Below are 126,899 nucleotides of genomic sequence, written 5' to 3'. Positions count from 1 at the left end.
TGGTGATAAAGTTCTTATCTGTCTTTCTTACATTTTAAATTGTTGAGTGGATTGTCTGTTGCTTGAAGGTTTCATGATAAAGCATGCACAAGAGGAGAGGAGGCAGTGTATTGGAGAATGATTGAATGTAAATTAGCTATGCAACCCTAACTTTTGTGCATTTAACTTTGTTGCCGTCATATTCTTTGAATGTAACTGCACCACTGATTTAAGTCTGTACGTGGTAATTAATTCTTATTTACTCTCCATTCCCTGTTTGTCTTCGTGCATTGTTTGGCTTTCCTCCTCAACAGCAATCTTCACTCACGTGTTTACAATGACACTAGGCTCTGTTTCTTTAGCTGATGTTCTCTTTAATACCCTGTGAGCTTTGAGCACTTTGTGGTTTTTTCCTTCAATCCATGTTACTTTGTTCTTATCAGCATCAAGCTTCTTATTGCTCATAATTCTAAATAGCTTAGGTCTCTCTGAAATTCCTCATGTTCTGTCCTGCATATACTCAGTAACCCCAGGAGCAAATATCTTTGCTTGATGCTTCACCCATCTCTTTCAGTCGAAAAACTGGAAGGCATTAGGCTTGATTTCCAAAGAGGAAAATTTATCTTTCCACTTGCAGTAGTTTTGTGGAAAGTTAAAATCATAATATTCTGTTCTTCATGATCACTTGAACTGTTTTTCCCAGATACAGAGGTAAAGGTTGCTAGTTTACAAGTGTTTGGATCGTACCTTCAGGCTTATGTTAAACCACAGGTATGGTACTTGTGCTCTCCAGTTCTCTACAGCAACATCTGTCTCTCGTAAAAGACTCCATTTACTGTAAATTATGAAGCCACTTCATTCTTAAACCTCAACGGGTATGCAATCATCTGGGATGGTAAAACACTACAGGAAGCTGGAGAAGTTGGTAACCTCTTGGAGTATCCACAAGCAATTTCTTGACATGGTAAGACAGAGAGGTAAAAACGGAAATGGAAATGTTGCACCCAAAAAATCAGCAGCAGAACGGCATATGGGTGCTGGAGCAGACAGAAGTGCAAACTGCTTAACGGTAAAACTTAACTGACTTCAAATGCAGCTAAGATCTCACTCCACATCTGCGCCAGCAGCTGTGTAACGTCCCTATTCTTAAACCTTGTTCAAGCCTCCCTGGGGAAGAGGGTGAACAGAAATTATTCTGAAGGAAAAAATTGTACAGAGCTCTGGAGAATTTTGTAAGGCTTGTGAGGGGAGGAATTAGGGTAAGGATGGAAAACATTTTCAATTTCACTGGTTCAATTTAAATCCTAATTTGTCATACAAATGTTTCCAATCTTTGGCAAAACTGGCTTTTAAGATTATTTTTAACTGCTTTTTGTGTCATCCGCTCCAAGAGTGAGGAGTGGTGGCAGTCGAGTACATTGAACCGCTAGCAATCCTGGCAGTACTCAAGTGGATAAAAGCTTTCTGAAGAAAACTCCAGATTTCTAGGGCACGGTGACTGAGAGGAGGAAGAAAGGGGCTTGTTGCGCAAACATTCCTGCAACTCCCCAGCTGCTGCTGTGCACAGCGAGGGGGAAGGCCATCGGCTGCACTCGCTGGGATATGATGGGCATTGCTGAGGAAAAAATAAAACAAAACAGGCTTGAGATGTTAGTTATTTTCTAAATTCACTTCTCCCTTCCTTGGGTCAAACACCAAGGAGACTGTTTGTGCACAAAATGGCATTTGGATGGCAAGACCCAAGGTGGCATTTGAAGTTTTACTCTGTCAGATACAGCCAAACGCATCTGGGGCAGCACTAGACCCCCTGCCTCCTCTTTTTCTTCTACTTCCTATGAACAAGTAATTACTGGTTGTTGACAAACAGCTCTAACATTTTGAAATTGGCCTTGTATGGGTCAAGCCCTGGAAGGTACTACAGATGCATCCACAGTGTATGGATCCATCCAGATACTTCCAGTAAGCTCCGCATGGAGCATCAGGGAGCCTTCTGCAACTGGAGACTGCAAGCAGCCAGCGCAGCTCAGGATCTGGCCCTGTCAGTCGGGAATTAGCAAACGAGGAGGAAACAGAGGAAAACTGATGCCACACTTAGCAGAGGAAGAAACTGCACATTGATGCCTTCAGTTGGCATGTGCAGTCTGAAAGGACCACGCGCGTGGTTTCTGTGCAGATTCAAATGAATCCAACTTTCTGTCAACAAGAATAGCTTAATGATTTGCCCACTCTGAAGAACTAGTTTGATATTCTACCTTTTGCATCTTCCAAAAGTTATTCCTTAAATGTCGTGTGTGGGCGGAGGTTCTTGGCTTGGTAATGCTGCAGTTTAGATGCTGCAGTTTAGATGCTCGCAGCGGATGTATCAGTCATTGTTCAGGTTGCAGGAATATTCAAATATAGCACCAAGTCACTGCTAAACAGTCTCATATATAAGAAGATATGATTATTTTTTTCCCTTGCTCTTGAAACTGTCATATATTTTCCTCTTACTAGTTGAGTTCAGGGATTTATGTGTGGTGAGTGGGTTTTTTTTTACTTGTTTGTTTTTTTCCCAGAGGATGCTTGCTTTAAATCAAACCTGAAGTCCTGCTTTTCTGCTCTTGGCACGCACTGGGATTGTCTCCCTGTCTTTTTTAATACAGATGACTATACTGATTTTATTTTGTCTTTTCTACAGTAACCTTGCCAGCTAACTCATTGTGACACTGTGACAAAAGCTGACCACTGGCTTTGTGTAAGGAGATGCTCCCTCAGTGATGTGCCAGTGGCCAGGCTGCATGTTTAAGAAGGGACACATAACTGTAAATAGGATTGACTCAAAATGGCTATGCCGTTTGCTATTTCTGCTAGAATTTCTCTTTTCCCTCATTAATCTAGCTGCTGTTGCCTTTCTGACCAATCTTGTTGATTCTACAAGCTACAAAGACAGACACCGCAATCATCTTGTTGGGGTTCAGGATCTGTTTCTTTGGCTCCTTTTGCATGATGGCCAAGGAGCCTGTTGATGAGGGAGGTGAGGATGGCAAGAAGATGCACCCAGAGCTGAGTATCTCCTTGGAGGTAGAAGCCAGAAAGAAAATTTCATATGGTCAAAATGAACAGCTTCCTTCAGCAACACCACCTCCTCTCTCTTCTCCGGACTAAAGCATATGTAAAAACTACACAGAGTAAGGAGTCTACTACACATAAAAGCTTTCCCTTCCAGCAGAGGCTTTTGAAGAGGGCTACACGCTGCAAGGTTTGTGCAAGTCACTGCCACAAGCCAACATTTTCCCAGCGCAGGAGTCCAAAGGCAATTCTTGGAGGGGGGGATCCTTCCTCACAACTGCCTGGGTAGCAGTCAGTCTTCACACTAAGATTTTCTACAGCCTATTTCTGCATAATTTCTAGGGCCTCACCTCTGTGATTCCTTGGGTGAGCAGTGATATCAAGCCTACCCCATTTCCTGGTGGGATTAAAGGATCCTGCAGGTCCGCTTCTTTGCTGCTCTCCATGCGCTCTCCAGGCCAAAATGCCTAGTCTATAGCAACAGATCAAATTAATCCACATTCCTGCCTCCAAATGCTGGCCCTCAGAAAAGCAACGTATTTAAAATATTAATTTATTCCTGATAGTGGCAATGCTAATGCCTTCTAGACAGTGGGCCCCTTCCTCGCTGGAAGGCTGTTGTGGAAGTAGTGTGCTCCCTGGTTTGGGGTGCAGATCCTCTTCCGGGATGTGCTTTCCACTCCAGAGTGGTGGTGTGCTGGACTTGGTGCCAGCATGCATCTGTGCTTAGCGCCCCAGGGAGATAATACTCAGAAAAATATTAGTGAGGGTTGTACACTTATGTGAGGATAGGCCCTACTTCCCCTAAAGAAGAGCCACCCCGTTTATTGATTCCAACCACTCAGTCCTGATCCTGTCTTATCAAGAAACATGGATCTTCTGTGCATCTCTTGAGATCACTCATGGATAGACATCAGTGCTTCTCTGCAGGCTCACTGATATTGCAGCTCCCTTTAGGTGCTTCCTAGTTTTGCAGTGTATTAGAGCTTGTACAGTATTATTGTGTTACTATCCAAACTGGCCACTGGATTGCACCATTGCTCCAAATAAATGCAGCATCTGAGAGCGGAGGAGCCAGCTCTGTATATAAAAGGCCTTTTGTGTTCACACTTTCCAAAGTCCCTTTGAGAGAGCAGGAGCAACATGCTGAGCTTGCTACAAGAAGATCAGTCTCTGATCAAACTTGTGTCTTCAATTGTGGGCTGACGGGGACTGAGAAACACAACCACCCTAGCACCCTTTGATTTCCTCAGGCCCTGGTTTCTGTGGCATACTCGGCCACGTACATGAGCTGGGCAAGAACTGCTGCCTGGTGTTTCAGAAGAACACTTCTGCCATGGTCTCTCATCTCATGGTGAAGGTGAGAAGACTGAGCAGCTTGGAGAAGTAATTGCTCTTTTGAAAGACCCTGGTGAGAGGAAGAAACAGCAGAGGAGCAGCACAGAAAGGCAGAGTCCGGGCTGCCAAATACAGCCATCATAGCAGGGACATCACCTGAGACGTGGAGAGCTGGGATGTAGCTCCTCTGCCTCAGGCATTCTGCAAGGCAGGGACCTCTACCATCAGTGTTCGGGTCCACCAATGGCTTCTCCTCTGGGGTCATTATGGGAGCTTTCCCAGACCTGACCTGCCATAGCTTGTGCTTATATTGGAGGTCTCTAATCATCCAGTAAATTAAATCCTTCTTTGTCTTGCCTTGGTGCTATTCGGTTGTCATAACTCTCCGGTGGACCGTGACTCTCTGTTGTGACTTTCGATCGGCTGCCTTGCAGATATAGTTTGTTTTATATCCTGTCCATCACCTTAAAGCTACAGTTTAGGCATTTCTCTGGCACATTCAAGGTGTCCGGGGATGGCGCTGCAGACTCCTCCACAGGTCCCAAGCAGAGCAAATGGGCAGGTTACAGAGAGGCACGGAGGGCCTGGGATGGGGTTGAGAGCCGAGGGTCAGGGTGTCCCCAGCAAGGCGGTCTCAGGGGAGGACCTGAGATACATCCCAGACCTGCACCCCAGTTCAGGGAGCGCACTACTTCCACAACAGCCCTCCAGTAAGAAAGGGGCCCGCCATCTAGAAGGCATTAGCCCTGCCAATGTCAGTAAAAATCAAGGCAGTTCCTTCCTGTGCGTGAAGTTTTTGGGATGTAAAATACTATTAATAAGCTTGCAGGCATCTTGCCTCTGAGAGTCAAGCCTCCCCTGATCTCCCCAGATTCAAATGACACACTTTTCCTATAAATGATGAAGGTAGGTTTGGCTTTCAGCCATGAGGTGGTTCACTGCTCCACTTCACAGCGTCTTTACTCGAAACACATAGTTGTGTATCTGCTACTTGTGTATGTGAGACCAGTGGTCTTTATTGTGCTTTCTGCCTGGCACAGCAATTCAGCCAAGCGCTTAGTCCTCTTCCTTTCTGTGTGCCTGTGCCAGAGCTGTGCCCTCTGTGCTTCTGGGTGTCTAGGCTGGGCTTTTTGTATCTTCCCATCTCATCTGTTCCCTGCTTATACCCAACAGCTCAGCACAGAATGTTACCTATTTTCCTCTGGTGACACCGCTCATCTCATGACTATTATTAACTTGATTGCTTGTGTCTGAAATCTGTCATATTAACTGCAAGAACCTTTTTGACAATGAGATCACCATCAAAGACTCTGTTATGCTGAGCAAAACCTTAACGATGAGGAAAACCTTAGCATTGGTGAGCCTCCTTGGTGGCTTTTCCGAGAGATGAGGAGGATACAAGGCCGCTTGCACGGAGTCAGTACAGCTGCGGGAGTGGGAGAAGAGGTGGCCCTGAAAACAGAAGAGCTGAGCTTTGCTTCGCTTCAGGTGGTGCAATGGTCCCACACAGCTGAGGGACACCCACTCCCAGAGCATGCAAGAAGGAGCGGGGGCGGGGGGGTGATTATCATTGCTTAAGGTTGTTTAGCTCACGTATAGCTAGTCTTAAGGCAAGGCAGACTTCAAAACAAGTTCAGACTGAGGCACTTAACTCATGTCTAGCAAGACATATTCATTGCTTTATCACTGTGCCCCAAGACCTTGGCTAAATTTAAAAATACATGCACTCCAATGAACAGCAGTGAGATACCGATATGTACAGAGAATCCAAGAACAGTTATCTGTACAATATACTCCAGCACTGTTATTTTAGGAAATAAGGGTAGAATGTGTATTTATTTCACTGAAACCCAGATATATTGTGCAAACATGAAAGTTAAGCTTCGCAGTCATTGCTGAGTTGTAATTTAAAATGCCCTTAGGAAACGCTGAGTTCAAACAGAATCTGTATCTTAAAAATATATCCTCAATGTAGGTAGGAAGTAACCTAGCTTTACAAGTTGCCAAATATCTGTGATGATTGTTGGAAACCATTTGATATAACTGCTCAGTCATTTTCAGGGATGGTTTGGATGATTCAATTAGGCTTGCAAGAAGGTTTAACAGTCTGTTGTTGATAAAAGATCTATGCTGCTATTCCCAGCTATGATACAAAAAGAGGTCTACAATATTTGTCTGATGAATCACTGAATTTAATATAAATCTTAGAGCATGAGATAATAGGTTTTGTGCTTTTATTTATATGCCATTAGTGTGGTAATATATTAAAGTGCATAGTAGCTGTTTTGGTTTGCACCCCTAGCTTAAAAATCAAAACTACCGTTAACTTGCTGGTGTTGTTGGATCAACATATTTTATATACTATGAAGGTGAATATTGTGCTCAGTTTTTTAAATCTTTAGGCATGAGGGGAAGGAAGGTATGGGTAAAGGCAAGGGCAGGTGTAGATCCCTGCTGCCATTTTACAGTTTCTAGAGGTAACCTGGGACAGCATTCTTGCAGCCTAGGCACACTGTAATATTAATCATGTCCTTTGGGAGTTTCTATTATTCCTCTTAAGTAACCAGCAAAAATGATCCAGAAGTTCAAGGGCTTGTCCAAGGCTATAAAAAGAACGTATCTAAACTCATCATTGAACAGATCGTTTCATAGCCCAGTGAACACACAGTCGTCCAGACTCAGGCATGAAGCAGAGAGCTGGGAGACACAAATGAGACCCTGAGATGTGAAAATCTGAGGACACTTGCAAGGGAATTGCAAGGAGCTCCCATCAGTGGAGAGAGACTAATTCCTAGAAAACCAGATCCTGATCCTCTACCCTTTTGGAAGTCCTTCCTTTTTCTAGCTGTGGTGGGGGCTCACATCAAGGTAGCACAAGGCAGCTGCATCAGACAGTGCCAGAAGATGCTTCTGCCAGCTCCACGTGTTTGCAGTGCCTGGGCACTTTGGCTGACAGAGCCTACGTTGAGCATTGCTTGTGCAGTTTCTGCTCTCAGTGCCAAGCAAAATGGTCCAAACCTGAAGTAGCACGTTTACTTTGCAGACAGCATTTTCAAGCTCTTTTCTGTCCTGCGCCACATGAGGACAACTAGGAAGAGCAGAGGATGAAGACTTTCACAAATGGCTTTCACCAGGCTGGAGTGACAGCGTTCAACATCATTGTTCTCGGTTCAGGAGGGGACATCGTACAGACTGACCTCCTGCAGCTATAAGTGAGAATGCCCCAAGATATCTCAGGGCAAGGTTTTCTCCCTCTTTGGAGGAGACAGAGGTGGCTCTGAGTCCTCTTGGAGAAGGACCACCAGAGTTGGGGCATGGGACTACAGGTATTTGCTTGTCTGAGAGACAGAACGCAGGCCTTTTTGAAAAGGATGGAGTCCAGTCATCCTTGAGGACTCCCTAAGGAGATGCAGTGATATCATCACTTGGAGAGATGCTTAGCGTAGAGTTGAGAAAGGCCAATGCTGAGGAGTTCTGCTGGGGGTCTGGGAGAAGATGGAAAACAGGATCTTCAGCCCCGCAACAAAATGCGTCCCCAACTCTGGCTATTGTCCAAGGCCCATGGCAAGGACCACTGCTTACAGAAGAGGTTTTCAGGGGTTGCTTTTCCTTGAAAGAGCAAAAGCAGTCCAGTTCATCCCATGTCTGCCACCCATCTGGGGATCTTGGCTCAGTGCAGCTCAGGAGCCCTCTGCAACATGGACTTGGAGGTCATGCAAGGGCCTCTACCCTTGATTTTTTGAAGGACCACTCAGTCAGGCCTAGTTCAGCTCGACCCAAATGTTGAGTTTATTGATCCAAATCTCTCGTGTGTGGGTGCACCTAAGCAGCAAAAAGGGTTTACCAAGCACATAGTCAAATCACAGCTTCCCCTTGATCCCTGCCTGCTGCTTCCTTCACAGGCCTAACCAAACTACAAAGAAAACAGTCTAACTGAAGCTTCAGATTATCTTTTGCCCAGCTACTTTCAAAGCTTCAGTGGTCGTCCATCTCCAGTGCCAGGCTACCCAGAGAGCCTTGCTGAGTGTGGTCACAGACTGGATGGACGCAATATCAGTACTGGGCACAAAAAGGTGGCAACAGGGACAATGTCCTGGCAGGAAGAGAGGTCTTTGCATACACCAAGCCAAAAAAGCATCAGGCCGTTCCTGCATGGGTGCAGGAACAAGTCAGGACATAAGAACTGATTGATTTTCCAGCATCTCATCAGTTTGGGACGTGCGGTTGTAAGAAAGAGCTCTTGAGCACTTCTTAGGCATAAATGGGAGTCTCTGGTCAATAGGTTTCTCTTTGGGAAATGTGCCTCAAAGGTTGCTCTCAGAAGCAGGTTGTTTAGCTCTGTAACAATATGCCTACCCTCTGTTGCAGATAAGCCCTTGAGGAGGACCATCCCTGGAAGAAGGATTGCCAAATAGGCTGGTGGACACTCCATTCGGCTGGAATTTCCCACCATCTACATTTAAAAAGAAAGCAAAACAATGGTACACTTCCAAAAGAGATGGCTTTGTTTTAAATGAACTTCTTTTTCTTTCTTCCAGAGAACCAAATCCCTGGTTTGTTTTGTGTGCCTTCATGCTGTCGTCTGGGAAACGCACCCAGTTCTTGTATAGAGGTGCTTTGAAGACAAAGTTAATAGAACAAGGCTGGCTTTAATCTTGGGGATAGTTTGATTTCCTCCCCATGAAGACATCATAACCCTCCACAGCTGTTTTCTCATTCTTGTATCTGTCTTGCCTCAATCCCAGCGCTGCATCCAAGTTGGGCAGGAGGAATCTACCAGAAGAGGAAGTTCACTGTGCCTGCACAGTCACTCCGAGAGAGACTGAATCATAGAGACTCAGTCATAGAGACATGGGCCAGCCTCCCATGTGAGCAAAAATAATTGTGTATAAGAAGATTATAAGGTCCTTTCCAAGATAATGGCCATTTCTTGTTGCCCAATAACTTAGACTTCTTGCTTTGCATGAATTTTTTCTTTAAATTTCTATTGCATTTTTCCCATACTTGCAAACACACACATGTACTAGAAAAATTTCTGTTGGGTTCCCCACCCACAAGAGTTGCCACCGTTCAAGGCATAGCCACGTCCTGTTCTCCTCCTTACCTCTCTGCTGATCTCGGAACCCTCCAAGGTATCCAGCAAAGGCAAAACTGATCTTCCCTGTTGTTCCTTTCTGGGATGTAGTCAATATTATAAAGGAACAAATCCTTTTGTTGTAGCCAGTTCGGAGCTTGTTGTTTCAAATTAAATGGGCTCAAGCAACTGAGATGTGAATGTATTCCCTGCTGAAAGAGCATGGGTGTGAGGAGAATGAGGTGAAAAGGGGGGAAAAACAGACAGCTGTTCTAAAAACTTTCTACAATAATCACAGGAGGATTTATCAGGCTTGCTTTATCAGCTTTCAGCTCTCTGTGGTTCAACAGTACAGCATGTCCAGTTGTAAGGTTCGTAGAGCCAGATGAAAACTGCCACCGTCATGAGATGCACAGTGCTGAACTAACAAACAAACTCACTCTACTGGTCACATTTTTTTTTAAAAGTAATTATAAATCAACTAGACAAAAGCAAGGTGGAGCAGGGCTTGTCGGTCCTTTTAACCTAGCATAAGCTCTGCATCATGCATGCTGTTGAACTTGATAGAAATGCGATCAACGCTTGACACAGACTATTTTTGTGGCTAAGTGATCTGGCTGTATGAAGGTCTGGAATTAGGCCACGTGGAATCAGGCGGTCCCACAAAAGCCACTTTGCTTTGTACTTCCAAGGGAATTTAAAACAGGGTTTTTCTAGAAAGCACTTGAAAAAAACCTTCTAATTACAAGCACTTGCTGTACGCTGGACTAATTAACAGCATGAGTTGATATCATGGAATTTCTTTAACCTTGTGAACTAGAGAAAATAGCGTGTAACAAACAAGGACAGTGGTGTTTAATCATAACTTTACAGGGGAAGCATAGCAGCGGCATCAAACTGCACTCCCTTTGACAGACTTTGTGCAACCGGGCATGAGAAATGCAAAAAGGGGCAGAATATCAAGTGGAAGTAAGGTACCCCGATAGCCTTGGAGTAGGAGTACACTGGGAACTCAAAGCTATGCACATAAGATCATACTTTAAGTTGAGATTTTTAAAGAGACCGAAAAAGAGCAGAGTGGTAGTATTGCTTGTTTTTCATCTGGAGCAGAGCAAGTAACTCTCAGGGGCGATTTTTCTAAGGTTTCTAATCCACAGTGGCTTGGTCTCATCTCTTTACTTCCATTGAGCATTAATAGAGAGGAGACGTGTGTGGGTATAGCCAGCAGAATGTTTTATTTTCTGTTTCCAAATGTGAAGACTGTTTTGAGGCAGGAACAATCAGTGACTGATAGTTGAATAAGGGGGAGGAACAAGATGTGGAACTTAAATTCTCATTTCTTCAACTTCTGAAACGTCATGTGGTTAAATGAGGGGCTTGGCTCCCTTTCCCTCTCTAGGAATCCAACAAATCATTCAGGTTCTCAGCAGCACTGGGTCAAAGCTCTTCAAACTCATTATCCGGTCCTTAAGTCAGAGAAGGAAACACTTTTGTATTGTCGTTTCAATATGTGTCATATCTGGCAGGGGCTGGGTATTACCATGAAAGACTTTGTAAAAACAAAACTGGCTGTTAGTTAGGAGAAGCATATAAGGCTGTCGGCATCTTGGTCGAGGCAGGAACGCCAGCTGCAGACAGATGTGGATTCTGGGAGGACATTTTCCAGCCACATTTCCCCCAAAACATCTTCCTCTCTCCCTGCCTAGAAACACCCTCTGAGGAAAATCTCTCTCTGAACTAGAGAGTATTCTTCTTCAGCAGCGTCCAGCTTACTATTTTGTAGGTGGAATGTGTGGACCCCTAGAAAGCTAGTGCCAAAAGTTTAACCAAGGGTTCCCTGCAGATAACCTTTGGTATTTGCCACTGCTTTTCTTTCCCCAGATGCCGGGGGTCTCCTGGATTCAAAATAGGAATTTTTTTCACTAAAATGCACTTGTAAGGCTTGCTAAGTGGCACTGCGGTGTGGGGATGTGCAAAGGGATCTAGAGACAGTGAAATAACAGAGCAAATAGATGAGTTCTCCGCCCTCCCACTGGGATTAGCAGCAAGAAGTGATACAGAAATGAATGCTGCAGGCTGCAAACGTTCTCCCAGTTAAATAGAAGGCTTGAAGAGAAGTTCCTTTAAAGAAAAAAGTCCCCCCTCATCCCGTGAATCTGAGAGCCAGTGAGCAAAGATATCAGTACCTTGCTAATTAGTAACACTAAATAAAACTGTATGGCCTGGGCATGTTCCTAACCCAACTCAAGAAGTCAGTGGATTAATTCTACTTTCTACTCTTCCCGCCCCCCCGTTTTAAGTTGTCATGTTTTAAGGTGTAACAATTTTAGGAGAGAGAAAGGTAGAGATACATTTTAGTTGTGTGGTTAGTTGTATGCAAACAAACAAGAGGTAAAACCATGGTGAAAGGTCCCTAGCTAATACCAGTTAATAAATGAAGATTGAGACTATGGTATTTAGGAACTATTTGAGGCACGAATCCAGTTTTCTACTCACATTGGTTACACCATACTTCCACATAGTAAAACTCCTTTAGTTTGGGTTTGGTTTTTTTTAAAGCAAACCCACGGTGAGGCAGGAGCTCACCCAGTATCTCAAAAGCATGGAAGTTAGATGCTTATTCTCGGCAGATGGTTTGGATGCGCAGTGGAAGAGAAGGAGCAATTCAGAGTCACAGAGAAACTTGGGTGGTGGATCCTGCATCTCGTTTCTAACTGCACGGGGATCCCACTGAGACCACCACAATCTTGTGGGGTGCCTATTGCCTTCCTTCCCATTGTTGTTCCACTGCAGAAGGCTTATCCTTCAAGAGCGACCATGAAAAACCTTAGACTGTTTCTGGCAACATCCCTGTCTCATGAAAGTGCAGCTATTAACAGAGTAGGATGCTGACTGGCAGGAAGGAGAGAGGAAAGCCAATACCCTACACTCGGGGCCCAAATCATATCTTGTGTAGGCCCTTGTTGAAAACAAGCAACAGTGCTGATGGGGACAGACATTGGATGAACTGACTGAATCCCACAACTGCGTTACCTGTATGTTCTTCCTCCTCAGTAACAGCTATGAAAAGGAAACCTAGCTTGCTTCATGGATCCTCATACTGTTTAACCTACTTCCCTGAAAGGCACAGACAACACTTTAAAGCTCTGTCCTGAATAGAAATAAAAATGCATGTCCCTTCAAGTGTAAGACCCAGCCCGAGACTTTCCCAGCGGTCCCACACCAACAAGTCAGATAAGGCGACTGATTGTGCCTCAGATAGCTGAAAATGAAAATCTACTGGTGCGTTTGTCTAGGAGGATTGCCCTCAAGTCTACAAGCTCTTTCTCACCCCTGCCATGCACGTGCTTTCTCTCACAAAGCTATCGTGCTCAGATCACTTGCTTTTTAAATGAATTGGTCAAGCTGTCTGCATTACTCTAGCTTGGCACTGATTCTACTGTCTAGAGTTAGTCCACCCTTAACTGGAAACTCAGTACTTCTTACATGGCATAACAAATGATAAAGTGATAACGTGGTAAATGATAACACCAAGATAACGTGAAGGAATCCAGGGAGGACTTTAAAAACAAAAAGAAATAACCCAGAGCAGAGCTTCCCCATTATTCTTGGGCTCTAGCAGCATCCGTAAGGGGTGATGAAGAGGTGCGATGTGTCACAGCACCAGGCACAGCTTTGAGACACGCGCTGCCACGGGGCTCTGTGCTGACTCACTGACCTCCAGCTACAGAGCGATGCCACCGTATTTCTACCTGTTAAATGGTGATGGCTGGTGCCTTGTGCCCTGAACTCACGGGGGCTTGTCTCTGGGCATTCATCTCCACAAAATAAAAAGCACTCTATAAAGATAAAATAACACTGTCAAGAAGGGACACTGTTGGAGACAGACTGCAGGCAGGGAGAGATATTATCAAAGTTGATCCCCTTTTGGATTCTCTCCTGCTATGTGCTATGCAGCCCTTCCTCCTGCCCTTTAAATATTTGACAGCAAATTACCATGTGTTGGGATTATCCTACTGTAAGGCTGTCTCTTGTGTACAGATTTTTTTGAATCAGTAGAAGACACCATAAAAATGGCTTAGTGACTTTTGACAATGATTGGGAAGGAGAAATTATTTTCTGCAAGTATTATATGTCAAATAACAACCACAAAGAACTTGCTGACAATTCATCACTTTGAGGATTTGTTTGTTGGTCTTTTTTCTTAGTGTGAATTCTGTCCTTTGGTAGGAAGAAATAAACTAAAATTTCTCTCCAGAGAAGAATAGCAGAGCGGCAGTCTCATTTCCATTGCCCAAACTGTATCGGTCGAACATGGAGAGAGAGACCTGTTTTTCCTTGTCTGTTTTCCTGTCTCCCTGCTGATCTGGTTGCAGGAGCTGTTGGTTGAGGTTCTCTTGGTATAGAGATATATATGGTGTATATATGATATATATAAGGTATATATGGCCTTCTAGAACTGGATTGATACCAAAACAGATTTTATTAAATGTCTCACTTTTCCAGTTGATATCGTGGTACTGATTACTTACATAGTCCCTGAGCCAAAGCTCTCAGATGCTATAGCTGACTTGACTTTTGGAGGTGTGTGTGTAAACAATAAATTGATTTACCAGCCAATAGAGCTTTCTATCCAGAGCTGTTAGGCTCCTACGGATGGTGGGCTGGATCATTAGAAGTACAGAAAACATGGCATCCCTGGGCTAAGGTTAATCTTCAAGAAAGTATAAGCAGAAACAGAAATGGGGTTAAACCATAATTTTCACTAGTATGGATAAGTTGCCCTGTTGAGAACAAAAAGTAAATTGAAATGTTAAGGTGGGAGAAATTTTTGCCAAAAATTTCTGGCAAACTATGGGATGAAGTCCCTGCTTTGACTCTAAATGGACAGTACATTATCTATGAGAAAAAAGAAACAAACTATTTTATGCATTTCCTCAATCATGAACCAGGGCATGTAATAGTGGAAACTTCAAAAAAAAAATTGTGTTGATCCTCTTGACGCCAGCAAGATTTAAACAGCCACTATGCAGAGGAAGAAAATCCCATTCTTTGATGTTTGTGCAAAGAATCGTGCAAGAAGCCCAGGCCAGGCGTGAAATTTGGAAAACTTTGTTAGGACTAATAACACGCCAGCACTAACAGGAGCATATAAGAATCAGCTCAAAGGACGAGGCTCCAGTGCTCCCTGCCTGCACGGAGCTCCCTGCCTGCCTGTTTTTTTCTAAATAGCAGGCCTGGTTTTGATCTCTACATAGAATCACAGCAATGTTTTGGGTTGTGTTTGTTTTTTTTTTGTAAAAAAGTGTTTATCTCTTCTTATATGCTTCTTCCTCTCCAGAAAACTTCTTAAGCTGTATCTCCCTTTCATCACCAAAGCAGGAAAGATGCTTTCATCTTCCATCTCTAGTTATACTTCTCTCACTTCATCTTTAAAAAGAAACCAAAAAAATCCCCTTTTAGTAGCAATCCTGTTCAGAACTTTGTTGGACAATTCTTTGTCCTTGGTAATCTCTCTGTCTCCTGAAAGAAAATGGGTAAACCCTCCAATTTGAAATGGATGTGATAAAAAATCTCTGCTCAGCTTGTGGGAAGCACAAAGATAAATACATACTCCGCAATATTGACCTACACCACCTAACAACTTCAGAATGGGGGTTGTAAACCGCAAAGCAAGGAATCTCTCAAGATAGGAAAGTAGCAAAGATTCTCTTTACAGCCTTGATAATTGTTTTGTTTTACCCCTGAGAGAGAAACAAAGAAAGAAACCCACCACACAAAATTGCTGGGGAATCTGAAGGCACCTTCACAGGACCGAGAGCAGCCATGCTAATTCCTATTGTAACAAAGGGAATGTTGCAGATTTCATTTTTCCACATTGAAAGAGTAATTTAAAAAATGTTAAGGCGTATGCAGATGTTCAGCTTCTTTGGCCCAAATGATGTATTTCAGTAAGACCATAAATGCTTTTCTTATGTATTTGTATTATTGTGGAGCTTCTCCTGCAGGGTACTTAAGACTTTGCAGGTCGTAAGTGAAGAACGGGCCCCAGTTTCCCTAATCACTGTGAAGCACTAAGGGCATCTCAAAGATGTTACAGGACTGAGAAGAATAGCAAAAGGAATAGCCTGTTGTCCTTACTCATGCAGGTTTCTTTACCTTCAAGAGAGACACCATGTTTGTGACTGTATATCTACCTCTAAACAGTTTTTCTACAGGTTGGAGTTTGGTTTTTTTTCCTCTTTGCTCTTGTGTATCCTATGTCCTGTACATAAGGGTTAGCTATACAAATAATGAAGACCCAGCTCTTTTTTTAGTATCTTTTAATCAAAGTCTTGTAGACCAGAAGAAAAATTTTACCAGTTCGAAGTGCATACTTTTTTCTAACATTTAAAATTCTAATTTTCGCTGTAGTTTATTATTTTAGTTTATGCCAGATCACTGCAAACTGCAAACCTGCCTCTAACTCATATCAGCTGAACCAAAAATAAACTTGGTTTCAACCAAAATAAGCACCCAGCCAGCCTTTTGCACAGGTTTGACCGAATCTGTTTAAAATCGCACATCTTGGTGTCCTTCTTTAAATGAGATACTTAAGAGTGAAAGGCCTGAGCCTAAGGTAGGCTCTGGATTTCATTGCACTATCAGGGCCTGACTACAGACAGGAAAGCTAAAAATGCAACAGCAAAAGACGGGAAGAAAATTAAGGCAGAAGGGTCCGGATTACATATTTATAAACTAGGTAGTTATGAATAGTTTAATTTAAATGTTGGGTTTTTTCCCTACTAGAGTGTGTATTCTGTATATTCTTGTCTTGCAACTAAACAATGCTTCTTTCCCGCTCCTGCAAGTTTTTTTTTCCTCCTCTGAAACCACAGTGCCTGTGACCTTGCAGTCAGGAAATACCAGCTGAGCCTTTTTTAGCCCCGGTGTAAACAGCTGAATTCAGTGCTGTTAAATTTTTTCAGCTTTGTTTTACAAGATTTATAGACATTGAAATGTTACGGCGTATTTAAACACTGAGATCAGCTCAACTGTCCTTATCTTTTTGTTTAATAAATACAGAGTGGTAACTCTGCCTTGTCAGGTTGGGGTATGTGAATGCACGTGCGTGAGAGGAAATTCAATGAGCTGCAGTGCTGAGAGCAGCAGATTATTTTTTGCTCTTCGCAAAGCAAATAGCTGTGATTACAGTTCATACACACACCCCCAAAAGAAAATACAGGCTCTTAACGCGTGGCAGACTCTGGATTTCCAGTTTGCTGCTTTGATACCTGATGCGGACAGAACTGTGGTATTCTAAAATTTGTATGTTGGACTTTGAGCAACATTCACAGCCACAGCGGCGTTCTGCATGCTGTTGGCGAGCAGCTCCAGATACTAACTCTGCATTCACCTAGTGGACCTTGCACAATCAAAGGCAGATTTACTGAAGATAAAAATCTGTCTCGAAATGCTAAAGCAAATTTTTGTGTATTGAAACAATCTCAGACCAGATAGAATTTGAAAACATCAAATGAATTGACACAAAGAATCTTCAATCAAGGTATAAGTTTTGATTCTGAAATAGATAACAATAACATGAAACAAACTAAATTTTTGAGGCATAAAAAAAAATACTAAAATTTTAGAATTCTAGATGGTGAATTTTAGATCTTGAGATGTAAAATGCAGTACAAATGTTATTACTTCTTTGTTTTTCATTAACACTATATGGTTTTATGGGGAATGCAATTAGAAAATTGAGATCTGGTTGAATTCCAGGGCTTACCTGGAAGTTCAGGACTACTCAGTAAACCCTTTCTTCCCCTCCCTGGAAATGCATGCATTAGCTTCCTAATTCAGTTTTGAAGATTGCTTCTTCGTATATTACCTTAACAGCTGATTGACACTTTTGGTTTTACTGGCCCTATTGTAGCACGAGCTGCGCGTAGTCTATTTTATTTGATTACCCTGGAGGGCAAGATCTGCTTGACTTCTACTTTCATCTGGCTTTGTTTGCTACAAAGCAAAATTGAGCTCAGTCCAGGGAGATGCTGAGCCATCCCCCGCCAGTGAAGGCTATTTAATTTTGAGCGATGCTTTCTAGCTTGCAGTACCCAGGCCACCCGCCACGTGCTAAAATGAAGCACAGTCTGGATGATGTGAGGGTAGTTGTTTTCAGAGGCTGTTACTCCAGCGTTAGGGTGAGTGAGACCCCAGCGGCATTGCAGCAGTCCCTCTGTTACTGTCTTCTGCAGCCGCTCTAAAAGAAGCAGGGTAAGCACGGCACGAGGGGTGCCACGTCTCTCCATCCATCAATAGGGAAAGGGGCTTCCCTTGCAGCATCCAAGAGTCTCTTCGTCAACCATGTGGTGGTGGTGAAACACCAGAGGGAAGAGCCAGGCGGCGCCAGCCGTCAACAGAAATGGGGAAAGCAGGAACCCACAAACAACTAACAGCTCGCTCTCAGTTTTCTCTCCCTTCATGCTACCTGGCTGTTGCTCAACCCCTATCTCCTATTCTCTTTGCACTTATTTCTCCAGCGTTCCCTTTCTTTTTTGCTTTGATTTCCATATACTGCTTCACCTCCATAGTAAACCCATGAGAGGAAAAAGTAATAATCGTAGAGTTGGTGCTTGCCATCACCTTGTCTGTTTAGTCCACAGGGTTATAAATGTGTTCTGCAGAGTACTTTGCAAGGCAAGGATCTGTCCCTGAGTGCTTGTTAGGCACTGCTATCCTAACATTCATTAAAAACCTTGTGCCAGATGAGGATGTTATTATTAGCACTAATTGGTGTAACTCGGCTTACTTCACTTGACATGAGGGCAATTGACAGTCTCCAATGTTTAGGAATCACTCTATTTGTAACAACACTTCATCTTTCTACAACGTCTCACATCTGCCAGAGGCATTTGCAATGTCATCAAAAAGCCTCCTCTAACTTTTGATCATGGTAATGATGCAGGATGAGTTCCAGCAAAGAAATTTGCTTTTCTTAAATAGGCTTCAGAATAATGCTGCCTTTCATGGTACTCACTTTCCTATTTTTAAAGATTACTTTGCAAAACAAATACCCCTGGAACAGCAATATGTGAACAGATATTAACGTTTTACATCCTGGGACAAGGTGTTTCAACTGTGCCTGTGTCTTGACAAAAAATAACAAAGCTAAATGAAATTGATTGTATGAAAATGATAGCACTCCTCTTCTCTTGCTGGATGCTCATTTCTAGCACTGTGTGCCCTCTCTTACAAGCCACATCCTCAGCGAAATCACATTTCTTCTTAAAGATGGAAAAAGATATTCAGAGACATGGAGTCTTGTCCTTTTAAAGCATTAATGAGAGACCAAGTGGTAACACAGATGAACGGGACAAGCCCAATATTTCAGTAGAATCTATGTAACGTATGAAGGATTGATGCACTTCAGCTTTAAATAATTACAGACCCCTTTCTGTTCGTAGTTACTTACATTACTTGAAAGATGGGTGAACTCAGTACAGGGGGTTTTGTCTAAATATAATTAATGATGAGCTACTTAAATAGGCTTTTGGTCCGTTCTTGAACTTTCAGTGCTTTTCTCAAGGTGACCGATCATAATTTACAGCCACGGATAGCAGCAATTCCTAGACAGCTGGCAGCGCCATTGATTTTGACCTAAGCTTCAACTGGCGAGCCACCAATTACTTTCTATAAAGGTTTCAGCTGCTCTGTGTGGAAGCACACACGGTGCTGGCTCTTTGGCAATTTGAGATGGCAAGATAGCCAATGTATCAATCCTCTTCTATTGATAAAGCTCCTGGGCAGTAACTGCTGCAGCGCTGCTTGTAGGTCTGGAGATTTTTGATCATCTCAGTTTTAATGACTTCCCCAAGCAGAGGATTTAACGTGCATATATTATTTAGCAGTAATACCCAATTGGCAACAGACACAATAGGTACTGATTGATGGGCTTACAGAGAAGCGTGCTAAGTACACACTGTGCCCAAAAATTCCCTCCTCTCTTTGGCAAAGATGGATCAAATGTAAAGTATCACAAAGAAAATATATCAAAGCATACTAGGCAAATCTTGAATGAAAATCTAATTGAAACTCACGATACAATGCTTGATTATCGGTGTAGGCTTAGAGATTTTAGTGCAAAGTGAAAGGCTCATTTGCACAAGTTTGCAGCCTTGCTTTTTGTTTTGGCCTTTTTGCTTGGGTACCAAGGAATTTATCTAGCTTACAGCTTCTAAAGACCCTGTATAAGAGGTTCTAAAACTATCACTAATCACGATAAGCAGATTTGGAAAATCCTTTCTCTTCTGTGCAAAGATCTTCATCAGACATGCTGTTCAACTACTGGAAAGGCTATTTGTTTTTATCTGCTATCACTGGAGACTCCAGCTATCTTTATTGCTAGAATCAACCTTAAAAAAATAACGATGAACTGCTATCATACGCTAAAATGCAGGCACACATACAGGATAAGGAGTATTAGTGTGACACACAGATGAGCCTTCCTTTAGGCTAAAAGGTTTTTTTAAGTTACTTGATTGTAATTGTACTGGTTTGGAGATTTTTGGTAGGATGAGCTAGAAGATAGTACTTGGCCTGCGCTGTTCGCAAGACCTTCTAGTAAGATAGCCTAATTCATTGCTGCCTCTGCTTTGCTGCTTGATTTTTGCGCGTTTCTTAGATTGTAAGTTCTTGTGGGCCTGGTTCCCTTCTGTTCTGAATTTGTGAAGATCCTAACACAGTGAAGCCTGAGGCTTGAGTTCCTCCAATGCGTATAAAGAAATGAAAGGCTATAGCCCAGGGGTTGAATAATCTATAGAATATCTAGCATTTCCCTTTTGGGACTTTCTGAAGAAAGTTTCTGCCTAAGTACGTAGATTTTCAAAGAATTTCTAAGCACTGTACACCTTCCTTTTAATTTTTCCTGCTTTATTTCCAGTGGCTTTTGGCTTTTTCATGTGCAGTGGTTGTTCATTGTAATAACCCCTGAGAGAAAAGGCAGCGTAATACTTCTGAAAATACAACAGATGCTTGTAATATCATTGCTGTCTCTACAGGGACTTCTGTAAACAGATTCCTTGCTACACTCAGCATGTTAACATCCAGGAGCAGAATATTGTTTGTGGAATTTATAATGGGACCAGGGATTCCAAAAATTGATCCGTGGGGTCTTATAACTACAGGAGCTCCAAACTATACGTTATCAAGCTGCCTCGACTTTGCTGGTTTTCAAACACAACTCAGTTTGCATTTACAGCCTATTCTGAATAATCTTCACTTGGTACCTCCGTACTCAGAGGCTGTCAAGGAGAATGATTATCTGCCACGTACTGATGTGTTTGGGAATATTCAGCACAAGTTTTGGTGTGTTATTTAAATGAATGTCTTCTTTTATCACCCTCGAAATATGCACCGTCACTCTGGCAACCTCTGTATCCTGGAAGGTGTGCAGCGCAATGAGATGTATAAATGAACAAGAGGCAGGCAGGATGGCATACATGATGAATGAGAAGAATAAGTCATTAGGAAAGAGTGGGATCAAAACAGAAGGGACAAAAAAAAAAAAAACCAACAACCCTCTCGCACAGGGTTGAGGTGGGAAAATGGTATTGGTTTCATTCTCTTCTGTCTTGGCAGATTTCTAGGAGTGCATGCAAGGGCTTAGAGTGAAAATATGCATGAAAAATGCAAAAGTCCATGAAAAAACATAAACTCCTTGCTTTCAACATTCAGTTCTTTTATGGCATTATTTTGTCTTCTCTGAGTCCCTGTCTTGTTCCACTGATTTCTCAAACCTTCCTATGAATAAAGTATAACCCACCCCCGGCGCTGCCAGGCTTTGTAGCTGCAATCATTTTTCTGGTCCAGAAGCCCCTTCCTCCCCACGAGCTCTTTGGTTATAAAAAATGATTTTCAGCCATAGAAAACTTCAGCGGGTGCCCACAATCTCTATCCCTATGTTCCTGCTGCCTCCCCACCCCACCTGCAGACATGAATGAGCATTAGCCGTCAGCAGGCTTCTTTCCAGTACACTGGCTCTAATGTCCAACATTGTCTTTGGACACGGTCTCTACCTGTTTGAGGGGGTATAGAACAAACATATTTCCCTCATCAACTGAAAGGAAGGCAGAATTGCATCTCCTCAGCTAGCATTTCCTGTTTTTCCTGATCAAAAAAATATTATTATTTGAGTAAGAAAAATGTACTCATATTTTTCTTTCTTGCATTTGTGTTGCCTTTATTCGATTTTCCAGAGTGGTATCTTCAGATCGTGATTAAATGGATGAAATGAAATGCTTGTCAAATTAATTTTTTATTAAAAATTCTTGTATTGGAAAGTGGGATATTCCTGTAATAGTATGCAACTCAGAATTAATGTTTTCAAGAACAATGCACAATGCTCATTTGCTTTTCAATGAATTATGATTTAAAAATGTAAATGTTATAAAATTTTACAGTTCTGTAACTTGGGAGAATTCCAATCACAGTGTAAATCTGTGCAACATCCCTTTCCCCTTCCCTTCCCTTCGCTTCCCTTCCCTTCGCTTCCCTTCCCTTCGCTTCCCTTCCCCTCCCTTCCCTTCCCTTCCCTTCCCTTCCCTTCCCTTCCCTTCCCTTCCCTTCCCTTCCCTTCCCTTCCCTTCCCTTCCCTTCCCTTCCCTTCCCTTTCCCCTTTCCCTTCCCCTTTCCTTTCCCCTTTCCCTTCCCCTTTCCCTTCCTCTTTCCCCAGCTTAAATCTACACATTCTTATTTTGGTACGCGTGACTACCAGTAGGGTTCTTGAAGGACAATACATGAATCTGGTTTAAGCTTTTGTTTCACTTTTCTTTTTTCTTTTTTTTTTTTTTTTGGTAACCCCAAATACTTTTGTTGAAAACCTGGTCATTAATGAAAATGGCAGTACATGGGCAGAACATCTTATTCCTGTTTGCATCAGCATCCGTTTCTATAGGTAGTTGTCCTGCAATAAGTGTATCAATACAGTTAAAGCAGTACAATTTTTTAGTATTAGTAAGAAGTTACATGTCATTTTCCTGGGATGCATTTTTGCCAATTATGTGTATAAAAAGTGTCAAACACCATAAGCCCTTGAAGCTGGGGCACGTACTGTGTACTTGCTTTTATTAATACAAAGAGCAATCATAGTGCCACCATCTTCTGCGTCCAATTCTGGAGCCCCTACTGCAAGAGAGATATGGACATGCTGGAACGTGTCCAGAGAAGGGCCACGAGGACGATCAGAGAGGGCTGGAGCACCTCTCCTATGAGGACAGACTGAGAGAGTTGGGGTTGTTCAGTCTGGAGAAAAGAAGGCTCCGAGGAGACCTTATAGTGGCCTACCAGTATCTTAAGGGGGCCTACAAGAAAGCTGGTGAGGGACTTTTTAGGATGTCGGGTAATGGTAGGACTAGAGGGAACGGATTAAAATTAGAGATGGGTCGATTCAGACTGGACGTTAAGAGGAAGTTCTTCACCAGCAGGGTGGTGAGACACTGGAACAGGTTGCCCAGAGAGAGGTGGTGGATGCCCCATCCCTGGAAGGGGGGTTGGAACTAGATGATCCCTTCCAACCGTAACAATTCTATGATTCTATGATTCTGTATGCACTTGTTAATTGGCTGCTTACCTCATCCATATGGGAAGTCCTAACTCCATTAATCACGTGTTCAGCTAAGACCAGAGTCCTTTAACCACTGCGGACACTTCAAATCAACTTGCAAATATCTCGACTTCCTCCACTGCACCTCCTCATCCTACAAAACTTCAGGGACTAGCATAGCTTTTCCTTGGTCCTTTTTTTCTTCACTGATGGATTATAGATATCGTCCATGTTAGTCTACTTGCTTATCAGTCACACTCTCGAGTTCCCCAGTATTTCAGTTGCACAGTTACAAGATCATTAGACTGCGTAGCATTGCTTTGGCCAACTCATTTATCTTTAAGTACATATATTCCATTGGTTTATGAATACTTTTTGTCTTCTGAATCCCCTCTTTTTTAAAAATAAAAAACGAATATGTTTTAGGGCACTGCAGGAGGGGTGCAAATTTGAGAACTTGTATGACAGCATCACTGGGCTTTGTAAATACTGCATTATCTTTCATGCATACCAGAAAACCAGAACTGCCACTCTACCCCAATTATTCCCAAATCCAAAACCTTCTGCAAGTCACATTTGCAGAAAGATGTTCCATGGCCAAAATGTGTGATGAGATAAAGGCAGCATACAGATTCAGTGCACATTTATTTGGGAAGGTATTTTATTCTCCCCTTCAGGATTACAAAGTCTGTGTTTAGGGACTGGTCTTGTGCTTAGCATGACAAGTGTTTATACAATGTGTCTTCCATGCTCATGCTCTGATGTGTCCTCCTTATAGGATGCTGGAAACTTGTCCAGAGCAGAGGGGTGTTCAACAGCCTGTGAGCCTGAGCTTTGTCCTTTTGCATTATCTTTGTTATCTAGACATGATGCTTTGAGGTTTAGGCAATTCACCTTTCAGAAAATTATTACAAGTTGTACACATTTTCTTGACAACAGCCCCTCAAACCCTTTTGTAAATGATGGGTTTGACCTCTGTAATTCCTGATAGCACTTAGGTATTTACTTTTCTGCACCTCAGCTTGTCCCTTTTCAGGCTGAGGCTGCATAGGCAGGGAAAACTAGTGCCATATGTATAAGCACATTCAGCAAAAAATGCTAATCATCCCACACCATTGGACAGTGATTTGTCTTTTTGGTTTCTTTTTGGTGAGGCCCTGGGGAATTTGCATAAATCGAGAGACAGGTAGGCATAAAACGGTGACAAATGGCTCCCTTGGCTTGAACGCTAAGCAGCAGCTCCAGCTTGAGTGATGAAGCCAGGGTATTAAAAGGATACTTAAACAACAGTAAGATATGTCTTCTCAGGGTGCTTCTTCAGCACTGACAATTATCTCTGTTAATGATGCATTTGCAGAGGAGCTTGCTGGACTTCTTGGATGCAGCTCAGCCCAACCGCGGCACCACCAGTGTCACTGGAACTCTGCCCATCTAAATGAAGCCAGAGTTTTTTTGCACTGTGATTTACAGCATGCATTGCTTGGACGAAAAAGAATTGCAGTTGTACGCTGGCTTTTAAAAATATTTTCACTCTTGAAAGAAGCCTGATTGACAAAGAATATGAGCCATTGAATTACAACACACCAGATTTTACTAAGAACACCCTAAATATGCAAATTTATGGGAGGGGAAGCAATATTCTTACTCCTATTTACGATGGGTTTGATAGACAGAAATAATTCTCTTGTCACTTGTTACAGAGAAGAATTATTAATTTTGCTTTGTCTGTAGAAAGGCAAAAGCCAGCAATCACATTACAAAGTAGGTTGCATAAATTGGTTGACTTTCAATTCCTCTTTCCCCATCACATCTTAGGAAGAAGAAAAGATTTCTTAATGGTGCCAGGTTCCATTAGAACAGTAGCGCAACATAGTTTTAATTGACGTGTACCATGTCTTAGGAAAATAACAGACAAACTCCCTGACCATTCAATTACCATATAAATAAGAATGTGCATATCTCCTCTCATATCAGCGTCTTGCTTTTTTTGTTGTTGACAAAAATATGTTAATGGGTAAAAGCAGCTTTTCACTTGAATAATGACTTAATGCTTCTGTGAATTTCAGATGGTGGATTAAGCCCTTTCTTTAAAAGTTTGCAATTTCCCTGTAGTTCACCAGCTGCCTTTGCTCAAGATAAAAAAAAGGCAAATGGGAAACTTCAAACCTCAGCACCTGCTAGGGTGCTGCTGCAGTTTATAAATCTGTTTAGGGAAATGAAGCATGCAAGTCCTCTGCTGCTATTTCTTTGGAAGGCTATCGTTGATGGGAGAGCGGAAAAAGCCCAGTGGTGTGCGGTTTATGGCGTAGACCAGTTTTCTTTTTTGTGCCTCTCCAGGTGGAGGTGATCCTTTGCAGGTACACACTTCAGGTTTATAAGATCACCAAGGAAAGAAGCAGCGCTAACTTCTTTTGACTGGATCGTAGGAGAGGCACCAGATCTGAGTCAAAATGAATTACGTGCAGGGCATTAATGTTAATTGTTCAAGCAGGTAATTATTTATGGGGAAACAATACTAGCTGTGGTAGTTGCATGTGATGCCTCTTTCATTCTACACTGCAGGCCATTCCCGCTGCCGGAAGTTTTGTTGTCTCGCTTCATTTTTCAGCAGTAGAAGGATGGAAAACCCATTTGCCTGATAGCCAGTGGATCCCAAATAGCAGTTGCCCCATTTTCACTTACTCTTTCCCATACTTTGGACGCTAGACATCAAACTTGCTTCGATCCAGCTAAAAAATCAGTAACACTCCAGTAGAAGTGACAACACCAGTAGGCAATAGCACTTAAACCAACCATGAGACGTGTGTTCGGTAGTGTATAAAGATATGGTTCAACAGCCAGCCTCTAGGCCCTTCTCTATTTCTGAAGAAAAGCTCCAAGTTCAAGCAGGTATTACAGTTCGGATCACTTTCCTATTTTAGGAAGAAAAATAAAGGCAATACCATGCTCCCCACACCTCCTTTCTGAAATAATTTAGACTTGAACACTGCCTGCTTAACATGTGTTGAGCATGCCAGGGAAGGTGAGAAGGTGGTTTGAAGCTGGACCATGTATTAGTAGAGCATCCCAATCTGCTGTTATACAGTTATACAGTTATATGTTATCTGCTGATATACAGAAGCACAGGGCTCTGTGAGTGGTGGTTACTAGACTGAGCTTGCTGTTAAAATTGCAGATAGTTCTGAATCAGCTGTTAAAAAAAAAGCTTCCACTAGATGGAAGGCTCTTCTTTCTGCTTTCCCCTCATCTCTTCCCCTTATTGACTGAGACTCAGACCAGACTTGAAAGCTACTGTGCTTTGATTGTACCCCCATGTACTTGGAAAAGCACTTGCATTGGCAATTCACTCCGCAAGGGCCATCTTCTATGTCTGATTTTCAAAGGTGTACTTAGCACATCTGTCTGAAAAATCCAAACTGTTAATTATTAGCTCCAAATGATATATATGTTCAGGCTGAAAGCAGGAAACGTATCAGGCTTTTCACAATAGTGATTTGTTTCTACCAAGTGAATTCCTCAAAGTATCTACGTCTTTCTATCCCTTTCAATGTGGAATAAGAATCTATGTCCATCTGTCTTGCTAGAGAGGAAAATAATCTACATTGTACTATACACTTGGAATTGTGCAGATAAAGGAATGTGTAAATAGATACCTTTGCTTGTACTTGTTGCCAGCAGCCTTTGTGTTTCTCTTCTAAGGTTCAATATTGCAATACTTGTGCTATAACAAAAGGACCCGTTTCATTCGTGTAGAAAGGGCTCTCCTGGTAGTGGAATAAGATTTAGCTTAACCATCTTCATCAAACAGAAAAAAATAAAGTAGGGTTCAAGCAAGCATGACACTGATACAGAAAAAAATAATATTTTAAAAATCCAGTTTTTCTCTTTACCTACCTTCTATATTTTTGGGCCATTGATAGGACACTTGGATTCCTTATTTCATACATCCATTTTGAAAAGCAGTATGTGATGCTTCATAATAGCGTACAGAGAAGTTTCAGCATAATAGATAGAAGTCAACAGAAGCCATATGGAACATGAATAGGATTGCCGTGCTTTGTTGCCCGTTATCGTCTTGGTCTAGTTCCATATGGTGATTGAGCTCTGTTTACATGACTTTGATGTGTAGGCATCTATGTTATTGGAGTTGTTAACCAATTAATAAAAATCTGCTGCCATATGTGCTGATTCTACAACAGCTGATTTGCTGGTTTATTTGCAGTGGAAACTGATTTGGGAAGAACTCTGTTCTCAGTTCTGTTCTGATGATAATAATGTCGTTTTATACAGAGACTGCACTCACAATCACACTTCTACCTTGTGCTTATCAAGAGGGAGTTCTTGACGCAAACTGATGAAAAGCTTTGGTAGAAATTTAGATCCAAGCAGCTCTAGACCTGAAACAAGACAGTTCTTCTTGGTGCATAACTTGGGAGCAAATTCTGATGAATGAATGCATGTCAGAAAGTAAAGTTTAAGCCATACAATCATAGAATCATTTAGGTTGGAATGGACCTTTAAGACCACCAAGTCCAACCACCAACCTAACACTGCCAAGTCCACCACTAAACCATGTTCCTAAGTGCCACATCTACACGCCTTTTAAGTAATTCCAGGGATGGTGACTCAAATACTTCCCTGGGCAGCCTGTTCCAATCAATCTAAACCTCCCTGGTGCAACTTGAGGCCATTTCCTCTTGTCCTGTGACTTGCTACATGGGAGAAGAGACCGACCCCCACCTCGCTGCAGCCTCCTTTCAGATAGTTGCAGAGAGAGATAGGATCTCCCCTCAGCCTCCTTTTTTCCAGGCTGAACAATGCCAGCTCCCTCAGCGGCTCCTCATAAAACCCCTCACCAGCTTTTTTTCCCTTCTCTAGACACGCTCCAGCACCCTCTTGTAGTGAGGGGTCCAAAACTGAACACAGTATTCGCGGTGCGACCTCATCAGTGGTGAGTACAGGGGGACGATCACTTCCCTAGTCCTGCTGGACACACTACTTCTGATACAAGCCAGGATGCCATTGGCCTTCTTGGCCACCTGGGCACAATGCTGGCTTATATTCATTCGTCTGTCAACCAATATTAAGCCAGTAGCTACCTGGTGGGGAGGACCCTCCCTACAATTTTCCCTTGAAAAGCTGTAAACTGGATGAATTCATTCGCTGATTGCTGATTCTTCTTTTCTTGCCCTTATGTCAGGGTGTCCAGCTAGGAAATCTCCTCCAAGAATTTGGTGGCATTTTTCACCTGCCTCTTCTCAGTATCATTTTTCATGTCTTCCAGCTGTGAAAGCAAGAAGAACTCATGTCCTCCTGGGACCTGCAGTGTGACTGAAATCTCAGCACAGTCTTCCAGAGCTCAGCTTCTCTCCTCCCCTTTTCAGATGCAAATGAAGGAGCAGTGAAGAATTCAAGGAAAGGCATTTCCCACAGGACATCACCTATGAACCCAAATCCCTATTAATTTTTCTTGAATTCCTGGAGAAACCTTGTTGGGGAAAAAAAATAAATCAATCTTGATAGGCAAAGGCAACACAGATTTGGGAGGAAAGATGCTGTTAAAAGCTACTAACACACTTGCATGAACTTGAGCAGAAAGCCATGATATTTGTGTACTTACCAGCACAGTAGTGGTACAAAGCAACCAAAAAGGATCTAAGGAAATGACCCTAAAGTTGGTGTGTTACTGCCTAAGGACTTGACACCTACCAGATCCTCCAGTTTTCTGCACTCCAGGGTAGCTGTCCTTCCTCAGAGACCTTCTCTCTCTTCCTTCATAAAACTTAATATCTGCCTGAATTTCTTCTGAAGTGAACTAAAAAAACCTGTTGTTTTTATCGCTTTGATGGGGCTGGATCTTTCTCTTCCTGTTCCTTCCCAGTCCTGGGCAAAACTGCAGCATAGATGCATTAATCCTGCGAGTCAGCTCTTTGTGCTGTGTCTCCTGGGCAGGAGGTGGTGACACACTTGGCCTGATGTGCTGGGAGCATCGTGTTTCTCCCTTTTTAATCTTCCAGATTTTTATTGTGGGGAACTGTTGAAGCCTGTCACCTCACCGCTTTTGTCCTTCTCTTCTTAGGGCTGGGCACTAGGCAAAGCCATCAACCCTCCCACAAAAGTGCTGGAGGCAATAGACATTTAGGCTGCCGGGAGGGTGAGGAGCACTTGAGGCTTAGTGGGACCATGGATGGGGAAAGCATAAGAAAACAGGGGGAGAATGTGCAACCAGAAACTTGTAGGTGATGGAAGAGGGGCTGCAACTCAATGCGCACAAAGGGGGACAAGTTAGGGTCCTTGGGACCCCTGCCACTAATGGGCTGCCATGCCGCCCATCACTACGTGCCCTCCAAGAAGCACTGTCCTGACTCTGAGGTCTCAGGGAAATGTTTCCAAGCAATTTATAACCCACTGCTCTTTTGTTAAGCTCCATGGCTAAATATATGTTTCTATTTGCATGGCAGCAACTGGGAGTTTTAGAGACAGGGTCACTGTGACCCAGCTGAAAGGCTACCAAGTGAGATAACTTTCCCAGTTGCGGTCACTTGGCCAGGTTTGGAGATGCAAGTCTCATTTCCAACAAAACTATTCCCATCAGGAAAAGCCCTGCAGGCTCCAGGAATGGCAGGACTGGAAGCAAACGCCCTGCAACCACTTCCCATGGAAACATGGCATTGAGTGAGCAGGTTGGGAGGCAATCGGTCGTGCCAGATGCAGGAGGTGGGTGCAACCAAGTAAATGTTTTCATCTAATGAGGCACCTCCATGTGAGCTGGGCTGCTTTGCTCGAATTCACACACTATCTTCTTCCCCTTCATTTTTGGTTTTCTCCTGCCAGGATCAGAGATGAGGGCAAAGGGGATGAAAGAGGGGCAGGAGACCTCCCTACGCAGCAGAAGGCATGCCACAACCTCTCTACAACTTTAGCACCTGAAACACTGGCAAAAACTTCCCTCATGGATTATTTTTACATCATTCTAGTTTCTATTAGTTGCACATCTCTGGGGCTGACAGAGTCTGTGGGGCTGCAATGACCTTTGCAGAAGAATCAGAGTAGCCTCAGGTGAAGCTCCACAAGATGGGCAGGAGATGATGCGGGCTACAGAAAAATCTTACCACACCCAGGAAAAACAGATTAGTGCTTCCAGGCCACCAGGTTGGTCTCAGGATACCATGTCCTCAGTGATATGCAGTCAATACAAGGGTGAATTTAACACTAAACCATTTTGCTGGTGATTTAGGTGGTAGCAGGGACTATTCAGGAGGCTTAATCTGGAAGAAAAACCAAAAGATGCAACCTCAACTGGGCTCTGTAAGAGGAAGATTTATAGAGTTTAGGGGAAAAAACCCATCCAGCCCACCTCTCTATACTAGGCGGAGGACTTTCTACCCAGTCTGGTACAGACTGCAATGTTATCTCCCCAGCTCCAGCTGATATGAAATCCCACCAGAAAAACACAGGGACAGCCAGGTGCCCAGAACAAATGGTACTACACTCTGCAAATCAAATAGGTAAGATCCAGCCTCAGAATACACCATTAGTGCTGAGGTGCGTGGAGGGACCCGCCTTTCCCCAGGCTCCTACTGGAGGGCACCTACCAGGTACAAGCTCTTCCTTACTCTTGTTTTTCTGCTTTCCAGGATTTTTTCTCTCTCTTCCTTAAAGCCTGTAGGTGAGCCTGGATTTCTTCCTGAGGAAAAAGAAAAGATGTTCTTAGAGGAACTGAGTAAAATCCCTTTTTCCTTTACAATTACTTCTGCCTTTGTCTTATATAGGAGAGGTTTCGCCTAAACACTGGCTCCTCTGCAAGCAGCAGAGCTGGAGGAGGAGGAACGAAAGCCAAGTGCATCCTAGGCTGCATCAAAAGAAGCGTGGCCAGCAGGTCAAGGGGGGTGATTATCCCCCTCTACTCCACTCTGGTGAGACCCCACCTGGAGTACTGTGTCCACCTCTGGGGTCAGCATAAGAAGGACGTGGACCTGCTGTAACGAGTCCAGCGGAGGGTCACAAAAACGATCAGAGGGCTGGAGCGCCTCTGCTATGAGGACAGGCTGAGAGAGTTGGGGTTGTTCAGCCTGGAGAAGAGAAGGCTCCGGGGAGACCTTATAGCGGCCTTCTAATACCTGAAGGGGGCCTACAGGAGAGATGGGGAGGGACTCTTTATCAGGGCATGTTGCAATAGGATGACGAGTAACGGTTTTAAACTGAAAGAGGGGAGATTTTTGTTAGATATCAGGAAGAAATTCTTTACTGTGAGGGTGGTGAGACACTGGGACAGGTTGCCCAGAGAAGTTGTGGATGCCCCATCCCTGGAAGTGTTCAAGGCCAGGCTGGATGGGGCTTTGAGCAGCCTGGTCTAGTGGGAGGTGTCCCTGCCCATGCCAGGGGGGTTGGAACTAGATGATCTTTAAGGTCCCTTCCAACCCAAACCATTCTATGATTCTATGAATGTCCACAAGCAACCTATGATGCTCTGAAGAGCTGGGCAAAGAAAATGCAACCTGTAAGCATGGGAAAAATTCTGCAGAAGAGCAAAACACCAACAGTAATCAATAGCCTAGGGAAGCATGCAAGAGCAAGATAAGTGCATAGCACTATGTCCCTCAAAAACACTCGCTGCCTCCAGAAATTGGTAGCTCTGGGATAAATATCTCTGTATTTCATAACCCTCAGTGGATTTATTTACTGTTCATTTATATAAGTGCTTTATTGAACCCTCAGAAACCTTCAGCATCACTGTCTTGCAGCAAGGAGTTCCTCCCATTAATGCTGCACAGTGTTGCTCTGTGTTTGCACAGCTCTGCCACATGCTCAATTTTCTGTTAAGAAAGATGATGAAAACAGGTTTGGATCAGCAGGAAAGCAGAAAGGGAGCAGAGAAAGGGAAGATACAGAAAAAAGTTATTTTTCTGTATTTTCAACTAAAGAAACAGTGAATAGGAGAACAAATATGCAAAATTACCCTCAATTACTGATGTAAACATGTAAAAAAAAATTCTTGGGCATTTTTACAGATTTTGAATATTTATCATTTTCAGTATTTCAGTACAGTCAAGCCAATAGCAGAGTTCAAAGAGGAAAAAAGCTAACAAGGTTTTTTTTCACTTCTCCCAGGCTATTGGCAAAGATGAATAAATTAAGGGAGGGGGTGGGGGGGAAATCCCAATAGGATCATTGCAAAAAACCAAACATCCATGCAATAAAATGCCAACAGGAAGCACATGGGTAAATGACACCCAAAGATCCCTGTTTGCAGCTGCGCCACAGACAGTAGATGCAGCTGAACGACTGCACTTTGCCCTTGGAAAGGGATTTTCCGTGAGGCGGGGAAATACAAGCACATTCCCAGCTTTACCTTATAAAGCAGCTTCTTTGACGGGAACCATGGCATGGAAGCGGTGAGCCTGAGACCTGTCGTACACCACGCAGAGGGGCTGCTGGTCCTCCTTGCAGAAGAGTTTCAGAGCCTCCTGGTGCTGCTTGCACACATCCTCCTGTCCTCCTCCTCGTCCTGCCCGCTGCCTGGTGATTTCAGCAATGTTTTCCAGCTCTCTGCCGGGATGGAAACTCTTCTGCAAAGCCTTCTGCCTGCACTGCAGGCAGGAGAAATGTGCCTCCAGCCCTTCCCAGCAGCGGGCAATGCATGGCCGGCAGAAGTTGTGACCGCAGTGGATGGAGACAGGGTCTTGGAAATAACCCAGGCAGATGGAGCAGGAGGCTTCGCTATGCAGGCTTTCCATTGGGCTCTGTGTAGCCATGGCTCCTCCCAACCTACCTCCACGATAGGGTCAAATGAGCTTCGCTTTGCAGGAAGAAGAGGAGGATCTTCCTCCTTCTGGCTTGGTTGCAAATGGGGGAAATAACTGCCAGCCCTAACGCCACAAAACGACAGCACAGAGAGGAGTGAGAAGAGGGTGAGAGCTCACTATGCTTCCTCCTTATCTCCTGCCAGCCTCCCATCAGTTTCAGTTCAGTTGACTTTCTGAACCAGATGTGAATTAGCAGATAGGAGGCAGGAAGGCAGGGCTGCTCTTCAGCGGGACCAGGAGAGGCTGGAGAAGTGCTTGGGAGACATCTCATGGAACTGAGGGTGGGATGCCGTCCTGCACCAGGACCAACCATGGAACACGACTTTGGGGGTGACAAGCTGTCCATGAGTCAGCGGTGGAACCGTGCACCAAAGGCATCATCAACCCCATATGGGTCTGCATTAACAAGAGTGGAGAGGGGAGGGATTGCTCCCCCGCATCAGCACATGTGAGGCCGTACTTGGGTATGGGGACCAGATTGGGGCTTCCCAGTACAAAGCAGACAGGGTCACACCACCAAACTGAAGCCCAGCATGGACGGGGAGAGACTGGGATTATCCATCCTGGAATGGAGAAGGATCAAATCACTGTCTGCAACTGCCCAACAGGGTTAGAGAGAGGACAGAACCAAACATCAGATCTCTCCATGCCTCTCATTATACCCTTTTAATTGTTTAATTACCCATTTAGGCTGCATAAACAGAGCTACTGGGCCCATAGTAATCCTTGCCCTCTTTTATCTGCTTTCCTAAGCATCTGCTTTTGGGGATAGGACAAGGACTTGATGGACCCTCATCTGAACTTCTGGGTTTGTTGTATATTCTCAAGGGAAAAGTCCAGTCTCTTGCTTGACTAAAGCCCAGTGCATCAAGGATCACACTGAGCCAGCACCAAAAGGAGCAGTCCCATTTCTAGGTATTTATTCCCAGTTCTGACTCCCCCTTTACACATTGAGTCAGGATCCATCCGAGCTGCAGATGACTCCTTCTCCTGCATTGCTGCTGACTTTTCACCACCTCTATTTCCACAGACTTGCTGTGTTTGACAGTGCAGAAAACTCACATTTATCATCTCCCTGTGCAGTGGGTTTTAGAGAAGAAAAAGGATGATTTTTCCTTCCTCTGGTTATTTTAAACTTCCAAAGAAAACTCACAGAAAAAAAACAAAAAACACACAAGACAAAAATTACTTAGAATTGCACATTTAGTTTTAATTCTCCATTAGTGCAAACTTACAGGCAGCCAGGAATTAGTGATTAAAAGATTAAAATACAGTTTAAGGCACGGAAATGGTCCCATTCCTTACTAAAAGAAAGAAACCTGAACGCTGCTACCTTTTCATTTCCCTTTCATCTGAGGCTTGGGCTGGAGGGAAAAGGTTGTCCTTGATGGCAGGGAATGTGCCAGCTCCAGCAGCTATGTCTGTATTTTGCATTAAACACATAAACAATCATTGAGGTTGGGATACGCCTGGGGAGTCTCCCTTCCCTTGATTCCTTTTTTAGGTTGTCCCTGGCATATGGTCTCTCTGATCCCACCAATTCCCCTTTTTCCCGGTGGCTCCACCTCCAGCTATGGTAGCACCTGGGATAGAGAGACGGATCTAAGGCTGTCCAGTCTCTGCAGCCCAGGATGGGAATTTCTGGAGGGTCATCAGAGCTTGGAGCCATGCAAAAGCTTTGCAGACATCCTGCTCCACGCAACATTTTGCATAGCCCACGTTTATTGTAGGACCTGGAGCTGCAGAGGCTTATAGTGGAATTGTGACAAAACTCAGGTCCTGGTTTTTTTCCCAAGGGTGAGTGGAATGGGTTTGTTGGGTTTTTTTCCTGTACCTTGGGAAAAAAGTTTGAGGTGAGCGTCCTCCATCACCAGAAACCATGGGTAAACTGTTTCCCCTTTGAAAGAAGCCTGCAGAAAAGCAAAAATCCGTGCCTTGCTCACAGCATCAAAAAACACCACTCTGCCTTCCTGACAGTCCAAGCAGATTCGTATCCGCTGGGGGACATTGTGTAGAGTCAAGGGGGTGATACTGGGAGAGGTCAGAGCCTCATACCCATGTCTGTTATGACACAGTGCCCACACGCCTGCTTCAGGCTTCAGAGGGAACCAACTCTGCCTTTGCACTGACTCCTTGGCCACCCCAATGACCCACATGCCTTCTCTACAGATCTCCACCTCCCAGCAGTGCCAACCCAATATGAAGCCCCTTGAGCCCAGCACGCAGCGCGCGACTTTGAATTTCTTTGGGTTGGAGGGCAGGTCCTGCCCATGGGGTATCCACTGCACGAACTTGCCGTCTTCCAAGAGGTAAAGCCTGGCGTTGGCTGTCTTCAGGTCCGGTGTCATCTGTGCTGGAGGTGGAGAAAGAGTCAGGCTCATTGTAGCATATCTGGGGGGGCACAGGGCTTTTTCTATCCCTTCCCATCCATTCAATCCAGATGGGAGCCCTCCAGGAATTGCCTCGTGGTGGTACCGGGATGGGATAAGGAGGAAAGGAGGCAGCAGAGAAGTTTAGGTTAATCTTTCGGGGCAGCAGAGGTTGTTTAACCCTATTTTTTGATTTAATATGCTGGATCGGTTGGGCACGTGTTCGGTTCACTTACTTGTGAATGGAAGTTCAAAATCCAGTATGTCTAGAGGAAAGAGAAAGAAAAATGTGAAAGGCAGAAAGATCAATTGGTCTGATTCTGGATTGCTGTAAAAATCCAGAGAGTCAGGAACAAGTCTGGGGGAACGTAGAGAAACTTGAGAAGGGAGAGGAGGAAAACAGGACTACACGTATGAAATTCACCCACGCACAGAGGGACTGCTGCAAAGAAAACTAATACAGCGATGCATTGGAGCGTGTCTGCGATGAGGAGCACGGGACAGCAGCAAGACACTAACTCCACATAGTTAATGTAAAATACATGGGACTCGATGCAACAGGCAACAACAGCAGCAGGCAGGCAATATCAGACTAACAATCACTGCTTGTTTGCAATCTCATTATTGGATCTTGAAAAAAATCCCTCATTCAACAACCAGGATGTATTTCTTTTGCAAGGCTTTGCTCCATCCCTCCCCACCAAGAAGCATGATGGCATTTTCCTTTCTGGACCAGTGCACAGTACCTTGAAATTTCTCCATAGCCTTCTTGACAGCTGTGATTTTTTCTGTGAAATCACAGAATTTCTTTTCCAGCCCAGGGGAAACATCAAGTGATTGTGAGAATATTTTCCTCTTGCACCTGGAAGGGAAGAAGGGATGCATTTACGCCTGGTTGCGGTTTGCTACTCAATGTTTTATCAGCAGAAGTAGTGGAGGGAAGATGATGGGTCTGTACCTTGTCACACATCTTAGACAGCAAATTACACAACATGATCACACATCACCCTTGTAGACATTTATTGATTTGCTTCAGCTGTGAAAGGATGAGGTGATTGTGTCAGGGTCCTAATGGGAATTAACATCCCTGAGCAGACCCACCTGGGACCCCACATCCCCACCCATGGTCCAGGGGCTCTATTTAAGCTCAGCCTTGAAGCATCTAATTCTTTTGCAAGCTACTTTAGTGGAGCCTCTGTATGTGGCTATGGACCCTGCAGCTCCACCCCACAGGCTGCCTTCTTGGCTTGCCCCTAGTCCTGCCTCCTGCCACCGGACCTGCCTGATGATCTGGGCTGCCCCCAGCTGCTCTTCCTAGCCCTGCTTGGCTCTTCTTGCTCAGGTATGTGGAATGGGGTTATGGCTGGTGATGTCTCCACTCCCTGTGCAGTTGTATGTAGGTCCATAGGGAGCCATCAGTCCTTGCTGCACCCTGACAACTTGTACCAAGACAATGTTAATTTTTGTTATGCTGAGCTATTTCTTCGGCAATGAATTAAGACTCTTCCCCAACATGCTCCCACCAGGTACTCACTTTGAGAGTGTAGGAACCTGTACCCGTTAGAAATGGAGCCCTGTTCTACTTCAGCTTGTGCAGGTGACTGAGCTGTTGGTGCCAGTATGTGTCTGAATTTGTCATTAATTAAGAAGAGAGGGAGAGACCTCCTTCCAAACCCCAGTGTCCTCAGTCAAGTCCAAAGGCTATATTGCAGAAGTGCCAACCTGTCCCTATATGACTTCTCCCAGTACCCTGCCACAAAGCTACTCTACTGTGGTGAAATTTTGATAAGAGAAGGACCACATACCTGCTTAAGGTGGCTTTGATGCCCTAGATGAGAGAGAAAAAGAGACTTAGTAACCTACAATAGCTCCCCTTGGAGTACCAGGTCCCACTCTAATGAAGTCCCTCTTTTAGCATGTTGGGGTACAAAAATGAGAGCTGGAGACCAAGCTGGTGCTCAACCAGTGCCTTCACGGCACGTTTGGAAAGCCTGAGGTCTCACCTTCAGGAGCTCACAGTCTGGCTGCTGGCATATTCTCTCCATCTCCTCAATCAGCGTGCCCAGGCTTGTGGTCTCCTCCAAAAGCCTGTTGAGGATTTCTTCATGTGTGTTCATTATTTCTGTGTCCATCTGCTCCAGCTGGGCCAGGAAAAGGGACTCCTGCTTCTCTAGGAACTTGTGAAACTCCTTATATGCTGTCACAATCTTCTGCTTTGTATCTTCTGCCCTTCTCTGCCAAGGGCAAGCCAAAGCAGGTAAAGGAAAGCCGAGAGCAGAACAAAAGCATCAGGGGCTAATGGTGAGCCATGCATTAGTGGGATCCATAAAAAAGAATCCATTTGAGGAAGATACAAACCCACTCTCCCTTCCCCACACCCCTTGAGCATCACCCACCCATACGAGAGAGGAAGAGGAGATGTTCCTCCTTTCTTCCCCCATCCTCTGCCAAGGAAGATGGGCACCTACGGTGTAGTCCTGGACTCTGTCTTGTCTGTCCTCCACAGAAGATTGAAGCGCCCCATGCTCTGATTTCAGAAGTTGCAGTTGGGTCTGAATTCGCTTCTGAGAGTAAAGTCATAAGTCCCTTGTTTAATGGCATCAGAGTTATTTACAGCCACCCACCCCTTTCTTTTTTTTTTAAAAACAAAGGTCAAGGAGATTTCAGGGAGTCGTGGGGTAGGAGAAGAGCAGAGGATCCCTTTCTGTTGCCTTTTTTTTTTCCTACTGATCTTCAGCATAGCTGATCATGATAAGGAACCTGCATCCCAGAGGAGAGAGCCATTTATGGCTGCTGGATAAACAAACCCTCATGAGGCTCAGTAAACCCCTGGCATTGCAAATTGTGAGGTTAAAAGGTTAAATAGGGATTGCGGTGGTGAGAAATCATATGCATCTGTTTCTTTCTCTTGCCTAAGCCTCTGCTCATGGATGAATCCTGGGGGAGAAGACCCCTTGGTCCACCGAGAGCATGGTGCTCCTATGTCCACCTCTTCCTCAGGGCAGGAAAACACCACCTCAACAGTTGGTATCAAGAGAATAAGGATGGGTGAGTCCACAGGTGGTTTATCCCACAGGCCAAAGGCTATACAGGTATGTGTACCCACCAGGAACTTCTGGCCCTGTGTGCTTCACCATGCCCATAAACCCCTCACCTCGTACTCCTGGGCAGCCTCATCCACAGGAACCACAGAATGGTTACAGTGCACCTTGGACCTGTCGCACACTAGGCAGATAAGCTTTTCTTCGTCTTTGCAGAAGAGCTTCAGGGCTTCCTGGTGCTCCTTGCACAAGTTCTCCCCTCCATCTACCTCTCTGACCGGTCGCAGGTTCAAGCTCTTGGCTACTTCAATGATGTTGGCCAACTCCCAGTTGGGTCGGAAGCTCTGCTGGGGCACTGCTTCCCTGCACTGGGGGCAGGAGAAGTTGGTGGTCAGTCCTTCCCAGTTCTGAGTGATGCACGCCCGGCAAAAGCTGTGCCCGCAGTGGATAGACACAGGATCCTGGAAAATTTCCAGGCAGATGGAGCACAAGGCTTCATCCTGGAGGCATTGCACAGATGTCCTGGCTGCCATGGACAGGGATGAAGTTTGTTTCGCTCTCAAATGATCAGGAAGAAGAGAGACTTCTCTTCCTGGTTCTAAGCCATTGGTTAAACTGAGATCCAGCCCCTTTCTAGCAGGACTTAGGCAATATATTTACTTATATTGCTTTGGGAAGTAGCAGTTTGACAGCTGAGGAGGAGGAGAATTGGAGATGCCCATCCCATTTTTGCCCAGTGAAGGTACTGGGATTTTTCATCCTCCAAAGCCTGTCCTTTCAATCTGTGGAGACCGGTGGATTTGGTGAATCAACAGCCACTAAAACAGGAGTTTCATTCGCTATTAGCACCAAGGGAAGTTGTAGTGCAGCTGGGGTGGGAGATAACTACTGGTTGAAAATGCTTCTGATATCAGGAGTGACAGGACCTGGCCAGGGCTTGGGAAGGACGCCAGCACCCTTTAGGACAGCCTCTGTGGAGCTGTTTGGGAGGACTTTAATATCCCTTGGGTGACCCTAAGGGTTCAAACGTACAATTTACTGCAGGGCAGGGCCTTCCTGGCTATCAGAAGAAATTTCTGCCACTCCTAACCCCTGGGACATCAACTTTGCCCATGGGGTAAAGTGGGACATGAGACTAACACCCTGCAGAGACTGCTATGGATCAAAGATGCTCACGTGTCCCTGGAGATTGCTAGTGCCTCCAAGACCCTGAAAGGTCCCAGCAGGTTTCTCTGATCTGCAGTGACATAGCTGAGAGTCTGGGCTGATGCTTTTCCTTCCTGTTCTTTAAATGCCTTTACTTTCAAAAATTGTTGTTGTCCTTTTCTATTTCCTCCCACAACAGCTGTGATGAAGCAAGAAAGGCTTTAAGTGCTTTCATTTGAGTTTCATTTGAGTACTCAAATGTAAAAAAAAACAAAAAATACAGATGTCTGCCCAAGATGATCCTTTCTGAATCTGCTGCTCTTGAAAACCCCATAGAATGAGATTCAAAGTGGATACCAAGACTCATTTTCTCCACTTTATTCTTTACCATGCATAGAGTCCCACAATATAGTGTGATTTCCTGGATCAAACCAAAGGCTTGTCCAGAGTATGTAATGTCCATCTTACTGTCCATGCTGTCTTAGGGAGCCAGCCGGATCCTGGGCTTCCAAACCCAGAAGAAAAGCAGGATTTTTCTCTCCACTGAAAGAAGTTGGAGGCAAAGCAAAACCCAAGGTCTCATTATCGGCATCAAAGAAAGCCATGTGTCCCTTTTCATAACCCAGAGAGACCCAAATAGTCCTTGGCCTCCCATTCAGAAGCTGAACTGTTTTGAAGGAGGTGAAAGCTTGAAACTTGTTCCCAGAGATGCCAACAGCCCAAATCCCCTGGGAAGTGGTAGGTGCTAAAGATGAGGTAGAAAGAAACTCATGAACAGGTTTCCAGACGAGGGCTGATGAAACTGATAAAAAGAACTCACTTCTGAAATTAGTCATCATGCCTTAAAAAAAATTGGAAAGGGATTTAAATATCATACTTAGATTGAAGACCAGATCTCTTATGGATTCCATTAAAATCTTCATGAGGGACAGACTTTGTCATGTCTCCCTACTAGAAAGTGTATGACTTTTCTGATATGTCTGGTACACATTGAGAGGCAGGACCTGGGCTGGGTGGACCACTGCTTGAGGTCAGTATACTGCTTTCTGAAGTCTGTGGTATTTCTCAGAAAAATCCATGTCTGTAGTCTTTCTCCATTGATCCTTACTTATCTCTGCCCTCCAGGAATTCCCAGCCAGGCTTGCTTTGCTTTTTGTTTACATTATCTACGAAAGCAACAAATGTATTTGTGCAGCAGTGCTTCAGTAGTACTTCTGGGTCATACAACATACTCTTGCAGTTACTCTATGCCTCATAATAAGCTTGTTTGAAACGAGTGTATGGATGATTTGCCAGAGTAAATTGTTTTGTTGCTAAATTCAGTGACATTAACCTAGCAAATGAGGAGTTGGCCCATATTAGCATTTATTTCCTTTAAAAGGGAATGACTTTGAAAAGAGCCTGTGGATTCACGGGACTGCTATTACCATAGCTCACTAATGATAATTACTGTGGAATTTCCTGTTTGAGGAAATCCAACTGTGAGTTCATAAACATGTGTGAAAGCAAACGGAGAGGAAAAACAAAATTCAAACAACTCTACAATCCCTTAAATCCTGCTTTCACTTCACAGCTTTCCTTCAGCGTTCAATTCTATTTTGTAGCATTGAAAGGCTCTGACAAGTTGTATGAATGGGGGAAGTATTAAAGAAACAAAACCAGAAAACAAGCAGTTCTTTTTTACTGACATGTATTATTTTATACTCTAAGTGGTATAACAGGAATTTCTTCTCGCCTTTTAAATTATGTTTTTGCTTTATTATCTGTACAGTAGTATTGCACTACCATTTTAGAAATTACAGACACATTGAAAGAATACTGGAGGTTCTACTGAATCTATGTATTTATGTTGCATTCCTCGTGGTAACTGATACATTATACATCATAAATAACTCTAATATTGCAGGAGATGGTGCCCCATATTAAGTCACTTTGCGTTAGAGGGCTCTCATTTGCAACTTTCTCTAAAGCAAACTTTAACAATAGTGAATTATGTTCCTTAAGTGAACCTGTATATAAATTACAGATTTAGAGATGACAAATAGCAGACATTTGGTTCTTGTTCATATGAAATGAAAGGCTAGGATACATACACACAGTGGAGTCAAATTTGGTACGCTCTTTTATATAGTATGCTCTTATTTTGAAAAAAAAAAAAAGTTGCACGACTTACTAAGCTTAACCCGGTGAGCTGTCACAGCCTTACTCAAAAACATAACCTTGCTATTTATGTTGATCTTTCCTCCAGTTTGCATAAGGTCAGCTGGCCTCAGTGCTGAGTCTTATCTCGGAGATGCAGCATGCAAACCTATTGCACCTTGAGAGAAAACAGAGGTGATCTTTTACCAAGTAAAAATCTGCAGTCCGATGTTACTCCACTATTTTATCAGTAAAACTTGCTTTCTGTGACCAAAGTCTAGTCTATGCTTAGCTTTAGATCCTACCTACAGAATACTGATTATCTACCAGCGCAGTTAAAATAACACATCATACACACCTTGCACAGGTGTTCTTGCCAACAGGAGGTGATGAACAGCTGAGTTAGCACTGAAGTCTTCCAGCAACAATCCTACAGTCCTTACAGTCATTGCTGCTCTGATTTAAATTTTTGCTGCTCAGAAGACCTCTGTGACTGGAAGCTCCTCTCTCCAAAATTTCTAGGTAGCCTCCTCCTACAAACTGAGCTCAGTGCTGTAGGCTGGGGTCCATGTAAAGCTATTCTCTACTGAACCTGTTTATTCAGACATGTAAAAGCACATAGAGAGTACAAAAGGGGAGAGCTTCATGCAAATTGAAGGATATGGAAGCATGGTGGTCCAGCCAAAAATCTGGATTTGCCTGCTTCCCCTCCCATTTGTGCTACTGCTCTGAGGAATTATATGTCACTCTCAGCAAGGACCTCACCATGTTCTTCACCATCTGGAAGAAAGCAGCCTGGAGTCTCGTATCAATTGAGAAAGTGGCAAAGTCCATGGAAAGAGATCTTTTTTTTTTTTTTTTTTTAAGACCAAACTAAAACTAGATAAAAAGCTCTCTCTGGGTTCTGTAGGACAAACTTAACGCTTCATTTACCCATGAGCCCTTCTACATCTCATTTTGAGGTGGCAATTGGCTGCAACTGGAGATAAGCAAAATTATTTTGTTTTAAAATAATAAGATTTCTTCTAAATCCATTGAGTGGAAACTTTCATAAAGAGGAAAGTAGAAGCAGTGTTCTTTTGTTGGGTTGCAGGCAAAATGTTAATACAATAAAAATACAAATGTAAAGAAATGCATTTGAAATGAAAAAGAGGTATAGCATATGCAAAGCAATGCCAGAGCATTCAGGGAGCATACATAAAATCTCAAATTGTAAGGAAATCTGGGAACTAGGCAATCTGAACCTGTGGTTTTGTGGAAGAAACCTGTAAGGCAGGCTTTGAAGTAAAAAAAAAAAAGTAACATTTGGCTTTTTCAGCCTGAGGGGTTAGTCTAAAATCAATCACAGGCATGCTGTGCCTTAATTTCAGGCCAAAAGACACTGAAAAGTCTAGAGACTTCTGTGTGAGACTTGTACTTGGTGACAAAATGGACTGATCCAAGCAACTACAGGCTCTTTTATCTGACCTCATTAGTACACAAAGCTTTAGAACAAACGCTGAAGGAAAAACTAATTAAAGATGTGGAGGTATATGAAAAACGAGTTAAAATGCAGCAGGACTTCACCAAAGATAGAACATACCAGACTAAGCCAGTATCTTTGTCTGATAAATCATTTTCTCAAACAGTGCAAATACAGTAGATCAAATCTATCTGGACTTCAATAAAACATTTGAGAGGATGCCATATGAGAAAATATTAATTAAGATGGAGAGATGTGAATGAATGTAAGAAATGAAGAGTAAGGACAATAGCATGTGCTGAAAGGGAAACTCTAGATGGAAGGAGGTTACTAATGCAGTTCCGTAGGGAATGATCTCAGAACTAATCTTAGCTAAAATTTTATTAGTGACCTTGGCACAAAAAAACATGAGTGTGCTAATGAAATTTGCTGATGACATAAACCCGAGACCTGCTGTTACAACAGAAAATGATTGGAATACCCTATGGAAAGAATTGGATGAGTCTGCGGACAGGAGAAAGAGAAATGACATGCAATTTAATAGCAGGAATACAAAGTTGTGCGCTTAGCAGAAATTCCTATTAATTCCAGTAAAGTGAGGTGAAGAGGAGGCTTCTCCAGATGGACAGAAGAAAGAAAAGATATTGCATGAATTAATTGCTCAGAAGCAGGAGTGAGTTCACAGTGAGCTGGTTTCTGTCTGGAAAAGGCAGTGCAAGGGGTGTACCACACAGCCAGAGCCGTAAGGGCTGTGGCACTGGGTCAGACCCCATGGCCCTCCTTTCTGGCAGCAGCCACCAGCAGACGCCGGGGAAGGCCACTCTGGCAGGATCTTCCCGGAGCGGTGGAAGTATCCGGCAATTCGTGACTCAGTGAGGTGGTGTCCTTGTGCCTCCAATTGTGTTTACTGCACTTTACTTCCCGCTTTTCTACTGGCAATGACAATTTCCTACTGTGAGTTTGAGGGCGTATAAAGAAAATGGCGTGATGCCAGTGAAACTGTGGGACTAAAGATCAACCTGGAGTCTTTTAAGTCAGTACGCTGATGGTACTTTGGACCTCTCCTAACTGCTGGGGGATACCTGGCTAGACCTAGAGGAGTTAGTGGTGTGTCTTGCTTGTAGTCAGATGGTGATGCTTGAAAACTTGATAACTAATTCCACCACCCCCCCGCCCCCAAACTATAAGGAGGCAGTAAAAAGCGATTAATTTCCACATCTTGCTTTTGCATCTGGTTTTGTTTCCCGACTCCAGCCGCCCAGCAGGGCCCCCGGGGTGGGCTCCGGGCCGCGCCGCCCCGGCCCCACACCCCCCGCCCGGTTCCCTCCTTCTTCGGCCGCGAACGGAGAACGGGAAACGAAACCGCCAGCCCGGTGCCGCCGGCGAGAGCCCCGCTTCGTGCCCCCACGCAGCTCCTTCCCTCCTCGACCCCTCACGCCGCCTCCATTTCAGTCAGCAGGGCCCAGGACCGGCCCGCCCCGGACCCGAGGCGAGGGCGGCCGCAGAGCGGCCCGCTGCCTCCCAGCCCCGCGGCTTCGCCCCTCCTCCGGCCGCCCGCAGGTGAGGCCGGCCCCGGGGCGGCGCTGCCGCGGCCCGCCCGCCTCGTCTCGGCCGGGAGAAACACCTGTGGTGTCTGCGAGCCACCGCCGTCGCCGACAGGTACGTGAGGGCGGCCCTGCCCGCCCCGGGGAGTGCCGAGGGGCCCAGGCTTCGTCTGTTCCCGGAGGCTCCCTCCGCCCCGGCTTCTTGTCCTTGGGGCGGTGTTTCCTCCCGGTGAGGGAAGGTAAAAGCAGCTGGGGCTTCCCGGGGGGGAGAGGTGAGTGAGAAACTGGCTGCCGGGAGGGGTGTCGGGGGCGGCGGTGCCAGGCGGGACCACCGGGGGCTCTTCCAGAGACTTCTATATCTGTATATAAATATACATATAGGTGTGTGTCAAACCAAGCACTCCTTGTGCTTCTCGTTACAACAACCTGTCGGGTGCCCTTTGCGTGAAAGGGGCCCTGTCCAAAAGCAAAGCAACCAGTTGCTCGGTCTGGGATTCCCCCTCCCCGCCATTTTGCGCCGTCGGGGGGCGGCTGTACCGGGCTGCCCCCCCGGAGGGAGGGGACCGGGGCCGGGATCGGGCCGGCTCTCGGTGTGTCCTCTCCGCGGGACGCTTTCATTTTTAGCGTTTCCCACGATAATAGGATTCAAAGGTCAGGTTTATACTGTAAGCGGTGCGATATGAGGCTGTTACTTTACAGCGGTGCTTACACCTCAGCCTGAGGAGGGAGTCCGGCGGTTGCCTGCACAGGGGTATGACCCGACCGAATAGGGTTCTGGACGTTAAAAATGCGTGAAAATGGAATGGTTTAGTGGTTTGATAGTAGGGAGGTGAATTTGCGCCCTTCTTGGCCATCTCCACTGACTTTGTGGGACGAAAAGTTTCTGTGTGCCGGTCCTATGGTGGAATTGGAGCTGGCATCCACACGAAGCCTCACAAGGAACAGAAAATGGGGTAAAGATGACGGCGAATGTTATGTGACTGAGATTCAACACTGTAAGCCGTAAAATATTTCTTAAAGAGTATCTCTAGCTATATAGTGATACATTGTGCTTTTACGGCTTTCTTTCCTCCTCTTTGTTACCAGTCCTTTGAAAATTAATTCCTCTTCACCCCCTGTTATAATAGATTTATAAAATTATTTCACTTTCCAGCATTCTTTCTATATGTGTTGCATCGCGTATTTGGCATGTAGTTAAAATCTGTATCAGTGTGCACATGCTCAAGGGGCTGACCGCATGTTGTACATGGAACTTTCTTTCCAACCTTTCCAGATGTCTGAGCGATGACCTTGTTCTTCTGTAGTCAGTTTTCCAGACAGAAGGTGACACAGGGTTTAGTTAAGGCCGGTTTAGCTCCTTGGGGGCAGGGGAGGCTGTGGTAGGCTGGGAGTGCAGACCAGAACCGGTTTCTCTCGTTTGCTGCTGTTAGCATTCCTGCAATTCCTTCCGTTCACCCCTCTTCATACCCTGGTAGAATTTGTCCAACAAAAGGCTGAAACCCTTTAGGGCAGACAAAAGAGGCTAAGCGTCTCATCCCACACTTGCGCTGGCAGATAAAGCAGCAAGCCTGAAATCTGAGGGAAAGGCTCGTTCCCAGTTAGATGCCTTTCCCCTTCCCGCAGGGGTAAGTGAGTGCACAGCCAGGAGTTTCCTGTCCTTGATGCTGTGTGTTGTATTGATGACCTTCCTGGGCGTTTGGCTTCTTTTTTCGCTTTTTTTTTTTTTTTTCTTTTCTTTTCAACACAGTTGAGCTGTTGGCCCGTTACTTGGTCTCTGAGCTGAATGATCGCTGAACTTCTCATCTGGTCTTTTACTTCTGAAAGTCCAACCTAGGTGGCTGGATGCAGGAGCAAAGCTCCTCATGGAGCAGTAGTCAGGGCCGCTGAAGATAGGAGCCTTGCTTATGACACCAAAGTCTCTTCCAAGGAGGAGCGACCCCTGCTTTTGGGAGGTGTTTTGGCGTTTAAGTGTGATTTTGCCACTGACTTGTTACAGACCTTTGATACGCAGCTAAAAGAGCATGCCATTTTAGCTTCAAATCTAGCAGTTTGCTGAGAGGTCTCTGAATAGATCTAAGTCAGGCAGTCATGTTTCTCTAACCAAAGAAATTCCTTTTTAAAGCTGCTTTTGCACAAGTTGCTTATTCCAGTGTCTTCAGACAAAAATATGCAGTAATGCTAGGTTCAACTAACTTTAATAAGTGAAATGAAACCGAGTTCCCTGTGTCGTTTTCTTCATTGTTGGAGCAGGAATTCAAAAAGTAAATAAACATGGGGAGAAGTAAACTGTATTTTTAAAGTTCTGCTGGGTTGAATAAATGTTTAATAATAGTACCACTGGGGAGATGTGTTAACAGTATTTTTTGTACTCCCCTATGAACTCTTAAGCTTTTTTTAAAAATATGGATAGAGCCATGAAGTCATTGTGTGACTGAGATGAGTTAGTATTCTACGTGCTTATGTGGGTATTGGTTTGTATCAGTTTTAAATGTAACAGTTTGGTTTTTTTCAGATAAATAGTTCAGAGACAAAACAGTCCTTGGTGGAAAGGGTTTGTGCATAGTTATAGAAGTAAGTGTTTATGCTGTGCTGACTGGATTGGTTTAATTTTGAAATTCAGATAGAACAGAACAGTCGTCGCTTGTAGGCATTGTGTTATTGAAACTGTAATTCCCATTTTAAAAATTACAATGTTTCTTTTTTTTTAATGAGATGTAACAGAACATTGTAAGTCTAGGATAAGGATTTACCCTACCAGGCCATATAAACCACAGTCCAAGATGTTGCTGTAGCTAGGCGTGTAGGATGCAGTTCTGAGAGATGGAAATCAGGGGACCTAGGCAGGCTGCTGCTCAGGAATGGGTTGAGCAGCCAAAACCACATGGGGGTGACTCCCCACCCAGCATTAGTGTGATTAGGTCTTGCTGCTCACCACGTCCACAGCTGGGGTTTCAGATTTCTTGCTGGCTTCTGCACCAACCCACTGCCAGGTAAATGATACAGACTGACTGTGGGAACCACGTACAACCTGCTTGTGAGTTACATGAGGCTGGATTCACACAGGTTGACCCCTTTGCTCTTGAAGAAAAAAGACATGACATTTGTATTTGGCAGCTTTCTTGCACATCCCCTGCTTCAGTGGCCTAGATGAGCTGCAGAAAAGAAGCAGCTATTTCCTATCCAGGAATGAAGAGGTATGGTTAGGATTTAAATTGTTTATAAAAAACAAAAAAAACCAAAACCAAATCCCACACATTATTTTTCTTGAAAAAAACAGGCTATATGAACAGTATAAAAATTTTAGTGTCAAAATAAGTACAGAAAAAAAGTAATTTGGAAAATGTAAAGTCTTATTGGTTTCAATTGATGCCTCCCTCTCATGCCCCCCCCCAAAAAAAAAAACCCCAATCAACAAAACAAATCTTTTGAATTTGTGGGGGAAAGTACTGATGACAGGAAAGTTTGAATCAGCAATGTCTAAGACTGCAAAGGGATGAAAGTACGGAGTAATTGTAAAAATATTGCCAAAAGACCTTTATTTTAGCAACACTGCCGGATATTACTATGATAAGAGACAGATTCTGTTGCACATATACACTGTTCAAGCCTGACAACTTGAAAACTGACAACTCAGTTCTTGGCTTTTCAAGGAGCCAATTATCAAAAAAGCTTTCTTTGCATCAAATGAGAGACTGGCAGTTAGTATTACCAGTATACTAAAGAGTGGCTTAGTTGAACCATCAAATTTTCCCTGACCCTAACTAAACTAAAATAAGCTCTTTTGTTACAAAATGCAAAGCATTTTTAAAAGAGAACTAAATATAATCATTGACTTATAATATCTGGTTTCAGAAACAAGAACATTTGAGGGAAGAAAAAAAAATAAAGAAGAAATGATTATTCCTTCTCTGCTTCTAGTGGAAGTCATACTTTGTTTATACTTACCAAATCTTTCATTCTTTATTGCTGAGTTCACTTTATATGATATTGATGCAATTCATGTTCTTTGGGAGTTTTTCTCCTCCTCCGGCTCACTCTGTCTTTTGGAGGCGTAATCTTTGATCTGTGATGACAATAATTTTCACAGCACATGTAGACAGTGACTGCAGATGAAAAGTAAGTAGTATGTGCTGATGAACATACAATAAGTAACAATCCTCTAATCATGCAAATATAGAATCACAGAATGGTTTGGGTTGGAAGGGACCTTAAAGATCATCTAGTTCCATCCCGCCCTGCCATGGGGGGTTGAGTCAAACCACACATTTGTGAGAAATTTTGAATCCTGGGAGTGCTGCCGTTTATTACACCTGGGGCTGCAGGTGCCTCTGAGAATCAAGGACTGTGTCCAATGCCAGGCACTCAGCACTGAATTCCAGCTGTTATTTGGGTTTTTCTGTAGACTGGTGGCTATTCTCAGTTTTCTTTTATTCTCAAGCCAATTCTTTATGTCGGGCTAGTCTCCATATTCTTAGTTCTTTGAAAAGCAAAGCATATTTCTCTATTTCTCGGTCTCAAAAATGGTTTGGGGAAACCCCAAATATATAGGTATTCCTTTAAGCTATTTTTTCATGTTTTTAAACTACTCCAAAAGTAAGGATTATATTTCTGGTTTCACCATTCAGGGTGCGTGGCAGGTCTGTCGGCCAAGGGAAGCAAGCTAGTATCGGCTCTCCCGAGGGAGCTGCTCTGTTCATATTACTTACGTGTTGTCTCTTGGCAAACTCAAAGGTAGTCTTCAAATCATCTAAGAGAAGAGTTTTGTTTAATGACTTCCAAAGGATCTCATTGGAAATTGTTGGCAGAAGCAAAGATGGATTCCATTTTTGGAGACCATTCCTTCTCCTCTTCCCTGTGTACAAGCCTTTGCCTCTGTGACTACATCCACTGCGTTACTTAACAAGAGGGAAAGACAGTCATCTCAGTAGAAATGAATGGTTCTTCTTCAGAAGAACCACCACCTTCTGTGCAGAAGCTGAACAAGGAATTACATGTAAAGAAAAAATACCGTTCTGAGACTGTAATTAAAAATATATCTTTGCACACGTGCACAGGGACTAAAAATCACACTGTTGAGGCATCTCTGGCATTCCTGAAGGTTTGTGTGCTAGGCTTAGGAAGTGCATTGATATTCTTTTAACAAACTTTGTGGCTTTGTATTCATATAGAAACTTTTAATTTTAAAAAACCATAGTAATTCTATTGTAGGATATCATGTCGTCACCAGGGTAGGTCATCACCAAGGCTGAATCTCAAGATTAGCTGTGCAGACTTCTGCATCTTGATGTGATGAATCAACTGATAGCAATTCTAAGCTGCTATTTCTGAGGCCAAGCAATGTAAGAGGATGTAACAGCTGATGTGCTGATAGGGAAAAAAAAATGGTGAGACACAACAATCTTGGGTTTCATTTCAAGCTACATTAGCGGGCACAGATTTTCTGCTTATTATCCCCAGTTGGTACTCATTCAACTTCTTTCTTATCTCATCTCTTCTCTCTTATCTTGTTTAAATCCCATTTCTTTCACTTAACCTTCTCAGTAACCTTTCCTGAACTCCTATCTTACTCACATGCTTCTTTAGAGGTTGGAAAATTTCAGCCCACAAATAAAGTTGTGAAGAACTGAAAATAGGGTCTCAGACTTGGAACTTTCAGGTGATATGAACTAGGCTATGATACCAATCCTGTCCATAGTAAAGAAAATCCCCAGCAGTGTAACTTCATTGCCTTTCAGTGATGTCTGCCTGAAGGGCTTTTTCTTTGATTTGTTCATTCTGAAGATATCTTTTATACTTTTTTACATTAATATATTCTGGGAATATTTCTTTTAACTGTAAATTCTTAGCAAAGACTGTAGTTGACATTGTGTGCTGTGTAGTGCTTGTATTTTACTAGGTTTTTCTAACTTTGAAATTAAGCCTGCTGAAGACTTTGGGATTCCTATTCTATATGGCTCCCACAGCCATCAAGGAATACACTGTCTTTGGCATGATGCTGCAGGGTCATGGTGATAAAGCTGAACATCAGACCTTCAAGAAGAACATTCATGAGGAGTTAGTTGTTCTCTGACATACAGTGATGTTCTCTGACATAAGTGACATACAGTAACAGCATAGTGCATGTACCAAGTTTCTGCAGATAGACACTTTAAAACAAAACAAACAAAAAAAATTAAACTAAACCTTAAACTCCTTACAGAGTTCTTGGGCATTTGCATGCCCTCATGATAGCCCCGCCATGGGGGTTTTGCAGGCCATTGCAGGCTCATGCTGATGAGCATGGGGAACTTGGGCTAGGTGCGAAAAGGGATGCACAGGAAAAAGTTACAAGTTTGTTTACAAGGAAATAGATCTATTTTCCCCCGCTAGTCTCCAATGAAGAGTCTCTGTAAATATCCACATCTTAATATTCTCCTGATATCATATGACCAACACTATTTCTTTTGTTTGCCTGATGTTGCTCTCCCAAACCTCTGTTGCTTTATGCACACGCACATGTATGTCTACTAAAACTTTTCCACTGAGATGCCTATCAGCTAAAAAGTTGTAGAGCCCTCTCTGTGTGAACATTAAAGAAAACCTGTTCCATGTCATTTGTTATACTGCTGAATATAAGGTCTATAAATGCAGGATAACGTGCACACTGAGAGACCAGTGTATTGGATGCTACATCCTGAAATGCTTCGTAGTATCTTTTGTCACATAGGTAAGAAGAACTAGAGAAGATTCAGAACATAAAGCTAGCGAGTCCATTTCTATTTTTAAGAAGGTGTTGAACTATTAGTGAAGAATGCATAACCTGCCATACAAGAAATTGGAAAAAGCAAGGTGTTTCTGTTCACAGTCCTTCCACATCCATCTTTATTATTATCATTCGGTATTTTAACCTAGTATGTGAGGCAAAATATACATAATCTTTCATGTGTTTACAAATATTAAATACATGGAAACAATTAAAAAAGTCAACAGTTTTATGGGCTTTTTTTCTCTAAATCACAATCTCCCTTCTCTTCTGGTGAATGTTACTAACAAAAGCCTGCAGTGTCATGGGAGCTTCCACTTTTGGAAGCTGTCCCAAGCTTGAGAAGCTACTTGCTTGACACTTGAATTTGAGGCTGAAATTCAAAAATTTGTAACGTTCCCTACAAAGCTGGCGTTGAAAAAACCCTATGTACCAAGGACTGATCTCTGTAGCTTCAGAGAATACCGACACTCCTAGCAGCTCATTTATATTTAGCTTCAATAAGTGGTAGCATGGAAACCATGGGATTCTAAGGAGTCCCTTGCTGAAGCTGGGTGCTTTTGGGGTGACTTTACCACAGAAGGTGGATAATTCCTGAATTCTTCAGAAGAGGGTTTTTAGTATAAGCAGTGATCCAATGCTTGGGAGGAAATACTTGACCTGGATGAGCTAGAGAGGTGGGCCTGAGCAAACCTTATGAAGTTCAACAAGGCCAAGTGCAAGGTCCTACACTCGGGTCCAGACAACCCTCGTTATCAATACAGGCTGGGGGATGATGTGATAGAGAGCAGCCCTGCGGAAAAGGACTTGGGGGTACTTGTGGGTGAAAAGCTGGACATGAAACAACAATGTGTGCTTGCAGCCCAGAAGGCCACTTGCATCCTGGATTGCATCAAAAGAACTGTGGCCAGTAGATCCAGAGAGATGATTCTCCCCCTTTACTTTGCTCTCTTGAGACCCCACCTGGAGTACTGTGTCCAGCTCTGGAGCCCTCAGCACAAGAAGGACATGGACTTGCTGGAGCAGGTCCAGAGGAGGGCCACGAAGATGACCAGAGGGCTGAAGCACCTCTGCTATGAAGACAGGCTGAGAGAGTTGGGGTTGTTCAGCCTGGAGAAGAGAAGGCTCTGGGGAGACCTTGTAGTGGCCTTCCAGTACCTGAAGGGGGCCTACAGGAAAGATGGGGAGGGGCTGTTTGCAAGGGCATGTAGCGACAGGACGAGGGGCAATGGCTTTAAACTAGAGCAGGGTGGGTTTAGATTAGGCATTAGGAAGAAGTCCTTTACAATGGGGGTGGTGAGACACTGGCACAGGTTGCCCAGAGAGGTGGTGGAGGCCCCATCCCTGGAGACATTCAAGGCCAGGCTTGGTGAGGCTCTGAGCAACCTGATCTAGTTGAAGATGTCCCTGCTTACTGCAGGGGGGTTGGACTGGATGACCTTTGAAGGTCCCTTCCAACCCAACACATTCTATGATTCTAACATAGGAGTGAGAGCCTATCCCAACTCAGTCGAGGTCAGCGTGAGTTACAGTGGTGATTTCCTTGGGCACAGAATCTCACCCTGTGTATGCAAGAATGACACTAAACCTGTAGGCAAGTTTTCATGTTAAACTCAGAATCCAGAAATAACCAGTACCTGTAGGCTTGGTATCATCTTCCCTGCTCCAGTGTATCCACTGGGTCTTGATTATTTGGCAATGGTTTTTTGATTTTGCCTAATGGTAGGAAAATTCTTTTGCAACAGTGTTCAGGTAGCAGAGTAAATTGTGGTTATGTTTGCAGCTTTGTTTGTCTCTGCATCTGGACTTATTAGATGTACTGTTTTGCTTGACAGAAAGATTAAGCAGACTTGACAAACTCACAGTTGTAACCTTATCTTTGCAGTCAGAAGCCTACAAGTCAGGATAAAAGATACGTTACTCAGACTTGCAAAGGAAAATGCTTCAGGAAAAATGAAAAGGAAAAAAAAAAAGAAATTTTTGTGCTTGATTTAACAGCTGTTTTTACAAGTAGAGGTTGTAGTACTGCATATTGATGTTACAAAAATGCAAGTGATATTACAGGTCTTTTTATGAGTCTGAAGTTTTGTTCTGGGTGTGATGGCCTCATTGATTGCTTACTGTTAGCCGGTGACATCTCATGTATAAATATCTAATGTTTTGCTGTAGTTAAAATAATAAGAAGAAAGACAGTGATATGAACCTGAAAGCTAGTAATTTTTAAGTAATTAATTGTGGTTAACGTCACATACTGCATTTCTTAATTCCTCTGACAACCTGGTAACTTTTCTCGTACCTTATTTTTTTTATCACTTAAAAAAGGCTTCTCTCCCCTTTTTGCAAAAGATCCATGCAAAGAAACTGGTTGTTTACTGAAAAGCCTCTGAGAATATCCAAGTGTAGAATGTTACAAACTAGGAACCATTAAAAGTGCCGACTAAAAGAAATGAATTGTAAACCAGGGAAAAATCTTATCCTTAATTTTTTGTAGTTATCTTTTTGTAACAACAGTAGGTAAAAGTTTTTGGATAGAAATGTCATTTTAATTATAAGATGCCTTTGAATGGTTAAAATAGCTTCTTGTTCCAGCCATAAACCTAGTAGTGTCTAATTTTTATAAATGGGATTGTTCTAAGTTCACCTTTCAGTTTCTTTTTCATTTCTTCTCTCGTCTTTCTTTCCCAGCAGACAGGAAGTGTGAATGTGACTTGGCTCTAGAGCCAAATGATCCTTATCTGCCCTTGGGATAACTTACTTAAAGCATTTTCTTCTCAGGATTTTAAAGTCAGATGATGAGAAAAATTTACACTAAAGTTTAAGAAGCCTCATGAAAGCCTACAGAAGCCTGGCTGAACCTGTGAAAAAAGAAAGAGGGGAATAGGTAAAAATTCTGTACCAAAAACTGGATGGAAAAGAACAAATACTTCACTCTAGAATGACACTTCTCAACAGAAGCTCATAAAGAGCTCTGCTGTGATACCATTACTGACACTGAATAGCACGCATCTCCTCGGGGAATCCCGTTTATTTTTACCAAGTATCTACCAGGTGGGTGCAGGATGGGGTGCAAGTAGGTGGTTTTGGTTCTAGCAGCTGTAGTTGGGGGAAGCAGAACCAAATTTCATTGTAGTCCTGGTACCTGTGAAAGTACTTTGAAGGCAAATATGTCTCAGCATGAGCTAAGAGTGGCAAGATCCGATTAGGTGAAGAGTGGCAGAACTGCTTCCTGATTAATCAAGGAGCTAACGCTGCTTCGAGGCATTGATTCATGAAAACATTGAACACATAATTCATTTTAGCTGGATTTCTGTTGAGCGTATATGCGAGTTAGTGCTTCATGGCTGTCCTGAATGCTTTCCTCAACCTGGGTCTAATAGGGCTGTATATTCATTTTACGCTGAGGCATGGCAAGTGACTTACAGGTGTGTGTTCTTAATATATAAATAAAAGTGAAGAAAAGGATAAAAATCCATGTTTGGAAGGAGGCAGAATATGCTGTCAAGTGCTTTGTTGCATTGATGGGATTCTCAAAGTTTATGCTTGAGTGTGTGACTGTTCCTGAAAACTAATCTAGTAAGCAGTGTGCAAGGTTGGGTTTTTGTTTTGGTAGGGTTTGTGTCGTTTTTTGTGTGTGTGGGTGCTGTATAATCTTAATTGACCCTCTGAGAGAACGGAAGGCTTCTTCATCCTGGCCCTGAATTCTTTCCAGGGTTTGGCATCTAAGCTTCTTCTCAAAGATAAAAAAATCTGTTTTAGTAATATTCATTCTGGCTGTTTCATAATGGCATTCGTTGATTATAGCCAACAGCTAAGAAAAAGACAGCACATATATTAATCAGTCTAAAGAAACAATGGGTTTTTTGCCAACCATGTTGGTAAAGCAAGTGTGTTATGTAGCATTTCTGCTGAGGTAAGCTGTGTGTCCACATTCTTGGAAAAGAGTATGAATGTTGTTCGAGGAAAAACTAGGGATTTATTTAAAAGGTTAAATTGCAAATTATGGCAGTTAGAGGAGAAGAGCCTCACCTGACAACCTTATTTACTTCTGATCATTGCATTAATGAGTAATTTGTATGTTTTTCTCCTCTGCTATGTGGCCTTGCTGTTTTCCACAGCTGACTTAAGGTATCCTTGTCCCCCTTATTTTTATATACTGCTTATTAAATATTTATTAAACATATCAAAGGGAATATTGTTGGAAGGTGCATAACATGGTAAGTTGCCGGGTACACAAGCTTCTCTTTCAGGTCACCTGCAGGGCTTGAGTGCCTGAAAACCTACCAGTTGTTTTTTAACCCTGCTACATCCTTTGATTTAATAAAAAACATTGTTTCCCTCTGTGTCTTGTTTAAATTCGGACCTTTGAGTCTCTTCTCTTGTTGTAGTAGTACTTTAGCCTGTAACAACACTGTAGACTGTAGCAACACTAAAGCTTACTTCAACATGTAATGTAAAATTTTTGTATGTTTTCCATTTTTGTGATGTGCTGACAGAGAAGAATAATGAATAAACAATATGGCCTTGTTAGATGCTAGCATAGGATTAAGTAAGTGTGTATACAACTGCTGCACTCGTATCTTTAGATTTGTGTAGTGATTAGCATATGTATGTTTTTGAAAGTTCAAAAAGATCTGAATACCAGTGTTGTTAAGTACCTCTGAAGAGCCTTCTAGTTGTGTTTCATGGAGATTAATGGGCTAATATGTGTCATTTCTGCAATATGTTACCAGTGTTAGATTTCTTACGTGGGAAATAGGATTTATTATTTTCCAGATGTTAGAAATTTTGATTCCTTCCTAGGATGGTAATTTGTGCCTGTTTGGGAGTGCAGTTAAAGAGGGAAAGGTAATAAACCAGGTGCAATGACAGCGAGTAGTTTTACATGACAGTAGAGAATTGGTGAGATTTCTTTTGAAGTTGACTTTTGTTAAAGTATGGAAAAGATCTCTTAGCAGAATCCAGTTAATAATGGGAAGTCATTATTTCAGCCACCATGCTACTGCTACCACTTAATTTCTTTTTCTACAGTCTCTTTCCCAAGAACTGCTCTGTAACGTGCATGAATATAGACAGATAAGTCCCTTTTGATAATGTGATGAAGGCTTCAGGAATGAAGCCTTTATGATGGGGCAATGGTTCCACAATCATTATTACCAAATATACATGCAAACGGATCAGCCAGCAGTAAAACATCTGATCCAGATCATGCAGTGATGCAGAATCCCATTTCTGTCAATTCAGTCAAAGTGCATCGAGGCAGCAAAAAACATAAATCCTTGTTTATGTCAGCTTCAGGAGGGCGGGAGATACTTGATGCCGTATAAGTCTTTCTGATAAAAAAGTTAACCTGACAAAATTTGGATTCGTTAACCTAAGCAAATTTGAATTCGTAGAGTTTGTTTATGCAGTGTCATTTCTTTCTTTCATGCGACCTCAGTTTTTCTGATCCAGTACAGGGAACTTGAAAGTCACACTTAATATATCACTGAACCATGACACGAGATGCTTCTCATGCAGATTTGAGCTAGTCTTCTGTATGCCATACCAGGTAAGAGAATTATGCCTCTAAAAGACACAGGCATAAACAAACACGAAGGAAAATAGACAGGAAGCCTTTTTAGCCATATTTCAATCTTTAAGTCTACTTTAGGATTGAGTTTTGGGGGGTCTTTATGTGGTTTTTTTTGCGTGGGTTTTTTTTTGTGTGTTTGTTGTTTTTCTTTCTGTTTGTTTTTTTTTTTTTTTTTTTCCACCCAGCTTTTACAATTTAGTATGGAGAGACCTGCCTTTTCCTCCCTCCTTTTCTATGTCTTTTTCTTCCTCTAATTCCTATTACTCCATAGTCTTGGCAGACAAATTTACTATTTTATTGTGCAGTTTTGCACATACAAGAATTCTTTGTGCTCTTCCACAAAGGATTACCTATCACAGAATCTTGCTCACAAAAGCCAGCAAAATAAAGTGCGAGTTGCTAGTGAGTTTTAGTTTTGGTGGCAAGATGAGCTAGAAACATTTTAGCATTGTCTTTACAATTCTAACACCAAGAAAACAGTTGAAACTCTTTAAATGTAAAATTGTTTTTCAGTTTTTGTTAAGTTGTAACTCCAAAGCATCTACAGAAATCTAGCGTGGGATGAGATTTTAAAAATTAAGATTCTGAGGCTAGGATGTGCTGATGTGAGGGGGAATTTGAGGTGGACTGAATATGGAAGGAAGTTGGGCTCAAGGTTAGATTTTAAGTGACTGTTGTTGCTGCTCAATAATATTGATAGTATCAAACATGTGAACTCTTTTGGGCCCTCCTAAGCCCCTTGGTACAAGCAGATCAATGTCTGAGTTCTCACCTGAAACACTTACTAGACTGCTTTAGCAGCTTCACGGACATAGTGGATTGAACCTTTGTAGTAAAACACGACAGGGTTTCACAATACTAAATTTCCTGCCTTGCACAGTAAGGTAGGATGAATTGGACGGGTGGAAAGCGTTTCATCTTAACACTTGTGAATTAACGGAAAAATAACTGTTTCAGGCAAACCAACAACTAGGTAGGTTTAAGTGCACTGATTGAGAAACAATCCAGTGCAAATGAAGAATCAGTGGAATGATAAGTGCTGTTATCATCATTTTACTTGATTTTGAATTGAGATTAAAAACTAAACGTGGGGCTGTATGTTCACCATATAAAATGGCTTTTGGAACTCAGCTCCTGTGCTTTACAGTAGCATTTTGTTTTGGTGCAGCTCGGAGGTAGGAGGGGTGATGGTAAGCGTGGGTATTGCTGCCTCACAGCAAGAACTGGAAACATTGGCCTGTGTTGCATAAATGTAAGAAAAAATTAATTTATTTAAAAAGCCCTAATTTATTCCATCCAGAGGAATCCCCAGTGAATAATTATGCAATTAAAAAAACCCCTTTTTATCATAATACACCAACCCTTTGTCCAGTAACTTGTCAGATTAATTTAATTAAAAAACACAGTCTTAAAAATATACTTGTCTGCAATTGAAAGTGTGTAATCCCTTGAGATGGAAGCGCTAGTTAAACACGAGTTCAGCCCAATGTAATTCTGCCACATTAGCGTGTATTACAGTATATTAATTTAGAGAACAAGTTCCATAGATGACTGATCATTAATGTTTATTATGATTACATTATAATAATCTTTGTTTAGTCAATAAACATTTACGCTGAATCAAAAAATGGTGGTGTAGTGTCTCGTATTGCAGCCACTTATCCATGTTCAGATAATTTTGTCCTAATGATACAGCAAGCATACATGGCTTTCTGTTAATTGGTTATACATTAGGCACTTTTTTTTCCCCATGTGCTTGCGCTCTGCCAGATGAACGAGTGGATGTGATAAGAAAATAGCTGCACTGTTTCAGACAACAAAGGAGTATTTCCAAAACCTCTTTGCTAGTAATGGGTAGAAATAATCCCTTCAATTTAGTGCTTTCAGAAGTGGGAATGGCTGATACATGCGGATATTTATACGCAGTGTGGAAACAATTTCTATTTCACTCTGACATGCTTAATTCTTCCAATTTTTGACTCCTTCCAGCAGAGAAGGTATGGTAGGGCAGGGGGGGAAAGAGACCGTGCATACATATTTCATGGTCAATGAAATGACAACGCATCACTGGCTTCCCAGTAGAAGAGGAAAATGAGTGATGGGCAGTCTGTAGGTTCAAAGTATAACCTGCTCTGTTTACCTACCTGCTCCAGTCCTGCAACAGAGGCAATCATAAGCATTATAGAGGCAGGCAAGTTGCAATATACTTTGAGACTGGACATACTATGTAACTGTGGGAAAATGTTTTATTAGGTGAGTGAGGTTTGCATGGCAGCCTGCAGTCCGCAGTCAGCTCTCAGAGGAAAGACAGGAGGGGACAGAGTTGGATTTATGTATCCCACGGGGCTTGTTCATGGCCCAGGACAGCCTGTAAAGGATGTCCCAAATTGCAACACTGCCCATGCCGCAGGAAGGGTGTGCTTGTGCTGCAGTAGGCAGTAACCTGTACTTTTGCATCTCTTTCCCACTCTAGCATCTTTACTATTTTAGGTAGTAACGTTCTAAATTTTTTTATATAGAAATGTGTGTATGTGTAAAAAACCTAATGAATACGCTATTTTCCCCCAAGGTTCTCTCTGAGAGGAAAAATAATTCTGTCCAGCAAAAACTAAACTTCTCATTTCAGAAGCGTGCTACACAGTGTTTACCATCCTCCCTGCTGAGAATTCACTTCCTTGCACAGCGTAGCAAAAATTGCTTTATCTGTTTTATATAGAGTGGATGTTTGCTTTAAATGAATGCAGTGTTGGTTAAAAATTACCCAGTTGATGGCATCAGAAACTGAAGTCTGATTTTATCATCAGAACAAGTAGCATGTAGGCACCTCCTCCCCTCCCTTTAACATTAATAATTTTTTGTTCTAAACAAGGTTTGAACCAACGGGGGTTAAGAGGAGGCTTCAAAATTACACTTAATCATCTCTGATAAAAATGCTTACTCTTTCTCTTAAGTTACTGGTCTCTCCTATCTTTGCTGCTATAAGTCCATGTGGTGAACATAGAGTTTGCTTTGTATTCACACTGAATTCATGCTAGTAACTCAGTGATGAACATTGTTTGTGTACCACGTTATTGAGCCATAAAGCTTCAGCAAACTCTATATCACAAATGAAAACTGTTGCTTAGAAAATTACAGTTCTGGTTGCCAATATGATTGTAAGTACTAAGGGAATACGAACAAATACATTTAGTCATTCAGTCAGGTTTCATCATTAACAGTTTAAGAAGAAAAAGTATACTGGGGTGAATTCTTAAGCCTTAATAATTTAGGAAGTTGTACTAATAAGAAGAACTGTCTGCAGATTTCAGACAGAATTCTGTTCTAACAAATATCAGAGTAGCAGTAAGAAATCCCCTTTGTTCCTGGGTGGTCTGCAACCTTGGAGGTTCATTTATCCATGTGCAGCCTGAGAGCTCAAAAACTGATCGTGCCAGGAGTGGGAGAGATGGGAACAGAGAGAACTTCAGGCAGGAGAACTTGTGTTAACCAGCGGATTTGGTGGTGGTTGCAGGTAAAATTAGGTACAGAGGAACTAAGCCAAGATGAAGGAATTAGGGAGAAGCTGGGGAAAAAAAGATCATGGTGGAAAAGAAAACAGAGAGATGAACAAAGGGGAAGGCCAGACAGAAAGAAGGAGAAAGGAAGAGCTTGGTGGATGGGAAAATAGGGAAACAAACTGAGAGGGGTTAAATCAAGGGAGGAATAAAGAGCCACTTGAGAGGGCACAGAGCAGTATGACTGAAAACACATTCATGGCCACATGAATTTGGGCTTCTTCCCGAGTTTAGGACAATATATACCACCACCACATAAACGCTGGTCTCCTGTTTTCCAGGCACTGAATGGATGAGCCTAGTAGAAAATTGCTTTCTGAGAAATAAGTGCTGTTTGATCAGTGTGTAACTTGGTATGATAGAACACAGAGACTCATGACAGGGAGACCGTCTTCCTTTCTTTCTGATTTTCAAGGCTGTGTCTCAATCCATCACAGGAATTAACCTTTGCATGTGCTCCTTCTCTGATCGTTACATGAAAAGAAGATCAAAATCCCCCAAACTGATGCAATATAGAAAGGGTAAAGTCTTTGTTTGGATTCTTTCTAGGGCCATATGCATTTAATTTTTACTCTTCCATTTTAACATAATATTTTTCATCTTAGCCTTAAAACCAGATAAGTTCTTACGTTATTTCTGGGACAAGGTAGTAATGCTACAGCACAGTGTTATTTCATATGGAGATGGGTATTATAAATTCTTTACTGTCTTTGTTCCTTCTGAAAGAACAGAGGTGTCAACCTAACATGTAGGAACACAAACAGTGTTAAAATGTATGCACAAGGTAAATGCTGAACAGTTGCAGGAATATTTCTCATATTTTGATTTAAATCTCAGCACGACATTTTTGATGGAAATCAATTTATATAGATGCAATTAGGAATAGCAATTATGCTTTTAAAGTTGATTGAAATATCCATAAGTACTTGGATAATCTTTTGTAAACTTGCATTGAACTTTTCAAAATAATTATTTTCTAATTGTAAATACTAATTTACCAAACTGTGTATCATCATCCTTCAAATTATTTTTTTTTCTATTTGTTGAATTATTTTTTCCTTTGAAAATGAATTTTTCATGAAAAGTTTCGTTAAAAATGTATTGACTTTGCAGGGAGATGTGGCCAGTTCTAGGAATTTGTGTACATTTATCTTTACTGCACCAAAATCAATGGAATTTACTACATCAGTAAAATTAATTTGGGATTAGAGCCCAAATGGAAAATTTAGTAAAATTAGAGCTGTTTAAATTTTCCTGAATTTCAGGGTTCAGTAACACCTCTCATCAACATTGATGTGTGGAAGTAACACTAGAATATTTACTTCACAGTGTTTTTGTTTTGAAAAGGGTATTTCAGCTCTGTGCAAAACCGGAGATGCAGCCGTGCAGCTTTGCCTGCTGCCTGCAAAGCCTGGCTGTGCAGCTGGCCTCCTTGCAGGGTACGGGAGTCCAGGCTGTAGGGTCAATCTGTGCTGGCTCTCAGGGTGGAAGGAGAAGTCATTGCAGCAATGAGGAGACTGCGCCTTTGGTTTCATCCACCTACTTCTTGTTTTTTGTTTGGTGGGTTGTATTTTGGGTTTGGGTTGGTTTTTTTTTTGCTTACGCGCGTCCCTTTTCTGTTCTGGTCAATATGATACAGTTGGGTGTTTAGATCACACATCTAAACATCTCTATCACAGAGTATAGGCCTGACTTTAGGGCCCTACATGTTCTCTGAAAGATGCAATCTGCTGTCAGATATAACAGAGAAGCGCGCCTGTAGGTTATAGGCTCCCTCTTCCTTCATCCCTTGGTGCTGGCTGAAGGTTATAGCAGCAAACAGGGCTGTACCACATCTCCTCCCTACCTGAGCCTCTAAGTGTGCAGCAGTAGCAGTGCATTGACTGCTGTCATAGAATCGTAGAATGGTTCGGGTTGGAAGGGACCTTAAAGATCATCTAGTTCCAACTCCCCTGCCATGGGCAGGGACACCTCCCACTAGACCAGGCTGCTCAAAGCCCCATCCAGCCTGGCCTTGAGCACTTCCAGGGATGGGGCATCCACAGCTTCCCTGGGCAACCTGTTCCAGTGTCTCACCACCCTCACAGTAAAGAATTTCTTCCTAATATCTAATATAAATCTCCCCTCTTTCAGTTTAAAACCGTTACCCCTCGTCCTATCACAGTCACGATGCTAGGAAGGCAAATGAGGCACCATCTTTTGCAGGAAAAGTGGTGGGGTTTTGTTTGGTGTGCGTGTGTGTTGTCCCCCTCCTTGGGAAACACTATACCAAATGCCCCCAATAGTTTTGGGGACTCTGGGTCCTATGTGTAAACCTTTGCTACTTGTTTGGTTCCATATAAACAACTGCCTGACACAAAGAAAGAAGAGAAGCAAAAGAGAGTAGAGGGAGAGAGAGAGGAAAGACGGTAGCCGAGAAGTGTTAGTATGGCAGCTATTGAATTAAAAAAGAAAAAATTGGTGCGGCAGCTGGGGCATCTGGGACAGGGAGCTGGCTGGAGGGAAAGGCTGATGTGTGAAGAGGCAGTGAGGGAACGCTGCCATCAACTGTACTACTTGCTTGGGTGTACAGCTGCTCTGCTGCTGAACCAGTTTCTTTTTTTAAAAACTAATCCATGCATTGTGTATGTGAAAATACATGAATCCTCTTGATTTTATTTATTTTGTCCCCCAAATCGGTCTAGGTTGTGACAGACCAACCCTCTGAATAGGAAGGCAGACTTTTGACATTAGCTGAACTAGACCCAAATCAGTCCTTAAAATAAAGGAGGCCCGATTTTGGTGATTTTCACCAACATATTGCCAGCAAAGAATAGTAGGTTGATAAAGCATATAAAAATAAATTATGTCAAATAACCTGAAACAAACTGATAATGAAGAACACAGTCTTTGGGTTTGGTAGTGTGGGAAATACATGGAGGAAAATTATTCAGTGCAGAAGGCCTATGGGAAGAAAAGCAGGATGCTTTGAATACACTTTTCAGGAGTATATTATGCACTCAGTTCATGCGTTGTTGCGTTTATAAATTCCATAGCAAAGTTCCTGCAGTATTATGAATAATAAAATAAACTTCTGAAACCACTTTACCTGGTTTTGTAGACGATACCGCTTAGCAAATACGGGGTGTACTTAGAATTCTCATCCTATCAAAATGTAAATTGCAGACTGATGTTACACTGTGAGCTGTGTCACACCTTTTAAATGTAACAAAGAATATCAGTGGAAGGCAAGAACATTCGGGGGCGAGGAAAAAAAGAAGAGAAACCACGCTATTTAAATTTGAAGAAGAACATATCTGACAGCTGAGTGAACAAAAAGAATAGGCATCAAAGACGTCTGCGCCTTGACAAATGTTGGGAGGAATCCCTCGCTTTTGTTTGGACTATCTGTAGATGCGAGTTCATTATCAAGCAGTTCTGTGTGCGTGGTTGCCTTTATTTTCGATATAGTAATGTTCTTTTAGGGCTGTCAGTAAGTAATAACCTTGCCTGTGGAGGGATATAGGATGTGGTATTTTTGTAAAATACTTCCAGATTTCTTTTATTAATAAAAAGCTTGTCTGGCTCTTTTGAGGGCTTTTTTTACTGCTTTTTTTTGGTGGGGTGAGGGGGGAAGGCACTAAATCTGACAGTTTACTAGAAACGATGATACGTGGCATGGAACGCTATTAAGGAGATTATGTTATCTCCTAGGAACAGAGAATGCTGCGGTCAACGGGAAATCAATTTCCGAGGGTGCTACAGTAAATTTGTCTTGTAACTGGAAACTTTCTAATTGCTGCCCCAAGGGAACAGTAAGCTGAAAACCAGGCAGATGGTTTCTTCCCATTTCCCTTATTCTTTGATTCCGTCTAAATTATTTCTAGCTTTCTAGTAACTTTGTGTGTTAAATGTCTGCAAATGTTTTAACGCTATCATAGTTGCTCTCACTTGTACAGTAACTTTGCTGTTCAAAAGCCAGATGTTTTTCAGCAGGTTTTGGGAGAGATTTAAATTTGTCCTCTTTAGATTGAGATGCTACTTCTCACTATAGAGTTAGCAATTAGTATGAAGGAGAAATTGTTTTTTATTCCATGCTATGCAGCAGGAGGATTGTATTTTTTTTACTTCAAGTGTGAGCTCAAGGAGATGACTTTTTTCGCTGTTCCGTCAATTCATCGAGACTTCCATTACTCACGTCATCTGAAAAGCATTCTAGTGTCAAAGATATAGCCTCGTTTTTATGACTTATGATTTTATTTATGATTTACGGTAAAAATTCAATAGGATGGAAAGGCCTTGTACAAATAGGTACTTTAGAAGGAAGCTGGAGCCCCATTTCCTTATCAGAGCTTTGGGAAATATTTGATTGGGATAAAGTCTATGAAGATCAGATATATTTAACATTGGCTTTCTTTGTTCTGAAAGTTTGGCTGAATGCAGGTGATAGTCTATGAAAACAGAATTGGAAAACGTAACAGAAAAATAAGTCACAGAGATCTTATTGTGATCAAGTTCCAGCTTCATCAAAGAGCGGAAAGACATGCTTGAAATAGTTGAGTTGAAGATTAAGAGGTGTGAATACAAATGTGAGCTGTAGGTTGAATTCGGAGCCTGTTGAAGACCTCTCCATATCATTACATTCGTACAAGATGTAAACGTTTTGTTTAGGAAAAAAAGTTGGGAGGAAATTGTTCAGGTAAGATAGAAAAAGTCAGCTTTCCCTTTTTTTTTTCAACTACACTTTGCTTCAAAAACATTTTTAAATTTTGTTTATTCAAAGTAGATACTTATGTACCATTTACTCCTGGCCATCGCAGGTATACATGATTGGATAATATACCAAGTACTTATGAGCAAACTATGTCAATTACTAAATAATCTATACTACCTGCAACAAATTAGTTGTTAAAAAAACATGCATTATCACACCAGTTGCTAATTGTTAATTTTAGAGATGTCTGAATACCACTCAGAACAATAATAAACAAATTAATTACTGTTTGGAATATCAATCACTAAGTGTTGGGGGGTTTTGCATCATAATTTAAAAACAACAATGGAATTATCATTTTGAATACCATGCGGTAAAGTTAACATGAACTGAAATATATCTGGCCCAGAATTGCTTTCATTTGTTTTAGAAAATTGTTGCTTAGTGAGAAATTGCATAATTTTCTCTTTTGAACTTAATGGGACTTTTCTCTGTATGTACTTTTTAACTTCAGAGTTTCTTGTAAGTGGAGATAATAATTTTCAACAAGAAACAAATCAGATTGTTATAAAATAGTTGGTAAAGCATTTGAAAACCTTCGAAATGGTAGAACTGTGTTTATATTTTATCTGTGATGCAGCAAGTTACGGAAATGCATGGTTGCCATTGGTGATAATTAATGTAAAAAGTAAGAATGTGAAATGTTTTGAAAATTTGTAGAAAACCTTCATTAGCCATCAGAAGCTATTTTAATATTAAGATGGTTAGCAGGTACTTGTTTTACTGTAGTACCTGGGAGCTGTAGTCATATGCTAGGATGCAGATTTGTTTTGCCTGTATAAATTGAAACTCAAAGTATAAGACTGCGTTAGCCGGTTAGAGCCTGGCTCTAGTTCACACATGTAGAACCTGTGGTCACTGTAATGACTAATTCCTCCTCAGAAAAATAGGTAGACATCTGCTTATAATTAGACGGATGTTTACATGCTGCTTTGATGTGCATTTTACTTCTAGAAAACTTTTATATATCTCTTCTCTGGTTAAAAAAAAAGAAAAAAAAGGATAGTATCTAGCTTTCAGTCTTGTGGGTCTGGAATAAACCTACTTAACCTACTTAAGCTTTGGGATGTGCAGGGTGGGCAGCAGGAAGCAGGCAGAGTGTCTGGTCTTGTTTGATTTTGGTCCAAAATAATTTCCCAGTATCAGTGCTTTGAAGTAGCAATACAGTATCTAACCTCTTGGCAGGGAAGAATATGCTTGTATATGCCTTTTCTCAAGAACGAAGCCATAAATGTCCCTGTTTTCTTTTTATTTAACGTGCTTCGATGAAACCAAACTGGTATGAAACAGTAGTTTTAAATTAAATTAAAAGGAGAGTATGAAAAACTCAATTTATTTCTCACCTCCACACCCGAGACTGGACTTTTAGTTTAAGGGAAGTACTGCTATTGCTGCTTGGAGCAGCTGCTTGGAGAAACAGATCTTCTAAATAGTATTCTTCACTCCTGATGCTCGCTTTGGGTGTGTTAGTATTCTGTTTACAAAGCACTCCACAGAGTGTTTGACAAAGAGAAGTGATCACGCACAGGAAGTGCTGTTTTTTCATTTTTTTATATGTTAATGCTCACTTGAAATTTTCATGAAGCTCTTTCATGTGAAATGTGCAGTGTAAAACGTTTCCTGTAATAAGACTTAAAACTGCTATAGAATAAGTGATTTTTTTGGGAGGGTATAGAGTGTATATCTTCTTCATCAGGGAAATAAAATTAAGATAAAATTAAGGTGTAGGCTGTTTCTGTAAGTGAATTAATCTGCAATTCTGATGTTTATCATTACAAATGTGTAATATGTAGGTATTTTTAAAAAGAACCACTGCCTCCTCAGTAAAGCCAGATCAGTTTGTTGAAAGTGTTGTTATTGTACATAACTTTTCTTTTTTGGGCTGGGGCTGCTGTTTTAAAATAGTTCTGTAGTAGTCTGTGTTGTAAGAACATGGTGCTCAAATGAAGATAAGCTGGTTCCTCAGCAATAGTTGGTCAGTAGGATTTAGGGGGTGGGGGTTGTTTTCTTTTTATATCTGTATAGTATGTAAAATATGCCACATTGTGATGACAGCTACTATTGTTTATTTTTGTAGGATTGACCCAAGGACCGTTTCATCCTGCAGGAATCAGTTAGCAAGACCTGCATAGGCTTATTCCTAAGGGGAAACATGTCTGAGATTGACTATGAGAAGTTAGCTGAAATAGGTAAATATTTTTTATTATACTTCAAATGGCATCTGTGTAGAGTTACAGGTGATTTAATAGAGCATCTTCAGTAAGTGAGAGGCTTCACCAACATTTTGTAATACTTTTTGGAGCAATCCAATATAAGTTACAGCCACTGTCCTGATGTGTACCCTATAAAAGCCATTAGGGTTGAAGGTTAGTTTAATACATGCAGCTTTTATGAATTATTGGTAGATGTTCCTAGTGCAATTCTAGGCTATTGGAATATCACCATCATCACATATTGTGGCACAAATGGGAGTCATTACTCCAAAGAGACAAGTATTGAATGAGCATAGAGATTGCTGTATTGCATGTTGTCTCCAAAGATGTTAGTCGCGCTGAGCAATATGACTACGGCCTCATCATTTTGAAAGATCAGTGTTACATTTTTTTTTCCTTGAATTTTTGAGCATGCCAGGCTAAATCCCAGAGCAAGACTTTAGAGCTTCAGCAGCAGGTTGGCGCGCTCTCTCTCTCTTTTTTTTTTTTTTTTTTTTTAAAGTCAGGACCTGTTTCCAAATCTACGGATTTGGATCTACAAGCAATTTTCCCTTCAGCCTTGGCGAGCTCTGGATCAGGCCCCTCATGTCGCCCAGCCTGTGCTGAACAGTGATAACACTGTGAGTAGTAACAGATGATCCTCTGCTATGGCTCATGGAGCAGGGCAATAAACCCCTCTATCATTTCCAGGAGAGAAATGGAGCTGAGGCTCAGTTTGGAACAATGAGTCGTCTTTTTTGTTTGCGTTTATTACAAAACATCTCTTGAGCTCCAGTCGTCTTGTTCACAGGTTTAAAAAAAGAAAGAAAAAAAAGGAAAAGAAAAAGAATATACAAAGAATTATCTTACTAGGTTAGAGTTAACTAGCTTTTCAGTAGATGTTGGGACTTCTTTAGTCCCTGTGAATAGCTGGAATACAAATAGGTGTGTGTATTTACTTTGTTTCTCTAGTTCTTTGCTGTCTCTCAAAGCAAGATAGCTTGGTATCTTTACTTTGTTTACAAATTCTTACCCTTGCTTTTTGGAAAAGTGTCTCTTCTTATGCGCAGTACAAAATAATTTTTTACAGAAGGAGTTGGTCTCTGCCTCTCTGTACCAAAGCCTGCAGTTAGCACATTGGTTGTTTCTGTTGTCTTCAACATACGTTTCACTTTTAATAAAGCCTGTTAAGTTTCAGTGGATTCTGGTAAATGGGTCACAGCTCCTGATTTGCGTCCTCACAGACTAGCATTTTCTGTTTCTTTTTCTCTCTCCCCTTTGCAACTTTCTGTTACTTTAGGTGGTTACGGTGCTCAGACCTGAAAAACCCCCCTACTAAACAAAATAGCATTTTCCTTGTTCTGGATTTTAATGTGACTTAAATATATAATAAAGGAAAAAATTGTGAAATCTATATACTGCATTATGTTTGCGTTATTTTTCCCAGCTCTTTGAATAAAAACATTATTTAAAGTGAAAGAATACTTTTCCAGTTGTAGTTAGTGTAGCTTTTTATATATGTTACACTTTTAAAGGGTAGAAAAATGCAAATTTTGGAGAGGATAATAAGAACTTAAACTTTTTTGCTTGTATGAGGAGGACTCAAATTGTGTCTATCTAAAAGCAGATATATTATTATTTTTTCCTGTAGGACTGCTGATTTATCTTTTGAGGAGGCTTTAATGTGAATTTGGACATAAAGAAATGTAAAAGTGGTAGACGTGTTCCTGCCTCCTCTTTGTCATTGAGAAGCCCAGTCACTAGTGGCATTTTTCATCCTTGTGAAATGCATTTTTAGTACAAGTCACGTTAAAAATAAAAATGAGACGATAAAGCTTTCATGTGGTTGTTTATAGGATAGAAAGATACTGGGAAACTGTGAGTGGAAAGCATTCAGAAATATTTAGTAAGAGTTTTTCTCTAGCACTTATTAGCTACTGGCACATAAATCTGGCTGAAATCAATATATTCTCTCTGCTGTAGTGTGTCTTGCGTGATGGTCAAGGCATATGAAATACACAGATGATCAGAAGGCAAAATATTCTTGAAGTACTTTTTAAAGTGGCAGTAATCATGTTATAGACAAAACTGTTAATTCTACCTTATTAAAACTTGTATAAGAGATGGATCACATACAGGGGTGGTGCACCTTATCAGAATGTTAATTTTTCTCTTTACGTGTACCTTTTCTTCACTTAAGCCACCAAGACACCTGTGTGTTAATGTGTCAATAGAATGGTATTACAGTCAGTTTCTAGAAGACGTTCATTTGAATAGTGTAGAAACACTAGTGACAGTAATTATCCCAGAATCTGTTCATTTGGGTATGGCTTAGGATCAGCTCTTTTTGGACCTTGGAACAGTTTGGAAAAAAACTTGGTAAAAAAAACCCAAAACGAAACCAAAAAACCCTAGAACAAGATCTGTTGACCTCGTGTTTCTTATTTCAGTGCAGAGTAGATTTTAACTCAAGGATCTAGTCCAGAATCTACTGAAGTTGGGGGAAGGATGCCAATTGATTTTACTGGGCTTTTGAGCAGACCTCTACACCTTTGCTTGACCTCTAGCTGGAGTATATGCTGGATGGACATTCAGCCGCCTTGCCTATTGCAACTTCAGAAGGTTAAAGAATTTCAAGGAAACGGGGGATTCTAAGGGAGGTGAGGTGGAGGTTTTTTGCCCTTTGTTACCTTTATGCAAAGTATTGAGTCTGCTCTCAGAGAACGTGCACACTGGGTGTTAATGTGGAGTAGCTGTCAACGCACATGTTAGTGTACTGAAACTGACTTCTCCATTTGGGCAACCTTGAAATAAAAGGCAAGAAGCTGTAGATGGATACAACAAACAGATTGTGGGAGTGTAGGAAATGAGACAACACCAGCAGCCGTGAATAGCAAGGTCACAGCATGCCAGCTGTCTGGTCGTTGTCAAGACTTTTGTGAGAATCACAATAGATATTAATCTTAAGGAGGACATGAAGGTAGCTTTGACGTATTGAGGGGTTGCTTTTCCCACATGGGAAAAAGGGTAAAGAACGAGAAAGTGATTTGAAACTACAATAAGTGGTGATAAAGGCCTGTGTGTTTGTCAAACTGAGCTAAAATTGAACCCTTCAATAATGTATCGGATGTAACAGTTTTTCTCTGTTCATTAGCACATAAGTGTTCTTGCTTGCTCCTTTAGAATTGCAGAAAGATGAAGCAGAAGATATGCAGTCAGAACAGGAAGAAGCATTTGTGCCTCCACCACTCGAGGATCCTGAGCTAAATATCAATCACCCCTATTATGATGTTGCGAGACATGGCATCATCCAGTTAGCAGGTATGTTTGGAAAACGCTATGGCTTTACCTTACGACAACCCTTACCACATTTTTCTTACTGTACTGCTCAAGGTGATGATGCATAGGAATCACATTGATGCTTTCAGCCTTCATCCTAAAAAGCAGCTGAAGGGTAATATGTGAACTCAGTGCTTTTCTACGGATGAATTATGAGCCAAATATTTGAGTTTAATCTTGCTTTAAAATATAACTGTAGCAATATATTATAATGTAAGGCCTAACTGTGTCTGTAACGGATCTGTATTTTATTTGCGATAAGCTGTTTTGCTTTCTGAATAACCTGAAGTCTTGTGTAGCCACACGTAATCATTTTTCTAGTCTGGCCTGGAAAGGGCGTGCAAATGAAGAGATATGGATTACTGTGTAAAAACTAATAAAATTCAGAAAGGAAACTGTTGTTGTGAATGTTTGTCACCTGACTTTCTGTTGTGACATGGAGAGAAGTTACGGGTACATAGCATATTTGAATATTAGACCATTTAATGTTTACAGTTATTTATTTTTAAACCATTCTGGCAACGTGTAAGACATGCAGGCATATTTATGCTATAAAAGCACCTCTTTAAAGTATGCGTTGCATGTTCCTTTTGGCTTATTTTTGACATCAATGTGCTTGTTAAAATAGCATTAATAATCACAATCCTGAACTAAAGGAATGTATACACTAAGAAACAAATAGCGGCATTTAACACTGCTCCTCCTAAGGAAGTCTAAGATTGTGTTGTATTGTGCACACTTTTTTACCTCATACTTTAGTGAGCATAGATTGTGATTTTTTCAGGAAAACTATGAATTCAGGTTATACAATTCAAGCCATAGACAGGATGTCATCCAGGTGAATATCAACTTTAGCAAAACCAATCCCCTAGTGAGGTATGATTGCCTAGGGCAGTGAAATCTGTGGTAATTTGACTTTTGACTTAGAGTGGGAGGAGAATTTTACCCATTGTAACTTCTCTTCTTGACCCTAGTTATACACAGAATAATAATTACCTTTTACCTTCTTCGAAAATAACCCCCCAACATAAGACTCAAATCCATAGACAAGGGAATAGCAGATTCACATTCTTGTGATTCAAAAGCTACTACCTGCTAATGCGCTAGGATGTTTCTCACTCAAGCACCAGTTTTGGAATGGGGGAAATACCAAGATACCGAAATTATTAATGAAACCATTGAAATCAAACTGACAAAGTGTGAAATAGATGTGTTAACAGACACACTGGATGCACCAGAGCCACTATAACTGTCCGCCTAAGAACCTCTTCCATCTGCCGTATTAGGCAGTGCTACATGATAACGCTTTAAAAGAGAACTTGCTCCGTATCAGTGTTTGCTTGAATTAAAGTCAAAACATTAGGTATACTGCTTTAAATTCACTGGTGCAAATGGAGGTACTTGCAAGATGAATCTTGGCTGAAATGTATTATCTCTGATGGTTTTGTCTTTAATACTGCAGTATTTTGTAGGAAAAAAAGTCCCCTGGCCATTGTTTAAGCTCAGAAAAGAGTGATTTTTAGCTGCCATTTCAGTCAGAAATATATGATGGGGTTTTGCAAGTCTACTGGACAATTTAAACGTGAAGCCAGGAGCCGTGCTTCAGAATGCAGTCTGCACCCTCTAAAGCAGCTCTGATGGTGGGATGTAAGAGGAGAATGCAGAGGTGTGCGTATGAATGCAGGACACCGGGAAGGTGAAATGTGATCCAAAGACATGCTTCACCTCCACAAAACGAGACCTCCCTATCCCCACTGTTAACTGGCGTGGAGTCAGGTCTGAATATTTTCTGGATTCAGATGCAAGTGAGGAAAGGATGAGCTCTTCTGTTCTCCTTCCCATTTGGAAAAGGCCACTCCCTTTTGAACAAATCACTTTAAAATGATCTGTACCTAGCTTATAATGATTTTAATAATCTCTTTGAATATGACAAAGTATAATTTCAGTGTTTGGAATGGCTGTTCTAAAGCAATTCTGGAAGTTGTTCCTTCAGTTTTAATTCTGTGATTGAAAGACAATGAGACGTATTGTTTGAAATGACTGAAGAAAAAGAAAGAATTTAGGTGAAAATATTTGCAGTAATCCAACAGTTCATTTAAAAAACCTCTAAAACTCCTTCTTGCTTCTTACAAATTAAAATGACTTGTACCTGCTTTCCATAACAATAGCTTTGACTATATGCAAAGGAAATTGTCTGACTTGTATTCATACAGTGTGAAAATACAATTAATTAAATAAGAATAGGGGACATTTTAAAAAGATGTAAGCTTTAATAATTGTTTATTAATTACAGACTGATTTCAGTCGCTAATACCAATATGCAGCTGACTACTCTAAGCATATGTAAATAGAACAGTGCTGCAGTGCTGGTTCTTTTTATTTCTATCTTGAAGGAGAAATTTCAATCTGTTGCCTAAAAAGAAACTCAAGATTATTTTTCTTTGTGGCAAAAAGGAAGGGACATATAAGCATATATGATGCATCAGAGCTTCCTTATTTTCTATAGTTCGCTTCTATAATATGATTGCTGACAACTTTTGGTGGTACCCTTTTTTGAATACGTGCTTACTTAGTAGGACTGTGTCTCTGATGCTTGTGTTTTCATTAACTGCCTGTGACATTCTTTTATGTGTTAGGCAAAACTTTTTAATGAGATAGAAGTCCATCATTGTTTTAAATCTGTATTTCCATTCTTAGCCTTTTATTGCTTTTCTAGTTGTGTTTAAAGGTTTCAGGTACCCAGTCTGGGTCTTTGTAGAGACTGAACATATTTTTCTTCATGATCCAGTTGATTTCATGCCTGTTTCTGATTTTGAACCAGTGCATTAGTCGCTGATTGCAGTAGTATTATGTAGATCAGACTGTGAAAGGCAAAGTTGTAATTTAGTTCTTGTAACATGTAAGGAGGAAATGTAATGAATTACCTAATAAGCCTAAGGCACAAGTCCTAACAATTTTCAGTCCACCTCAGTGACAGCTTTGCTACTTCTTGCAGTACCTTCTGGAGCAGATCTCTGGTCTGTAAATTGCAGTGCCACAGGAAAGAATTGGGTTTAAAGATTATTTTTTTTCTTAAAATATTTAATTTGTTATTTTTTTTATTTACAAAGGGTATTCCTGAAATTGGTATCTCTGACATTATTTCATGAGGAGAAAAAAGCAAATCAACTGGAGAGACCTAAGAACTTGGTCACTTTTCAAGAAGAAAGCTGAGGGCTCTGGTTCGTAACCGCTTTGCAGCAGAAGAGCAGATTTTAACGTGGGCTTTGCATTTTACAAAGCATGTCCTAACCATTTGGGTGTTGTCATGTTTTTCTCTCAATTACTGTGAGAGGAGCTCCAAAATAAAGGTTGATATCAATGAAAACTATTTCCTGCTCTAGTGAAGAGGGAACTTGCCTGAGTGATAGAAACATGGGTTCAGATCCTTTAGGCAGGAATTGAACTTGGATTTTCCACATTCTGCACCGGTTTTCTTCTTGCTTCTTTCTCCAACTATTTTCTTCTCAGAATGTGAAAGGAAATAAATCCTTATATACCACATTCCTTGCTTTGAACATCAACTGTAAGTTCAAAACTGAGTTAATTACATCAAAATATATGGATGTGCTTGTTTGTTGAATCTGAAAAAATATGATGGGTCTGCTTTAGACATCATTTAGTAAAGCAACAGGCTTGCTAAAATAAATGATGGCTCAAAGTGCCGAATTCAAATGTGAATGTGAACTCAATTTTAGGTTTTGGTAACCTGGCAATACGTGACGAGTCATTCTACATCCAAATATAACTTATTAAAAAGAAAAACCTAGCACTATTTCCCCTTTACCAAGTAAATGTAAATTATATTCCCTTTCTCTTTGACTATTCTGCTGTTTCTTTGTTTTAAATTTTCTTTTATGCTTTCTGTGAATTATCAAAATATTTAGTTTTCCATCACTGAAAGCGGTTTTGATTTTCAGTGCCCCTTTTAAGACTAGAGCATTGCTCTAGTCCAAAGAGTCAGCCAGAAAGAACTGTACTGACATTAGAGAGGTTGTCTTCAGGAACTCACCCTTATTTCAACTTATTTTCCATACTTTGAGGAGCACAGATGAAATGTAAATAAGTAATTACATAAAAAAGCAACCTGTCCCTTGGCTTTCAGCTGATCTGAAAAAAACGTGCTATTGCAAAGTATTTTTCTTAGACAAAATAAAAAAAGAAAAATTGCTCATGGAGGAATCTTTGATGGGGAATCTTAGGTTTTGGAGGGGAGCGAACAAGGTTTCTGATGTAGGAAATCTGAACATTCACTTATAGCCATTCCTATTTAAAAAGACACCTGAGCCTGTACTTGATTTTAATTGCAATTTTAGCGCCTTCCAGAATTAACCAGGTGTAGTACAGGTACAATCCTCCGCAGAAAGTTGGTTTCTAAATAAACAGGTGGACATGAGTGGAATCCGGAGGAATGAATGCAAAAAGGGAACTTTGTGAAATCAAAACAAGTTGACTCTTGGAATTTAGAGTTGGTGTCGTTCTCCTTGTTTCCTTGGTGGGTCTTGTCTCTGTCCCAAGGGATAAACATTACAATGAATATCTTAATACTTCATCTTCGAGCTGGCTAATATCTGTTGTAATGTATTTTCATATGATCAGCCGAGGTGATCGATGCCAAGAGAGAGACAACTCAAATTTCTACAGCCAAAGGTATAAGCTTTTCCTGCTAATGTTGAGACTCAGCTGTGTTATCTTGTCTGTATATTTCTTAACTGACTAAAAGTTTGCCTTTATGGATGGGCAGAGACTGATAGCAGACTAGTTGTGGGTGTCTTTACTGTCCATTACTCAGTCAAGCCAAAACACAGTAATTTCATGATGACTTTTTTTGCAACCCCATATTTCTCTGAGTAAGAGAAAGTAAAAGGAGGCTTGGAAGCACAGTTTATCTGGCCATTTAATATAGCGTAATTGAGGTTTAGGCTCATTTTCTCTGGTTTAAATTCTACATGAGCAAGCGTTTTCACTGTTGTGGCAAGTCCCCTGGATTTTGACCCTACTTCAACTCCCATTGAAACCAATGGCAAAACTTCTGTTGTCTTGCTTTGCTGTAATGTGATAATGACAAGCTTCAGTGAAGTAAAATGGTATTTCACTTTTCACTTATAAAATAGTAATGTTTAGTATCATCAGAACAAAAGCTCTTAAAAAGTCATGCTAAAATTACAGCATTCAAAAGATCTCATTTGCAAACTGGAATGAGCTGTATCATTAGAAAAAAACTTTTCATTTGCAAGAAGCATTTAGGAAGTGCTGTGCCATCCAGTTTCTTAATTAAAAAGCAGAACAATCCCCTTTACCACTTGCCCTTCCCTGTGTCTTACTCTAACGTTTTTTTTTTTCTTCCCTACTGCAAAGTTTGATACCAAAAGTGATGTATGATTCACGTCTGTGACAGTGAAATCCAGACACACAAAAAATACTGCAGATAGCTTGTATTTTAATGTGCATAAATCTCATTCTGGACAGTGTGCTTTACACACCCCTCTTTACTCACGGAGCGCAGAGGAGGCGGGTTGGCATCGCCGTGCTGTGCTCCGCTGATAGAGAATCCTGAGGCTGCCCGGGAATGCGTGCAGGTAGCCCTTCAGGTGGAGGGTGAGGGAAGCCTGCTTCTGTTTTGATCAGCACTTCGTGTGTCATGTTAAAATTTGATGTTCTTCAAAACATTATTGATGCCTGTGAAGAAAGGACAGCCTCTTTCCTTTCATTAACTCTCATCACTAATGGGAAGCTGGCACTGCTTTATTTAGTTTTTAATAGAGTTGAGGTTCTCGGTCACCTTTTCTGGTTTGCTCTTGTTGCCTGCGTGGCACTGCGGGGTGGGAGAAGGAGGTGCTCTGCTCTGCCTCAGTTTTTTCTTTCGAGAAAGTTTCTCTGCCTCAGTTTTCCCATTGAAACTGGGCAATTATTTTTGTGTTATGTTCTAAGTGTATCTGTTTGCAGTCTTTCTAAAGCCGGTTATTTTTTTTTCTGCCTTTTAATTCAAGCTGTTGAATGTGACCAAGAGTAACAATTAGTGACTCATTTAGTAATTTAACTGGAAACCTTTCATAGATTTATTTTACTCGTAAAAATGATTGTCTCTAGCAAATAAAATATTCTACAGTGCATTGTAACACTGACATTTTTTCACAAACAAGTCATGATTTAGAGAACAATCTTTTATTAATGTTTTAATTTAATTTTAGTACATCATTCATATTAATGCATGTCACATTATAATGCCTTTATAAGTACTCTGAGAATATAAAATAAGACACTTAAAAATAACTTCAGGAATTAAATTATCGTCTCTTTAAGAACAACATGCAGACATACCTGAGTACATATAATTGTGGTGTTGTGCATATTCTTCCTTTAGTGGTGCTTAAGCATCTTACTTAACCCAGGGGTCAGAATTTATTTTTAATGTGGGAAGGGACATGAGGCCTTGTGGGATGAAAAAACACCTTTGAGAAAGATAATAAAAATAAGCAGTCTGCCAAAAAAGGAGTGGGAGAAAGAACCAGCCAGCAGAGAAAGCTATGTTTTGGAAGTCAAAACTACAGGACTGAAGTGATAATTGCCAAAATTCAAGCTGAGTTATATCTTTAAAGGATGTTAAAGCAAATAGCAAAAGTTTCTTTGTTTTTTTAAATAAAAAAAAGAGTGAAGTTGTCTTCTGTGAAATAAGAGTGGGGTGGCCATCAGAGATATTCCAGCTATAGCTGTCAAACTAAATTAATACTTCCTGTCGGCTTTCAGTAAAGACAATGATGTTGATATTATTAGGAAGTCTTTTTAAATCCTGTATATGATGTTCATCTGCAACTTATGATCTAACTCGTCACCCGTGTTTAGGAAAGATGCATTCAGATTGGAGCAGGGTAGAGAATAGCTAGGGTGGGGAAAAGACAGAAGGTCTAACTTGTTTACAAGCAATAAAATACAAGCTGGGAGGGGATGTGTTTATTGTCTAGAGAGTCATTCAGGATGGCAAATAGTACTGGAGGAGAAGTGCTGCTTCAGCTGAGTGATGTCATTGTCACACAAATAAATTTGGGACAAACTTTCTATGACTTGTAGACTGGAATTGAGAAAGCAGGTTGCTAGTTGTCAAAGCAGTGATCAGGAGGAGCCAGAAATAGAAAAACCTAACCTTTTTAAGATAGAGCTCAACAATTCAATGGAAGAATTATGTGGTGCAGTTCCTGGTGATAACACAGGCTTAGAACTGATAATGCAGAAGATGTTTCCCAGTCCATGTTCATATGGGAAAAGTCATAAAGCATTAATTTCGCTTCTTCCCTCCCTTTTCTCCTTCTGCACCTGAAATGAAATGGGTTTAAACAGATGCTGTCCCATCATGACCTCTGTTGAGCAAATCCAGGTAGAAACTGCACAAAGGAGACAAAGGATTTTTTTTCTAACTGTGGAATCTGTCAGGTGAGGACAGCCACCTCTTCCTGACTAGAGTGAAGGAAAGCATATTACTATCAGTGGTGAGTTTTCATGAAAAATGCATGTTTGCAAAGCTGGGAAGTGTTCTGTTTGTTCAGATAAAGTAATTTGAACCAACATCAGTAATACAAATTAGAACAGCTTAAGAAGTGGTCTGAAGTTGTTCTACCCAGTTTTCATAGAAATGCTCATATGATTTTATTTATTCATTAAGTGATTCCATTACAGATTTAACGCCCCCCATTTTACTACTTCTTTTTTATTTGCTTATTCATTACAGCTACTTAATTAGAGGTGGAAGGGGAACAACAGAATTATAGAGAATATCTAAAAAAAAAAAAAACAATTCTGAAGTGTATTGTAGTCCTACTGATATCAAAGCCAAACTTTGATGGCTTAATTGCAATAGAAACAAGTATTAAATATCATTTAGTTTGAACGTTAAAATTAGACCAAGAATGTCTGAAATATGAATTCAGTCTAAGCATTTTCTGGGATATTTTCTGTATTGCTTTAAAAGCAATGATATCTTTCATGTAGATATAAGTTAAAACCTTAACACCTCACTATCTTCAGTGATGAGTTATCTTCAGTACAAGCATGACTTAACCTCTGCGCCTGGCTTTCCAGACAGTGGAACCTGGATGTGAGATGGGCATGGCATCAACACCGACCTTGTCTACACAGACAGTGTGGGGGACTCTGTCATGAGTCAAAGAGTAAATGAACTTGAGAGCAGCAATATATGCTTTGTCAGAGGAACTGAGGGATGGACGCTTAGGGCTCTTCAGGTTATGAAAAGCATACTTGTATGCCTTGTTTGTTGCGTTATAAATGTGATTGGAACGTAGCAGTGCTTCTGGAAAAGAGTATCTAAGAAAGCTTGCGTTGGTTAAAAAAAATCTGACTTAGATGCATGACAAAGCAAATGTCCAAAGTGCTTGTAGGCAGGGCGGTATTCTGATACATTCTAGAAATAAAGCATGAAGAGTTTGAAAACAGGTCACTTCGAAGACTACTAGCGAAGTCAGGCCTGTTTTCTTCCATGACTGAATGCTGCAGGAGGACTTGAATGTCAGGAGCTGAGAACCACCTTTGAATATGACTTTCTCAGCTTAGCTTCCTCAGTTGCCCAGCAGCTGCTTCATTTCACTGCAGCAGTGGCCAAATCGCTTTCTGTAGGCAACGTGTGATTTGACAGTGAAGTTTCACAGTGTATTTTGAGTAATGATGGGAGACAGAGGAGGCCTCAAATATCAGAAGATACAAGCCATTCTTTCAGATCATTAAGGTCCCATTGCATAAGTAAATGAGCGTTGTCTTTACTAAACTGTTCTGTTCACTAGGTGATGACAACTCTGGAAGGAAGGTGATTACCTTCAGTTGCTGCCGTATGCCCCCCTCCCATCAGCTCAATCACACCAGATTGCTGGAGTAAGTTTCTCTCAGTCTCCTGCATGGACTACTTTACATTTTACATGTGAACTTCTATTAGCTTGTTTCCAGGTGAACGAGCTTTCAGGGGGGAGAAGGAGGAGGCAGGGAGTCAAATGAAAAAAGGACGCAAGACCTACTAGCATTAATATTAAGTAAATGAGATGTGGATGAAACTAACAGAGTTACTTCACCCAGAATCTTGACTAGAAACAGCAATTTACTGTATACTGAAATTAACTTGTTGTCTTGATTTTATTAACGAATTCTGATAGTATTTAAAAAAATGAATTTATGATGAAGACCAATGAAAGAGAAATTCTAGTATTTTAATGCTCTGTACATATGTCCTCATGAATTGCAGTGTTTGCCTTAATTTGCTATACATTATCTCCTAAATCACTCAAAAAGAGCATTGTTTAGCTATTTACATCTTAGTGGTTTTCCTCTTTTATAACAAAGATCGTTTTACATACAGTATATTATGCTTAACATTTTTATATGTATCTCACTTTGTAATGTTTGGAGTTTTGTGTTAAAAGAGTTTGTGAATATGTATAATCACAACATTCTTCCTTATAAGCTTGCTGCAGCAAGGTACCAGGACATGTTTCTGCCTTGTAGTTTGTCCCTACAAGGAGATCTGTTCTGCTGTGACAGTCCTGTTCTTATTAAGCATTTTAAACCTATTTGGATTTCTTGTATAACCTCCATTGCCAAAATGTTTAAGCACCTTTCAACCGTCAGTAACTACCACCTTTGGAAAGCACCGAAGAGCTGTTATCTCGACTTTTCAGAAACAGAGAGGGATTAGAAAGCAGGTTATTTAAGAGATGTGTTTGAGACCATGTTGCTTCATTTGTATGCTCTTCACACCTTGGGTATTTCCACAGCCTTAAGCCAGGGCTTCCTGTGTAGCACAGAGGGAGTGTTACCGCCTTGGAGGAAGCACCACACCAGTCATTCATAGGAAATGCCAAAGAAAGGAGAGTGACAGACCATATTGCTACCAGGTCTAAGAACCTTTCCTCAGTTCTGCAAGGCGGCACCTTCATGAAACTAGGATTTACAGCCTTTAGACTCTTCTGGACTTGAACACTTACACCTCTTCCTGTGTCTGAGCCCACCTCAATTTCACGTGGAATGTCTGTGCTAAGAGAGAACTGAAGGCAGCTGTCTGAATGTGAAGCTAGCAATGTAACTGTCAAGTGATTTGCTTTTGAGTAGTTCGACCCAGATGTTGAGTATTGAGGAAAAGCTGTGGAGTAGGTGGTAGGTGTTGGTAGGTGTTTCGTGATGAAATCACTTAAAGAATTGATTTGGTAAAGCTTTTGTAATGTCCCTGCAATTCTGTTACAGCCTTGGAACAGGTAATCGGCTGTACAAAAATACTGGTTATTTTATGCCCACAAAAGTCTCAATTATTTTTAGAAGTACAGGCTTTCCTGTATGCAATCTACCAAGGAATTTATGTGCTGTAAAATAAAATGTGAGGCACTTTGTCTGTAAGAATATCTATTTAGATATATTTTAATTTCAAACTCCTTTTAAAAAAAACCTTCAATGACTGTTACTACTACTTTCTTCATTAAAATACCATTAATACTTAAGTCAGGGATCAAAACAGCATTATACTAATTGCAGTGGCAGTCCTTGTCCCAGCCTATTTGCAGTCTAAGATTTACAGTATGCTGAGGGAATAGGCAGATAAATGAGACTGTGGGAGTACAGTCTAAGAGTGAAGTTATGGGCTTTTCCATGCAAAGGTGGATAGTCAGAGCGGCCTTGATACTTGCAGATAGGTACAGCCTAATAAATGGCACATGGAACTATCTATTTTATTGAATGAAAATTGCTGACGTACAATTAAGAGCAATAGCTGGGGCTCTGTTGCAGAATAATAATATAGCATTGAGAATGACATGAGAAAGTTGAAATCTGACACAGCAAGAGATGCGGCCAGATTGTACTCCTACATCATTGCTTTATTTGAATCATTGAGCTGTGTAATAGGGCATATAGTGTTCTCAATTGTAGGAGAAAGGGAAGACAGACGCATCTTAAACTGTACCATAAAAGAATGAACACACAGAAATCTGCTTATAAAACGTGCAGATGGGATAAGTAGTGTAGTTCTTTAAATTAGTTTTAAAGGAAATGATCTATGAATGCAGTCCCCACAATACAAACAAGGGAGGGAAAAATATTCGAGAAGACAGTTTACAGTAACGAGTTGTAATTGGCAGTAATGAGAGCTAATGGATTTTTCAAGAATTTAAAAAGTTTTAAATTGAGAGGAAGACCCAAGATTGATTCTTTATTATTTCAAAAAGTCAAAACGACAGTGTTTTGCTTGGCTAAAAGGAAGGAATTTACAAAGACCAGAAGAAAGCAAAATGTCAGTTAAAATGCATCTTTTTAAAAATTTCTTGGAAAACACAGTCCCATATTGTCTTCATCTTTTAGTGGTTCATAAGCACTGTAGTTTTTGTAACTAAATATGTTCTTTCAAATTTCAGGCTTTGCAGTGATGTGGAATTATTTGCAGCACTGCTGCTAGAGGAAGATGAACTTGTTAGATAAATATGTGGAAGCAAACGTGAATTTGCAGTCACTAGCATTCTGTGCAGAAGTCGCACATTTTGTTTCTCGGTTACTGCTTTAAAAAGCTCATCTGGTAAACTGTCTTAAAACTAAAGTGTTCTCTTTCTCCTTAGGTACTTGAAGTATACTCTGGACCAGTATGTAGAGAATGATTATACGGTTGTCTACTTTCACTATGGCCTGAAGAGTTTGAATAAACCGTCTCTGAAGTGGTTACAAACAGCCTACAAAGAATTTGACAGGAAGTATGTCTCCAAAATATTTGGTTTACTCTTTGGTTGTGTAACATCTGTAACTGATTTCCATGAAGGAAGCGTATCTTTCCTGATCTGTCTGCAACTAACTGGGTTCATTTTGCCATTGCAAATTCTTGTAATGATATTGTTGCTGTTAGTTCTCTGGTAAGTGTCTTCTGTGCAGTACCTAAGGAATGGCGTGAGTGCTGCAGTGGTTATCCAAAGTTCTAAAAGCCTTGGGAACAAAACCAAGAGCCATTGCCCTTTCTATGCACTATTTAACAAGATACCTGTGACACCTTATTAGTCATCGTTCTCGATTATCTCTCAGTTGTGTTTGAACCTTTGATTATCTCAGGGCTAGGTTGTATACCAAAAAGGAAAGATTAGTTTTTAATAGTCTGAATCTCTCAACTCTTGCGGCACTCGTTGGTTTTTATATGTAAAGTCCCAAAGGGACCACGGTGCTAGCATATGCTTCACCTTCGGAGTAACAATGACTGCGGCTGATGGCTTCGTGTTTTAGTTGGTTAAGGTGCAGTCAAGGCCAAAGCTCCAAGATAAATAGCATTTTAACAGTGTAAACTAAAGTTCTGATGTTTATTCTCTGAAAATGGACGCTTACCAGTGAAGTGGGAAGTTCCCACTGAAGACAGTTAGTCTTGTTTGCAAATTGTTACTTGATCTACTTGTTTGTAAGTTGGCCTCAAGAGGGCAACATGACTGAAAGCAAAAATACACACGAGTAGCTCTTTCCCGATAGTGAGAGTGTATGCGCATGTGCATTTTGGGGGCATGGATCATACATGTTTGACTTTTTCAATTTTAGAGCTGGAACAAGAAGCAAATCTAATAAACGATGCCATGAAAAAGATTATTGGGTGTTTCTAGACTAGACTGGGATATAAATGCCTGAGCGTTGCACAGGACTGCACGCCCTGCTTTGAAAATTGGAGTTGGGATGTGCACAGCACCTGTTGGTGGTCTAGTGCCAGAGCTCAGACTCTCTTGAATCTCAGCCATTAACCTGCTGACACTCTGAAACCTGCTAAGCAAGAAGACAAGGTTGTGCATAGCAGCCCTCAGAGCTGCAGTGGGAAGCTGTCATCAGAAGCCTCTAACTGCTTCCATGAGATATTGCTCTCCTGTCAACAACAGACTGACAAAGCTTTTTGGTTTTGCTAGTGGGTTTCTGAGTATGTACATTTGAGCTTCCCAATGACAGTATGCAGTACAATGTATCTGTGTTTTCTGGGATTGGGTAAGGGAGAAGAAAGGGTAAAGGATGTCTTATATTTTGTCTTTGGTGAGAGATTTGGGCTACAATACTGGGTTTTGCTCTGCACTGGCAATTCTTGAAAATAAAGCACTGTATGGAGTTGGAAGTCTACCCTACCGTACTGTTTTCCTTCTAGGAGGATCCCAAGCCAAATTTACAATTGTTGTATGGGGAGAGACAGTATGAGGGCAATATCTTCCTCAGTTTTGTTGCCTTCTGACATGTTTACGTCTCAAGTGCACAGAGTCAGTCTCATTTATGCCAGAAATTCCCCCACCCTGACCCAGAAAGCAGGAGAACCAAAGACGAACAGAGAAGCTGCGCAGAACTAGACAACCGTACACTCATCGTTTTATTCACAGTTGGGACCTCTTAGCGTGCTGTCATTGTGAAGCTCAAAGCAATATTCACAGCCCAACACGTATGATCCACTGTACTAGCCGGGGGGGGGGGGGAAGCACCTTTCAGACTTCCATGTGTGTGTTTTGGGGGTCAAAGGAAAGAGAACAAAGGAGAGCATGAGGGACAATAGTAATTAGGCAGCATCATGAAAGCAAATGTTCAACAGGAATAGTTTCAAAAGAACACATCTTGCTTTGAAGGTTTACAGCAGAGGCTCAGTAAAGTCTTGTGGCCATTTAATTGTAATCTTGGAAACTATGAAGTACGTAAAATTCCACAAAACAACAGCTTATGCCCGTTGCTTCAAGGTACAAAACAAACTTAAAATGGAAACTTCAGTAGGGCAACTCAGGTGTTTTGCTTGCAGTGATAGTTGTTTGCTTGTGTATGATAGTGGCTTTGTGAAAACAATGCCTTTTTCATTCAAAGACGTATAGACCCAATTAAAACCCAGGCGGAAAAACTGCTGTAATTGCTGAATTGTTCCCTTTTTGCCTCTTACCATAACCAGTTACAAGAAGGTTTTTCTTAGTTCACAATCGTTTTTTCCCATGATCATTGTTTTTCTCACTGCGAATAGTTGGGAGGGGCGCTCCCTACTGGGGAGCAAACTTGGCAAAGTAATAAGCAACAATGTGTATATAAAAGCAGAATATTTCATTATGTGTTTCTCAATTTCATTTTGCAATAACGTTGAATGACAGCAGAGTCTTTTTATGCGGCCTGGTTTCCATTTCGGTTTCAGCCTACTAGAATCTATTGTTTAGGTATCACGATATGACAGGGTAGAATCAAGTAATGCTATAATGGAGAAAGGTTTTTGTTTCGTACAAAGGGGACCACCCGATATGAAGCAGTGTGCAGTTGGCTTCACCTTTAGTAGTTACTAGCAAACAAGACAAAAGTAGTAGTAAAACCAGAAGATTAGGTGTAAATTTTACATCTGAAAATTCAGGTATTTTCTCCAATATGAAACTCCTGTAAGCAGAAAATAAAGGGAGATGAAGGAAAGTAATTTTTTATATCACAGAATTTTTTACAGACTCTTTGTTCTCTTCTCATGTTTTTTTCAAGTTCCCTAATTTCCCTTCTGTCCCCCTGTTATTAAACCTATGAGACAGCAGACATTGGTTAGGAATGTAATAGTGTTATCTTGCTCTACTATTGTATCATCAAAACTGACCATTTTTTAAAATTGGGGTTTTTTTTTTCGTTTTACATTCAGTTTCTTCTGAATTAGGTCTCTCTAATGTATTTGAAAAGACTGCTGTATAATGTTCCTGTAATAATACCTCTCATTCAGTTGTAGCAATTGAGTTCTACCGTCTATAATATTCAAAAGTCTTCTAACAATTTCATTTTCTTTTCCTAGGTATAAGAAAAACCTTAAAGCACTCTATGTTGTACATCCAACCAACTTCATAAAAATTCTGTGGAATATTTTTAAACCTCTTATAAGGTACTTGGCACTTCCTTCAACACATTTTTCCCTTTAGTTTAAGGATGGTTTGTTCTCTAGTAAGTTGCTTTTAAAAAGGCTTGAGGTAAAATATGTCAGGTAAGAGCACAATAGCCATTTAAACTGTGTTGAACTAATGAGTAAGGTGAGCTTAGCTTAAGCTTGGGTATGAATAATGGGGTAGAGTTCTTTTCTTTCTAAGAACAGGGAGTCTCAATTCATAGTAGTTTTACTCATATGTTAAAGTAAATATCACTTTAAAACATAGTTATTCTGTGGGCCATGAATGACTTTTTTGTCCTCTTTGACAGCACTTAGCACAATAGAGCTGGGTCCCTGACTGGAGTTACTAGGTGGTACGGTAAAGCACATAATAGATGGTTAACCTTCGGTCTGATCTCAAGTGCTGAGATGAATAGGAATGATACTACTTGTGTATTCAAAGTTCATGGATAAACCCTGAAGGTGCCCATAAGAATTTGAGGTGGAGGGTATAAAGGTGAAGGTGGATGTGTTTTACTGGTGCATTCTTTTTCTTTGCCTGATAAAAATTGATGCTATCTACAAGGAACTGGCAACAATGTGCAGATAATGCTAAGTGCCAGGATGGTTGGGCTTGCTTAGTTTCTGTTCCTGCACTTCTGTCACTTTCAAAGTAATTCTATATATTATATATTGTATATTATATTATATTAGTATATAATACTATTATATATATTATATATAATATTATATATTATAATATTATTATATATATATTATAATATATATTATGAATGTCCTCAGGGCTAAAGGACAAAACCAGCTTATCTTGAGAAGTTGTAATGAACCAACTAAAAATGTCCGTTACAGTAACTTGCAATTGATTCAATTTTGACTGGTAGAAAGTTAATTAATTAGAAAGGGGAAGCTTAACTTAGAGGTGGATCAGAACATTTAAGAAGCAAGTGAAAATAAAAAAGCAATTGCAGCTAAAAATCCTTCCAGAATATGCTGTTCTTGAAACAAGAAGACTGACTATAGATCTTTATTTTAACTGTCAGTAAAATAAAAGCCAGAGATCCAGGACGTAGATCAAAGGTGAGAAAAATGTGACAGAAACAGGAGTTCCAGTAGCTGATAGTATCTTAGGAATGGGGATGGATTTTTTTTTTTGTTCCTGATTTGCTGTAGGATGGGTATGGAGAGCTTTGTAGGGAAAAAACCAATAAAACCAGAAAAACTCTTGATGTACATTACAACACTTAGGTGAAATCAACTCCTTTCTCAGAGGCAGCTGAGAGCTCCTTGAGAACAGCTCCAGGCAAGTGGTTTTGGGACGCTGGTGGTTTTCAGTCTGTGAGTGTTAATGCACTCAGTGGAGCCATAGCTGGACAACAGCTGTGCTATTTGACTTAGAGCAATAATTGGCTGCTAATTCTTACAAAAGAGAAGTTTACAGGTACCTGTTCCAAATAATCATTTTCCCTGGATCTTACTATGTCTGCGTAAATAAGATGAATGCTTTTATTTCTTGGGACAGTATGATACACTGACAATTATTAAATCCTTAATTTTGAATGTGAAAATGGGTGATCCTGATAAGCTCAAGCATTCATATCTAGCATAGAAGATTCAAAGCAGGGCTTGTCATCTTAGATGCATCATCATCTTGACCTTCTGAACACCCTGCTTTCATCAGCATTGGCTGTTCTTGTTTGTGCTTGGCTTTTACCAGTGTTTAGCTGGATACTTGATTTGGGTCTAATTTTGCAACACTCTCTGTTGTTAAAATATGTCCCCAACAGAAACAAAGATATTTGTACACTGGCACTGACAAAATAATGAGTAAACTCTGAAAAGGGCAGTAAGCCAGAAGGTAGGAATTAGCTGAAGCTAGGAAAAATCCCTCTTTACTGCTTAAAATGGTTTAATTACAAAATGCTCATATGCATTTGTGGTTTGGGTTAACTCAAGTTTGGGTTTCTCAAGTAAAGGAAAACATAAGAATATATTTTTAAAACTCAAGTGTGAAAGTGCTTATGTACAATTTCATACTGAAACTTATTAACATTGTTAATTTACTACAACAGTAAAATTTAAAATTTGTTCACAGTACCTTTTCCTTTCAGTTTAGAATAATCTTATCTTAGCAGATCATACTTTTATTTAAGTGTCAATATTAAACCCAACTTCACAAAAAGAAAGCAGAAAAATCCTCTGGACTTTCTGATTCTAGCTTTGCTGAAGTATAGCCCAGACTCAATTGTAGACAGTGTTTCCAATAAAAATCACAGATGTAAAATAAATTTCATTAGCAAGAAACATGTATTTATTCTTCAGAGGTCTGTTAGTACATTTGGTATCTGTTACTACATGGCCTAAGTACTTTTACATGAACAATGTGTTTCCTAAGAACTGGATGAATAACAGAATTATTACAGTGGAGAACAAAAGTATTTAAGAAAATGTAAATACATAAAATTGTTCAAGCTCCAGAAGTCAATTGATCTCCCTTCTGGTCCCAAAACAGGTGATCAAGAAGGTAGTGTTGTCAAATCTATTTTTTCCAAACTGCAAGAAAACTGTGAGAGCAGCATATTTCTGTGTATGAGCTAACAGAAGCCACCCACGTGTTATCAAATTAATATACATTTAGGTGGTGGTGGTGATGTGGCATTTTTAAGGTACAGCAATAATTCCTAATTGCCCAGGACTTAGTTACAAATCATGTGTTCTGTAACGTGACCTGTATTACTAGGGGTGATGAGTTACAGAGAATTCTGTGCCAGCCCGTGGCTTAGGTACGACGTTGCAATGGCAGGCTGTTCTGGATAAAAAACACACTGAAGAGCTCTGACTTTGTACACAAACAGGCTGATACCCATCAGTGTCCCCTTGCTAGCTTGCCTTGCCTGCTAGCAAAATTTTGCTCATTTCAAGTAAAAGCTTCAAAAATGCTGAAGTGACTTGTGTTTGTATCATCTCCCACTAGAGGGAGTGTGTGTATGTGTATTTGACAGTCCGGGGATAAATTCACTAATGGGAGAGAATTTTTCTTGTATTTTACTATCAAAGTAAGTTGCAGCAAAGTATATACTTTTTATCATAAACACCTATTGTTTCACTTGACCCTTCATTACCAGACAGATACTTTGTGCTGTGGAAAAATATGAAATTATTTCAGACCATGTGTATAAATGTGTCGCTGAACTTTGTTTGAACACCTCAGCCTGTAAGTCGTGTGTTCTGGCTGAAACTCAAGACCTAACTAGTGATAGGTGGTGCTTCAAATTTGGAAATCTGTTTTTTGCAACTCAGAAAAAAACTTCTTATTCAGGATGTTTTCTAGAAGCTATCCAGCTCTTTTCAAAATGAGTAAAGCTGATGGCCCAACACTTCAAGGGTATACACTATCCACGCTTTGGAAATCTCGCCTGTTGCTTACTACTTTATAGTTTGTGTCTACAGCCCCATTATTTTGTCTTTTGACAGGGAGGAATGCCTAAATAACACAAACATGTTGTTCTGTTGGCCATGTAACATTTTCTCCTAAGTTAACAGTTCCTTTAGTGAGCTTTCTAATGCTGTGTGAAAGCTGTTTTTCAGTGGCTTTTAAAGCAGTGTTTTTCATATCTATGCAAATCACAAAACATTCAGATGGAAGTCAGTTATTTTTATTCAAATCAGACTCTCAGGCATGCACTGTATATGTTTGATCATATGAAATGAAATACATCTTATGTCTCCTGCTGCTTCAATTACAGTCTAATTTTGAGTTGCATCAGCACTTACATTTTTGTAATAGAAACTAAACCCTTCATAAATGTTCTTCCCATGCTGATTTTTATACTTCTTTGTGATTTTTTTTTTTTAATTCTTTATTTTTTTTTAGCCATAAGTTTGGGAAAAAAATCACTTACTTGAACTATTTAAGTGACCTGAGAGAGCATCTCAAATATGACCAGCTAAATATCCCTCAAGAAGTCATCCGGTATGTGGAAAGTTTAAAATACATTGTCTCACCTTTTCTCAGGTAGAGTTGCATCCTGTTCACTGTATTCCAAGCAGAATCTAATCCTATTCTTCAGTGATTAAAAGTCTAATTTACCTACTTGTGCTTGGTTGGATTTAATTCTGAAAGCTGCATTGCCATCAAAGACATGCTGAAGTGCGTCGAGTGTTTAGAGAAGAGAATGCTATATAGTTTTCTACAGATTTGGAACATAGCTATCTCAGTTGTGGAGCATTTTCTTGGTGTAATTGCAGCTTCTGTGTGAGTTTTAACAAAAACAATCTATATGTCATTACTGCTTAAGAGTATCAGATAATGTTTGTGGTCAAAAATGTAATCCTGACCTCTTTCCTTGCATATTGTAACAGATTAAGTGACTTCCTTTTGCTAAGAGCATTCCCAGTCAGCAGAGTGTTGATTGATTTTAAACTTTATGGATATATCTGTTGTTAGCAGATCCATTACTTTTATATCGTGCGTGATGTGTATTAGGGAGGAGTATTGGAGAGGGGGTGGGAGGAAAAGAAAAAGAAATGCATAGGGCTGAAATTGTCAAGCGCCAGCATTAGTATCGATAACAGTCTTTTCGACACAGCACTTACATGGAAATGCTTTGATGTGCTGACAGGAAGTGATTTTTTGTCACTGCTGAATGAAAGTAACTGGAAGCTTTGATTATGACTGTGACTGATGCCTGGTGGGTTTTTACACACCTTTTGTGTAATTATGGAAGAACGGAAAATACCTTACAGCTTTAAGGTTATGAATTGGATTGCATGGTTGCCAAAGAAAGGGGAGTTGTATTTTGAGTAGCAAGTAGGTTTGAATTTTGCTGTTAAATTATAGTGTGTTCCTGTTTTTTGGACATGTTTATTACTATACCCAATTGGCTGAAGCAAAAGAGTTCTCCTATGTCTTGCTTAAGTATTCTACCACAAATACTACTTTAAAAATTTCCCTAATGCTTAAATTAAAACCAAGTTCTGTAAGACCTGCAGCATATACACTATTGTCAGGAAACTGGCATCATGAGCAATTCTGGTAGCTATTCATATGTATAGTTTGTCAACTGTGGGGCACAGAAAATCAATGATTTCTTGAATTTTGCAGACATGATGAAAATCTTCGGGGGAAGCAGAAGGGAAAACTGCCACCTGTGGTTAAGGTTCCTCCACCACGGCCACCTCTACCTACCCAGCAATTTGGGGTCAGCCTGCAATAGTAAGCCATGAGATTTCTAAAATAGGAGATTTCTATACCCTGCACCCTTCTGTAATGTGCAGATTCACTGGACAGAATGTCTGCAAATATTTTGTTTATTATATGTTTCATTTCTCATTCTCTTTGAAAGCCACAAAACTACAAGGCTAGACAATAGGTTTTATGAATTCAGGACAAGTGTCTCAGTCCCTGTGAACTGCCTGGTCTTCATGTTTACATGTTTATCTTTGTGGTAGTTAGTGCCAGCATGGCTGCACAACTTTTCTCCCAGTGGACAGAAATTTGCCCATATATGACAGAGCCCTGAGCTAGTCTGCTGTTGGTGGATGCTGGCAGTATGAAAGTGTTTTGGAGATATTTAGATGGTGGGGAGCAAAGCCAAAACAAAGCTTCAGGTTCCAAAATGGCTGCATAAAGCTAAAATGGATGCTTGAGCCTTCATATATTGCTGTTTTGTGTCTCACATATTGTTCTGATCAGAGTTTTATGAAATGAATAAAATCACTGTCTTCCAGAAATGCCCTGACAGCTGTTTACATAGATTACAGCACTGTATGTGGTATAAAAAATGATTTACTTTACAGAAGGAATGGGACGTCAATAGTACTTGCAAGATTCAATTTTGGTAAAAAGCAACAAAAAAACTCCACAAAACCTTCTAGCTTCCTACCCACAGTCATTTCTGTTATCTTTCTGGGGCATCCTTCTCAAAAACAGCTGAAGAATATTGTTCACATTCAGCAAAGACAATTTAGGCTGTCTGATACGTGGACATTTGTCGAATCTCCTCCCACTCCCAGTCTACTTTCTGGTTCTAATGATTCAGCTGTAAATGAGATATAAAATACAATTTTCCCCTGGTTAAATGTTAAGCATTAGTCCTCTCTGGAAGGCCTGAAATTAGAACAATCAATATCTATTGTGTAAGAGCTACTATGACATTAACTTTTATGATACCTCTTTAGAGTTCATCCTAACACTTGAAACACGGCTAACTCACTTCCCTAATTCAGAGAATACCTTTTAGGTGGGCTCCACTGGGTCATTAAGAAGGACAATGTTTTATGCCACCACTTCAATAGTAAAACCTGGACTGTTTGCAGGCATCGGGGCACACTCTGTCACTTGCCTCCAGCCCAGCCTGGCTGCTCAAGCAGCTCTATCAAACTTCTTGCAGGCTTATGCGATCAGACAGCATGTTGTGGGCCACTCTTAACCATCTGCTAGTCGTATTTTATTTCCCTGTCAGTGCCTGCACAGTAAACAGTGTCTTTCACGGGTCTGCATGTGGTGAGGGTGTGGTGGCCACCCTTCCTGGCTCTGCCACTTTCCAGCTGTGTTACCATCAGCAAACCACGTCCTTGCTGCGTGCCTTAGCTTTCCCAAGTATAAAAAGGATGGCTACTTATAAAGAGCTTTTCTGTGGAAGATCTGTGGGTGGAGAAACAGCAAGCGAGGCATTACAATCATTTTTAACCCAGAGAGTTCCAATGCTGGCAATGGAGGCGCCGACGGACAGACGCCCACCCTCTGCGTGTGGGTGCAACTCACAGCACTCGGGTGTCCAAAATGGACATGCACAGGGATATTCGTTCCTTCTGTTTGCCCACGCTTATCCAAATTCCCTCTTGCATAAGAGATAGTGCTGCATTACCACATAAAAATGACAAATAAGCAAGTCCCCCATGACTGAATGAGAAATAAAGGACTTCATTTAGACTGTGTTTGTGAAGAAAGCTAAAGTTAATAGAGGGGAGGGAATGATATGTGTGGAGAGCTTCTAAAATCTGAACCAAGAAAAAGTATCAACTTTCAACTTGATGAATGAATTGCTTTCGCTAATTCCTTCTCCTTTTATGATCTCTATAGAATGTAATGGCAAAGTGGCAGTGACCTCCCATCTGTCTAGCAAAGAGGCAGGTTTGAAGTCTTCTCCTGGGTGAGGCTCTTCCATTTTTCTGAAGAGAGCTATAGGGAGACCCTGGTTTTATTTCGTATAGATTTATGGGAATACGTGCGCTGTGTGTTTCATTACAGTTAGTTAAAAATTGTACTGTCAGAGCTGCCACTGACAGAAAGCTACTGTCATTAAAGGACTGTTTCTCTGTGGAGTCTTTTTCTTTAGTTTAAGAAAAGAAGCAATAGGGCCCATAGGCCTGAGGTTTCATCAGATTCAATACTTCCAGGATGATGATTTTTATTCAGTCAGTAAAAAGTTGATGAATGGGATTTATCCAAAGCCATCGTAGGTGGCCTAATTTTGATAAGATGTTTGATAATGGTATCCCGATGACTTTTGGCTATGGAAGGTGATAAAGCCATACCCTTTTGAATGTACCTTCCTAAAAGCAGCGGGCAATGCTGTCTCTGGTAACACTTCCTCATTTAACTTTTTTCTCGATTTGTGTCGGTTAATACATTTGCTTTCCAGAGCTATAATTAAAAACTAAAAGAGCAAAAAGTGACTAGGCATTGGTTCAAAATATCTCACTTTTGTCCAACGGGCAGGGGGGAAAAATTGTTTTGTTAGGACAGCAAAAATAAGCTGAAGGAGGTTTCCATGTAGACACTGATAAATGACTGTCTGGGACCAGTGCCTTGTCTTGGAGGAATCTGTTAACTCACAAAGACATTTTTAACCTTGTAGAGTCAGATTTTCAAAATGACATAAGACAACTGGGCAGCTGAAAATCGTGGAAGGTCTGCGAGAGCTGGGAGTGTAATTCTTTGAAATGTGATCTATACTGAATTGGCTTTAATTTATGAGTGAGCTGAAGGGCTTATTATCAGGTTAGTTCAAAACGTTTCTTTCTTATGTTACCCCCATTCACTCAGGATCCAAAATCAGAAGTTAAAATGGCATTTGATCTTTTTAACCCCTCCCCTCTAAGCTCTTTGTGGGGAGGAAAAAACAAATACACACCAAGCTGACTTCCTCTTCAGTGTGCATCTGTCTTTATTTAAATTAACTTGTCTGGGATTTAAGCATGTACTTTATGTTAGGCACAGACATGAAGTTGAGGAAGCACAGACATGAAGTTGAAAACCTTCCTCATTGTTAGCTGCTGTGAGGACTCAATAATTTGGTCTTTGCAACTAGAACTTTAATCTAATACCAAGTTGTCCTGAAGTTTCTACTGAAACTATGCCAAGTCAAACAATAATAAATGAGCTTAATAAAAGCAGCTTAATCATCCAAAGGTGGCTTGTAGGATGTCTTTAGAATCAAGTGTGGAGGACCAAAATATATTTGCTTTCTCCCTATTTAATTTTTTATGCCTACATGTACAGAGCAGGCTTGCCCGGTTTGCTGAATGACAGTCTTTCCATAGCCCTGTGATCCCCAGCCAGCATTGCCTGGTTGCCAAATTGCACCTTTAAAGGTTTGAACTCCTGTTAAAAACGATGTGATTTTCTTGAAAATATAAAATGACACAACTGAAACTAATGTTCATCTTCATGGTCATATCAGATGGAAGAGTCCTCCTGAGGAGGTTTTGTCCACACTTAATTTTTCAGTTATAATTTAATGGGAATCCACACTTGGGTTTGTCAGGTACTTAAGGTACTTAAGAATATGTAGCCCAGAGTGGGTGGGATAGTTTAGTGTTTATTATGTCCTTCTCTAACTTGCTAATTGAAGCTGCTTATGTGCAGATAGAGTGAGGAGAATAACAACCGTAATGAGCTAGTTTAAAGGTTTATCAAGCCTCAAGTGATGTCTCCGATAGAGGGCAACAGCAGATGTTAGCAGGGAGCAGTGTTACAACAGGGCAAGCGTACAGCGATACTTCCTTGGGTATAATGTCCAAGCTTGTAGTGATTAGAGACTGACAGAGGAGAGTACTACAGTACTATGAAAACGACCTTCTGTTACTCACCAGTAGCTATCGCTTTTGTAAATCCAAACATTTCAAAGAATGTTCATGTATTGTGTTGATATAGCAAGACTATTTTGCTATTCATTCAGCAATGCTGCCTTCACACATAAAATGTAGAGCAGCAGGAATTAGCTATTCAGAATATATCCTTGCTAGTTTGCACTGCACGTCAGGGTGAAAAATAGGATTTTTATTCTAAAAGACATTAATAAAGATTTTATGTTTAAAATGGCAAGGAAAAGTTTGGGGTACCTTCTGCTTCTGTTGATCAGATAAATACAGTTAAAATGCATGAATGAAGCTTCCTAAATTTGCAATACTTTAAAGGAATTAATAATTGACTATATGGGCCGAGCGGCATCATTGTCTTCTGCTGTATGTTCAGCAAGCTCCTATAAACCCCTGTTGCTGCACCCGATTGCCTCTGTAATCAAGGAAGGCTACAGCTGAGCTCCAGCACAAAGCACAGAGTTGACCTTGGCTAGCTATTGACATTGTTCTGTTTTCTCCGATTGGTTTTAAAATCTAAAATTAAATATCTTTTGTGGGAAGACAGGAAATGTTTTGTTTTTCTATCTATTGCCATGGATGGGGAGAGAGGGCAGAGAAAATGCACAAAATTGCCACAACTATACAGCTTTTGCTTGTTGAATTGTTATCATAAACATTTCAAGGTGCTTTCCTTTTGGTCATAATCTTTCCGCTTGTGCATGCTGTGCATGCGTGACCAGGGAGGAAGAATGCATTCTAAAACAAATCTCAGCATGTCTCAGCAGGGAAAAAATGAAAAGGAGAGGAAAAGCAGAGAGAGAGAAAAATTATCAGCCAAGAATACTTAATGACACTTCAGAACAATGTGTAAAGGCCTTTCGTGATAACTGTCCGTTGTCTAGAAACGAGTCATTGGGTATTTAATGTGTTGCAGTAACTAATCATATATTCTATAGTGAGGAGGACTCATTGTCCCTGGCTGCTGTGTTTACTGGAATAGATCCCTCTTGAATCTGACATGTTTCTGCAATACAATTCAGATCCGAGAATGAGTTACAGAAAACTATACCATGCACTGAAATGCTCTGTTAAGCTCATCTCTTAAGCAGAAAGCGTAAGAGATCTCTCATTTCAAATTGCCTGTAGTAGTTCCTGATCTCCAATGTCAGTTTGCATTGTCCATTATAAAGCACAGCTGCTCATCACACCATCCCAAACAAGGCAAGAAAAATGCAGATTACTTGACAGGATCCAAAGAGAGGATAGGGGTGTAATTTCATTGACCTCTGAGCTGGTCTGATTTACATTAGCTGAGGTAATGTCCCTATTATTTTTTGTCACCTTAGGTCCAGGAAACTGAATACTATGTCCCACATTGTGAAATGCTATGAAAATATCCATCCCAGCTTTCCGCAGTGTTGGAAAAACAGAACAAACCTTTGCATGTGACTTTCAGTGAATATCCTACTCTATTTTAAAATAACAGTTACCTTGAGGACCTCTTTCATCATGCTGGGCATGAAACCTTTCCTTCAAGGGAAATGGGAATCCTGTAGAAAATGGTAGATGTACAGAAACTGGATCTTTTTTTCCTAGAAAAAGAAAAATGATGTGTAGGTTTTATTATTACAAATTATAGCCCAGTTATTTGTCTCACCTCTCTGACAGATAAACTAGTGCTCAGCAGGAGCAAGTGCTGTAAATAATCAGTTTGCTATTTATACACTGAAATGGGAAACACATTTATGGGTAACAATAATAATTAGAAAACATTTATAAAAAGCCGCTGGGTTGCTATTTGGTGCCTCTGGAGTGAGCAGCTGTAAGAAAGCAAAAACAATCAGTGCAACTTCAGAGAGACCGAGAATGGGTTCCATGAGCTTAAATTGTCAATAATAAAGATGTAACAGCTTCCAAGCAAATTAAAGTCTTGATGATGTTCCCATTTAAGTGAACTAGGCTTTTGACTAATTTTAATAAAAGTTGCCCTGAATGTTTAGGGTACTGATCTGAATACACGAAACAAAATTATTTCACACACAAGAAGTGTGTTATAATTCCCCTATTAGAAAGGCTAAAATTAATGGTTGGGGTTTTTTTCCCGTACCTTGATTTGCTGCAGGCTCTTCCTCGCTGGTATCCTGAACATTGACCTTGCTACTGACCTCATCTCCCAGCCCCTTTTCTTGTTTAGTCCCTTACCGAGGGATATTATTTCACTGGGGATTTCAACTTCGCGTGCTGTGCAAAGAACACCTAGAACTTCCTTCCTTGTGTGCTTTATTAGCAAGGCTAATTTGTTAATGGGGCCACACAGTCACTGCCTGTTTTGTTCTATGTTGTTGAGGCAGGGTTGTTATACAGCACTGATCTGCTGCGAGAGAAAAAAATTCAGCTACAGAAGCTGCCTTTCAGAGCAGGGTGTTTGCACGGCTCTGTTCCCTTTTGCCGTGGCCAACTTTTGCAGGGGCTGATATGAGAGCTCATGGTACTGAAGCAAAGTTACTTAATAATTTTTCCTCACCAGGATCTAGGTGGAAGGCAGGGGGAAGAAGAGAACAACCTGGGTCTCAAAGCTGGTCTCCTGCATGGCTGTAACACTACCACCGACCTTCTGCCCTACAGCATCACCAGCATGCGTGAAACTGCTGTAGGATTGCTGAAGCTGGAAGGAGCGGGAGAGACTAGGAGTGGTGGGATACATATCCTGAAAGGGGCTGAGAGGATTTTGCTGCTAGGAGGGATATTTTACGGAAGTACCTGATTGTCACTGTGGGTAAGAAGAGGATGCTGCTCTGAGGACTAGGTCATAAACTTGGTCCTGGTAGTATTTCAGGCCATGGCCTTCTCTAGTCAGTGAGGTTTTTTTCATGAAGCACTTAACGGCCTCTGGTTTAGCTTTTGTAAGATGTCTGTGATAATGGGGAAGACTGAGGTTGGACTTGGTCTTACGAGTTGGGTCATAAATATCTCTTCTGGCCATTATCATGTTATGATAGTGCAGAGAATGATTACTCCAGCAAGACCAGTACTGTTTCTTAGTTAAATTAATGGTGCCTTGACAGTGTGTAAGGATGAGAAGTTGTATCGTTTCATCTAAAGATCATACTTGCAAGCAGCAGCAAATGCTGAGAACTACTAACATATAAAAAATCATACTTCAGGATTATCTGAATTGCTGTTAGTCTTTTTCCTCCTGCAAGTGCATTGCATATATTGTAGAATTTATTTGATCATATGTCTAAAATTATCACGTTAGGAACATGGGTTTGTGAAACTTGGCTATATTTTTTTATCAAAATACCTGTGTCTGTTTACATCAAGGACAGTTCCCCTTTCCTAAACAGTTCCTGTTAGGTATAGATACAGCAGTGTCCACAAAGTAGTATTAACCCACACATAAAGCGGTATTGAATTTTATACACTTTAGATTTTGGTATGGATACTTTGTTGAAGAAGAGCAGGAAAAATTTGTTCAATGGATTGATTTTTAGTTAGGTGCACAGAAGAGCTATGGGCTTATGTCAACCACATTTGACAGAGGAGCAGAGCTCTCACAAATACTACAAGCTTTTAAAAATCGTTGGCTGGAAGCAGAGAATTCAGATGGCAGGAATTCAGTTCTCTGTTGTATTTGGTCTGCTGGTGACCAGTTAGTGTTTAGACGGTGATTAATTATGAGCTACTCCTTACCTTATGAGGAAATATGAGATAAAGAGGTGAGGGAAGGACATGAAAATACTCTGTAAGGGAAGTGATGTTATAGATGACACAGGGAAATGATCTCGGGTTACTATGATGAGGAAAGAGGTAGGACGTAGGATACAAATCCATAGCAGATCGACTTCATTAGTTGTGCAGCTGAGGGAACAACTTAGTATTTGAAGTAGTAGAACATGCTCTGGGAGCTGGATTAACAAGTTTATTACAATCAAGTATCAAGTTACTTTGTTTTAGAGAATCATAGAATGGTTTGGGTTATATAGCACTAGGGGCAGTGACACACAAAACATGCACAGTAGAGGAAAATAAATATGGGCTAGGAGCATCTGGATAATATACAGACACACAGACATTAGTGCCTGGGGGGAAGAGAGTGGATGGTGATAACAGGAAAGAGTAGGACTGAGTGGGCAATGAAACTAACTGTAAGGAATGGCACTGGTGGCTCGGCATTGTGTCCCTGGAGTGGGGAATGAGGCCAAAATATTTGATGGTTGAATAACCGAATAGCGCAAAGTATATTCCCCTGTCAGTTTATGAGTGAGAGAGGGAAAACCACAGGGTGATTCAGTACCTAACTCATGATCCTGCTCTGAGTCTTCCCATTGGAGCAACACCCCCACCACCCCCATAGGTGAAGCTGAGGGTGACCAGCCTCCTAAGCTTGGAGATCCAAAATTAACCAGTCTATTTATCTTCTAATTCCATTCATAGGCATAGGGAGAACAAATGGGGAAGGGGGGGGAGGGAGGGGGGATATCAATTTCCCTACCCCTCCGTGCTGATTTATGTGATTTATGTTTCTGTAACATTTATTTTAAAGTAGTTTTTATATGTAGTGTAAACACAAAATATAATATGAATTGCTTCTTCCATGCAACAGTGTTACAGAAGTTGTATCAAATACACTCCAGTTATTAGCCCTTGTTTTATATTAAGCCTAGGGAGAAAGAGAAGAAATCACAGTACTTAGAAAAGAAAAAGACTCTAAGAATCATTCTTCTTTGCAGGTGCAATCTCAGCTACTAGCAGTAGGTTAGGGGTATGTCACATGTATAAAAATATCCCATTTTCTGTGGGTAAGTTGTAGCATTTGCAGCCTCTCAGGATACAGTCACAGATCTCTGTGCTGTTTTGTGCTGGGACTTTAGAGTTTGTCAGTAAAGCTGATCACCTTTTAAATATCAAATGTGAAATTGTACACATACGTATATATTAAGTCTACTTTAAAATCTGAGATCTGTCCTTTACTTTGTTGTTGATTGCTATAAAAACGTAGCAGAATACTCAGAAGATGCTGACCATCTCTTTTGTTATACTTCTTAAACTGCCAAAGACTTTTTTTTTTTTAATAAGGAAGATAATTGCAGAATTTTCTGCGCTGTCTAGATCAAGAAAATGCTATGTTCGATTTTTTGCCTCAACTGTTCACTCATGAAAGAGAAAGAAATCTCATTTCATGGGAATCATTCAGAGTGTTAATAATCTCACTGCATCACTTTGCCTTCAAAATAAATAGTACAATATCCTTTTAATTATACATACACTGTAGCTTAAAAAGAGACAAATGACAAAGAAAAATCTACATGATAAAAGGCTCCTAAACTTGCAGCATCCCTTGATCAAGACTTATTATGAAGCATTTGCTGCAAACTCCTTCCTCTCCTGCCTCTAAGCTGCCTTGAAACCCCATTCCACTGACGGTGTCCAACTGAATCCCGTCAGAGCCACCACCATTGCCATCACTGTGTCATGGTTAAACTCAGCCCTGCTGGGGCATGCCAAGCGAGGCAAACAAAACTGGGGCAAAAAAAAATCTCAAGTGGGAGTAAAGTTAGCCTGGGTCACCATTCTGCTCCTCTGTCCTTGACTCCCCATCAATATAGTAAATAGCACTTTTTTATTACTCGGTGCTCTTGCAGTTATATAGCTTTTCTAGTGAGAAGAAAGCATTTAGGAATGGCTCTTTGAACAGAAATCCAAGTCACCTGTTTCAATGGCTCATTCAGGGCCTGTTAGAGTTCTGGAGGACTCTTGTGTTTGGTGCAGTCTCTTTTAATTTGTGGACTTTATCGTATACTCTGAGCTATCTCTCAGGCTTTTGCTGAGACTGTTCTGTCTTTTTTTAACTCTTTGTCTATAAATGCCATTTAAAGGCTGTTACTTTTTCCTTTTTTTTTTTCCCTTAACAGTATCAAGGACAAAAATAAAGGCGAACTAATCCCCCCAGTAATGAAGGAAACTGTATCCTACCTAAAAAGAAAAGGTGAGTTTTGTGTCAAAAGAGGATGTGTCTTTCAGAACAAGGATGATAGTGTGAAACTATATAATGCTCAGTGCCTGATTCAGCAAAGTTAACAGCTACACAGGATGTGTTTAAATCCTGAAAACTTCAGTGGCAGTTGGGCACTGCCTTGAGAGCTTTGCTGGTTAGGGAATACTTATTATCAGATTATTGTCCCAACATGAAAGAAACCAAAAACTTTTTTCCCTTGGGATTTGATTAGGGAATACCAAATGAGAGATGATGTCTTGAAATACACATCTTCAGCCTGTATCATATTGTTGGTTTTAAGTAGAACTCCCGCTAAGAATCAATGAGAAGTTCTGTTTTTATAGAACCAGTGACTATAAAAACTCATTGGAAAAAATGTGTTTTGCAGGAGTAAGCCTGAAGTCCTCCCTTCACAAAATATTTTTGCTGGCATTTACAGACTCTTTGTCTGCAGTTCATATCTGTAGTTATGTTATATAGAGATACACATTAGAGACCCATATTTAAAGTGGGAGCGTCCAACTCTGAGTTGCCTATATTGCCTTCATGTACAGGGCAAAGAGAGGGTAAACTCTGAACTGCTGGCTCTACCACTGAGCTCCCCAGTGCATGGCTGACCAACATAAAGGACCAAATATCAGGTGCTATCTGCAGGGTAAGTGCACTGTATTCCCTACATAGGGACAGAGGCGTGTGCAGGGACAAAGTCAGAGATAAGGCTGCAGTCTTGAAATTCCTTTTCACAGTGTAATGTGATTTTATGTTTTGATCCCTGGTTTTTAAGGCAATCGCAGCAACATTTCCATAGCCCTTTGTGCTCCAAGACCTCAGAGTTTCACAAATGTTTGCTAAATCTTAAAGTACTAAATCTATAGTCTAGGTACATTTATTTTACAGGTGACAGAACAGAAACAGAGCATAACACAGTTATGTGACTGGCACAACATTACACAGTGGCAGAACTGGGAATGATTCCTAAGATCTCTGAAAGAAGGGTGTGAATTTTTAATAGGTGTGTCAATAACAGGCAAGTGAAGAAAATCAGAATGTGTTTGGTTCAGTTATTTATTTTTTTTTTTAAAAGGAAACAGCATTGGCATTTAACATACCGTTAAGTTTGGTTAATATTTGAACAAATTTTGAGGATCAGCATGGATTTTGTTAAATGAATTTTGTTAAACAGAAACCAGACTCAGATCTCTATGTTGCTGCTAAATGAGTTTTACATGACAGTTTCCTCATTTAAAGAACTATTCGTGTTGACAGCGCACAAATAATATAAAATATAAATTTTGACTAAATTATATTCTTCTGTAGACAGAGTCACCCACAACCTACATCCCACAATATTCCCAGTTCTTAATTTGCAGCCTTGAGCTGTCATTCTGAACAAGGTAAATTTTGCTTTCAGTATTCAAATAGTATGCATCATTGATCTCTGTTCTTTTTAACTGTTGCCACTAGGGTTTGGTCCGATTTTGAGTTTACTTGAACCCTCAGTGAGAAATTTCAAACTTTTAAAAAACTTGTACAGAATAGGCTTCACATTTGCAAAGACAAGGGGGGCGGGGCAAGAAAAATGTTGCTTCTCAGCTTTATTGCCGATTCTCAAGAGAAATCATGGCTTCATTTAAATCAGTGCAAGATCACGCTGATTTAAATTAAGGCAGACTAGACACTTCATGCCAGGCTATGCTCCTTCATATTTTAGCTTCCCCCATGGTAAATAACAACATGAAAAACTGCCCATTTTATTTTTCTTTGGGCTTCATACCTTGAATGAAGCTGATTAATGATATGCATAGTAGAATGAGAGGGATATCCACTGCAGTGGATACCTGCTTACAGTTTGCAAGCAGTGGAGCATAGCATCTGTAGGGATGCTTGTGTACAGAACAGCTAGCTTCTCGCCTCTTGAAATTGCTGATTTATCTTCAAAATACCTGCAGCAGCCAAGGCCAAGTACTGGAGCGGGGCCAGTTCTGCCATTAAAGGTATCTACTGATCTGCAGTAGATGAAGAGTTCCTAATAGACTTTATTGAAGGCCTCTTGGTCCAAATTCAGGATTTCCACGCAAGCCCATAAAGCTGTTCATGTGTGCTATTTCCAGACTGGTGCTAATGATGAAAACTTCGCAGGTGTAGCTTGTATAAAATATTATGGTTGGATCCAGGGAATGTGAATAGTTCACTACTAAGAATGTTGAAGGCAAGTGACTGGCAGCTTGAAACAATCCCTGTAATTATAATTGTAAGTGGATAATTAGAGCTTGTGTAGTGTATCAGTGCATGCCCCATCTGCAGATGAAAGACAGACTTTTTCGTCTTTTAAATTGTTACGAAACAATCATCCTTACATATATTTAGATTACCTTAACAGGCAAATACCTCTTCCTCACTAATCACAGGAGTTGTGAGCTAAAATGAGGATGAATGTGCACTAACATCATTACTTTGTACAGCTGTTATTATTTAGAAATTGAGTGAAAATTTAGTCTCTAAAATGTTAATTGATTTAAACTTTTGGCTGTGCTTGGGAGGAAGGCTTTGCATATCTGGCACTTCCTTGGGCCTATTTAATGATTTTAAAGAAATAGGAGGTTTATGGCCATGCTTATATTGTGCTAGTGCCCAGTAACTAGTAATTCTTGCACTGATCTGACACAAAACCGCCTCCCTGTCTTGCTTTTGTTCTTTCTGTGTGTTTTCTCTCATCACTATTGCACCAGTCCCATATTCTTCTCTCTCAACAATTGCTGAGTCCAGCTCAGATACCCGCAGTTTTCTGAAGCAGCAACACTAACTGCGCAGTACGGGGAAAAAATAGCAAGTTTTAGCTCTCATGATTGTGACAAAAGAAAGGGTTGGCTCAACTTTGTCATTGCAGAATTTCTCCTAGTTGAAATGTTTGTTATTCTGAAAGCAGTAATTATCCTTGGGTTTTCTCCAAACTTAGTCTTTTTTTGGCTAAATATTCGTCTGTTCAGTGCTGTATCAGCACAGTTTGTAAAGGATAGTCTCTGAGGAAATGTGATGATACTTCCGAACAAAGCCCTTGTCCTACTTTGTGCATCTACGCAAGTCTGTGGCATGGTAATGCTGGCCACCAATACGTAGTCCAGCCCATGCACTTGCTAGCTGGACTATCTCATTTTTTCCCCAGCTCTCTGTCCTTCTGTGTCCCCAGGAAGGAAGGGCATGGGCTCTGTCAACGTTGATATTTTCCAACCAAGCCCGGGTTTGCTCAGAGCTGTCATAATCCCTATCATGAGGCGATCTCCGTAAACCGGATTTTGAAGGAGAGACGACTTGTCAGGTAGAGTGTTTTCTGACATTCTCAGCCAGCTGATGCCTGAAAGCCAAGTACCTGCCATGCCAAGGCTGTTAAGCAGTAGGTGATAGACATGCATTTTTTTGCACTTGATTATAAGTGTGCAGGTATCTGTTGTACCTGCTGTCTGCTATGATTTTAACTCTTTCTCTAAATTGGGAATATCTCAATTCTGCCATCAGCTTCAGCGAGTGTCAGTTCCTGTGCTGACAGCCCCGGGAGGCTGACTGGCAGCGTTCTTTGCACTCCAGACGCAGCCGTGAGCACAGTGAGAGCTTCAGTTCATCTTCCGGAAGTGACAAAAATTCACTGTCATTACCCTATTGATTTTGGCATAGTTCCCAGCCCTGCAGAATTAGCAGGGAGTGGGTTTTGTTTTTCACCTTAGGTGCAGTATTTCCACTCTTTCTTCCCATTGCTACATTTTCACATCTATGTACCTGAAATCAGTTTCTGAAACTCTGGCTTAGATCACAAAAGCTTCTGCAAAGTCACACTTCATCAACAGGTTTAAGATTTCTTGAAACATCAGAGACCCTCTGACGTCTGTTAAGTCCATTCTGTGCTGGTCAGGCTCTTATTTCCTGAACAGATGTGATGCAGGAGCTGTGGTGGTATTCAAACTAGGCACCAGCCTGCAATAATATGCCACCAAATTAAGTAAACTTTCAGCCTCTAAAGTTCACCCATCCTTTTTCATCTTAATGTCTCCAGTCCCTTTGACAGATTGCTTCATGTCACATTTTTCCTCCTTGATGTTTAAATTTTCTGCCTTGGTTTCAGATAACACTGTTTGCAGAAGTGTTCTCCCCAGTGTGGAAGCATCCTCATCTGTACAAATGAGCCAAAACTCCCCTTCTTGTACGTGAGTGGTCTCTGACAGCAGCAAGCATGTCCTCATTCCCAACAGCCAAATTAACATTATGACAGTGAGTGCGGGTTTCTTCCTTGTATATTTATCTGACTGCATATTTAGATAGCTGTTTCTAAGCAAGATGACTCTCACTGGATCCGGTTAGTAAGTCACCTTAACACAGACTAAGGAATCTACCGTAAGCAGAGATTCCTCTACATCTGTTTGCATTATATAAATGAGAACTGTTATGGCTGATGCCTCAGACAATGTTACAATTAACACAATAAACTAAGTTTCTTAATTTCTGTAATAGTTTTCAGGTTATTTTTTCAACAAAGAGTGAGAAAGTAAGCATCTCACCACCTTCATTCTAGCTCCACTTTAGAGTGAAAAATGTTCTTAAAAGTTTTTAATAATGGATTTTACAAATGCTTAATTTCAGTTCTGCTGACCTTCACAGGGAAGAATTGTTTCCTAAAATAAGTTCTGAGTATCTAAGAAAATCATCAGCTCGTTAAGACTAAGCCTCAGAGTTCATCTTCTGGACCGAACTAGAGAAGTGCTCTTAATTTCAGAAGCAAGGTATCAGTATGATCCTGAACACAACTGATGATTTAGACCAAAGAGGAAGGATAGGTTTAACGTAGCACACTTGTGAATACATAGAATCATCGAATCTGTTGGGTTGGAAGGGACCTTTAAAGGTCATCTAGTCCAAGCCCCCTGCAGTAAGCAGGGACATCTTCAACTAGATCAGGTTGCTCAGACCCTCATCAAGCCTGGCCTTGAATGTCTCCAGGGACAGGGCCTCCACCACCTCTCTGGGCAACAGGTTCCAGTGTCTCACCACCGTCATCATAAAGGACTTCTTCCTAATGCCTAATCTAAACCCACCCTGCTCTAGTTTAAAGCCATTGCCCCTCGTCGTATCGCTACGTGCCCTTGCAAACTTCACATCTTCATAGTGACCAGCAAACCAGAGGACATTTTTTTCTATGCTTAGCCTCAAAACCACAACATGCTCATCTGCCTAGTCTATAAATGCAAGGCTTGACTTGCACTTGCACTAAAGAAGACCTTTTTTTTGTGTACTACCTTATCTCTGCTATGCTGCGAGAAATTACCGAGCACAATTAAATATTCACTCTCTTGTCAGAACAATTCATAAGTGTTTCTACCTGCTGTCATTCCTTCGGCGGTAATGATCTTGATGCTTTGCTCACAGGCCCTTTTCTCCAAGAAGCCCAACTTATGCCACAGGGTAGTAATTTTCATTCTCTGGTTAATATGTCCCCGCGTGTCCTCAGCAACCTATTTTGTGCTGAAGTGAGAATGTAAATGGGGACTGTCACTTCTAACCAACTGTTTTGGTAACCAGGGATATAAGTAATGCCGTGCTATGGAGGATGCATCTTTGTGTCTATGGCTTCCATAATGCTCAGCTGGGCCTTCAGAGCTGCCCAGCCTCTGAGGCAGTTTTATCTGTTGTAGGCTTGAGGATTCAGAAATACATTTCTGTTTTTAAACCCTACTAAGATGTCACAGCAGAAGTTCCTTTTCATGTCTTTTACTTACATGTCTTTTTTTCTAGAAAAGCAGGTTACAGACTGGATATAAGATATCGTGATAAATTAGATATAAGGTATCGTGATAAATTAAAAGCTATGTGGTATGTGCCTGGTGGTTTTGGTGTTTGTTTAGGTCAATGTTGGTGGAATTCACCGTGGTCTCTTAGTTTTTAAACTCTGACCCACACTTCGAGTGTACTAACAGATATACATTAAAAATAAAACTGCATGGCAAAATCCATATTTTGTTTGCAAACCCCCCAACAACGGGGGGTCAGAAAACAGCTTTTAAGGGAACTTGTATTTGATTCATTATAAAGGTGGATATAAACTGTACTGTTCAGACCTGCACACAGATGTCGGGTTACAAAGAGCAGGAGTGTTCCTCAAGCCTATCTCAAATATTAATACGCTGTCGTTTGTACTGGTCTTATGCAAAATACCAATTTCAAATACATAGGTAGGGTAATTATTTTTAATGTATTTTATGTTTTAGAGAGTATCCTCAGAGGGATAAGTTACACATTTGTCCATATTTTAAATAATTTAAAACCAAAGCTAGCCTGCTGGTATTATTACTAAAATTCCCCAAATTTGATAATATTTGCGTTGCCAGGAATGGCCAAATAAGGGAACAGCAACAAAAAAATTGCATAGAGCACTGATTACTAAAGAGACCATGTAAGATCAGCAGCAGCTCAGAAATGATGGAACAATAAACTCACAGTGAAGGAATCACACTACAGAATTATAAAGCAGAAAAGATAACTGTCCCCTATAGGAACATTATCTCGCACTAGCCCCATTGCTGAGTCTTTCTGTCCTACCTCATCTCTTTTGTTGACTGGAAGAGCTTTGCAGAACAAAGTTTTTGTTCGATGTTGTCTTGTGGTACCACAGGAGAGTCCTGGGTGATGACCAAGACTTCTAAATGAAATGGTAATAACCGTGCTATAGAAGTTTAATGATAAAGTAATAAATGTCCTATGGTATGATTATAGTGACAACTAAAGCTGTCCTTTATCTGTTCAATAGCAGAAGCAGTGGTAAACAGTGATTAATCTTTCCTTCTCATCCTTTCCATGAAGCACAACAAATCTTGCTGATGGAGAAAGTTTTGGTTCCATTTTTTAATGTGAATGAATACATCCTGGTGGTGATAGTCAGAATGGGTGGAGATGGATGGTTATGCATTCCGAATATGTTTGGATTGCTGCAGCTTAGTGAGTTTGCCTCCTGGCCTCCACTTCTTGTGATCAATCAAATATCTTTTAAAAATGCAACACTGAGAAAGCTTGACATTGGCCATATAAACATTTCTGAGTTCTTGGCTCTTTTGTCTTCGTGTGAGTGTTTTTACCTAGGGTTCATGGAGATGAGATAAATCCCAAGACTGGTTCTTGTGCCATCAAATAAAAATGAACCTTGTAATAAGCACAGTTTGTGTTTTTGGTGCTCAGGCATTGCAAATAAATTATGTTCAGAGGTGCCAAGTGTAAACTGAGAATATTCATTCATAAATCCAAAGGCTAGAGACTGTGCCATTCAAAACCGCAAGGACACAAATACGCTGTGCGTTCTGTGGAGGATGCACAGTTCTACGCCCTTGCTGCTGCTACTGCTTAGCCTTTCGGTAGGGCTGGAACTGTCCCTTCTCTTCCCCTCTGCCCTTGAGCTGCTGTGCACCGTTTTGCAGTGCAAATGATCTTTACAAACTGCAGACATCATGCTCACTCGTTCAATATTCATTGCACAGAGTACAAGGGAAAGGAAGGCTGTGCAGTCTCCTCCTCAAACTTGTACTGTATTCTAGCTTTAAAAAAAATAAATTTCGCATTCGTCTTAAGCATAAAAATGCACAGTTGCTACTACTTTGGGCATTTAAGGTGTTACACTGAAGATGGACAATTGAAATATGCTATAAACTCATCAGCCCACATATTAGAAATAAATTAGTTCTAATTTTTTAAAAAAAAGAATCTTACTAGAATTAGGTAATCTGCAAGAAGATGTCTAAATCAGTTGTATTAATGAGAATGAAAACCGCTTCCAAATCAGGCTGGACACTTCCTGAGACTTGGCAGGACCCCAGCCAAAAGAAACATTTCCAAACTCAATTTGGGACAGAAGGAATTCAGATGCTCACTCTTTGCTATTTCTCTTCTGAAAGCAGACAAATTAACAAAGGTTTTTGATGCCAGCAACCCTCAAATCAAGGATGATTGAAAGAAAAAGAATGTAATTTTCTCATCTCTCTCTCTTTGACAAGTTTGCAGCAATGTGACAGCATGTGTTGCTTTAATTTATCTTTATCAGTTTTGATTTTCTGTGTCTTTCCAGTGGGACAACTGATCGGGGGGGGTAGAAGGAGGTTAAGTATTTTTAGCAACAGTTTATTAATTCGGAGTGTGACACAGTTGTGTCATTGCACTGTGAAATTTTGTCTACTGTGGTAAAAGCCATCTTATTTCAATGTGGAATGAAGTGCCTGCCTGTTTTCATTTATGATTACTGACATTTAAATAATTACTCGGTTAAGTTCTCAATCGCAGAATCACTTTTCATTGAATACAGATGGCTCCTTCACTAGTCACTTCACTACGTTTTTTCTGTATATCACTTAATATTTAAAACAAAATTTTGCTCTTTTTGGTCTGGAGAGCTTAGTGCAGGGTAGCAAAATTCCACTGATCTCTGTACCTGTCTGTATCTATCTCTATTTTTTTGGTGTGGGGCAGGGAGCAGCTTCTGATGAGTTATCTCAACAGAGGCTCTGCAGCGTTGCTAAAATATGTGAGTGACGTGCAGCTGCGTGTTTATCAGAACTGGAAAGCCCAGGCTAGCTGCTCATGTCAGTCATCCCCTAGCAGTGTTCCGGTAAGCACTGCTGCTCCAGCGTTGGTATTTTCTATGGACTGGGTTACCCACACTATTAATGTCAAAATAGCTCAACATGGACACAAAAAAAATATATTTCTCTTTAAAGAGGCAGCTGACATGAGTCATGCTGTAAATGGGATTTGATTGAAGAACACTGTTAACAGGAATTAATTAGGCTACTTCAAAATTATTTTCTTAAAAGGACAAAAAATGAATTCTTTGAGCTGCAATGACCAGGATTGTCTTCAGGCCATTTTGTTTCCTTATCCCATAACTCTGGTTACTCTGTCATGTATTTTGTCTGCAAAAAGAAGATACAGCGATTAATTTTATTTTAGTGTGGGCACCATGTGTTAGCTTAATTATGGTAGTTCCAAGAACTGGTGGTTTTTTCCCCCTAGTGTCTGAAATGGAAGAGATAGGTTTGGAGAAAGTATTTCCTGATTGTGTATAAGGCCATGTATTCCATCACAGTGGAATAACGAAGGAGAGGCTTCAGGTCCTTTTCCTCCTTCCCATCCCTTATGAGACCCTAGATGGGGGCATATGCCTATGCTGTTCAGGTTACGTGACATGGGAAACACCATTGTTCAAATCATGTGTTCAGGCGGCTTTCCCCTGCCCTGCCTAAACACAGAAGGCACTGAGAGCAATTAATAGACTTACAGACTTCTAAAAAAGTGTCCTGCTCAGTTCATATACATCACAGAAGTCAGAAAAATATATTGCAAAAGGGCTGTCTTTGTACCCAGGCTCATTGTTTTCCCCCTTCAATAGCATAATTCCCATTGATTCATCTTTCTGTTTACCAATAGGCCAAAGTTATGACCCGTGCTTTATTTAAAAATTGCTATTATATATATTATATTTATGCAAAAAAGATGTGGTTCTTTTGCTGTTGGGGTTCTCTTACTTTAGAAGGAGAATATAGCTTTTTCTTTCTTCCTAAGAATTGCACTAACCTACATTTAATTAGTGTCATGTCATTTGGACAGGTTGCCCACAAATGTAAGAAGGTAGTTGGCTGGTTGCCACCTGTGATCAAACAAATTGCTGTATATTGATACTGTTTCAGCTGACCTGGAAAATGAATTCTGGATGAAGAATGGATGTCACTCATATCCCAGATTTCTGCAGATGAGGATAAAAGTTGGTTTTCCCCCTCAAAAAAACACCATATCCAGCAAGAGCTTAGTGTTATGTGCCATTACAGCAACATTGACGGGATGCAGGGCCAGACAAGTACAGCTGCTGTCTATGCTACAGATTAATGTCTTTAATTAGACACTTGAAAGCTTAGCCAATAAAGGCATAAACATGTTAAAAATTGATATTTATTACATTGTAGTTTATACGGTGAGATTCACATCAGATTAAAGTATTAACTATTAAACCAATTCCTGCAAACCGAATTGCAAGCGTTTATGATGTCTGTTTTCTGAAAGATTTTTTTCTACAGAAATCCTCCAGTCCACTGACAGCCAGCATAAAATTCTACAAACTCTCAGGAAATTATTGTATTTCTTATTTGCTGAGGGCAATGCCTTGATGAGCTAGCTGTTCACAGCTGCCACTTCCAAAACCATGTCTTTAGACAGGCTGTGCTGTAAATCTAATGGAACCGTTTTACTGCAGTGATGTCATTTGCCGTAACTTTATTCCACTGAAACATGATCTGATCGGGAATAAAGCAAGTGGTCAAATAGCTCATAATTATTGTCCGTTTGGTTCCTTTAGTAAACACACATGTCCTTCTTATATATTGTAGTTTGAGATACGCTCCTTCCAGAACTGAGTGCATGGGCTGAAGTTTTAATACTCAACCTGTAATTTAAAAAGCAAGGGCATAAATGCTTAGGAAGTAACTTGGAAGGAGCCTCTAAATCTAGAATTAAGTAGAACTTGGAGTTCTTTGCAAAAGTCTCTAAAACACGTCTGTGAAAATTTACTTCAGTAGTACATTATCAGTTCTTTTAGTATACTGATCTAAATTTGTGTGAACAATACAAAATGCTGTTCTGTGAGGAATGGGTTCATTAAGGAATTTCGTATTAGTTTACTAGTTTTTCATGTGTAAAATATGCATGCAACCTGGGTGAATTTACAAGAGTGACAGAGTATCTTTCATTAATGTATGACTAAAAATTTTTTTAGAACACCATAAAGATTCTTGATCATGCAAATAGATGCACGTGTACTTTAGTTGAAATATGCAAACTTTGATTTCAGTCTGGCTATTTACCTGCTGAAAGATGAGCAGGAAAAAATAAAAAAGTCAATCTGCTCTTTCACACTTGCATAAAGAAAACATGCAGCAGTCCTGCCAAGTCAGTGGGTGGTCTGTCAAAATGTCAGCAATTTTATGTTTTGTCAGACCAGCATAGGTTAATATTTTAGATTGCTGTGCTTCCAGTAGGAATCTCCAGTTGAGACTACATGTGAGCCAAATTGCATTACCTGCTGGGCGGAAGGAACAGCACAAACCAGAGAGAAGGAAAGAGAGAGGGACACAATGATTTTACCAAACTCAAAAGCAAGAAGTACCACAGGTCTCAAGAAAAGTAACACTTCTTGTCCCCATCCTGTTTTGCATAATAATTCAGATAAATAACTTACCTTGAAAGCTGTGGCACAAATTAGGTCCTTGATGGGATGCATTTTATTGAAGTTTTTCCTCTGTAGCTGAACTCAGATTTCAGTTAGTCCAAGATGTGAAAGCAAATTAGGTCAATACACTTCAGGAGATTTATAATAAATATTTCAGAAGTGCCTCCAGCCTGGAATCAGGTATTTCAAAATACCACGGGCAGGCAGAGTCTTAAGTCCCACTGACTTCCAGAGAGAGGTGAAAGGAGCAGTGGTCTGCCCAAAACTGCCTTTAAGCTGGGGAGGCCACTATCCCTCCAATGGTAACAAATAGGCTCCTCCATCCAAAGATCCTATCAAACATTCCCCAGCCTAGAGGATCTGTCTCACCCACTGACAGAAGAGGGAGCTTGGGGCATCTTGGCAAATATCATTTTTAGCTTGCTAAAGGTTTAAGGCATTTAAAAAGAGAATAGCAGATTCGCAGGCGTGGTTTGGGGCTCCGTTTGCAGATACGCCCATTGAGAGTGGGTACATAAGCAGCCTGGTGAATCTAAGTCTCCTGCTTCTATGTCATTAGGCACAATTGAAAGCTACTGTTAAAGAAAAATCATAGTTGGCAAGACACTCTAAAATGCTTAAGGAAAGATGGTAGTATTTCTGTGAGGCACGTTAAAGAAAGTCCTGTAGGCGATGTTGCAACATTATTTGATTGTATGTTCTATTCTCAAGGATTTTATTTTTTTTAAAAAAGAGCATATTGAGTGGATTTCTTCCCAAACCTTCTGCCTCTTTTCTGTGTTCTACTGAACCTGTAGAGAAAAACAAGAGAGTGAGAGCTTTTAGAGATGAGACCTCCATTAATTGTTTTTTTAGGACTACACGTAGAGGGACTCTTCAGAAGGTCAGCCAGCATCCAGACTATCAAAGATGTTCAGAAACTCTACAATCAGGGTAAGCTGTCATCATACCATTGCCGGTAACAATGTGAGGGCTTTGTTGATCTTGGTTTTGTTGGTGAAGTAGAAATGCTAGCGTTCTTATAATTAGTTAATCATAAAACCATTTGTAAGATAAAATATCATACTAAGAGCACTATTACAGAAACCTGGAAGATGGCAACAGGCAGTTAATGCTTACTGAATAGCCAGTCTTCGATTGCTGTCAGACCAGAGCTTACAAAATCTGTAGCAGCTAATGAATGATAAGGTTTGAGCCAAAAATGGTCTGGTTTTTTCATAAACATTTGTATTGCCTCTATGCACTTTGAGTTCCTGTAGTTACAAAGTACAATGTCTTTGTGTCATTTTGCTTCTGGTGTTTTTCCATGGTTATGGCAAAGTTATATATTCTTACCTAATAATTTATGAAATGTAGTGAAGTAATTTTGAAAGTCACTGACTTCCCCGTGAAGTCATTTTATGAAATGCTTTTATGGGGAGAATCTCTTATAGCAAGATTAATAAAGCACTATGAAAAAACACAAAAAGAAAATGCCAGGAGTTACCAGCAGCAGGAAGTCAAGACATTTTCTGTTCAAAATGTAGCGTGTCACAGTTTTGAAGCAGTAGTTTAAAGAAACAGTAAAACATATGATTGAACACCTTTTTTTCTTCTTTTTCTCCTTTTAGGCAAGTCTGTGAATTTCGATGATTACCATGATATCCATATTCCTGCTGTTATCCTAAAGACTTTCCTTAGGGAACTCCCTCAGCCATTACTAACGTTTGATTGTTACGATCATATCCTCGGAATCACCAGTAAGTATAAATAAGTTCTAGAAAAATTTATACAGCAAGTTGAACTGGACCTGGCTAATTCATAATCACTGCTGTTTGCTAATCATGACACAGTTGTGGGTATATAATATTACTGGCGCTTCACTGCAGCCACAAATGGACAACCTCCTAGAGCAAGGTGGTCAGGGTTACCAAGACCCTCTCTGCTTTTTATAAGGTTTACTGATTTATCTATATACCATACTGTATTACTAAGAATTGGATCGGACTTCTTACTCTCAGGGCTCCATTTTTATGTCATGGCACAGCATTGAGTCAGTCTCAGTGATACAAGTTATGTCAAAGCAGCTTTAGTTTTAGCAGCAGCATTGGCAGAACTGTGGGAACAAAATCTAGCCGGTCGTTTGTATCCTTTTTTTTTTTCTGGGAAAGGAATTGTTTTTATTTGACCTGTTCCCATGGGATAACATCTTGGGGAAGAAAGGATCTAAAGCCATGAGAAGATAAGACATTGATTATCTAAAGATCTGGCGCAATATGAAACTAAGAATTATAAAACTTTGTGGCCTTTGTCAGGGGTTAGAAGTTTACAATGCTGGCAAGGCAACTTCCTAACAGATGGGGGTTGAATATCTGAGATCCCAGAATACCTGAGGTTTAGTACCCAGTATTTGTGGAGACTGGTATTTTGCCATCCAGGCTATAGTCAATCTAGCAGGGAACCAGTGGCACTTCCAATACCAAGTCACAAGCACACATTTTTCCAAAACCTGCTTTTTGAGGAAATTATATCTGTTATAATGGAGTATGGCTTCCAACAATCTGTTGGCATACCTCTGGTAACCATGGGCTGATGCTGTTGCAAAGTGTAGGTTATCCTCACTATCATGACTGGTGCTATTGGGGTAGGTCAATAAAGTAATTCAGGTTGAGGATAAGTCTCAATGGCAACATGTTTGTAAAGTGTAGAAGTGCAGCAAGTTTACTTTGTCTAGATATACTGTATTCTAGGTAAAATTCTTATACTGTGCCCATCACTAGCATTTGCACATACTACTCCATATCGTTAACTTTATGCCTGTATTTCCATTATAAAACTTAATCAGGTCATGTTCAGAATCCTCTGAAGTTTTGTACAGTTTTGCTATTTGCAAATCTGTAGATCACCACCTTCCAAATCAAGGATTCATTTGTCCACATACTAAATATCTCAGGGCATTGAGAAAAACAGTGTATTCACAGGAAGGTGGTAGAAATTGAGGGACTAAGGATAGTCACTCAGAACTGGAAAGAATGGGGGAAATCTGGAAAAAGGATGTACAAATGCTAATTTTTACTGTATTAATCTTGTGCTGACTTTCTGGACGTGATACTACTTCAGCTAGTACTTCAGATACTTCAGCTACGTGAAAAATGAGAACAAGTTGGAAAAAGGACCTGAGAAAGGCGCATTGTCCAAGGAAAACTGGGAGGTTTTGCTTGGAAAAGACCTGTGAAACATTCATTCCATGTTATTTTTGTTTACTGACATTTTAGATGTTGACAAAATATGTTGAAAAGTGGAGTGTAAGATCGTTTCTCCTTGGGCTTTCGTGTTATGTAGTGTGATGTCCACTATCTTTTCTTGATGCTGTGGTGGTACCCTGATTTTAAAAGATCTTAAGCTTGAGAGCCAAGCTGGACTGCGGCAAAGGCATGTTCTCTGTGAATACAGTGCAGAAGGGAGCCTTGAAGAGGTGTGATCGCAGCCAGCTGTCTTGGGATGATTTGAAAATTCTCATGCTGTCTTCTGGAAGACACCAGAGCAGCGTGTGTTGTATCTGTTGCATCTCTTAACCTGCAAACCCAGAAATACAGTATCTCTGCTTTACAGTACTTTGAAATGCTGGTGAAACTTTTCTCTTTAGTGTCTCATCTGAAACATTTTTTTAAAGAGTTATTGATGGGAGCTGTGAAATAAAGTAGCTGCGTGACTGACTGAAAAAATTAATAAAACCTTGACACTTATAATTGTCAAAGAACTACTTCTTTGGTCATGAAAACTGCTAACAAGTGTTCGTTTACTCAGTATTGCTACACTTCCTGCATTATTTACTCTGCAGAAGGCTGACAGAAGAATTCTTGGGACTCGGATTATTGTATCTTACAGGAACTGGTAGCTTTGCCGTAGGAAAAACGTCAACACAGGTCACCGCAGTATAGCTTCATGTATTTAATTCAGAGCTTAAGGGAGCATTTAACATGCTGGAATTTTGTGCATGCACACATAGTTATGCGTGCCTTTAGCTGTGTCAAGGAGAGGGAGAGGGAATTGCAACAAATGCAGAAAAAACATCAGCACGATGGGCTGGTTAGATCAGGCATGATTGTAATCATCAGACTTTTCTCCAAATCGGTGTTAAACTTCCAGTATTAAAATCATTTCAATATTCCAGCAAAAAAAAAAAAAAAGAAAGTCATTTGGTACAGCATTTGAAATATAGTGCAGTGTTAGTGTAATTCTCACCCAGACTAAGTGATGCGTGGAGTTTGGGGTCCAGTTCTAGTTTTGCCCATCTATAGAAATGAGTTAACGAACCTGCTTAGGTTCATCTCTAGAAAATTCTTACCTACCCAAGTGGCCATCTCATAATTTTTTCCCAAAGTCAGAAGAGTTTGCTGCAGAATCAGAAAGGTGTTTTTAAAGTTAGCAGAATGCCAAAAGAACATTTTGGGCAGGACTGTGTCTCAGCAAGAATAAAGTCAGGGCATAAAAAGTAGACGTCTGGATTCAGTGCGTGGAGAGATAATGAGATTCAAATCAAGACCTTTGAAAGTCCTCTCTAGCAAAGGAATTATTTTGGCTATTTCACTGAATTGAGAAAATACTCTGGAAGTTAGTCTTAGCCAGATATATAATAATACAAAATATAACAGGGACATTCAAAGGGATAACCCTAACTGTTGCTGTGGTCATGGAGGTTAGTAGGGCTGAATTTTGTTGTCAGTTTTACAGATGAATATCTAAATTCCAGCAGATATAAATAAGGGGTTATTTCTTGTTAATATTTTGATGTTTTTGAGTTAAATTAAGACTGACTTTGACATTGCAGGTGTGGAGAGCAGTTTACGTGTCACCAGATGTAAACAAATCATTCGAGGACTTCCAGAACACAATTACATTGTTCTGAAATACCTGATGTGCTTTCTCCATATGGTGAGTATAGGCAAAATTTACAAAGTAGTGCCAGTCTTTTCTTGCTTAATCTGTCCCTGTTAATTCAGCACTGAAAGTCTCCACAGAAAACAAAACTGAAGAATTTAAAAATACGGTGAGGTGGTGGTGCAGTGCTTGCCGATGAAGTGAATTCAGGTTGCAGAACCCTCTAGCTGTAATAGAAGTCAGTGCTAAACAATGGTCTGGCCTTCCCTTCACCATGAAATTCTTTACATGTAATGAAAATTACTGTGTAAATTTAAATGGAACTGTGCCTGCACTGGAATATTTAAAAGTCCTGTCCCTGTCCCCTTCACTTCACATTCACAACGGTATGGTTTATTGATTTACTTCTTGTTTTTTCCTATTTGGAGTGAAAAAACCTGAAAATAGTGTTTGTTTCATTTTTGGTGCTGAAAAAAAATAGGTGAAATCACATTTTTTCTCCAAAGTATAAATCTTGGTCAACTAAAACACCAAATAAATTAGTGTCATTTCAGAAAATGATAGAAATATTAATGAGCTTTAGAACAACAGTCAGAAAAATAATTTATTTAAATCTTACAAATAACATTTTCCTGTTTAAAATACCCTCTCATTCTGTAATTTACTACAGTGTTAAATGAAAAACTTGACTGTGTCGTTTTGCAAGGATTTTTGGTATGCTTCAGGATAAATGAAATCATGTGTCTTTTGTCCTACTTTTTGATTTGCTGATTTTTTTTTTTTTACCCATTTTTTGAAAACTCACAAGTGTGAGGGTTTGGGAAACATCCTTTACAAATAGTTCTACAGTTAGCCTAGCGACATCCTTTGGTTGCCAGTTTACGTGCAGGAAAAGACAGCAATAGGAGTGTAAGTTTCCCTTGCTTCTGCCCTGTTTAATGCATTGCCTTTTCTGTATTGCATATTTCAAACCCAGGTGCCTATAATTGAGGATCATGGTGTAGTTGACACCTAAATAAAGTGATCTAGCCTTCAGAAGACCTCAGAGCCCACCAAAGTAATCGTGTATGTGTAATGATGCTGATTTTCACCAGTGCAGGAATTAGCCCTCAGTAACTGTTCTTGGGCTACAGTCGTGTTTTCCATATTCTAGCCAGTAGCATATTTCAGAAACGAGTATATTTAATCCCCTTTTCTATCAAAACACTAAAGAAAAGCAAGATTAAAAGAAACACATTGATATGACCCTCACCCAGACAGCACTTGCAAGGTTCCTGTAATACCCATATGTTCGTTTACTGTTGCTTAGCTGAACTCTAATGCTATTAAGGAAAACCTCATGTCATTTGCTATTATTTTAGCAACTGATATCTCTCCTCAGTGTTATGAATCGTGTAAGTGACTTTGTTCCAATAATAGATGCACAATCTCAACGCTCTTCTTAAGAGCTGAGCACTTGAGGTGTTAATGAGGTGTGCAAAAGTACTACATAGTGTTTTCTGTAATTGAGCAACAGAACATAGCATTATTTTTAAGTATGCCTTGTTATGTAAAGCACAGCGTCAAGTTGATACTAGTGCTCAGATCTGCAATTTTTGCTGATCCATGGCTTTTCATCCTAAATGTCTCAGGGAATATTTGCATTTGGAAAGGTCAAGGGAATGTGAAGCAATCTAGGAGCTAGAGATTTCTATTCATTGCAGATCGGTGTGCTGCACAAGCTGCCAGAATTCAAACTTTAACAGACCACTCTACCAATAATCCTAGTTTTTACCTGCAAGCATCAACCTTCTTACATATAAGAGGCAATTTAATTCTTCCATGAGCTCAGCCTTGAGTAGTGCAAGAGGTACTTGTGGTAATTTCATGAAGTGGGATGAATTGTAATCACTAGATACAGGTTTTGAACACTCCAGGTTTGATACAGGCTTGTGGAAGAAGAAAAAAAAAACCCTATTTTCTCTGCAGTCTCAGCCCCCTTACTTAATGAAACAGGTCCTTCCAGTCCAAGGGTGCTACAGCAAGGCAGTGCAACTCCTACAAAAGTAAAAGACTTGAAATTCAAACATATGTCCAAATCCTTTAGCCTTAGATTAGCAGTGATTTTGCCAGTAATGAGCCCAGCATGCTGTGAAAGGTGTAAGCTGTCCATCTCCACTTTGCCGTGCATCTGGCCGCCAGAGAGGGATGTGCAGGGTCCTCTTGGAGTTGCAGAGGACTGAGGTCCCTAGGCAGAATTGAGCAACCAGGAGCAAGGGAGGAAACAAAGGCCAGTTGTCACAAGTCAGTCCCTGAATTATGTCTGTAAAAAATATCCATGCTTGCTCAGCAGATCTCACAAGAGATAAGTGAGCACAAAGAAGTGTTTGTGCCCTGCGTTGTACAGGCAGTGAAGTGGATTTATGAATGCACATCCAAACTTAAAGAGCTCAAAGAAGTCTTCTTGCAAATTACTTATCAAAGCACGCTGAGGGCTACAGTTACCCAGTTCTGAAGCCAGAAACCATTTAGTAGAAAACTGTGTAATTTTCCATGACAGTCTAAGGCTAAACAATCAGCAAAGTTTGTAAAGGCAGTAGTATCATCTAGATTGTGTTTTTAATAACCATGTCATTGGGTTTGGTACCAGCTGATATACCCTCCTCTCTACTCTTACACACTTTACCTCTCTGCTGCTTATTTCTGTCCCTGCAGTCATGCCTGATGGTGGGGAGGGGTGGCTGACTCGGCTGAAAGAACCATTGCAAAAAACTGCCAAATTCAAAATGCCAAACTTGAACAACTAGAAAAAATGGACAAGGTTTTGGGGCCCATGAGATATGCTTCAGGTCTGTAACTGAAGCAGCAAAGTTAAAGCCAAGTACAAGCTGGAAAAAAATGCTCTGAATTATTTTGCCTCAATCACTTGTCCAATTTAAAAGTGTAATTAGCAACAGCAAAGCTTGGGGTTGGCTGGGGAGGACGTTGGGAAGGATTAGATGACTAAGCCTCATAGAGCAGGTACAAGCAGTTGGCACCTCTGCAAGGTAGCAGAGAGTCGGGGATAGACACTTATATTTCCAGTCAGTTTGTGGGGGTGTTTTAATATCTAGTAATTTTCTTTTGAAAATATTTTGTGGAGTTCCTTTCAGCATTGCGACTGAGAAGCCAAAAAAGATTATGATGTCCTTATATTTTTAAAACGTGATGGTAATTGGCTGTTTCTGCCCTCTGGATTTCACTGTTTAAGTTCATTAGGTGGTGTAGTGGCTGTCTGGTTTCACTCCTGCAGTACCCATGAGGGTGCTGGGATGCAAGTACGTGGAATCCAAAAATCATCAAATTTTGCTGGGGGGGAGATGGGTGTTTATTCTGGGATACTGAAGATGTATATTTTGCAATTGTTGATGTAGCACTAGATCTTCAGTGTTTATTCCCGGTAATGAGTTTTGCAATGTACAAGTTTTATCTTTCTAGAGGACTTTCTTTCAATATAGGCTGTCATTACCTAATGATTTTTCTGTATATGTTCCAATGAAAGGAGGGAAAAAAACAACAAACTGGAGCTGCGTAGTTCTTTGTTGCAATACTTTTCAGTGATGTTCAGACGATTCCTTCAAAGATACAATCTAGGTCCTTGGAGAACTGTTTTTTATTAGCTTGTCAATTTGACAGATCAAGTGTATTTTCACTTGAAACAGAGATGACAGTTACTAACTTTCTGAGGGAATCAGAGAAAGAGTCAAGGGGGTTAGTCCAAATGATAAAGGTGTCATTTGTATTTCTTAGCTAGAACGTAGCTTTGGGGTGCAGTTATTTAGAGGGATAGCCCATAAAGAGGTTGGCTGACTGCATGCTGCCCTTACATGGGCTAGTGTCAGAAGAAAACATCAGCTGCTCATGATGCTGTTGTAGATGAAGTGGATGTGTTCGTGTCATTCAAGAAAGAAGTCTGGCGTTGGAGAAGTGAGGGGCTTGAGATGGTGTGAAGCCTGATCCTCTTGGGGAGGGATAAAGCTGTTACCGCTAGTGTGACAAGGCTTCCTTGCTTGCAGCTCTTGATGAGCTGGGAAAGGTCATTGTGGAGAGAGTTGGATTCAGTTACGCGCTTTTTCTTGGATCTGCTGAGAAAGGGATTGCTGTGCATTTTGGAGTGAAGCAGTGTGCTGTGTCTCCCTTGAATTCCTAAGTGTCAGCCTCATTGATGACTCGCAGATAAGGCTTAGTGTAGCTCTGCCTCAGATGATATAATCACTGTTTCATTTTATCTTAAGGATTTTCTCTCTCATGGGAGAGGCTGTGTCGTGGGTAATTTTGTTGATCATTTCAACATTGACTGTCTCCTTGAAATGTTCACAGAGTGGGGGTGGGTGGGAAGAGGAAGTTTCATCTAGGAGGTAGAAACATCCTTTGAAATCGTTGGCCTAAACAGAAAAATCTAGCTCTACCAGCAAGTCGCAGTGGTGTTGCTTTGGGCCGAGACATTGGCCCTCGAAGGCTGGGTTAAGCTGGGTGTGTTTCAACTAACACTTGAAGACAGCACCTCTACACAACTTGCTGGATGGAGCGTGTCAGGGAGTACTCCCAAAAACCACGGGAAGACAACTGCAACAGGTTAGGCTGCTTCCACTGTCTACTGTCCTCCAGTACTATACCACATGTGTCTGTGCCACCACAGGATGCCTACCCTTTATACACTTGAGGTACCTTCCTTAGGATATACAGCACATGTGTTTGGCTTTCTCCTATAGAAAACACAATGAGCTGTAGCTCCCATGGTATTTTAGAGATTTTCAACTGGACGAAACACAAAAAAATAGTCTTTGGTCCACCGGGGCTTCACAGTTAAAACATTACACAGTATGGATGCAGCCAGTATGAGCCACTTGTCTCAAGGGCCAGAACGCAGTACCTAACTGTGGTATATTTAGCAGTATCCAAATGCCACCTTCATTGTCCAGCTACCTTCAGGGTAATACCTAAGTCTATGTCTCCTTGTTAACAGGGTGCTCCTGTTAACGTTATCCTAATTGTCTTCCCTCACCAGTTATTTTGGTAGCAGTTTAGCCTTTACTACTTTGCTGTAGTATAATGAACTCTTGTTTGAGCTGATCTCGTCTGAAGCAGATTAAATGAACAAGATGGGCTTGTTGGTTTTTCTGTATAGTTAAATAGTGCATTGAGAGCAGTATGTGAAGGTCAGCAGGCCTTCAGTGGTTCGTACTCTAGAGAGAATGATGTGGGTTTTGCATAAGGTCACGAAGCAGACATTGCCATTTAATCTGACGACTTTGTATTCTCAACTTGTGAAGTCAGTCCCTTGAAAAGGTGGTTATGGCACCAATATCTCCTTATTAATACCTGTTTCCTTTATCCAGCCCTGCTTCATGACCTTAAAAACATTTGAAGCCTTTAATATTTGTAGCAGCGCTAGCACCACGGTAGCTTTGATGTCCCAGGAGGGTGAGGCAAAGATTGGAGGGAAAAATAGTGCCTGTTATTGGAAAAATTAATATGGTTAGGAAGAAAATGTTACGCTTTTGGGCACGTAAGTGTTTCTTCATGTCCCCTAAGGACAAGACTTACATCCTGCCCACGTGTCTGAAGGGCATTATATCCTCCCATGGCTGAGGAAACAGGCTCCTTGCTAAGTAAAACCCAAGGAGGGTGGAACTGTGCTGTAGGAGGTAGAGGGGAACGAAACCTGTGTTACTGGGCAGAGGGCAACTGGAGTTCATGCATATGCTAAGAAGCGTTCCCATGATCTTAGATTTTCCGCTAGTGCCCTCAGGCTTTTTGTAGTGCTACAGAGCTGCCTTTTCAGAAGGCTTTATGGCAAGGCAGAAATGGGGAGACACTGAGAAGCAGAATTTTTGCTTTCCTGCTGTACTTAAAATTGCAGCATAAAGAATTTCCTGTTCTGTTCTGAGATGACAGCTTCAGAGTAACCTGTACATCACATTTGGTGACTGCATGGTCTTCCCATGACAGATTACTGATCAACAACTGCAACCATCAGCCTGAGAAGAACTGGCTGAATTACCTAGGTCAGGAGGAATCAAGAGCACCTTCAGACTGCTGGCTCTTTAAAGTAACAGAGAACTTGTCAGATAGGACACCCAGACCATACTGGGCTTTAGATACCAGCCATGCAAAACACGTACAAATTCCTTGCCAAGCTCACACAGAGAAAAAAATTACTCCCGCTACCCAGTTCTGGGCTCACATCCACAGACAGAAGTAGGACACATCATCCAGGTGCAGAACAGGTTTCAGTGCTGTGTATTTTACCTACAGCCCATTTTCACATCCGTTGCTTCAGAGGAATTGGGTGGATGTGGAGGTACTTGGAAGTGAAGTCATGCACCAGTGAAGAGACAAAAAAAAATATCAGTCTAAACCCTTGCAAACAACTTCAGAAGTCCTCGAGGTTTATTCTATAGAGGACTTGGTACCAACGCAGATGGGATAGCTGTTTATTTCTGCTGTCCTTCCCTGCCCCCCAGCAGAGATAACAATAGATTCCATATAGAAGGATAGAAAACAATTAATTTTCCTAGCATAAGGAAACAATTCAGCCTTTTTGTTTAACTCTACTGATGTGTTATCTTGTATTCAAGGGAGTAAGACTCCAGTGGCCCTGTAGCTCCAGGCTGCATAGCCAGCCCTGAGGCTGTTAAGAAGCCAGTGATGTACCTGTGGCCAGGGTCTACTCCCATCGTTGGTTCCTCCTCAGTACAGGATGGTGTCTTGTCTCACTTTCTGGGGCACATGTCTGCGTGTACCCACTCGTGTTTATGTTTTTCCAGGTTTCACAGGAAAGCATATATAACAGAATGACAGCATCCAGCCTGGCCTGCGTCTTTGGTTTGAATTTGATCTGGCCGTCGAAAGGAACAGCCTCCCTGAGTGCTCTGGTACCTCTGAATCTCTTCACTGAACTACTGATAGATTTCTACACGAATATATTCAACTCCAGAACAGTGCCTGGTGAGATCTTACCTTAGTGCTCCCAGAGAGGAAAATGGAGTATGGCTGCCTGAGGGAAAGGTCTCCGTGCCTCAACTGCTGGAAGCTTTATATTTAGGGCTCTCTCCTGCAAAGAAAACTTTCAATCCAGAGTAAAGTTTCTATAGCTTTCCAAATACCAAAGATGTGGGGAGAAGCACACTGCCCCATACACGTGTGGGAGCATGTATACATGAACAGTCAATGACCAATAGGTCAAAGTGAATCCCCTTATTAAACTTGAGCAGCTGACAAAAAGTGGCGTGTTAAAAAAAACCATGATACCGTTTGACAGTCTGTCATTTCTTTGGGGATCTGGAGACCTTAATATGTGGCGTTATTTTCTGGGACCATGCAGAGCTAAGTTCTGGACCACTGCTGAATGTACAGCTTTCTTCTTTTTTTAATTTTTTTTTTATTTGAATACAAGTTTGTTAGAAATTTCCCTATTAAGTTAATAAAGATGGAATCAATTTTTGAGATACTAAAATTTCTAAACTATTTTTCCATATATTTAAGTGTCTTGTTTCACACAAAAAAGCGTGGGCAGTTGTGGCACATCAGGTTTGCAGCTACCATGGAGAATAAAGTGTTTCCCGGGTAATTTGAGTTGTGCAGACAGCTAACTAATTATGCTTGCAAATATCTAATATGTGCAGTTAATCACTGTAACTGCACATGCAAAGTGTGTGGAAGGTTTTTTTCCTTATTGTAAGTTCAAATGGGGAGCAATAATCGTATGGGTTTTTTTCTCTAAATACTTGGAATTTGCATCAGTGGAGTTATATCAGTGAGTGCATAATGCAGAATATAGACTAACTTTGAGAAGAGTACCCCTGATGTTTGGGTTGCATTCTTTTGCAGTTTGAATTGATATAAATTTGCTCTTCAGATCGGTTTCTCTAGAAAGCAATAAGAGCAACAACTTGGATAATATACCTAATATCATTTTTATACATTGAAAGTCTGTTATTAGTCCCAATGTGAATAATTAGACAATATAAAGGGAGAATTTTCAGTGTTTTCTTTCTCACTATGCCATTAATATCACTTGTATTTGATGAACCCTAACACGCTGCTATTTCATTGTTTAACACTGATTGGTAATGGGGTGGTGTAATGAAGTTATCATAGCTGCCTGCAAAGCAAAAGAAAATTAATCAGTGGTAAAAAAAGGTAAGTGGTATTTTCCCTAACGTTCTGGTCTTCCTGCTTCGGCACAAAGCTAAGAAAAGAGGGACTATTCAGACTTCAGTAAAAGTCAAAGTCTCAGAAGGACAATTTAGGCATCCCCTCCTCTGAAAACACAGAGACACTTTTTATCCCGTAGGTTCTAGCAAGTTGAGGGTTTGTACTTCTGTCCTTCCTCTTAGCGGTTACGAATTGCCCACCTGTGTAAAGGGTGCAACAAAATCCTGCTGCAGAGGATAAAGAGGATTCGTTCTTATCAGCAATTCCGGGAAATAACCAGGTGTTCTGAAAGCTGGGGAATGCTGGATGTGCCAGGCCTTCATTTGCCCAGTAGGTGTCATCTATAGCATTAGGCAATGATTAAAATTTGAAAAACACAGAGGCTTTAGAAGAAGATGTGTTAGGACCAACTTCTCAATCACAGTTGTGTGTTTTCCCCAGTTCCTCAAGTGTCTTAAAGACAACTTTTTGGCTTTTGAATATCTGTAAGTAAATATAAAATCTTGCATACTACAAAGACAATAATTAACCAAGTATTCATGATTATTGTGTTTCAGCAAAATGAGATTGCGAAGGATAAAACTGTCATAGTTTGTATTGGAACTCATCAGTTTTACATCTGAGTTATCAGTGGCAGTATCCTAGCCTTATTGTGTTATGAAAAACAGACACAGTTACGCTCAGCCCTGCTTGGCGACTCGGCAGCACGGGTCTGTGCATCAGCACCCTGTTCTTATAGGGGAGGAATTTGGCCTCTGGCAATTAACAAAACCTGGGTATTTTGCCACTTTCTGACTTTGGGTAAAATACATAAGTGTTAATTTTGCTGTCTGTAAAAAGAAGGAGCGTCTGGCATTAGAGAAGTGCTTTGGGATTAGATGCTGAAAAGTCCTATAAAATGGTTATTTTCCATTTCCCCGTGTCCTCTTCCAAAAATCCGGCAACATCAAATGGCATTAAGTCTTCAGGCTACACCGCGTAATGGGAATGCGAGTCCCGGATAGCTTTAGCGCAATAACATCCCAGAGCTCTGTGGGGTGAAATCCTGAGTTCATGGTCGTCAGCTTTGCTCAGAAAGTCCCCAGAGCCTGGGGAAGGAGCTCCCTCATAGATCTAGTTCTCCGACTCATCCTAGGTTGGGAGAGAGCGGGACTTTGGCAGCAGCAGTGGTGCTGGTGAAGCGAGCCCTCGGGGCACGGCTGCCTCTGACCTCTTTACTTTTACAAATAAAAAGTACAAGCAACGAGCATCCCTTCAGCTAATTTGCCTGCCTGTGGACACAGAAGATGATAATTAAAACCAGACTCGCTCTTTCGGTGTTGGTCAGGTGCCAAACTGCAGGCCTTCCTTTTAGTGCTTTGTAAACTACCATTCTCCAGCAACTTATAGCTCCTCTCATTTCGCGAAGGAAGAACAAAATGGCGTTTTCTCATCTCAAGGTGCCTCCTTCCTTTAAAGAGCAGATAACATCTGTTATCTGCCGGTGTGGGTAATTTGATGCAGCTTCAGAAAAGCAGAGGCTCTGGTTCTGGTTGCCATCAGCACTGGTGGGGGCAGAGGGGGCCGGGGGGCTCCCGCTCCCCTTTACCTCCCTGCCTCCCCAGCGGGCAGCCTGAGACAGCAGTAAGGAAGGTGCTCGCCTCCACCCCAGCCCTTCCCTGCAAGCTGCCCCTCACGGGGAAGGGACTGCCCCAAATCAAAGGCACCTCCTGGTGCCGAGCACCCCCAGCTCTGTCCCCCCCTACCCCAAAGGAAGCGGCGACATCCTCCCGTCTGCGGCAGAAGCCCCCGATCTCCGTCCCGAGTGCCAGGCTTAACTCCGTTCTCATGAATTATTCAGAAGGGTTTGGAGTGAAATGCGTGTTAGAGAAATATATGTTTCAAATTTCCTGACTCTAAGAGGAGTCCTGGAGGTGTCCCCTGCAGTTACTTTGATAACAGTTTCTCTTTACAAA

At 40.9% G+C, this 126,899-nt stretch overlaps 2 protein-coding genes across 6 annotated transcripts; one reads left to right on the top strand and one right to left on the bottom strand.

The window, feature by feature from the left end:
• Nucleotides 1–34,602: 34,602 nt before the first annotated feature.
• Nucleotides 34,603–38,773, bottom strand: LOC141737602 (E3 ubiquitin-protein ligase TRIM39-like). The gene is made up of 7 exons (XM_074572546.1): nucleotides 38,354–38,773; nucleotides 37,668–37,763; nucleotides 37,203–37,433; nucleotides 37,005–37,027; nucleotides 35,946–36,061; nucleotides 35,436–35,465; nucleotides 34,603–35,183 (listed from the first exon to the last, which is right to left on the bottom strand). The coding sequence occupies exons 1-7, from the start codon at nucleotides 38,771–38,773 to the stop codon at nucleotides 34,603–34,605; spliced, it is 1,497 nt and encodes a 498-aa protein (XP_074428647.1).
• A 5,706-nt stretch (nucleotides 38,774–44,479) lies between these two features.
• Nucleotides 44,480–124,710, top strand: ARHGAP8 (Rho GTPase activating protein 8). Of its 5 annotated transcripts, none has more exons than XM_074590645.1 (14): nucleotides 44,547–44,646; nucleotides 67,230–67,341; nucleotides 69,912–70,004; nucleotides 70,528–70,665; nucleotides 79,512–79,599; nucleotides 82,317–82,448; nucleotides 85,493–85,579; nucleotides 89,454–89,552; nucleotides 90,684–90,794; nucleotides 100,582–100,655; nucleotides 112,762–112,839; nucleotides 113,517–113,645; nucleotides 116,717–116,820; nucleotides 123,555–124,710. In XM_074590645.1, the coding sequence occupies exons 2-14, from the start codon at nucleotides 67,305–67,307 to the stop codon at nucleotides 123,750–123,752; spliced, it is 1,368 nt and encodes a 455-aa protein (XP_074446746.1). In that variant the 5' UTR covers nucleotides 44,547–44,646; nucleotides 67,230–67,304; the 3' UTR covers nucleotides 123,753–124,710. The 5 variants fall into 5 exon arrangements, with proteins under 5 accessions (XP_074446771.1, XP_074446746.1, XP_074446756.1 ...); XM_074590636.1 differs by lacking the exon at nucleotides 44,547–44,646 and adding an exon at nucleotides 44,675–44,803; XM_074590655.1 differs by lacking the exon at nucleotides 69,912–70,004 and having other exon boundaries at nucleotides 123,555–124,709.
• The last annotated feature ends 2,189 nt before the right edge of the window (nucleotides 124,711–126,899 follow it).

The sequence above is a fragment of the Larus michahellis genome, chromosome 1 (genome assembly GCF_964199755.1).
Source record: "Larus michahellis chromosome 1, bLarMic1.1, whole genome shotgun sequence".
Lineage (NCBI taxonomy): Eukaryota > Metazoa > Chordata > Aves > Charadriiformes > Laridae > Larus > Larus michahellis.
This window is presented reverse-complemented; position numbering and strand designations above follow the sequence as displayed.

Bases quoted from the DNA above. Each gene is read 5' to 3' on its own strand.
- LOC141737602 (XM_074572546.1), bottom strand. From the start codon at position 38,773: ATGGCAGCCAGGACATCTGTGCAATGCCTCCAGGATGAAGCCTTGTGC. The intron at 35,466-35,945 runs GTACTGTGCACT...TCTTTCCTCTAG, and splicing joins GGCTATGGAGAAATTTCAAG to ACATACTGGATTTTGAACTT. The intron at 35,184-35,435 runs GTAAGTGAACCG...CTCCACCTCCAG, and splicing joins TTTTGAACTTCCATTCACAA to CACAGATGACACCGGACCTG.
- ARHGAP8 (XM_074590645.1), top strand. From the start codon at position 67,305: ATGTCTGAGATTGACTATGAGAAGTTAGCTGAAATAG. The intron at 70,005-70,527 runs GTGAGGTGGAGG...TTGCTCCTTTAG, and splicing joins AACGGGGGATTCTAAGGGAG to AATTGCAGAAAGATGAAGCA. The intron at 112,840-113,516 runs GTAAGCTGTCAT...TTCTCCTTTTAG, and splicing joins TCAGAAACTCTACAATCAGG to GCAAGTCTGTGAATTTCGAT.